At 41.6% G+C, this 141368-nt stretch overlaps 1 protein-coding gene and 2 long non-coding RNA genes across 7 annotated transcripts; 2 read left to right on the top strand and 1 right to left on the bottom strand.

The window, feature by feature from the left end:
* The first annotated feature begins 19895 nt into the window (after positions 1–19895).
* TSC22D1 (TSC22 domain family member 1) lies at positions 19896–113884 on the top strand. Of its 5 annotated transcripts, XM_082058930.1 has the most exons (4): positions 19896–20352; positions 20961–23827; positions 111195–111246; positions 112465–113884. In XM_082058930.1, exons 2-4 carry the CDS (start codon positions 20994–20996, stop codon positions 112720–112722), a joined length of 3144 nt encoding a protein of 1047 aa, XP_081915056.1. In that variant the 5' UTR covers positions 19896–20352; positions 20961–20993; the 3' UTR covers positions 112723–113884. The 5 variants fall into 5 exon arrangements, with proteins under 5 accessions (XP_081915056.1, XP_081915055.1, XP_081915057.1 ...); XM_082058929.1 differs by lacking the exon at positions 19896–20352 and having other exon boundaries at positions 20656–23827; XM_082058932.1 differs by lacking the exons at positions 19896–20352; positions 20961–23827 and adding an exon at positions 110441–110760.
* Positions 113885–114886: 1002 nt separating this feature from the next.
* Positions 114887–135720, bottom strand: LOC309439999. Its single transcript, XR_014184099.1, has 3 exons — positions 134283–135720; positions 121228–121332; positions 114887–118840 (listed from the first exon to the last, which is right to left on the bottom strand). It is a non-coding gene; the product is annotated as an uncharacterized lncRNA (long non-coding RNA).
* Positions 133046–136589, top strand: LOC309440001. The gene is made up of 3 exons (XR_014184100.1): positions 133046–133341; positions 134159–134362; positions 136429–136589. It is a non-coding gene; the product is annotated as an uncharacterized lncRNA (long non-coding RNA).
* The last annotated feature ends 4779 nt before the right edge of the window (positions 136590–141368 follow it).

The following is a 141368-nucleotide window of genomic DNA, read 5'->3' as shown; positions in this document are numbered from 1 at the left end:
GAATGAAAAATGGGTGGGTTTTGAACAATGAATACTACTATCTAAACCATTTTTCTTCTGGTATGTAAAATAAAAGCTATGCTCCAACTCATATTTTATGACACTAGATAGAAAAAGAGTAACTTACAACAGATACATTTTCATATTTATACTAATGTTATAGCCATGCTTGTTCAGTTATGTTTATTGAGTAGAGCATTTGAATGATAACTCCTCTATTATCTAATATATTTCGGTAATGATCACCCACTTATGAAGCACTTATTGCAGCCAACAGCATGAGATTTCTCCAATAAAGTGTTGTGACGAAGGCTAGCCAAGTACCAACCTAATTCAGCTAAGAGACATATGCAGTAAAAACTTTCTGCTGTGCCTGGAGAAGCATCAATAACAAGCTAATTTATCTAAGAGCTTAGGAGAGCAGAAAGACCCAGGCAGTGTCACAATGCTTGTCAGCAGCCTGAATCCTGCTGCTGGTGGGATGTCTGCTTGGAAATGCCCTGTCCATCCAGACTCATATGTTATAGCATTTCATTACGTTCACTGTAACTTAATACCTCCTACAGCGAGCAGGCTCCTAGCACATAAAAACATAACCACCTTGCCTGGACTCACTGCTATGATGAATTCTGAATAGCGTGCCACGGTATTTTACACTACAGGTTTTATGGCAGTTGGTTACAAATACTAGTATTATTAGAAAAATAAAATATGGCCAGCTTGTGTAAATCCTCTCAAAAGTCTATTTCAGCAGGTGACCTCTGGGAAGAGTGTTGAGACGCACGTGCTGCGCATTTTCCCTTGTAGCAGGCCAAGCAGGGAAGCTGCCAGTCAGGCTTTGCCCAATACATTTTAGAAGTTTGTTTCTCCCTCTGACCCCATCCCACCAGGCTTTTCTCATCGCTTGGGTTTAACTGGGTTTCCTGTTGACCTAGTTTGAACAACGCTGTACAGTGCTGACCTTCCTGTCCAGGAAGGAGTCTGATCTCAGAAGCCAGCACAGCTTGATCTGGGATTTGGGGTTGCTCATTGTCACTCTGCAATGCACCCATTTCCTGCTTATTGCCTTTCTCCTCTCTCATGCCCAGCAAGCCCTTACCTCCTCCTCATCAGCCCCAGGGGTCATGTCTGGGTGGAGAGGAGAAAGATGAAGTGAAATTGTGGTTCCTGCCATGGAAGCAGAAATGGGAGCTGCAGGAACAACTGCTGCTGCTGGAAGGGCCACCTTCATCCCGGCCAGGTTGACCTCTGCAACCTGGTAGCAGCTCTGTCAGTCCAGCACATGTGGTGAACCCACAACAGGCACTGTGCTACTTTCCTTTGAAGTGACAGATCAGGGGGAAGGGACCTCCAATCTCTCTTCAATCTTCAAGCCATCTTCAACCTGCAAATGCCTGTAAAATAGCCCAATGTTTCTTCTTGACATAAAGTTTCTTACTTGGATTGCAGTACAGGAATTGTAGGGACTCACAGTGCTCCCACAAGCTGCGGCAAGAAAAACCATCCCTCCCTCCTCCCTGCATGAACACCATCCTGAGCTGTTGGTGCCATCAGTGATCAGAGCAGTGTGTGAGCTAACGGACCAGCAGCAAGAGGTGCACCACCACCACCGCCTCAACAGAGAGATTTTTGGAGCAGGACAGCATTCAGCTCTCTCTCTATTCTCCAATTTTTTGTTTCAGGTAAGTCTTTGGGGTGGCAGGTATACAAGTGCTACTTTTAGGATGGTTCCTCCACGCTCTTTCCTATCTCTATTTTGTAACCACCATCATGCCTGCAGTTTTTAACTGCAAGCACCTCTCTCCCACCTGAAGAGCTGCCAGTACTAATTCCTGGTGTCTAACACAGTGGTGGCCATACAGGGAGACACTGGTGCCTGGAGAGCTGGAGCTGGAGGCCACAGACAAGGCTCTGCAATGGGTCCCATGATGCATGTGATACCAAGGATCTGTCTTCTCAGAAGTTTTCTTGGCTGTATTCCAATTCCTGGGTCAAGTTTTTGTTTCTCCATGGACAACCAGCAATCACTGCATGGAGTTATTATCTTGTATAATTCGTTTTTTTCCCCTCTCCTACAAAAAAAAAAAACAAAAAACAAAAAAAAACCACAAAACCCACATGACAAGAGAGTTGTTACATCGATAAGAAAAGCAATAAAAACAGTGACTTTATGGAGTCTCCTGCTCTGGGCTGTATGTTTTGTAAAGCACTTTTTCAGTCAGTGCCAGGCTGGGATTACTAAGTGTGATAACCAGATGCAGATAATCTGCATGTACAACAAGCTCAATAGCTGGACAGTGCAAATCACATTGATTTTTGTCATACTTAATGAAAGCTATTCTGACCTTAACTTTCCTTAACTTCCAAAGCAGTGTGTGATGTTTTAGCTTAATGTCTTCCTGGCCCCGTACTGCTCCTGTTCAAGGCAACAGGAATTTTATCACTGATTTCAAAGGGACCAAACTCGGACCAATGGTGCCAACAGCAACCGCACCACGAGTACCACGGTACATGTGATGGCACCAAATATTTGCCATGTGACGTCATGTGGCTTTGCACATTTCCTCAGGGTTGTCACAGCTAGTGTGGCAGTGAGTAGAAGCCCAGCTGGGCTCATTTTCAGGTGTCCATTTCCTCTAGATCGAAGCCAAAGTCCAGATCTGTTGGCAGTGACTCTGTAAAATGTCAGTAGAGCTTATGCTTCTGTGGCCAAAGGTAAATTGAGTCACTCTTTTTAATGAAATGTTCCTTAATTGCCTTTATTCCTACAAATAGCACAGTAAATAGAATATATGTTTCATAAAGAGATTATAGAAAAGGAGAGCTGCTAATATAATTATATAATCTGGCAAATGCTAAACCTGAAATTGCCTTTTGTTTGCTGTTTTACAGCACAGCTTTTCTTCACGCCCTCTACAGCTGACAGAATATTGTTTGTTTAAAAAAAAAAAAAAAAGTGACAGAAAATACCATGGGAAAAAATGTATTGTTAAATCTCAGCCAACCCGCGGGAAGGCTCAAGCTGGGACTGTCAACACATACAATCCAAATTCAATGTCTGCTCTTTGCAGGAAAAGAAGGCAGTGTGGAACTAAGCAGAAATTAATTAGAGGACTGAAAGGAAAGAACAGAGCAAATTTTATTTCTTTCTAATCCCAGCCCAAACCCAGTTGGCAAATACCTGTCTACTGTACAGGGATATAGTTTCACTTTGCAGTCCCTACCTAGGAAAGCTATAAACTAGCTTGTGGTGAGATCGTCATTTGTTTTGAAGTCACAAACAAAACTCCTACTGATTTCAGTGGAGCTAGGTTTTCACTTGATAAGCTTATCTTGTGCTATTTCAGCACTTCAAGAAACCAATATCAGTATTTTTTTCAAAATTATGCATTTCTTAGCCTGTATATTTCAAGTAACTCATCATAAACACCGTGAACATACGGTGTGATGATTTATATTTCTCAGAGCTGTGTGATATCATTTTACTGCTTGCCCCTCACCAGTTACACACAGGATAAACCAAACAAAAGATTTATCTGCACCTCTCCTGGTGTAAAGCAAGACCAGCTCTTAGATGGACCTTTCTGACAGGAGACGTGCCTTGGGATTGACAAACTGCTTGGGGCTTGAAGGCACCCAGACGTTCTGCCTGCAAATGCCTCTTTGTTTGGCTGGGTTCCAACAAAGGAAAAAAAAACGGTGCCACACCCCATCGGATTCACTCAAATCCATTTCGGACACTTTGGACACTCTCCAAAAGAAAGCAGCTGGTTTTGCTATTGCTAAGCAAAGGTTTGCAACTTTGATCATGAGCTGGAAACATTGCTATGGAAGCAAAGCATTAAAAAAAGAACACCCAGGAACTTAAGCCGTGTTTGATAGCTCCCTATGCCTGAGCAGTCACTTGAACTTTCTTTGAAACATGATGTCAAAACTGGTGAGCAGGTGATTTCTGAGGTGCTGTTCTGTTTGGCACCCAAATCTTCCCAGATTGCCATTGCACCCAACAGCATCAGGGGTTGTGCCAATGGACCCTAGAATGCACAGAATCCCTTCTTCTACTAAGCTACTAAGGAACCCTGCACTATTTTTGCAAGCCTTTAAGTAAGCTTTAAAATTCGTCTGGACGTGAGATGTACAGCCAGCACTAGGCTGACCTTCCTGCTCCAGAATGAGACTGCCCTTTCCATATGGCATGACTTGCACGGAGAACTTCTCACAGTGTCATAGCTACGTACACATTGCTTATCAGACAGAGAATTACATAGAGAGCGTTCTGACAGCCTATGGATTTGTGGGAGACCAGCACTGGCTTTCCATAGAGACATTACGATGTTATGGTAGGTGTGGGGCTTGGCGTGTCACCTCCCCACCTACCTTACGTCAGCATTATAAAGTCATCATCACATCGGCTGTTGTATTAGTAACAGCTTTACAATCACCCTCCACAGCTGCTGCAGCGCAAGTTTGCAAGCCGGTCAGCAGCAGGATTAGAAGAGCCTGGTTGCCCGTGGCTGTGTGGCTATGAAATTTGGGAGACCTGTGACTATAGGTTTTTATGCAATATCCTCAGCCGCTCTCTTACCTCTTCTCTCCATCATCTCTGTCTTATCAGGAGTGAAAATTGCACTGTAGCCTTTCTCCTCTACTTGTACTAAGTTTGTACTAACTAAAGGTGTTCGGGACCTCTATCTTTTTTTCAAATACGCTAAAAATCATGTATTGATCAGAAATATATATAACTGCTGGGGTTTGGAGAAAAAAATTGGGAAAATACGCGCTCACAGAAGTTTCAAATATTTTGGAAACTGGGTTAAAAAAGTAATACTTTGGATGTAGGGCTTTCACTTTCTACCATGCTGCTGAACAAAAGAAGTAAAATGGTCACAGCACTTTATTTATAGCTACAGTGCTAGGACGGTGCTGCTGGGCACCTCGCTGGCAGGGGCATTTCTCTGTAGAAAAAGTTTTTCCTCAGTAGGAAGCCGATCTTCATTGTTTCCCTACAATAATATTTCTAGCTACTGGGCACACTGGAAACAAGACACACAGGATTAAATGCTGTCTGGGGTATGTTGCCACCCAAATTTGGGTATAGTTATAGCCAACTTATTAACTCGCTGAAAGTATTCAAGTGCCTTTCTGAAAGACAAGGTTTTGCACAAGCCAGAAGGGAATACTGCTGGGATGTGATTTCTTTAGATCAGCCAAGGGTGAGACGCTGAGATGTCTGGTATTCCTGCAAAACTGAATATCCTGGGATTTGTTGCCCACACCCTTTGTTTCTGCCGTCTTTTTCTATGAACTTCTCAGGTGAGCAGGTAGAGCGGATAGTCTTCTGCCTTTGAACAAGCAGAATCCCTCTCACAGCACAGAATAGGGACTGGGTTATTTTAATGCTAAATATGCATTTTTTTTGTCCACTAGCAATTTAACAACTGACTGTGTACCTTTCTAACAAATCACTGACTTAAAGAATATAGAAAGAAATAACAAGAGAGCAGAGAGACTGCAAGTCCTGTAAGACTCTTGTGGAGATCTCTGCCAAAGTAGGTCAATGCTTTTGCACATCAGTTTTAGCAGAACTGCTAGAAGAATCCTGAGAGAGATAAAAATCTGAGATTGTTTTATTTGTTGCTGGCTTTGCAATTTGCTTGGACTTATTTAAAGAAGTGGTTAAAAATACACTGAAACAATAATTATGGTAGCTGAGACAATAGCAGTCATGTTGAGAAGAGAAGCAACATGTTCGTATCATTATGCAAAGCTTTAAATGATTCCTTCAGTAGGCTGCAAACATTTCTGATTTAATCCCAGACATTTCTCATACTCATTATAATTTTTAGCCTTAAGAATTAACAAATTATGGGAACTTTCAGAAGCTCACAGCAATATTCATCATCTTAGAAAAAATTACTTTAGCTGGGACTTCCTCAAACAGCAAGAGAACAAACAGAAAACTTCTGGGAAGTTTAGTGGAAGATGTGCCAACCCAAATCCTGTTCTGTATCTAGGAACCATAGCATTTTCTGCATCCTAAATATGCATGTGACTGGATATACAGGTTTTGATAAAATACTACTATACTACTAGCGTGCCATGCAAACTCTTTGGTGCCCTAATATCTTTCTCTCAAACAAGGTTTTCTACAAAGACTCCCAAATTTACTTCTCCACTCCGAGTCTCCTGCAGCTAAATTTAATTCCTGGTTTTTCAGCTTTGCTAAACAGCTACAGCTGATAGACAATTCTAATTTTTGAGCTGTGTTTTCAGCCAAAAAGCTGGATTTAGGGCTCTGGAATGTAAAAACTCAACCAGGGCTTTTGTATCACATGCGATTGCAAGCCTTTCCTATAAATAGTTGGGGCGGGTGAGCACCTGTGCTTTTTCCTCCCAGCATTTTGATGGATAGCTTTGTTGGCATCTCTGCAATAGACACTACGCTAAATTCAAAAAAGAGGCTGAGTCAGTCCTAAGTAATGGAAAGCATCCAAATTCTCCTTGGCTTTGATTCTAACAGAGAAAGACATCATTTTCTTGTCTCCTTCCAGATTAAACTCCATTCCATTTTCTGCTGCCCTCAGTGCACACTCCTGAAAATCCCACAGATGCATTAACACTCAGTCAATGAGATATTTCTAGCAGCTAGACTACTATAATGTTTAGGTTCTTCTGTAGTTGCAAGGCCTTGATTTTAGCCTGCCCTTACAATACATAAATTGTCTTGAATTTTGACAGCCCTGAACGATACCATCTCAACAGCCTTGTACCCTTCCTAGCTGCATCATCCTATCTTTGAGACTGCCACTTTGATCTTCTGTTTTTTCCCCAATAGAGAGAAAAAAATTATAATCACTATCCAAATAATAAAGAACCTGAATTTTCACCAAGCCTCACAGAAATTCGTGAAGAATCTTTTCCTTTTTAGCGCAGATTGTTTGGAAATTGCTTAGAACGTGGGTGAAAAACCAATGTTCACATGTTCTTTCTTTTGCTTGTGCAGGATAAATAAACCACCTCCAGTTGGTAGCACACCAAAAATTCCACATTCAGGCACTGGGGAAGTGGGATGAAGGGAAGCATAAGAAGCAGGTTCAGGCTGTGAACATAAACTACACCTACTGGAGAGACCAGATGTGAATTGGCTAACATTGTCAGCCTTTTAAACCCTCCTCTTGAAGATTTAATAATACAGAAAGTCCAAGTCTTGCTGCTTGCAACCTTTGGTTCAACTGCCCACAGACCCAGCAAGATTTGCCATCCAAGTTGACAGTGGATTCAATTTTCAGGGTTTTCTTTGCAGCTTCAAAGGGCAGGAGGGTGCATCAGGCTGGAAATGGACAGTAACAAGAGCAAAAGCTTCAGACTGTTTGAGTGCAGGCCATTCTGACATATTGTGATATCCTTGCCCTGACCTTGTACGAGCCTACCTTGCATATGTTAACACATGCATTAGCTCAGGACAAGCTCACCAACCAAGAATTTGCCCCATCACTCAAGTGGCTTCTGCTGTGTCAATCTTCAGATTACTTCACTGCTGAGAGTCCCCAGCCTGGTTTAATGGTAGGTCACGTACATCTGTCCACACCCACAGTCATAGATTGTTTGCTGTACAATGTAGTTAAATGTGTTCGAAAAGCATGTGTTAGTTCTCAGTGGCCTTTTTTCTGCTTAAAATTCAGATCAATTGAAGTAATTCAAGGGGCCTGAGCAAATGTAGAGCTCCAAAGGGCCAGGCTCCCTGAGAAATGACAGCTCACCTTACGTAAACCCCAACAAAAGAGCTGAGGTTGGTTACAGAGCATGCTCTGCCATGTTTGACCAGCTTGTGTTTGTCCACCACATTTCTAGCCTGATCTCCTTTGTGATTGCAGCCTTTATGCAAGCACACACGCAAGTACAAATGTGTGTGTACATTTGCATGTCTATGAATTCCCCTTCCCATCACCATCCATCACCTACTAATAACTGTGAAGCTCTCAGCCCCTTCAAGCCAAATCTGACAGCAGTGCAGAGATTTCTAACAGGCTTATTTCCTATGGGCTTGTATAAATAGGCAGTTAGTTAATGGATAAAAGCTCTATTAGTGTATCAGGAGTCCTGAAGAAAAGGTGTAAATCCTATTAGATATCCGAGACTATGTCCACACTCCTACATTAAATTTTCCAGGACCATTTTCTGCTATTAAGGGTGTCAGGCAGTGAACAGCCCATGCCATGTACTACTAAATGCTCTCGCACTCCAAAACAGTGGCCAAATGCAAACTACCTGCTGGAAATGGCCTTGGCCAAAGCTCTCTCCCAAACTGTGTTCAGGAGCCATTTGGGAGACTGCTAGAGAGCACAGGCCAGAATCCTGCCAAGCACCATTCGGACAATTGGATAGTATAGAGGATCAAACTGAACTGGCCAGAGATGTTCCCTGGGACTGTTTGATTTACTACAGGCACTGGCAGAGAAACTCCATAAGAAAAGGGTTAAGAGTGCCCGATCTATGAGAAAAGCCTGGATCAAGGTCAGTACCATATTAGACACGGGAGAATCCAAGTACGAAGTGCAAATCCCCAGGAAATAGGCCTCATTAAATCTGTTGCTGACAGAACAACTTGTTTAGCTGATGGCACCTTATTTAGAATTCACTCCCACCAGCAACCCATTTCAGATATGATATAGCAACTCTCAGCCCTGGATGCCAGATGCATGAGTTGATTTTTTTAGCAATCGTTTAGCTGTTCATATATTGTTCTTTAGTTATTTGTATTAGCTGCCACCGTGACTGGTGCTCCAGACACTGTAATTATGTGCACCTTTATTGCTTAACATGTGAATCAGATTATTTAACATATTTGCTCTTAGTGGTCATGACTGAGAATTCAGACCATGACCTCCAGAGCTAAAGCACAAAGACATTAAAATCTTAGAGTATGAAGTCTGTTAACCAGCAGCTGCAAAGTCTCATCTTCCTCAGCACAAAGAGAGATAGAGGACAAATATTGATACTGGATACTGGATATCTGGAGACCAGCCTCCTGCAAGAATAAACAGCTGAAAATTGTAGCAATGCTGAGAAGGAGATTAAGACTCTGGGGAGCTGGAAACTTAAATGCCCAGGAGGACTCTGAAAATTGCAAGCTATAGACTCCCTCTCTTGGCTACCCAAGAACGAAATCCAACATTCCTCATGCAATATTATTAACATCTCCTGTTTGTATTTCAGTGGCACCTAGTGACCCAAATCCAAGACTTAAGACACTCAGCTGAAAAACAAATACACGTGCACTGTGTAACACTGTGTTACACGCATATGCACTTTCCAAGATGAGAAAAACTCCTCTGAAGGAAACTTATTGCATGCTGCCTTCTTTGTCATAAAAAACCACTTATTCCACAAACAGCAGCAATAACGAAACTCAGTTGCCTACAGACGTTTGTCCCCCATACAGAGCAGGGCTCCTTCCTTCCCACTCCATTGATGCTTTTCCCCTCACCAGGAAATCCCCCATCTTCAAGCTCTTTGCCCCAGGGAGGGACATGTGGTGACCGCGGGCAGGACTGTGATGCTGTGGCCACTGCGACTCCGAACGGCCATGGGGATGCCTACTGTCCCAGGACAGTGGCGCGTTAGGACTTTGTCCTCTCCTGAGCTGTAGAAGCATGTGAACTTTAAGGCCAGGGTACCTTTGTGATCTCTGTCCCAGCCTGAAACCAACCAACAGGTTCAAAGTTATTAAAGAGAAGCTGACAGACAAGCAGACGGACAAGCCAGGCAGAACGGTTGTGTAAGCTTTGTTTCCTTAGGAAAGCAGACTAAAAAAAGAAACAAAATGCAGTATTCAGTCATCATTGTCTGCAAAAACACTGAAATCAGCTATTTAACACTTTGTAACGAGTGTAATGGCTCAGCAGAGTTATTTATTCTGCTTGAAAAACCTGTTTCTAGGCCTCAGAGGATTAGCCGAGAAGCAGCATAACCTCTCTGTGACCCTACCCGAGAAGAAGCTGGTCTAACTGGAAGTCTGAAAGCAGTATTTTGGAAGCGGTGGCAGGTACACATAGATGTGCTATAGCTGATCTAAGCTACGGGGAAGTTTTATAGAGAAAGAACATAATCTAAGCATCAGAAAGGAGAAAGAGTTAAAGAAAAGGAGACGTGAAAAGTTGGATAGAAGAGAAATGTAGAAAAAGAAAATGAATCAGTACAGCAAATAATTCATTTCAGTGTGCTGAGGAACATGGTATATAACTTAAATGACAGGTTAAAGGTATGTTAGGACAGTCGACAGAAGCTGAACAACAAAGAAATTTGCGGAATACAGATCTGGCCTTTTTAAACACTTTTAAAATCAACATGAAGCGTCACCAACTCCAAATGGAGCAGATGCCAGAGCAAAGAGGAGCAGGCAGCTTCTGCAAGATGAAGCCAAACCTGAGCCCACAAATCCATTTTCATATACCTACCAGTGCTTGGTTTGGGAGGTCATGTTAATGTGGACTGCAGCAAGCTGTCCAGTTTTGTGAGGATGAAGAAAGACAAGAAGGAGTTCTGGGCTGCCCAGGACAGGCCAAATGTGGCTCAGAGCACCCTCAGCTAATGCTATCTGACAGCAGGGAGATGCAGAAGCATCAGTTAGCAGACACTGAAAGAGCCATCAACCCTCATTTAAGAAAAAAAAAAATCTGTAAGTAATACAATATATATATTTTCTCATATAAACCCACATATATAAATATTTGCATGTATACGTATGTGCTTATATACATACATATATTTATCTATATAAAGAATGTGATTTTATTCCCCAGTATAATGTTGAGGAAGAAAATCACATTCTTTCCTGCACTGGATAATCACCCGTCACTTTAATCCTGGTATCAGGTAAGAGTCTTAAATTATAGATTATCGTCCTTTGCCAGATAAGAGTTTTGTGTATATTAATGGTAGGAATAATCTTACAGATTATATGAGCCCTCTCTTGATCAGCATGGGATCACTCTCTACAGGCACTTTTTTCTTTTTTTTTGTTATCCTAGCTAAATTGGTGTGTCCCTGCAGTTGATTTTCTACAACTTTCTCCTGGGCTGTATTTCAATGTTAGTGCCCAATGTATCTTCAAAAGTCTTAGTTCTGATGTTCAGTCTAAATATTCTTTTTCTTACACCATTGGCTCACATACCTTCCACCTTACTCTAGGTCCCTACTGAGAGACACACACTAGACCTCTAATTACCTGGGCCTCCCCTAGTAGTAAATTGGGGAGATAAGCAGCTCCAGAGGATGCAGAGGTTGTGGGTAAAGGTTCCTGTTCTCTACAAGAAATTTTACAGCAACACTTCCAATTGAGATACTCACTGAGGGTGAGCTGAATCTGGCTCTGAAACATCAGCCCCCTCCTTTAAATACTCAGAGATTATTATCTTGTGATTTAATGCCTCAGCCTGCAGGCACTTGCAAAACACACATTATGACTGAAACTCTAGCTTTTTCCAACATCACTTTTCTTGCATTTCTTTGCACTATTTCCAGTTCTCCAATATACATCTAGTAACACAGCATCCATAAATTATTACAATTCCTAGGGTATAGTAGCAGCAGCATTTTTACAAATGTCACAAAACATTAAAAATGTTACTTTGCATCCATTTTATATTCCAAATCACATTTGATTTTGTGTTTACTAAGTGTGTGAATCAAGCAAATGCACTTTTTCTGGAAATATTATTACGTCTGCATGTTCCGTTCCTGGACCCGTCTGGTTTCCACACCACCTCTCATCTTCACGTCTGAGAATTTAATTTGTATCCTATTAACTTCTTCCTCTATGCACAAAGTAAAGAAGCAGCATCTCCTGCAGCCCACACCAACAGGGAGTTGTTAGAAGTCCTCTCGCCACGGATTCCCCTCTGACCATCCTCACTGCTGTTGAGAAGACACCTGTCAATTTGGGAGCAAGTGCTCTGGATGTTTCTGAGCCAGATTTAGCAGGCATGTTGACTGTGATTTGTCTCTTGCTTCCTACAGATGGTTTAAAAGGGACAACCGAGTCACTGGAAGACACCGGGCAGGGGGTGTTTGCTGTGGGAAGCAATTCCCTCGCGTACAGCGCGGCTATATTTTGTCTCATGGGACAGACACACCGACATACTGACCCTTATTCAAGTATGATCAGCGTAGTCTGAGGGGGGTTTTGACACTATTTCTGGCTTTCCTCCTTTATTATCTAAGAATTCACTTGGCAGTGAGATATGGCAAGTAACCCTGATGGGTTTTAAATTCTCATTGGTGCTTCCATGCTGCACTACTAATAAAGGTGCTAAGACTGTACAGAAATAAAGCACTTTCTAATCAATAGAAACATGCTTTTTTCTTTGATGCCCTATTTAAAATAGGCAATTTTCTAGTCTCTTACTAACAACAGTTAAAATGCCTTAATGAGTGGTAAAACTGGAAATTAGGTGATGTGGCTTGATCCTAAAACAGTGAAATATTGCAGGGCTGGCTTTTAAGCTAAGACACAAAGCTCCTATCAGACAAAAAACTAGCATCTTTCAAAAAGTATTGGAGAATATCTGGTCTGGCAGCATATGGAGTAACTTCCTTCTTGATAAGGACTCAACATTTTTAACAACTAAAGGTCAACATAATCCTAAAGCTCCATAAGACCACACCTTGGCACATACCTCATCTTTTTGTCTTCTGAGCCTACAAATATTTACACATTTAATGCTAAGTTTTTAGGGCTTTAGTGACCAAAAGTTAATAGTCCAAGGGACTTTTCACATGACCGAAGTTAAGCCTCTGACTATGTGTTTGAACTGTCAGGACTTTGCACATCTTTTGTTCTACTGAAATCGATAAAAGCAATTTTTTTCTGGTGCTTGAGCTGGAAATCCTAAACCTGTTTCCCACTGAATTTTGTCACAAGGACATTTATTTTGACTTTTCAGGGCTTGTCAGTGTATGTGAGCAGAAGCAGAAGTGTCACATACAGTAATTTAAAATGCAGAGAGAATCAAAGAGAAGATGCCTGAATAATTATAAAGTAGAAAAACAAACCAAACACCTCAGAGAAGCAGAGGAATTAAATTTACTATTGCTGTGAATAAGTTTGTATGTCTTTTAGCAGAGAAATAATACAGTATAGGTGATTCTTATAATCTGAGTTATTGAAAAACATACCAGTTGACTACTCATAAAAATTGTGTTTACTTCTGCTGTGCTCATGACCAGTCTGTGCTTGCTTTCAGTAAAGCAGTTCAGTTACACTACGACTAACACATTTAAAAATCACCGTTTAAGTTTGCTCAAGTACCGTCCAATAGAAAATTCTGGATTTGTGAAGACAAATATTTGCTTCCACAGAGTGTGTTTTAGATGGGAAGAAATACTGTTGACATAGTTGAAAGGGAGATGAAAATTAGATACACAAGATTCAGAGAACTAAATGAGTTCAAGAAGGATTTCTCTGTACCATTCACAACTAGGATAGCCTATCTGCCTCCAGTTACTATGGGATGATATAATGACAAAAATTGTTTGGCAGTGCTAAATACTAACTAGCTACGTGTTTTGCTTTTCCAAAGCATTCTGCATCGAATAAGTCCGGTGCTTCAGGGGAAAAAAGATCAAAAAATCTCTTTATTCATTCCTATCCTGACATTTTAAAGATTTGTGCCTCATCACAACAGACCCATTCACCCCTGATCACTCAAAAAAATCAAACATAAATTGCAGAACTTCTGGACATCACAGAATTCCCAGTGTAGCCAGGGGACACAAAGTGTGTTCTTAAAAAAAGCATTTTCCTAAGTGCTTTCGTCTATCAGGGTTAAGATCAGTCAAAAGAAAACAATTCCACACAATCTTTGCGACTGAGAACTACGAATTAAGAGCTCACATTTCCAACGCTATTAAATAGTCCTGTGCAAATGTTTATGATTGATTCATAAAAATTAAAACTAAACTAAAAGACTGATTGACTTGCTACTTTGCTCAAAGATTTTCCAGACATAAAAAAAGGGAGAGTCTATTTAACAACTGGACCATTTTTCAATGATTTGGTCATCTATTTTATTTGATCTTCAGCTTAATTATATATACCATTTGGCTGACTAATCAAAGATCAAACAGTTAACAATCTAAGACCTGTACCCTACAAACACTTAATTAAATAAATGATCTCAGACTACAATGGAACTGCAGCCATTACCACTGTAGATTGAGGTATCTGAGAAATACTTTCCAGAACTTGGCACTTCTATGAGATGCAATTTCATCAGTTGACTACAGATGCAAGTGAAAATGGAAAAGTAAAGGAGAGCAAGATGGTAACAGTGATGAAAACATGGTGGTCCTTTGACTGGTGTAGGATTTCTGTTTAACCCCCACTCCTGCAATATAGTGCACACAGTGTATACACCTATAGGTTACACAGCTTGAAGCGATGATAAAGATTCCAGAAGTTTTTAATAAAAGCTGAATTTGAATGCAATTTCCATTAAAAAAAAAAAAAAAAAAAGACTACCTACTTGGCCATATTCTACAAGGGCAGGTATACTGAATATTTTAAAATGACTTTTCCAAATGATCTAGAAAGATACGATTTTGAGTATATTGGCACTGGAGTAGACCTGACTAGTCTAAAAGAAACTTCTTTTTTTAAAGATTGCTAAAATTGTCGATTTCTGCAAGCATTTATTTAACAAAAACTTGTGAGAAAACTTTCCACAAAGGTCAATGTTATTTCATAAGAATTAAAATAAGGACAGAAAAATGTCTCAGTAGGCGTTTTGGAATCAGTCAGTAAACCCAATCAACCAGCTAACCAGCCAACTAAAAACAAAACAATAAAGGAAGATCAAGACTTGACTTGAACTTTCTAAGAAAATGCAGAAGCAGAATTACAACTTTTTCAGAGCTGAAAGGTGAGAATTTTCTTATGAGTGTTTCTCTAAGAGGGAAGAAAAAAATTGCATACATCTTTGCAAATCAACTTGGAGACTACAGTCAGCAATATTAATGAACACAGAAAAGCCTTCTGTCTAAACTAACAATGGCAGCTTCATAGCATAAAAAAATATTTTCATTAAAGTTTTTAGAAAATTATTTATGAAGCAGTCACACAGGATTTAAAACACACATCAGACTGATTTGCCATGATTCTGACTGTCTTGAGTAAAAAACCCCATAGTATTCCTGTTTCTTTGCTTTATAATTACTCTGTACAAAGACATAAACTACTGCCTCTGCTAGGATGAACACATACAACTGTGTCAAAGAGCAAAGGAGCCAAAGAAAGCAAATATTAAAGTACTGCTTCTTCTGGTATCCTTGGAGAATCTGTGGTGGCAACAAAGCTTGTTGTTTCCTGTCTGAAGAAATATTACATATATGGGACACAGATCTCTAAATATTTACACTCTGAAGATCTTGTTCTCTTGCACTAGCCTGAAAGATAAGATTTTAAGGTTGAAATAAGAGATCTTCCAGACACTCACTCTCCCTACCTGGCAGCAAGGGCTGCTTTGAGCACATCTGTGCTTGCACATTCGGGCAGCACGTATGTAGGAGATGTAATCCAAGCAACCCTCCAGCAGTGCCCAGTTAAGGTAATGATGTGGTTGCAGGACTGTCTGTGTGCTGGTTTGACTGAAAATAAGTTAATTTTCTTCATGCAGTTAGAAACCTTTCTTTTTCATAGCTAGGACGGTAATTATTTGGACTTAGTTTGAGAATAAGAGATAACACCCCAGGACAGAGTCAATGATTTAATTGCTCTGGTCTGAGAGCCAAAGACGTTCTGAGCGCTCCGCCCACAGGTGCAAGGCATCGAGGAAGGGGGGCATGGATGGGATAGCGCTTGACTGACATCCAGACTGATCCATAAGAGTATTCCATCCTATTAGCATCATGCTTCATATTTAAGGAGAGCTGGGATCTTCTGGGGTCTCTCTCCTTGCTTCACCTTCTTTGCTCTTTTTATCAAAGCCAGGGGAGTTCTATTTGGAAGGCTTAGTCTGGCCTTTTGCCATTTTGCAGAGGCCTCTGGGCCTTTCTGCCTTTTTTCCTTTTTTCTCTCTTCTGGATCAGCTCTTCAGGACAAGGTGCTGCTTCCTGGGACTGGCTGCTCAGTGTGGATGGAGTTTGTGAGGAATTGCATTGAGTATCTTTTATTTTATACTCTATTTCTATTTTATATATATATATATATATACACATATATACATATATACATACATATATATTTACTGACAGTGTATTAGTATTTTGTTATTTTATTAAACTGTGTTTATCTAAGTCCAAGTTTCTCCCTTCCCTTTTGATTCTCTCCCCTATTTGGGGGAAGGGGAGGGGGTGAGCGAGTGGCTATCATGGTTGTATCGCTAGCTCGGGTTAAACCACGACAGTCTGCTGTGTAGTCATGAGCATTGTCCATGGTAAACTAGGTGCTGGATCCACCCAGTGATGACACAAGCAGCTCTGGTTCTAGATAGTCGGATTGATAGAGTTCATTAAAAAACAGCAGGTGGACTTGCTTGGAATAACTATTGGGTAATTTCACCTACAGTCCATACGTGGTCAATGGTGTTGTGGCTGAATTTTGAAATATTTGGTACTTTGTAAATGAGGTATATGATGAAATTTCTTTTTCCACTTTGAACAACTAAATGACACAATTCATAGCAATTAAATTACCAGTTTCAATGGTTTAATTTTAATTCCATGAACCTTGATGGATATGAGAATGAATTAAAATCTTTAATTTGAGAATCCTATTTTCATGCCTAGAGTGTCTTACAAAAAATGAAAGAGAAGTATAAGCATATACATAATGAAAAGGGTATGTGTAACATGACATTCATATTTACAGACAACATCGAAAATAATTTTAAATGTTCCTTCAGATGTGCTTTGTCTAGACTAGACTGCCATTTGGATTATTAACTAACCAGTGACCACATTATGCAGAGAAGTTATCGGTGTTATCTGAATTTCATTTTTTGTTCAGTTTCTCTTATATAAGAGGAGAATGATGTGGAATCAATTTAAAGAACTGTTTCACATGTCGTACTGAGAAGTTTATAGCCCCAAAGATAACTGACTTATTTCAAAATGAATGTAAGTTATTAAGTTAGTATGCGCAAAACCAAACATTTAACCAATTACAATACTGCTGGTTTATTTCTTCCTCAGGATTGTTAATGTCTATTAGGTCCACACAACTTCATAGCTCAATCTTTTTTGAGTTACTTTTGCACAGATTTTTAAAGGTTCAAAACATATTCATCTGTATTCATACTTTGTTCAAACATTCAAAAAAAATAATCTTTAAGCTGAGGCTAATCATAGAAGACTTAATTCCTCAAGGAAATCGTTCTGAGAAAGTTAAAAGCAGACAGAATAGGAATTTATAATGGAAGTTGGCCTGCAACCTTGGGATCTCATTTCAAAAATGTTTACACATGTGAGTATCTCATTAAAGACACATACAAGGCCTCAGCGTTGCATCAGGCATCAAAATGCAGACAGATCACAGGCACCTTTGTGATCCTTTCCTGCAATCCATGAGGGTCACACAGAGGTTCCTTCCTGTAGGGAGTTCATGTTCAGGTAGTATGGTCTTCAAGCTGTTCTACCTGGCTATCAGTTTAAAAAAATAACATTGTCTTGCTTTCAGAAAAAGCAGAATCTTATTTAATTACGTGTTGATCACTTTGTAGTGTTTGGCACTGTCTGTATACAGGTAGTGTCCAAGAGACACAGAAGGAGCAAGGGTTGCGAGTCTACCTATCAGGTACCCAGAGACCTGAGCTGAATGTCTGCATTCCAGACATAAAAGGAATTAAGCTGCAAAAGGCAGGATTTTCTCCACGCCAGCCCTGTCCCCACACTGAGTGAGAGCTAGATAAGCTAGGTTAACAGGGAGAGGCAAGATGGAAGGGTGAAATTCAGGAATGGGCAGCAAAATCTCCCATTGTGTGTATGACCATGAACCTTCACCCTTCTCACGAAACGGAGCTAGGAAAACAGCTTTTTTAGTACCTTGGTGATTAAACACCACACACTGAGTACGGGAGACTCAAATCTCCTCTGACTGGAGAAACTAACATTTACATCTCCCACAAGAACTCTCTAATGACTCAGCCATATGATATAATACCTCGGACTCTCACAACTTCTCCCTTTAAAGCTCTGCTGCTCTTCATGATGCACTTAAATATTCACTGCAGCAAAGCCCAAATCCTGTTTTCCCCCTCCTCACCCTGCTGACTATCCTAATGACTGGGTTTTGTAGGCAGGTTACAGAATTAGACTGAGCCAGTCAAGTCCTGTTAGTATTTTATTCTTCCATGCAAACCGGACTGATTTCAAAGCAGCGATCTCAGGCACCTCTACCAACTCACAGGTGTTTGGAGACAAGGACGTACTGCTGGGAGGTGGGAACGTGAGCGGCTCTCTGGGCACTGGTGCACACCCTGAAGAAACGGGGAGAGGGTACAAACCTGTCTCCCGCTCCGCAGGAAATGAGGACGCCCCAATTTAACGCACTCTGAGAGCACTCCTGGAGGGTCCTGCTAATAGAGCTGGAGTGAAGCCCATGGCGTGAATCCATCAGGCTTGTGTGGCCAAGAGATATGTGCTGGGTACTCACAGCTCTATGCATGCTAACAGCTGCAAGGATGCAAAAGAAAAACCCCTTGGTGGACACCATGTATTCAAGAAGAGACTGGACAACACCCTCAGACACATGGTGTGAACTCTGGGGTTGTCATATGCATGGACAGGAGTTGGACTTGATGATCCTTGTGGGTCCCTTCCAACTCAGGACATTGTACATGCATCGAGCCTCTTCAGACATCAGACTGTTGTTGCTCCACGATGAGAAGCTCAGTTTGGGACAGGGGAGAGGTAGAGTGTTGCTGCCACGGCAGACTCGTCAAGCTTTGCCACCTGACTATGAGGAGGGCCACGGGGGTCTTTCTTGCCCGGCAGGATGCCGGTGATTTCACCTCAATTCCATCTGTTAACTTAAAAATACCTTTGAACAGCATCATTTTTGGAGCAGCGCTTCAGCGCGGCGGCCGCTCCCCCGCGGCACTGGTGCCGCTCCCGCCCCGCCACAGCCCCGCGTCCCCGCCACCGCCTCAGTGCGCGCCCCAGCGCCGGGTTCGCCGCTCCCGCCCCGCCAGCGCCGCGGTGGCAGCGCCCGCAGCCTCCAGTCACCTCCCGGTGACACCGTCGTCCCGCCCCGGGGGCCTTCCCGCCTGGCTGAGCGGGGAGAGCGCCTGGAAGGGGGGGAGAAAGAGGGCGGCCATTTCGGGGCGTGAGGGGAGTCAAACGCGGCGACCCCTACCCGGGGCACTAAAGGGGAAGGCAGCCCCCGAGCGCGGCGCCTCCGCTTTCCCCCGTGTGTGGAGAGAAAGAACGGGCAGGAATATTCTGGAGGGAGGGAGGGGAGGAACGAGAAGGTGATGAATAACTTGAATAAATCTGCAGCGGAGCTGAGGGGATGGGGAGGGAGGCGGCGGCGGGTCATGTGAGGCACAGTCATGCTGCGGGCCCGGCGAAGAGGCAGAGAGGCGCACCTGGGGGCAGCAATGCGACCGGAGAGCAGGGAGCGAGCTGTTTGTCTGTCCGCCACGGCCACAGCCGGGCCCCCACCCGGCGCCCCCTCCCCAGCCAGGAGCGCCGCCACGCGGGGACACCCCCGCCCATCCCCCTCCCCAGGCTCGGCAGCGCTCGGCAATTTCCGCCGCTCGAGCCGAGTCTATTTCCGTCGGCCTCGGCCAGACGGGCTTTATGTCTGCCAGCGGGGCGCGCATGCGCCGCGGCCGCCATCTTACGTTGTCTCTCGCCTGCCCTCCCCTTTGGCGAGCTTTCCCCTCCCCCCTGCAGCTCGGCGCAGCGCCCTCCTCCAGCGCTCCGTGAGGAGACGGGGCCGGGAGGGGGAGAGACCCGCGGCGGCGGCGGGGAAGCCGGGAGAGACCCGGAGGGAAGAAAGGACGGGGCAGACGCGCAGGCGGGAGGAGGACTGATCTCAGGCGCGGTTCTGCGGAGGAAGAGCGGGAGCCGCCTGTTATAAAGGGGGAGGAGGCGGAGGGGGAAGGAAGAGCGTGCGGAGCGGAGCCTTCTCCAGAGACAGCCAGACACAGAGGGAGGAGAGAGAGAGGCTGCCTGGCTGGCTCCCCCTCTCTTCCTCCTTTCATGGACTCTCTCGTTGGGCTGCTGCTGCTTTTCTTTCCTCTTTATTCCGTCTGTTTAATACCCAAAATGATTCAGCTCCATGGCTGCCACTGACGGGGATGTCCCTGCCCGGCTCAGCCTGCCGCTGCCGCCCTGCTGTGCGCCAGTCCTGTACGTATCTGCGCTCTCCTCCTACTCCAGCGGTGATGGCGAGGGGCGCCGGCCGCCTCGCCGGGCTGCCCTGAGGGCCCGCCGGCTGCCCTCGCCCCGCCGAGGAGGCGGCGGCCGCCGTGGGGAGGGCGTTTCTGCCGGCGAGCCGCGGCGCCCGGCTCGGCCGCGGGGAGGACGGGGCTCGCCCCCCGGGGCCGGCCGGCTACCGCGGGGCATTTCCTCCGGGAGAGGCGCAGTCGGGGGGCGGCTGAGGAGGGGGGTGGAGGTGGAATGAAAAGGGTGGGGAGTGGGGGAAGAGGGAGAAAGAAAGTGAATGGCGGACGATTGGAAGTGTCACATTCAGAGGCGCTAATCTAGAGGCGGCGGAGGACCGGCCCTCGCCCCCTCCCTGTCTCGGAGGGGCGGAGGAGGAGGGGAGGGGCGGGGGGTGGTTAGCGGCGGTGTCGAGGCGGTTCAGCCCGTGCTCTGCGGGAGCCGGGGGGGTTGTGCGTGGTGTCTCTGCCCGCCGCGGGCGCTAAGCTAACTGTGTGTGTATGTGTGTGTGTGTCTCTGTCTTTCTCCATACCCGGGGAATGCACCCTTAAAATACACCCGATACAATGCACCAGCCTGACTCAGCCGCAGACATTAGTGCTAGGAAGATGGCGCACCCGGCAATGTTTCCTAGAAGGGGCAGCAGCAGTAGCAGCGGCAGCAGCTGCGTTACTGCTCCCACTGCACCAGGTACCGGCGTTGGGAGCGCTGCCCTCTCTGCTGAGGATTATCAGCCGCCTTTGCTGGTCCAGCCGCCGCCTCCGTCTCCTGCAGCATCTTCATCAGCGGGTCCACAGCCGACACCCCCTCCTCCACAAAGCCTGAACCTCCTCTCGCAGTCTCAGCTCCAGCCACAGCCTCTTGCACAGACTGGAGCTCAAATGAAAAAGAAAAGTGGCTTCCAAATTACCAGCGTGACCCCTGCTCAAATATCAGCCAGTATGAGCTCCAATAACAGCATAGCTGAGGATACGGAAAGCTACGATGACCTGGATGAGTCCCACACTGAAGACCTGTCATCTTCAGAAATCTTGGATGTTTCGTTATCCAGGGCTACTGACTTGGGAGAACCTGAGAGGAGCTCCTCTGAAGAGACTTTAAATAACTTCCAAGAGGCAGAGACTCCTGGGGCTGTTTCTCCAAACCAGCCTCATCTTCCTCAGCAGCATGTTCCTCTGCCTCATCACCCTCAGCAGAGTGTTGTGATCAATGGAAGTGTTCACCCTCATCATGTTCATCACCACCACCATCTTCACCACCACCATCATGGACACCATCATCCATCGCATCCTGGGGTGGGCAGTGCCCCGGTTTCTGGAGGACCACCGCCCAGTCCATCATTTAGAAAACTATCAACAACTGGAAGCTCTGACAATGTTATATCAACTGCACCAGTTTCTGCTGCATCATCCACTGGTTCCCCGGCATCTGTCGTGTCTAATATCCGCACTACAAGTACTCCTGGCAATTTAGGTGTAAGTCCTGCTACTGGAACTAGTACCTTAAATAATATGGGTGGTGGTAGTTCTAGCGTGGCAAGCAGCATGCTTGGTACTATAAATTTAAGCAACATCACGAGTACTGGTAATGTGAATGCTTTGTCTGGAACTAGCAGCAATGTTAATGTGAATATCTTGAGTGGTGTTGGCAATGGTACGAGTGCTTCCTCTGGTGTCATTAACAACGTTACTAATCCAACTGCAGGAATGGCAGCAGGATCAAGCCAGCAGCAGCCTGCATCTGGCACCTCAAGGTTTAGGGTTGTAAAATTAGATTCTAGTTCTGAACCTTTCAAAAAAGGTAGATGGACATGCACTGAATTCTATGATAAGGAAAACACTGTTGCGGTTTCAGAAGGAGTAGCAGTAAACAAAGCAGTAGAGACGATAAAACAAAACCCGCTTGAAGCGACTTCTGAAAGGGAGAGCACCAGTGGGAGTTCTGTTAGCAGCAATGTAAGCACACTGAGTCACTATACAGAAAGTGTGGGAAGCGGAGAAATGGGAGCACCTACTGTGGTACAGCAGCAAGCGTTTCAAGGTGTGGGTCCGCAGCAGATGGATTTTAGCAGTGCTGCTCCTCCGGCGATTCCAACATCTAGTATACCACAGAGTGTTTCTCAATCGCAGCTTGCACAAGTCCAGCTGCATTCTCAAGAACTAAACTATCCACAGCAGAAGCCAGGGGTCCAACCTCCTGCACAGGCCAGTCTAACCACTGTTACTGGGGTTCAGCCAACCCCAGTTAATATACTAGGTGTATCCCCATCTCTGGGCCACCAGCAACCTGCCATTCAAAGTATGGCTCAACAGCAGCTACCGTATTCTCAGCCGGCACAGCCCGTGCAGACTCTGCCAGTTGTGCAGCAGCAGCAGTTGCAGTATGGGCAGCAGCAACAACAACAGCAGCAGCAGACGGTTCCTATGCAGATGGCCGCAGGTCACGTTAAGCCGGTGAACCAAAACTCTGTTACGGGGGCTATGCCAGACTACATTCAACATCAGCAGATCCTTCAGACTCCAGCCCCTGCTATGCAGCCCAGTTCTACTGGAGTAGGAGCAGGGCAACCGGTTTCTGTTGCCCAGGCACAGAGCATGCAGCCTTCAGTACAAGCACATCCAGCTGCTGCCCCAGCCCAGCCTGTTGCACATGCCCCAGCGGCGATACCAGGCGTAGGTACCAGTGGTCAAGTGCTGAATGTTGGGCAGCAAGGAAGCGTAGCCGCTGTGGTGCAACCGCCGTCTGCTGCAAACCAAATTCCACCTCCAGTTATGCCGTCAACGGCTGCTCCTCCATCTTCACAAGTAGTGCAGCCTGTGCAGACAGGAATAATGCAGCAGGGATTACAGGCTGGTGCTTCAGGCCTTCCTCAGCAAATGGTCATTGCTCAGCAAAACACCTTGTTACCTGTACAGCCGCAGGCACAAGGAGTGGAATCTGTAGTCCAAGGGATGACAGGCCAGCAGCTGCCTGCGGTTAGCCCTATACCTTCTGCTAGTACTGTTCCTGCACCAAGTCAAGCTGGTTCAGCTGTGCCTCCTGGCATACCTTCTGCTTCTATAGGTTTGGGACAGCCCCAGAATATAGCGCAAGCTTCGGCCGTGCAAAATGGGAATTTGGCTCAAAGTGTTAGCCAGCCTTCCTTGATATCAACAAGTATAGGTATGCCGGTGGCACAGAGTGTGCCGCAGCAGATGCCACTCAGCTCTACCCAGTTCCCTGCACAATCTCTAGCTCCATCAATTGTAAGCCAAACTGAAGATGGCAGACGCCCTACAGAACCTTCCTTGGTGGGTTTACCTCAAGCTGCTAGCGGCGAGAGCGGTGTTGGAGCATCGGCCGTTTCAGATGGCGGTAGCAGCAACGTGCCATCCTCTGCTTCCCTCTTCCCGCTGAAGGTGCTGCCGTTGACAACGCCCCTCGTAGATGGTGAGGATGAGAGGTAAGGCTGCCTGCAACTTTATTAAAAGAAGAGATACACTGGTAGTTCGATTTGCACTAACTTGCAGGTCTTGTTAAAGCCATTCTGTGAAATGAAGTGGTGTGATGCTTTTGTTTAATTAGAAAAATTGTTTCTCAGGTCTCAGCATACGTAGGTATGATATTAAAATACTTGTTTTTCTGTTGAGGGGGTGGGTTGTATTGATTATGCTCTGAAACTACTGCGTGGGTAAATTGTGTTTAACTATCTGTGACAGTGTGTATATTCCCATTGTATAGAGGAAGACAAAAGAATACTGTGGAATGTGGGTATGCTAGTGGTGATTGTAGCTTAGATTATTATACTGAAATAATTAATATTTATTCTTAGGTAGATTTTATTTTCTTCACAAGTCTAGATTTCATCCTGCCTCGGCTTCACTTTTTCACGTACTGACTTTACTCAGGTTGAACCAGTTGTGAGTCTGTGGTGAATGCAGAAGCCTTCTCTTTGACAGCCAAGAGACGCTTTAGGCAAATGAGTATGGTGGGAAAAGGGAGGTTCAACAACACTGTTGTGGCTCGTTAAATTGAACTTGGGGCAATTTTGGTCTTGGTGGTTTTGCTTCAAAGCATTAATCCATTGTGCGAGCCGCTCAGGCCTGCGGAGGGTTGGTGAGCCTTTCAATCTGGGGCACCATTTCTGTGCCATCAGAATAAGAAACTGCTCAGGTTCTCCCGCCTTCACCTTTTCAAATAAATGACCACTAGCTGGTCTTAATGGTATGTGAATATTCTAATTTCTTTGACTATGTTCAAAGAAGTAGCGTCTATTGTGAAAGGCACTTGCATGTGCAGGTTGAAGCGATCTGAATGGCAGTTTTAAAAAGGGCAGTTCTTTGATATTAATTACACGTGGGAATTCCTTATTGCATTGAGGACCTCTTGTGATAGCATTTACAAATGGACAGGAAGACTGTGGTGGTTCTCCCAAACTTGTACAAGAAGAAACTACATTAATGGGGGAAGTAACTTTAAAGATAAATAGCCTGCCTTGAGAATGTGGGATAGCCCAGAAAAGAACCCTAGAAAAGAAAAACTGAGACTCAGGTGAGGAGGCAAAATAAAACCAAACATGAGGAAAATCTCATAGCAATGGGAGGTGAAGTACTTCTTAAATATCTTCCTGGTGCCATAACTTAAATCAAGAGTGGTATCAGTGGCCAAACTTTATTTAAAAAAAAAAAAAAAAAAAAAAAAGGGTTGCTGGGAGAGACTGGATTCTTTTCTTTATATTGAAAGTACTCTGTCAGCAGTCTCTGATTATGTTGATCATGAGGTGTTGACTGCCTTAGTGGCTTTCATCATGTCTTTCTAAGATGCCAGAGAGCTATAATGAGTAGCAGCTTGTCTTCCAGGAGTACTGGAAGACAAGTTCCAACACTGTTTCATTCTGATCATGTTTTCTAGTCAATAAGTACGTGAAGGTGGTGGAAGACAGAGTGAGGTGTTAAAGCCCACAGTGTCACCATTATGCTACTAGCAGTCAATTTTCTTGGAAACGTTTTTTGTTGTTGTTTTCTTTCTTTCTGTCTTTCGAAACCAGGACACTAACCCTTCTCTTAATAGGTCATGTTTGTGTTTGGTGTCTATATATATGTGCATGTATATATAAATTTTTTTAACCAACCAAAAAAACCCCCGAAGCTTTCAGGAGATGCTAGCTGCGTAAGAGAATCCTAAACTCATTGATACTCAGTGTTTTGGAAAATGAAATCTAGCATGTGACTGTACCCTGATTTTAAGAGCATATGTTAGCTGTTTGTCATGATTGGTAGTTTTTTCCAGAATGTTTAAATCCCTCAGGGTAACAATAGCCAGAAATACCTTCTTCCTCTGTTATTTGGCCAGCCAGAGATCATATCCTTTCTTCTCCCATGCGCGTTGCGTCTTTGTTCAATCTGTCATCTCCAGGTAGCCTATACTTTTGTTTAGCTGCAGTTGGAAAATCATTTAGATGGGTTACATAGAGCAGGATATGACTCTATTAAATGGAGACCAAAAATAATTGTGTTTTTTTTGCATGGCAGTAGTGTTTAGGTTACTCTTCTGTACAATTAGACAACTTACAGCTGAACTTGTCCCTATGTATATTCCTGAACATAAAAAATTTAGCAAGATTGCTTCTGTTTCTGCTTCCAGGGGATATCAGGGTAAAGTGTTATTTGTGTTGTCATCTTGACTCTGGAATTTCTTTTTGTCTGGAAGTTAGATCTCATCACTTACTAAAGGTAGTGCAAGATATGTTGTTACTTTGCTTGGCTCCTCACTTCTCTGGCCTTTGGATGTTTTTAACTATAGTTCTCTTGAGAGTTTTCTTGACTGTTACATTATTCCCTCTTTTACAGGAGGTAAAGGGTAGTGTATTGTAAAAGTACATAAACATTTAAGAAGTGAATATACTGTAAATACATATGTGTGTGTAAAAATCCCCATTTCTCTGTCTTACGTGTGCACACGTATCACTCATTTATTATTATTTATATCAATACATCCCAAGTGATTCTAACCCTGGCAAGGGAAAAGGCAGGAGAAAGTAAGTGATGACATAATTGGGCCAGTGAAGAAGCTGTAAAATTCCATTTAATGTGCCTTTGAAAAAACATCTGACCCATGTAATACCTTGTTTAGATTAACTCCTAGCTTTAGTTTAACCTAAATATAATTGTGTTTAAAGACACGCCAGTATCTTTAAGTCTTTAGCCCTGTTCAGTTTTTAGAATACCATTTTCAGCTCTTTCTATGCCTGTTGTCAGAGCATGGCCTTTTAAATGTAGACAATGTGGAGTTTATCTGCTTTGAAAACTGTAACCTTATTTCCCCAGTGTGTGTGTGTGGTTGTTTTTGTTGTTGTTGTGTTTGTGTGTGTGTTTGTATTTTTGTGGCATGTGTTTGTGTGGTGTTCTTTTTTTTTTTTTTTTTTTTAATCTTCACTATGACTTGAAATAAGAGATATTAAAAATGAACTGCTTGGCAGAGTGCTGTATGGAAAATCAATTTGCAAATTTTATTAAAGAGAGAATACAAATAATGCCATTATAGTTTCTGTACTAAAAAAAAAAAAAGGCCAACCTAGGTCCTCTGGCTACTCTCTCTTCAGCCTGTCGAGTATACCACAGATATTTTTATGTTGATCGCTTCATCTCTTCTAATATTTCAGTCCAGAAAAATGTATGCCATGATTTTTTAGATGCTAAGTGTCTTTTTTTTTTCCTTAGCTTGAATCATGGTATGGACTTGTTTTACTGCATATTTCTTCATAGTTTCTTGGATTTGTAGCAGTTACCTTGATTTATTCAGTTCAGTTATTAAATCCTGTCCATCTTAGACATGGTCTTTTGAGCTCAGTATTTCATCTCTAGAGCTGTAGAAGAGGATTTATTTTATTTTTATGCTTTTGAAACTTAAGTATGGAAAAATAGATACTTATTTTGCAATTAATGTTCTTGTGTATTTACACTCTGTTGCAAAATGAATTTTATATCTTTGTAGACAATGCTTTATTATGGTATATAGGCTTGCAATAAAGTTTTGTACAGACTTGTATAATTCTTAAATGACCTGTGAAGTGAAAACTTGGAAAAAAAAAATCAATGTATTTTACAGGTTTTATAAAGGCTTTTGTAAGTGAATTTAAAAATAACTTAATCTGAAACGTTGTTTACCATTACTCAAAAGGAGATTTTGTGAATGAAGGACAAGAGAACTAATAACTGTGTCCCTGTCCTTGACAGCATTTCCTGTCAAGTTGCTTTCATTCTTTAGTCTGCTGCGGGTTTTTTTTTTCACCTGTTTGTGTGTTTTATCCAGCGGTGAAACAAAAGAGGAAGGAGGAAAAGGTGATGATGAGCAGATAAAACTGACAGGTTTGAAGTATTCTTTGTTATCTGACAATCTCTCAATTTTTTTTTTTAAGATAAATTTTTATTAGAAGATCTCTTTACAGCTATACAGAGAAAAAGATGGAGGAAATGTTTATAGGATGGGTATTTTGGCTTGTTATTAATCTGCAGAGAGGTTGGGAGATTAAAGCTGAATGTGAGAATTGAAAGACTTGTGAGCAGCCTTTGAGAATCTCTAGTAGTAATAACTAGTACTAGCTTGTAAAGTGACAGTACAATCAGGAAATTGGATGAATTTTCATCACGTATGCGAGTATATTGTAGGAAGGCTTATCGAGTACAAATGAGATATTTACAGATGTAATGTAATACTTGTTAAAAATGTTAGTAAGCTGTAGTGAATGAACATACTGAAGTAGAACTGGAAGTTTAATTTCAACATTATTTTTTGCATACTTATATTTATTTTGTAAGCTGGTTTAGAGTTTTTTTTTATTTCTAAGTTTTGCTTATGTGTATTTGATGAAAAATGGAGAACATACTTCTAGAAGATACTTCACAACAAAGGATTTATGGTGACTTAGCATGGATTTATAGTGTTATTTTTCTTTTTTTTCTTAGTTGTACCCTAGGGGCAGTGTTGTTATTTTCCATTTTTCATATTTTCAACTTGCTTCAGAGTCTTGCCACCAATTTGAAAATTGCATAACTTGAATTCTAGGAGACTGTCTTTTAAAAAAATCTCCATATTTTCAAGTCGACTATTTATGGAACTTGAAAAAAATAGTTACCCTCAGTAATGGCAAGTTACGTGAGTAAAAAGAGAGCACTTTAGCAAAGAAATTGTGGCTGCTGTTGTGTTACGCTGACAAGTCCGGCTTCTCATTTCATCTGAAGAAATTAAATACCTACTGTTGGCAGAACTGACCTTATTAGCTCTCTGCTTTAAGTAGAGAACCATGAGGAATTTAGGTGCCTGGGGCTTGTATGTCTTCTGGCCAGCTCTAGGTGGCAATACCTGTTAAAATGGACCTTTTTCTAGTATCTTTAAAAGATGCATTTTCTGCATGCCATGGTTTTCTTTGAACTAAGGATTGCTACAGTGCTTGGTATTGCAGTTGTCTTTAAAGACAGGAAGAACCAGCAGATTTCAGGGGGTTGTAAAAGCAGTAATTTAGTACTTAAGATAAGGCAGATTGTTGGAGATACTGAGGAAATGTGCCTCTCCAACTAATAACGTGATTTCCAGAAAATGTTCCCTAGCGGTACAGTTTTGGCTGCTCTTTGGAAGTTGTCAGTGTATAAGCAGACTAAATCATCTGTGTATGTAAAAACAAACAAACAAAAGGTTTTAAAACATGTAATGTTGAAAAGAAGTCCTTGTGTCTGTCTCAAGATCTGCATTTTTAATGTTACAGGCTAGTCTGGAAATTAGAGTTATCCATCTGTCAGTCTCTATATTAGTAGTGAAGTGCTTCAGCCTTTGCAAGTTACTGTGAATAGATAATGCTGCAACAGCATAATGACAGTAACAGTGGTAAGTTAGCAAAGTCACAAGGACAGGAGGGGAAAATAATAAAAAACAAACAAACAATCCAAAACGTTAATATGTTATACCTTCCTTAAGTGTAAGTAAAAAGACATGCAGATAGGTAGCACATCTATGCTACAACCCCGCCCCCAATAATGCTGTGCAGTTCAGAGGGTAATAAAGTATTATAAATAAGTATTTTCAGAACTCTGTTACAGCTTAGGAGGTAGACCAAGTTGTAAACAGTAATATTGCTACAAACTGCACACACCTGAATATGAGTGTAATGGCAAGTGTATTCTTGGTATGACCTCTTTGGGAATAATTTGTGATCTGGGTTTGCAGTTGGTGTAGGTGAAATGTAAACAAGAATAGAAAAGAATAGCATGTCTTTGTTCTCATTGATTTAATGTGCTGGTTCTCTCTATTCTTGATTAATTTATGAGACTAAAATGTGCTGTGTGTGATACGTATTATACTTTAACAAATGACCGAAAACTTTTTTTGAAAGAGGGACCATACCTTTCATTTACTCCACTTAGGCCACCAAAGGCAATGTTATTAAGCAAAAACATGCTTTAACAGCATACTAAGCGGAGACTAAGGGCAGGATTATTCAGTATATTATTTCATGGTAATGATCACTGTAAATAAGGAACTAGTTTATTCTCAGTGTGATTGTACAAGAAACCATAGCCTAAAGCTATGATGGAAAGAGCACTTGAGTGACTGGAGATACCACTTTATTTATTTTAGCCTGTTCTAAAGCATTCACAGAGTTACGAATTGCATGATGGAAGTGCAGCATAATTATGGTATCAAACTGGAGCACCTGATCATCCTTCTGGCTTTAATGTCTTGCAACACTAACTCCTGGTCTATCTTTGGAATGTGCTAACAAATAGCAAAGATAGTCGGTTGTGGTGTGGAAACCCTTATCAGCTCATTTTCTGCGAGCCTTCAAACACCTATTACGTATTATCAGTGTCTGAAGTGGGATTTGGTTTGTGGTTGCAGTTACATGCAAAAGTCTTTGTCTTCCACTGAAGCTGGACAGTCTTTCCTGAGAGAGATTTAGAGGTTATGCATGTTTGGCAGGTAGGGATTGTAATGATCCCATACATGCAAATGCTAAAGAGTATCACTTGTGATAGTTTAGGTATTTTATCATTGTTGGTTACCTTATGGACTAAATTACTGTATGAGGACTTCAGACTTAGGTGCTGTGCAGGATGAAGAACAATACTCATCATAGTTCAAATACAATATTATGCTATAATAATTGAACTTGTTCAATTTTATGAAGTTTTTTATGCTTTCAAAGTAAAATCTTCAACACTTGGTAGAACAGGAAAATCACAATAAACTTTGTTCACCATTTTTCTTTGAGCAAGCAATTCATTTGTTATTACATTTCCTTGGAATTATTTTGGCATTATTTTTTGTACTTTAGAAATGACTCCTGTTTGTGTTTGTGTTTTTTTTTTTTTTTTTCCTACTCCACGGTTTTAACTTACACTTACAGGTCTTGATTTCATCCAAGTTGTTTTACTGCTGTTGATATTGAAACTTTTTTTATTGTTAGTAGTTTTCCAGATTTTCACTAGTCTTTTTATCATGATACTTAAAATGAAAGTGTACATTGAGCCTGAATATTACTACTGTAAGTTTAGAATAATGCTATGTGAATTATTAAAAAAAATATAAACTGGGCTATATAAACGTATGATTATGCCTCAGTCTAAGTGTTGTTCTGTATGTATATATGAAGTCAAGCTCTCACTACTGTCCTAAGAGTGAAAGATTCACACGTAGGTACGTCAGTATTTGGGCACTCAGACTGATGTGTGTTGCTGTGGGTTTTTTTTACGTTTTTTTTCTTTGCGTTTAAATGTTTACTGTACAGCTTTCATGAGGTGTGTAGTGCTTGTGAATCTTCATATATTGAGTACTTTTGACAATCAGGTTGTATATTGAAGTACTGTAGGCATTCAAGCTTGAAGTTCAGGTAGAAGTAAAGCAGTTTGAGGGATTTTTAACATTAAGGATGGAACACTTTTTTTTTAATCTGACTAGTCCTTGTAGGAGAACAAATGCAGGTACAACTGATGTTTGTTTTTCTCAAGGAAACTTTCAGAAAACTGTGCTTTGTATTTAATAAAACTTGAGGGGTACTGTGATCATCTGTTTATATACTTCTGAATAACCCATTCTTTTGAGTATAGGAGGAGTACAGCTTTATAAATTGCTAAAACAGGCACCAGAAGATCTTCCAGAAGTTCAGGCTTAACAGAAAGATGCAAGTGGGCCCCCAGTCTGTTTAAAAAAAAAAAAAAAAAAAAAAAGAAAAAAGTGTAGACAGTATTTCTAGTAAGGTATAGACTTGATAGCAACTGGAAGTTGGTTGTCATGTATTTTATAACCTGCTGCTCAAGTGTGCTGAACCACTTACCCAAGCAAATTGTTTGAGCTTGTGTGTGATTTAAGTACTTGTCCAACCTTCCATTTGTATTTTGTTGTCGTTGTTATTTTAAGTAGCATGGATATCCAGCAAGAACTTTTCAGGGCTCTGATTTCTTCATGTGTAATGAAGATACAAACTTCTCCAGCAGTTGCTTAAGCAACAGTATCAAAGTACTGTGCTAAGTTTTAGGGACAGTACTGAAAGCTGCTGAAAATGTGGATATGCATTCAAAAACAGGCTTAGTGGCTTCATGCATTTAATAATAGCTTTGTTTTTACTACTATGCTGCAGTGTAGTTCTTAAAGATGAGTTATGCAGATAAGGTGATTTCAGCATGCACTCGTGTTAGTCGGTGCTTATTTCTGTATTCTCAGCATTACAATGGGTTAATTCCTGTAAGATCAGAAGGTGCAAATCAAATATAAGTTGCATCATTTTTTGCAGATGTTGCTGATCATTTATTTGTACTCCTTTGTCTCATGAGTCAGTAACAGTCCTAGTGTTAATCTTCATTGCATACATATCTGGTCAGCAGTCCTTTTAATTGATCAAAGTGTTAAGTTTCTGAACTTAGTATCTGTTATATGTTGGTTGTGCTTAGTTTAGAAATGGTATTTGCCTTTAAATCATTGTAAACCAAAATATCTTGTAATGTTTTTCCAGTAAGTTTGAACTCCCTGTGCAATATAGAGGGCTGGGATGCCTGTCAAGATGAGAGAGAATTTAAATGCCTTTTAAGCTTTCTCTGACCTTCACTTTGCCCAATTCTGTCACAGTTGTGTATAAATGAAAGATATGATGTCTAGCAGTCATAACTTACGTATAAGAAACTGAAGAAATAAAATAATTAAAAATGTAACCACACTGCATTTGTGGTTTTAAGTGCTGTTATAGCTAGTAAGGAAGGTTGTGATTAAAAATAAACCCAGTAACTCATGTATGATGGCTTTGACTTCTGTTGTGACTGAAAGTTTGAAATATAACACTTCTTAAAGAAGAGCAAGAAAAAAATGTCGTAGGCAGAATCTGAATTGAGTGACTTGTTTGCCATGTATTGCCTCTGAGTTGGGATAAGTAAAAAAAATTGACTTCTCTAGATTTCTTGGAAGATTATTTTCAGTTTGGTAGTTTTACCAGATGTATGTATATGTGTCAAAGTATCATAATGTCTGTTTGTACTATGTGAAAAGATTCAGTGTTTCTCTGAGGAGATCTGTCTGTGGACTACGAACAGCAACTTAATTCTTACTTCCAGGTTGAGCCGGGCAGAAGTGGAATGCTTTTGTTTCCTCTAGGATTTTGCAAGGGTTCGCACAGCAATGCCTGCCCTATAGAAAGGCATGTAAGGGGAATCAGAACAACTCAGGATGCTTAATGATTGTCATGTGTGTGGAAACTTGTGCAAGGTATTAATTGTCACTGTCCTTTGATGTCACTTGCAGTACAGGATTCTCAAGCTCTGAGCGTCTCTGAAATCTGGCAGGGAAGGAATTTGAAATAATAATTAAATTCAGCATTATGGTTTGTTCATGTTATAGGCTGTTGAATGAAAATCTTGAGCTAGCCATAAGTTGAAATTTCTGCTAAACATTTTGATTAATTTTCTTGGAGATTATTTGGTCTAAAATTCTGAATGCCGCATATCTGTGTACATGTATATCCGAACATATAAAGTATTTTTTTAACCAACTGACCAACCTACTGGTGAGTGAAGGAACAATTACTGCTTTTATGGTTTAATTTCTTGCGTTCTTACAAAATAAGACCAAGTGAAAATAAAGTGAAAGGAACTATGAGTTAATTACTACATATTTTAAGTACTTGTTAAATAATTTACTGTAGCACTCGAATTCAAAGTATAAAGGTACCTCTTTATTCTATTGAATGAGGTTATTATGTTAAGAATGGATCAGCATATTGCACTGCCAAGTGTTTCTTTAGTAGGCCTAATATCCTAAATTGGGTGAAAAGGCAAGTTACTCATAAATGCTCAGGGAATGGTGCAGGATATGCATGTGCTTCCATTTTCTTTACTTTCTTTCCAAGTTTGTGAGACTCCTTCCAATTCTGTAATTGCTTGTGAAAGAGAGGAGTTGCTGAGCACGTATCTGATTGGAGAGAGACGAGGGAGGAAAGGAGGTGTGAAATGTTTTGATGATGATTTTGTTTTTTTTTCTTTCGTTTTTTGGTCGGGAAAATGATTTTAGTTTTTGAAATGGTATCAGGCATGTGTGTGTTAGATCCAAGTACACGCAGTTGTTGGGAATACAGCTTCTTATTAGTTATGGGATAGTAGCTAAAAGGCCTCATTGTGAGTTGGGGCTACACTTTGCTGGCTGTTTTATAACAAAGATCAGAAAAAATGGTACTAAAGGAGCCACTGTCTGATGTTCATGCGATTTCTGAATTGATTTTAAGATGGTGATGCTTTAAATCAGGCAAAGTCCTAAATGTTTTTAGTACTTTATGAAAAAACAGAACAGCGAAGCAGGATAGTAATCTGTATGTTCCTCTAGAGAATGTACCCTGTTAATAATGAGCACACCATCTCTGAAATAGTACTGCCCTGAAAATCCCTTGAGTCACCTTTTTGTTGTGAAAGTGTGGATTAGCATCTTCTATAAGGTTACACTGACTCTGCTTTTGGGATGTTTAGATTCTTGGTGCTGCTTGCTTATGCTGCAGCATAGTGAAGTAACTGAGCAACCTTTTTCTTTCATTGGACTTTTAACATGTAAATGGTAGATTATGATTTCCATGGAGATATTTTCAGCTTGTAGAGAGTACTGTGATTTCTGGAAGGAGAAAAATAAATATTAACATGTTACAGCAGAGAGTTGCTAGCAGTAGTTATTGTCACCTTTTGTATGTGCCTGACCATCAGAATCCAGTCTCTGGGCATCATTAATCACTGTATTTGCTGTCTAAATACTTAAAACATTTAGAATGTACTATTTTAGTGCCTGCAAAGCTATTGGATGAAAGTGTTTTCTTTGAAAGCGTGACAAGCAGTCCTCCAAAGAGTTCTGTAAAGGACATAAAAATTGTGTTAAGTGTGCCTGTCCTACAACATCTCAGAATTCAAATGCAGTGTTGTATTTAAAAAAAAAAATAAATGTCTAAAGATGACCTACAAGGCTTAGCAGGAATTCAAAATGGAATGACAAAGTAATATGTAAACCGAGAAACAAATCTCTAAAGCTGAATGGTAAACCTACATCAAACTTCTGATTGGGACAATGACTCATAAGGAACCTAAAGCTATGAGAACACTTTTTTTGTACTTTAAATTATAAATGAGAACTAGTGTAGAACAAGATCTGGACCTTATGTACCCTGGAATAGTCAGGGACCAAGAGGACACATGCAAAATTGTCTTGGGTAATGTTAAGAAAGGTTTCGTCTATGGAGTTCATTGCCATGTGATCCTGTGGATGCCTAAAAATTAGCAACACTTAAAAAAATACGTGTACATGTGTATGTATGTCTGTAGGAAACGATACAGCATTATAATAGTATATGGAATATTAAATGACTTCTGGCTTCAGCTTCTGGGACTACTTCTAGCCAATTTGGGGGAAGCAAGTACATTTTTGAGTTAGATCTGCTATACCTGTTACTTTCATTTTTTTTTGGTGACTTCTGGAGTATTTGGTGCTTGCAACTATTGAAGACAGGATACTGCTTCATACCTTCTTATTCCAAACTAGAACTAAACTAAAACATAAGTCTTTTTATTTAAACTTTATTGAAAATAATATTGAAGTATGAGGGTAGGAGAGGAAACTAATGAAGTCAAATGGAAAAACAGAGTTATGAAAGAAGGCCATGTTACATACCTTGACTGTTGCTTGTAGAAATGTGAATGATTGCAATTAGTACCATGGCTGCTAAAAACTAGCTGTGATGCAATGGTGTGTTATTGACTTCATGGAGCAGCAAAAGCTGAGGTTGTTGCACCTTTTAAGTAGGGAAAAGTGTAACAACTGCCATGCTCTTTCAAAGCATAGGTCAGAAATTAAGATGTCATGTAAGCAGAAGAAATATATTCACCATTTATTAACAAAAACACTTATTCACAATTGTTATTTTTCAGGAAGCTGTTCTCGTGGTTGAAAAATGTAATGGTCAGCACAGCAATGGCTTAAAATAGCATTTCGGATGCTATAGCACTGGCATTAGAGCCCCGTTGGCAAACATTCTGCAGGCCTGTAAAAGCGGAAAAATGCTGCAACTGTTAAACAAAACTTCAAAAGGCAGTTTCTAATGTTAAAGTTTTATAAGATTTTAAAATGATATGCCTATTTAACAAAATATTTGAGAACAAGTTTAAAATCCTGTAAAGACACACTAGATAGCAGCAATTCTTGTTGGCAACTCAAACTAATTAAATAGCTTATACTAAAGTTGTACAGTGCATTTTTTCAGATACTTGGTTGTACGTCAGGATACACTGTAGGCCTTTCTAGGCCAGTTCTTCTTTATAAACATATGAATATGTTTAGTGGTTGTGTGATGGAATTGAAGTGTGTTGTTTGTCCTTTTGCAGACTCTGTGGGTACCAGGAGGAGGGGTGGCTTTGAGCAGCCTCCTTCCCTGGTCCTCCCAGAGTCATTCTTGGTAGTGACACCCTGCCTCGGGGGAGGAGAGATGCCTTCTGGTGTGGTAACCCCTCTTAGAGCATATGCTGATAACGCCATTAGCTGCTGCTAATGAATAAATAGCCAAGTAGCAAGCATTTTAAAATTACTAGGTTCTCAGTGTTACTGCTGCCTGCAAAGGACTCTGAGTAAAAGATGTGAAGTGCTTCCTGTACTTACCCTTCCAATTCTGTCAGGTAAATGCTGTTACCAAAGTTCCCCTGAACTGTCTTCACAGTTTAAAACAAAACAAAACAAAAAAAGAACAGGACAGTATGTATGGTAGTTTTTTCAACAAGAGTACATTTTAAAGAACGTTACCAGACTCTGAGATCTGGCATAACTTTTTCATTCTCTCATCACAGTGCTGCTTTGTCAAATGCTTTAAGTAAGTAACATTGAGGAGGAATTTGACTTTATGCTACTAACAAATTTTGGAGCATGTTTTTCAGGACTTCTGGGTTTCTAGAGTTGCTGGCGTATCAGATGCTCTGCATGTCAGAGGTTACCAAGCCCTAAAGGAGACAAGTAATCTACTTAGGGTTTTTTCTGACTTTATTTAGAACTTCCAGTTTGTAACATTTTGGAAATAACTTTCTTTTAGTTGTGTTGTGTTTCTGTTTTAATTCATCCAGCAGCAGAATACTTACACAGAGCAGAATGTCTGTATCTTGTCCAGTCTGTGGAAATGAATGTTTTTCTTAGTGAGTTTGTGCTTGAACAAGATCTGGATGTAGTCCCTGAGAGAGTACCATTGTGGGAAGGATTTAAGTAAAAATCTGGATTAAGACAAGCCCCAGTTACTGTATGTAGCTGTTTCTTTCCTTATCATGTGGCTATTGGCTAAATATTGATATTGTATTTGATCTACAGCATCTTGTCCAGGAATCCTACTTCAGAAGCTGGAAGTGTCTGTAGGCTTTTTGGGAGTTGTGCATGGTGTTTGGAGGGGATGTTTGATTAGACTTTAAAGTGGCATGTAATGTGAATTATACACAAATAATGCAATTATGCTGCAAATTAGCAGTAAAATGAGGAGTAAATTTAGAAATGCAGGAAGCCTGTTGATCTTGTTTAAAGATAAAAAAATTTGGCAAAACTTAGCCTTTTTTTATTACCATAACATTTTCTACATATCGAATACAAACTATCCCAAATGTTCTCTGTTGGCTGCAACATCAGGTAGTATTGGAGGATATTGGCTTAAAATACAAAATTCAAAAAAGTAATATACAGGTCATTCCGTGGCCTATAACTAATGTATAAGACCAGTTAACAAATGTGATTTTGCACATTAGTTTAGTGTCTTGCCTTGAATTTCTATACTTAATTAATTTTTTTTTGTCTATAACCTGTTTTATGTAATAAGTTCATCTAGACTATCTTTTGCCTTAATGAAGCATGTTTAATATGAGATTAGAAAGTGCGGTGTGGCAGTAATTAAAATAGGATTAGCCAAGTGTTCTATTTACACTTCAGCTACTGCTCAGGAAATTTATTTATGTCTTCCTCATGCTGGATAGTCTTTGTTTGAAGTTTGCATCGTATTATTATCTAGGAGATATTGTGAAATGCTGTGTTTATGGGAATGCTAAATGTGATGAATTAATTGTTCAGTTTTGAATATCTTAAATTTCTTAGGAAATGGGTACCGAGTTGTTTGAAGTGGAATATAATATCCTTAAAGAAATATCAACCATAATTCTTATTATGTTAGTGCTTATCACCTATCATGTCTTGTTCACATCTGCTGGAAGAGGGACAAACATGAGCATCTTACATTCTTGGAAGATAAACTTTATGATAAAGATTGAGGAGGGGGATGTGACCATATGTAGAAACTTAGGTGTAGCTTTACACTGCCTGACGCCTCTAACATAACTTTGATATCTGTAAAGCATCCTAGGAGAAAAGGGTCTAAAGAAGTTGATGTATTTATTGATCTGTGTTTTTTTGGACTTCATCTGTGTAATGAAAAAACAATTTGTATGTTGCTGAGCAAGGCAAGACAGCAGCATCTTTGAAGACAGGAGTAGAAGCTTGAGTGCAGGGGAAAACTATGCTCATGAAGGTGGTTATGTAGCCAAAATACAAGACAAAGAAGGGGTGCTGATAATCAAGACCAAAAGGAATATGTTCTTACAAAAGAAATCTTCTGGTGAGGAGAGGCAGGTAGGAAGAGAAAACCAAGTCCATTTACTGTAAATACATCCTCTTCCTCCAGATACTACTCTGTAATAGTATGTGTTATTTTAAGCTGCCGTACTTTCTCAGTATATGTAGGTATATAGAATTGGGCTGGTGAGCTCCTTTATCAGAAGGGTTTTTCAGTGTCATTGACTAGAGGGTTTTTGCTGATCTTACAAGCATTGATCTTGTCTTTTTATCTTCCATATTTATGGTACTGTGGAAACATTTTTTTTAAGATGTACATGTAAGTGTTGTATGTGTATGTGCTGCTTCCCACATACAATTGGATAGGCCTGTGATGAACAGTTCAGTATAAGGGGCTACATTGTTCTGAACTAGCCATCTACTTCTGTAGGAAGTTTTTAAATCTAATCAATCTAATAACTTAGTGCCAGAAGTTTTAATAGGTGCCTTTTGCAAAAAATTCTATTATGCCATCAGTTACAATTTCAGCAGAAGTATTTGAAGTATACAGTACTGGCTAGTAGTCTGTAGGGATGGATGGAATGTTTTTTTCTGCTTGTTGAGGACATGAGGTAGGGTGCTCCCAATATTCTTTTTAATTACAACTAAGAAGTGTAAGTACTGACTCTGTTTTGCTTTTGAAAAGAATTGTCACTGCTGTTTGCATTTTGGAAGTGATCATGCTTTTTTGTAATTAGAGGTTTGAGACTAATTGGAGAAAATGATGAAACGGATTGATTTTTCTACTGTTGCTCAGTATTTAATACTTTAGTTTGGCTAATTGATGTGGCTTAAATATTTTTTTTAACTGTATACCAAAGTGGTACCCAAGTTCTTTTAAGTAAAAAAAAAATTAAAAATTAAGCAGAGTGGGGATGAAGACAAAGCTCAGAGGAAAAATAAGGAAGCCAGAACAGCTTAGTGCATAATTGGTACTTTGTAAATTGCTTTGAAATCAGTGACACCTGATGTCAGTGCCCTCAAAGTGCAAAGGGAATAGAAACACTTGCATGTTATGTAGATCTCTACTGAAAAACTTGTTACTATTGTTAGTATGTGACTCGTTTCAACATATAAACTGGTAAAATCCAGCAGCTTTAGGAGATATTAGATGGAAAAGAAGTAGATTTTCAGTGATTGTATTTAATAATAAATGTATTATTCACTGGAATGAGACCAAAATGCAAATATTTTTGCATTGTTTGAAATTCATATTGAAAATATGAACTGTTCTAAGGACTGCAGAACCTGATTCAGATACTTTTTTCTGTTCTGGTTTGGATGATCTGATTCCCCATGTTATTTAACCTGTTCAGTTGCCTCACAAAAGAACCTTACATCTCATTCCAGCATCAAAACAACCTGTTAAATTATTTTGTGTTAATAGTTTTTGTCCTTTAAATGTTAATATAATCAGTTCAAATAATTAGCTGTGTAATAGAAGGCTTACTTAATAATTAAAAAATCTCAACACCTGAGGTTTAATGTGTAGAATTTCCAGCTGGGAAGGGAGATGGACAAGTAAATCTCTTCCTTAACTTTTGAATTTACAGTTGATAATTCTTGGAATCCTGCATAGATCTAGGAAAAGGATTATTAAGATAGAAAACATTTATGATATGGTAGTTATTTCTGTGCTGTATCTAGGCAGGATTAATTTCAGAGCCTTTGACAAATGCTTATTATTTCTAGATATTTGGAACCCATTTTTCCCTGGAGGAAAAAGAGTGATGTAGCCAGGGAAGAATTTTCTGTTGGAATTTATTCATAGTGGTCTAAAAATTCATTGAGATTTTGTTCAACTGCATATGTATGTTTCTTCTTTTTGTCTGAATGGGTCAGTAAAGGGACATGAGCAGGAGGGCTGGGGAAATGTGAATTACTATGGTTTGACGCAGAGCTGATTATATTAGTTGTTTGAAACTCTCATCTATCTCTTGCACCAATGCATCCCAAAAGTAGGAATCTGGATATGTTCCCCTTGAGGATTTTGATTTTACACAATGTTGACTTTTGTTTGAGTAGTTTCTTAGATGTTTTATATCCTTAAGATTTTTAATAAGGTAGCTTTAGCTGAAAACATGCATGTACTTACAGGACTTTTTTATTGGAGCCAGTGAGATTATTTGCTAGTTGTGTTATGTACCTTCCACTGTACTTACAATATAGTGTTTTCTTTCATTCATTTGGCTATTAGTTTATAAAAACCAGAACAGATGTCATAGCTGTAAAAAAATCTCCAAATCTTTGATGTTTAAAACCTTACTTTGTAATACGTAACATAAAAATTAATATGAAATGCTCATGCTAATTTCAGTCTTTGACCCAGTTTAAATAAATCACTGTCTTTAAAGGGTCACAAGTGACTGTGTTTACTTGACAACTAGGGAGCAGCAATTTAGTCTCCTTAATTCTGCTAATGGATTTGAGTTAATATAACTCAACATTTTTTAAAAAGTCATGCTAATATTCATGCTTCAAGAGGCGTTAAATTATTTGCTTTCTTCATCTTTTGGTTTATTTAGTAGTCTTAGCATGTACTCTCTTCAAATGCAATGTGTCCCAAAACATCCGAATGAAAAATCCCTTGAAGTCAATAAAAAAAATAGTGTCCCTGAATATTACTTGCTACCTTTGCTCTTTTTGGAACTGTCTCTTTGAAGCTTCTGTTTCTGCTCACGCTTCCTCTTTTCATGTCTTTTGGTGTTTCCTGGGCTAAGTCATACAGATAGATAAAAGAAAATTCGCACATTTTCTGTAGCTGTCTCTTGGCTCTTCAGTTTCAAAACAAGAAGTTATAAATTCAAAAATACAGTTATTGCACAGACTTAGGACTGTATCAATTGGAGAAGAACGTTTTACTAAATGTTTTACTCTCTCAAAACTTGGACGTTAAGATGCAAGCTTTTTATGTGATGCTTTTGCTGTATATAGATTTTTAGTTACAAATCAATAATAGACTGTTCCTATCAGTGAAGGTATGGTGTATTGCCTGGAAGAGGTTCTCAACAAATAGAGAAGGACTTCTTCTAAATTGGGAAATATCAAATTGTGACACATGTGTAAACAAGTTGTTTTACCAGTTTGATAATGAGGTGTTAGAATATGTTAAATATAGTTACTTAATGGCCTTGTGGCACATTGTGCTTCACTGAATGCGTGATAGTTCCTGTGAAGAAAAAGCCTGCCTTTCCAAATATTAGTGTACAGGTATCTTAAATGCAGTTTCTGTTTCTCATGGTGAAGTACAAGTACCATTGCTACCCAGTTTTAAAAAAAATGGGCATGAAAAGGTGGTCTGTTAGGTGCTGCCCTTGCTTCTGAGTCCCAGAGGTTGGTACACTGGAACATCTCACAGCTTACTATTCCTTCTGTAGCTTTTTACTCCTTTCTGCTAGCTGGCCCTGCTTTGAGCAGCAGGGTTGGACTAGGTGAGCTCCTCAACTTGTTGGTCATCCTGTGAAAAACTCAATACACTCTATAAATTTTAAAATATTTATATAAAAAAAATCCAATTTAAGATACATTGCTTATGCAGCAAAGAAGCATGATTACTAGTCTCTCTCTCTCTTTTTTTTTTTTTTTTTTTTAAGAAGGGAACATAAAAATTAGGACCTATGAAGGTAAAACAGGAACGGAAGGCAGTTCTTCACTAGAACAGATAATCTTCTTCCTCCATCACTGAACTGAAACTGAAAATGTTAAGTATCTTAGGTTGATACTACAAGCTTAACTTGTATTAGTCCTCTTAAGCTTGCAATTATTTCTTGTTCTCTGGAACACCTTTAACTTATTCATGACACACCTGCATTTTATTTATTATCTCCCCCCCCCCCCCCCCCCCCCAAAAAAAAAACCAAACCATTTTTCAATAAACTAGATGTAGATACTGCTATAAATTCTGATGGCTGGCTTGTTTTAGCTTGCTTCCTTCCTGTGGTTCCGTACCTTGCTTTGGTTGCTCTGTATCTTTGCTTTTCTCCTCAACCTGTTAGTCACTAAAGAGAAGAGATCAGTGCCTGTCCCTCCTCCTCCCCTTGTGAGGAAGCTGTAGCTGCCATGAGGTCTCCCCTCAGTCTCCTCCAGGCTGAACAAACCAAGTGACTGTAGCCGCTCCTCATATGGCTTCCTCTGCAAACCCTTCACCAACTTTGTAGCCCTCTTCTGGACACCCTCCAGTAGCTTTATATCCTTTTTATCCTGTGGTGCCCAGAACTGCACACAGTGCTCCAGGTGAGGCTGCACCAGTGCAGAACAGAGCGGGACAATCATCTTGGGAGACCTCTAAAGAAAGAAATGCCTTGGTTTAGTTTTTGTGTTCTGAATTCCTTTTCACTAGTGCCTGTAGAGGAGAACAGAAACTTGAAGAACTATAAAGTTTGACAGGGAACCTGTTGACCTGCCATTTTCGGTTTGCCAACTCTTCCACTTTCCGTGGTGCGCTGTGTTACCATGTTGCTTTGGGCAGCAGCCTACAGGCTTCTGGGCAGTTGTCAACCTGTGCAAGCTCTGAAACTCCTTCCAGAGGAAGCAGCAGCTAAGTAGGTGTAGATTGTCACACAAGTGGAGAGGTGTATCCATTGGACTTGCTGTGTGCATCTTGGAAGTCTGAAGGGATCACCAGGCCTGACGTGGGGTACTACAGACTTGTTTCCAGCTATTCTAGTGTTGGAGAGTTTCTGTTCGTCACTTTCCTAATTTTGTGTCTTCTGAACTAGTGGGAAATGTGGCATAACTGCATAATGGAGTGAAAATAACATGCTCGGACTTTAGTTTTACTAGTAATTCAGAACTTGTTCGGGTTTTTTTGTGGTTTTACTTTGGCTGGTGAGTAGACCAGAATGGGTGTATAGGAGCCAAGAAAATGGAATACGCTTTTCAATTCTTCTTCAGATTTATTCAAACTATTTATTTTCCTGTTTTGTTGAATTTGTTAAATGGCTTTAGTAGATAACTCAAGGCAAAACAAAGGTGAAAGAATTGGCAACTGCATGTCCCTCTGCAAACACACTGTCTTGAGCTTGATGATTACCTTTTCATGAACTTCTGTGAAACTTTGAAAAAGCTAGGATGTTAAGTACTAAAAGAGACAGGAGAGAGCAGGTATTGGTAAATTTGTCTTCCCCTTGCCAAGTCCTGTATTTTGGGGTCTGATTATATCAGCATGACAACAGGAGTTTCACAAATGATGAACCTGGTTTCCCGTGATGAATTTTTAAGATATTTTAGTCTTATGGCTGTGAAATTGCCAGTATTTCAAATGTCATCCTGAATGATGAAAACAAAATCAAGTCTGAGGTTAGAGTCATGCATGAGAAACAAACTAGTGATTGTAGCCTCCTAATTGAGTTAAATTGCCCACCAAATCAGACTCTTTTTCTGAGATTGTAAACTGTCTGGAAACTGTAGGAAGATGCAGTTTTAGATACACACTGTAGGAACTGATGAAAGCTCAGCAAAACTGTGTGAAGAATTCTGTTGCATAACCTTTTATAAATGTTTCATAAATGTGGTTTTGCTTCAGTGGAAATATTTTTTTGAACTTTGGTTTCTGTTAGGTACATAAAAATACGGCAATATATAGTGAAGACCACTAGTTCCTCCCTGGTCCCAAAGGTTTGGGAAGAAACTTTTTTTTTCCAGTGTAGTTCTCTTGTTTGTACTTCTGACTCATCTGTTGCATTCCATTTTCTTGCAGCTTCATGTGCTAGTAAAATCTTTTTGGTTTTAGCTGATGTTTTATTTCATGCTGTCTCTTGGATGGTATTTATTCTAGCACAGACTAGTCTCACTTTGTATTTTTCTAAAACGCACTTGTATTGGTGGTCTTGAAGGAAGAAAGCTCCTGAAACTGGGCCAATGATCTTTCAAACTGGGCACTCAAAACTGTTTGCAGTTGGAGAAGACTTTCAAAACATTTGTCTGTGCTTTGGTTGGTTAAAGGGGAAGAGATTCCAAAAGTGTTGGGTACTTGGAAACTGGGAACTATATGTCTTTCTCCCCCAGTCCAGGCAATTAAAAGAACTGTGGGGAAGAACAATTGTATCTATTGCAAAATATTCTTGATGGAGCCTAATTTCTTTTAAATGTTTGGTTGCCAGCTTTGGGAAGTGCTAATGTGTGCATTGATCATCTTAAAAAAATGTACGCACAAATTTAAATTAAAAAATTACATTAAAAAATTTGGATTTTAAATTCAACAGATCAGGCTCTTTGAAATACAGCAGGAATAAGAACGTGTATCGGTTGTAAGTTTTGAAGACTGAAAATTTTCTTTCAGTCCCCGTACTTTGATTGTTTAAACCTTGATATGTTTTTTTTCAAAATTTCTATTGTAAATTTTTATGTTTTGTTTAGTGTTCACCTCTCCATTAGAAAAGCTTTTGTTTCAGGGTTTAGTACCTGTGGTGTCTTTTAACTTTTTTGCACAGTGATGCCAGATGTTTTGATGCTGTCCTTCATACAGCCTAAGCTAGTAAAATGGAAGTAATAACAAAAAATGTGTTGCCAACTCTGCATATTATTTAGAAGGATAAATTTAATATTAGCAGCTCTCTTGTCAAGCATAACAATCATTGCTTTTAACGAATGTATTTACTGGTAGACATCGTTGTGTGGTATTAGAATGACTCTTAACTATTTGGCAAATAGGGTGGTGTTGGACAAACTGCATTTGAACAGTGTTTAAAACAAAAACCATATAGTATTGCATCAGATTGTGAAAGAAAAGCTGAATTGTACTTAAAAATAGCATGGCTGATGCAATAGTCAGGTTAATGTTGAATCTTAAGTATTTTACCCATAACATTGGCTTCAGTCCTGGCAATGGCTTCATAAATGCAGAAAGTTATTGCGGCAAGAGTGTTCAGGTCGGTGGGGTTCACGCCAGTCAGCGGTTCTGCTACAGTGTGAGTGTAGGACATAGGAACCAACCTCAAAAGGTTTGACTTTAAAGTCCGTTTTTCCCGTGCCTATTTTGTTTATTATTTGAGAAATAAACAAAAGGTTCCATGAATGCTGAAGTTTAGCAAAGAAAAAAAAAAAACGGGGAAGAACTGTGTGTAGGGCTTATAAGAATTTCCATCAGTAGTCTCCTTGACTGTGGCACTGTAGGTATCCTTGTGCTGTTGCTGTGCTGCTCTTCCCTTTGCCCCAATAATTTACGTTCTTCTTGTGTCTCTTTCCTCTGCCCTCCCCACTGTAGTTCCCCTTTTGCTTTGTGTCTTCTGGCTTGCTGGCTGCCTAAAAAATACAGGCTGGGCTGCTGCTCACTCAGCTTGGGATGTGCTACCTGGAGAGCTGGTGGCCGTCCATCAGAACGGGTAATATCAGGGTGCCTCTTGCCATCCCTTGCGCTCATGGGGGCAAAAATACGGCTGTGCTCACCTACTCCATCGCTTTCATGACACTCCCCGGTTCTTTGAGGTGTCAAACTGGATTTAAATTGAGCAGTGGCTTCAAAAGTTGTTTAGTAGAAATACTTGGTTTGTCATGTATGTTGTGTTTATTTTTTTTAAGACTTAATCAAAATTGAAAGTTCTGTATGTAATGGGCTTTAATCATGTGTAGTCTTAAATGGTTTATGACTTCAAAACATTTAAGTGTAATAACTAGTAATTTGCAAGTTTATGGAGTTTTAAACTGCATGTAAACTAAAACAGTTTTAAATAGCTTTTAGCTATTTACTAAACAAAATGAGTAATTCTAATAAAACATAGAGACAAATTTATTGTTGCAGTTGCTGAGCTCTCTTTTCCTATAACTTGTATTTTTGTGCTTAATGTTAGCTGAAGTTTTGAAAAGGATTGTTAAGCTTGTGTGAATTTGGCTTCCTCATGGTAACTCTGGTTCCTCCCATTGAATTGTGTACTTTGACTAGGCCATGTGGAGATGGATTACTCCAGACTGATGTCATTGTCCATAGTGTCATGTTCTTAGCTCAGATTAACTTCGTTTACATTATATATTTATGCTTCCAAATGAACATGTAGTTTAAATTTGCCTTGTCATAGATGGAAAGCAGGGTAGTAAAATGATACTGACTTCTTTGATTGCTAGCTGCTGAATAGCCAGAATAGCTGCTCAGAATAACCATTTGCTCTGATTTAAGTGATAAAGAAGAGGGAAGGAATATATGTTGTGCTAATGCATGTTGGGGAATAGGTGGGGAAAGACGACATGAAGAAGTTATATGTAGTGAGAAGAGTGTTACGATTTACATTTTCTCTCTTTACTTTCCTTTTAAAATATTTGCACTTTCTTGATAATGTCTTTTACCATTGTTTATTAAATTGTAGTTAAAGAATCATCATATGTTTGCATAGTTTTTTTTAGTCTATACTCAGTATTATTTTTGCTACAGTTAATGAGCTCTAGATAATGTGGAGCTCAAATCTGGTGCAGTCCAGTTAATGATTCATTTCTTTAAAGACCAAGGTTATCATGGTGAAGTTATTGGCTCTTTGAAAATGGTCTGCCAGTGTGCACGCTGCTAACAGGTGTTCTATGTGATTCCACTGGAGCCGTGGAGTATGTCCTTCCCCATGCCTCCCCCTGTGCTCTCTGCCCCCACTCTGGAGATGGAAGCATCTTCCACATAGTTTTGTTGAATTCAGAATAAATGTTTCATTGCAAGTTTTTGTAATGAACTGCAGTTAAGGATGAAAACAAATTATGACTTGATTGTGGTAATGAGAGACTATCAGTATTGGAAGTGCCTGAGGATCGTAATGTAGGAATTAGAGTTTCTCCTCCAAAAAGGTGGTGGGATCAATAGCACAACTGAAGTGCATCTACACCAGTGCACGCAGCATGGGCAACAGATGGGAGGAGCTGGAAGCCCTTGTGCAGCAGGGAAATTATGATACACTTGCCATCACAGAAACATGGTGGGATGACTCATACAACTGGAGTGCTGCAATGGATGGCTGTGAACTCTTCAGAAGGGATAGGTGAAGAAGGGGGGGGAGGTAGGGTAGTTCTGGATGTTAGGTGGTATTTTGATTGTCTAGAGCTTAATGGTGGTGATGATAGGCTTGAGTGTTTATGGTTAATAATCAGGGGGAAGGCCAACAAAGCAGACATCATGGTGGGGTCTGTTACAGACTACCCAACTAGGATGAGGAGGCAGGTGAAATATTCTGTAAGCAGCTGGGAGAAGTCTCCTGATTGCTAGGCTTTGTTCTTGTGGGGGACTTCAACCTATCAGATGTGTGCAGAAAGTACAGCACAGCAGAGGGGAAACAGTCTGAGGCTCCTGGAGTGTATGGAAGACAAATTCCTGACACAGCTGGTCAGTGGGTCAACTAGGGAAGGCACCTCACTGGACCTGTTGTTTGTGAATGGAGAAGGACTTGTACATGATACGATAATCAAAGGCCACAGTGATAATGAAATGATAGTTTTTGATTCTCAGAAGAGGAAGAAGTGGGCTCAGCAGAACTGCTACCTTGGACTTCCAAAGAGCAGACTTAGAGTTGTTTAGGAGGCTGGTTGGCAGGGTCCCTCAGGAGGCAGCTCTGAAGGGCAAAGTTGTCCGGGAAGGCTGTACATTCTTCAGGAAGGAAATCCTAGAGGTGCAGGAGCAGGCTGTCCCTGTGTGCTGAGAGATGAGCCAATGAGGAAGACCACCGGCCTGGCTGGAAGTCAGGAATAAAAGGAGAGTTTATGACCTTTGGAAGAAGGGGCAGTCAACTCAGGAGAACAAAGATGCCGTGAAGTTGTGCAGGGAGAAAATCAGAAGAGCCAAAGCCCAACTAGAACTTAATCTGGCTACTGCTGTAAAATACAATGAAAATGTTTCTATAAATACATGAACAACAAAAGGAGGGCTAAGGAGAATCCCCATCCTTTATTGGGTGTGGGGAGAAACACAGAGACAAAGGATGAGGAAAAAGTTGAGGTACTTGATGCCTTTTTTTGCCTCAGGCCAAGAGCATCCTGGCTTGCACCAGAAATAGTGTGGCCAGCAGGAGTAGAGCAGTGATTGTTCCCCTGTACTGGGCACTGGCGAGGCCCCACCTTGAATCCTGTGTTCAGTTTTGGGCCCCTCACTACAATAAAGACGTTGAGGTGCTGGAGAGAGTGCAGAGAAGGGCAACGAAGCTGGTGAGGGGTCTGGAGCACAAGTCTGATGAGGAGCAGCTGAGGGGACTGGGGCTGTTTAGCCTGGAGAAAAGGAGGCTGAGGGGAGACCTGATCGCTGTCTACAACTGCCTGAAAGGAGGCTGTAGCATGGAGGGTGTCTGTCTCTTCTCTGAAAAGTGACAGGATGAGAGGAAATGGCTTCAAGTTGTGCCAGTGGAGGTTTAGATTGGAAATTAGGAAAAAATTCTTCACAGAAAGGATTGTCAGGCATTGGAACAGGCTGCCCAGGGAAGTGGTCAAGTCACCATCCCCAGAGGTGTTTAGAAGACATGTAGACATGTGCTTAGGGACACGATTTAGTGGTGGACTTGACAGTGCTAGATTAACAGTTAGGCTTGATCTTAAAAGGTCTTTACCAACCTAAATAATTCTATGACTTTGTTAGTGCTTTTGGTTTTTCTACTGCACCTCTTTTTTTAAGTCTATGTATTTTAAATGTACAAGAGAGAAAAATCTTAATTAAAGTATTGAGTCATAATATCAAGATACATTGCTGGAAAAGCAAGCTTTTTGATTAGCATAGGCTTAAATATGCCATATTTCTGAAATCTGCATTCAATTTGTGTAGAAACCTCTGCTATGTTTTAATGCTGTATGCAGTGTGCCATTTAGCCCTCACCCCAATATTCTATATGAAGTTGTGCTGTTGCCTATGCAAGTACCATTACAATGCATTTTAGTGGGTACTGGATATTAATCTTCTGTCATACAGACCACTTAAATATATATATTCGTGCTTTATTTTTTAAATTAGAATGAAAGAACTTGACTGGTAAATGGCAATTCCCTGATAATGTGAAAAAAAAAAATAACATTGAAAGATTGCTAGGACTAGGAAAAGCAGACTGTTACAGTAAGTCACATCTTGAAGTATGAAGCTGGAAGTTCTGTTAGGAGAATTTTTCTGTTGGACTGAAGTCTACAATAAAAATACTTAAGAAATACAAGAGTAGAAAATTACTTGTTCAGATGTAAAATTATTTACATGAATTAATATTCAATATAATACCTGTCCAGAAAAAAAAGAAGGAAAACCAGTTACACATATTAAGCTCTGGTCTAGTCTGCAAAATACTTATGGGGATTTGAGTTATTCAGATACCAAAGGATGAATTAAGAATAATTTAAAACTTGGGGAAACATCTATTTTGAACAGTAACTACACTTAAATACAGAGTCAATCTCAGCTGAATTCTGTATGATATAATGCTTAACTGGACAGCCTCCCGAGAGAAGGAGTTTTGAACACCTGCCAGCAAGGAAGGGCTTTTACTTTATTAGGCATCTGTGTTGCAGTTTTCTTTATGTTGGCTGTATCAGGCTTTGTCACATGCACTATGCTTTCCTTTTTGTATCTTTTAGTGAACTAGAAGATGGAGTTTGACTTAATTTTAAGAGAGTGTGAGATAGTTTTCTAATAAGAGCTCTTTTGTGTGTAGAATTAACGGCAGCATGGAACACTTGTGAGATTTTTACTTTTTTTTAGTAACTATGCAATTATTAAATAGAAAATTAAAATTGCATATAGTGTATGGCTAAAACCTCAGAACTTTAATGCAGATCTCTCGGTCTTGGTCCAAACTGATTGTAGAATCTTGCATTGGAAAGAAAATGTGGTGGAAGGAAAGGAGCCTTGCTGGTCTTTCATAGGACAGCTGATCTTAGGAACTTATAGGCAGAAGTGTTTTATTAAATATAATAACAGTTTTGGGGAAACTCTGTCCTTTACATTTTGGCACAGAAATTGGAGATCAGGCAACTAATTTCATGCTAAGAGTCATGTCAAGAGTATCTCTGGTGTCTGTTGTCAAACTTGCTTCAAAGTAAATGATGCGTATTGTATCTATCAATCACATGTGAAAGTGTTTAGTAGTGATTCAAAGAATGTTTTTATCAAGAGGCCTCATAGTGTCTTGTGTGTGTGCCTGAGTGTGTGAGAAGCTCTTTTTTTATCTGCCCTGGATTGTGTTTATTTTTGTCAATGAAGTCTTGACTCGAAGGAAGGCTGGTCCTATGAGATTCGGTATATGGTTAAACACTCTCCAACCCAGATCAGTCAGTGGGGTAAGTTTCTATTTTGGTATGGATGTTTGTCTCTCTTTTTTCCCCCTTCTGAGTAATCTTGTTAAAACAGTAAGCCTAGGTAAGAAATAGATCTTTGTGTTTTCATATGTATTTTTTTGTAATATATTACTTGATACTGTGTACTTTTTTTTGTTTCTTTCACACAACCTAAACCGAATGCTAATATTTCAACAGATACAGAATGACAATCAAACATTGCACACTGGTATGCCTGTGAAGAGGCACTGCCAAAGTTAATTGTCTAGTGCAAAAGCTGGGAGTTCTGGCTGATCCAAGCAGGTAGGTGTGAAGGCGCTTGCATGGAGAGAAGATACAGGGACAGATCAATACAGCTTTACTTAAGCAGAGCCAAATGCTGCATTTCAAATGGCCTTTACCTCAATGGATTTATGAACACTTTTAGTATAAAATTTGTGGTAATCTTATTCCAAGTTGTATTTCAGAGAATGACACTATTTTAATTTGGTACTAAAATACATATGAATTTGAGGCACTAGTCTGAAAAGGAAAGTTAAGTCAGGAAATCTTCAGAACACATTTACTTAGCTAATTAAAAGGCAGCTTGTTTTGTGTCATGGTAGCAGTACAAGATAGTCTAGAATGTGTATTTCATGTACTGTTTACACCTACTAGGTAAAAATAGTGTAATTCTAATCGAAAACGTAACTGACTGCACCAAAGACTTTTTAAGCTTGATTTTTGAATCTAAGAGTCAGACTCTACATTCAGAGGTATCATGGTGTGCTTGCACATTGTTTGCAAGTCATGACTCTAAATTGGCTTCTGTCTCCACTGTCACCAGCTTGTGTTAGACAAAAATAAGCTTTGGTTACGTCACATGCCTCTTAGTGCTGGAAAACTAACACAACTCACAATAGCATTTGACATCAGCTTGTGTCTTAGCAGTAACAGTTACTACAAAACTCGGTCCAGTTTTGGCTGTGGAGGTCTTACTGCTACTGAAAATGAGGAGAGGATCAAGCCTGTTGGTCAGATTGCATGCTGAATTCATAAGCTCTAGAGGCAGGAAGCTCTTTTAATGTAGGAGATGTAAAAATTAGTATTTGATATGGAAAGTGTAACATAAGTGCTCAATTCTGAAATGCATGTTTTGAGTACTTTCTAAAGGAGAACTTCTTAAAACTGGTGACTATAAAAAACAACTAATTTGTTTAGCTTTTATTTTCCAGTGTATCCATGTTGCCCTTTACTAACAGTAATCTATTCAATACTTATATTTGAGTAAATATTGCATTAAAAGGGCATTTTCGCTGCATTTGAGTTCTCCAGAGATCCCAGATGCCAGAGGAAAGTAATGAAGGAAATGATCAAAAAGGTCAAAACCTACAGAGAAAAGCCTTTAGTAGCTTCTCACCTGAAAAGTTCAGTTTGGACCTCAACCCATCACCCCCAAAAAACCCAGTATCACAGACATCCAGTCCAGTCTGGCTATTGAACAGTACTAGAATCACATCTCTTAACATTGCTTACATGTAGTATTTCAGCTTCCAGGTTCTGCAAGTAGACTGGCTGAAAGACCCTGACAAGAGAAGTGTAGGAATTGTGTGAAGATTAAGAAATCAGTAAGAAAAATGATGCTTTAAAAAAAAAAAAAAAATTATGTAAGAAATCTCTGTAAGCTAATTGCATGTAAATGGAATCAAGTTAAATCAAGCAAGCCATGTATTAAGAGCTAAAAAGTAAAGTACAAAGACATTGTTAATATTAAGAAACTATGGATTTTGTAATTTCTTCAAATATGTTCCAAAGTGTCCATGAATACTGTAACCTTTGTTGCTATAGGTAGCTTTCTTAAGGAGGAAAAAAGTGAACATGGCATCATATGATGTCTTAAAACCACTGATTATTTATTTACTTTTCTTTTTAATATCAGCTCATGTACTCTGCCCAGAAGAGCAGAATTTCCCTAAAGCTGAATGAAGGTCTGTCTTTATGACAGAAATCTATATTAGTGCCAGTAAAGTCTGTTAATCTGATTTAAAATGTGGTTTAGTTAGGCCAAAAAAAGGTTTACTCTCTACTGTGCTTGGCATACAGAGTTGACAAGAAACAAAAATCATGTTAATAAAGACATGTGAAAATGTTCTTGCAAAGTAAACCATTTTAAAAATGAAAAACTAATTATAACATTGTTTAACAAATACTAATTTCTTTAATTTTATAAAATTGGTGCATCTATTAATGGGGATTATTTTTACAATATAATATTTTCTGTAATCAACCAATCATCCAATTTTATATCCCTAGTGTTTTCCTGCTGTTATATATGCGCCAAGAAATACTGGCTGTGTTTCTCAAATGTGTGTTGCTGTGACGGCTAAATACAACTTTGGAATTCTCTGTCATGCTGAGTTCAGAAAAGCCATATTTTTTTACTACTCCTAAACTGGTGGTAGGAAGGGTCTTACAGGGATTGGTACCTATGCCTGTCTCAAGCAGGTATTGTCATACACCTTGTCTTGATAATCTAGAAAATGCTGTGGCCTTCTGTTTTTTAGTAGGCCTTTAAAGAAATTGAGCACAAAACGTTTCTGGAGAAGCCAAATGCTTTAAAACAAATTCTAAAATTCAGAAAGACAGGATTCCTACCATTCTATTTGTTTGCAAGTTTAGCTTTTAATGATGGGTTGCGTGTCACTTAATCTCTTAAAATCAACACTTTGATCAATTGTTTTGCTGCCTTTTCTCCATTTTAGGACTTGATAACAATATCTGATACAGTTGTTGTAATACTTTTGACTTCTTCCCTTCTCTCCTGTTGAGTCCCCTCCTCTTCTTCCCTGCCCTCCAAAAAAACAGAACAATCCAAACCCAAGAAGTTTTGGAAAACTAGTATTTTTTCATAGTGTCAGTAACTTGGAATTTAAACAATCAGCCTTACATCACTCCTGTTGATACTTTAATATGCATGTCATGTTGGTGCTAGTTTCCAGGAGAAACGTGCTTTACTAAAATTTGTAATATTTATTTTGAATAACAGTTCAACGGGATGCTGGTGCATAGATCCTGCAGCGGGTTTGCAGCCTGCACGTATTTGTGGAGGTATGACTAATGGTAGCAGGGTGACAACTATAATACTTAACCTAGAACAAGTTTCATTTTAGGAACTGCAGATACTCCATATGTCTAGTTGCACTTAAAAATAATTGCATGCTGCTTTAAAATTTCAGTTTGGTGGTTGAGAAATAGTTCATCTCACTTGAATCAGATGTGGCAGTTTGCGTTTTGTTGCTATGTTCTTTCACTTGGATCCTGCAGTTGTTGGAGCTGCAGTGTTGTAAATAAAAAATGTGTTGTTGCTTATACTCTATACCACTTAGCAAATACCTAGATTCAGTTTTTTGCTTATTTTGCAGATGGTATTCTATAGGATTTCATCACCTTTGTTCAAACTTTTTCTTTACTGGCTATTGAGCAGAACCACACTACAGAAGAAGGGGGATCGTTCTTCACTAGCTTCTGGATTAGTGAGTAGCAGTGAAACCTGCCATGTAGCAAGGGTGGAAGAAAGCACTAAAGTGAGTTTTTCTCTGAGTATCTATCAACAGTCAGGTCACTGGAAAGGCATTGCAGAGATTCCTTTCTTTGCCCAAAGAAGATGAGAACATTGATTATAGGATTCCTTACTGGCTTCTGTATGCTCACAAACAGAACTGCCAGTGCCTTTCCTGACTTCATCTATATCTGAAGATCATCAACATAAGTTGTTCTTGTGTCATCACGGCCATAACTTCTTCTTGCTCCAACTAGAAGGATCTCATCACAGCCTGCACTTGAGTTAAATCAGCGAACTCTACGGTACAGTGACTGAGAGAAAAGTTGTTGTATATTCAGCTCCTTAAACTGCCTTAACATCCCATCTCAGAACTGATCTATGTGAGGCAACAAAAAAACCTCTCTGAAAATTTCTAGAAGAGCGATTCATGTTCTTTTGGATGGTCTGTTCTAGATCTCTTTTCCAATCTTTTAAAACTTCGGAAGAGCAAAGGAGTATCTATTAGTATTTCTCAGAATGCCGAAAGGTGTAATTGTTTCAGCCTGAAACACGTATCTGTATATAGGAATCAATCAGGCTAGTATTTTTGATAGCTAGAACACAAAAATTACCCACCTTGTTTATTCTTTAGAGTTCACAACAAGTTTGTTCAAGGGAAGAAAGATGTATGATAGGATAAAAATGAGAAGTAAAGGGTTCTCCCTTTTTTTGGAAAGGGAGAGATACTGTGACCTTGATTGTAAGGAAAGGAATTTAAAAACAAGTTATTCCAAACAGCTTATTTCACATTGATCTTCCAGAAACTGTTTGGTTCAGCTGTTTCCCCGAGGAAAACACCAATGGACAAAGTCCTCATCCTTTTTTTTTTTTTTTTTTTCCCTTAAATTTTACATTGGATTTTTGTCTCTTCTACTGAACTGCTACACAAATAGTATAAGACTAAGTAATCTTCTGTTCTACAGCCCTGAAACTTCAGTCAGTGATTTCATACTGTGCAGTATTACTGAAGGTGATCTGGAGTCTTCTTTGCAGTGAACAGAATCTTTACCTGGTGAAAGGGGTTGTCTCAAAGGCCCCAGGCAGATTCCTGTTTGAAAGAAACCTGCAATAAGCTGGGTTGTGCTGTTTCATGTGGCTTGATTTGCTCTGATGCCTTCTATTGCTTTGAGCTGCAAAAGAGTGTTGCCTTCAGAAGTGTTAGTGGCATTTGTAGGCTGCACCGCGTCACCTGAAATTAAACCTATAATGCTGTATATGGCATTTAGTTATGGATTATAAGTAACAATATTAGCAACTTGAAAAGCTTCTGAGATGCAAGGTATTGCAAGTTATCTGTTTAGAAGGGAATCTTAAGAAGAAACGTGCTTTTAATTATACTGTCCTTTTATGGTAGTTTCTTAGCCAGGAAGCATAGAGCAGTAGCAATTTGCATTAAGTGTATTCTGTTTATTATATTTTCTCTTATTTTTATCTTATATCCTCTACTTTACTGGAAGAGGAAAGTATAAATGTCATCCTGGAGATATCTGTTGGCCAGGTACACTTATGGGTGTGTTGTTCAGCTATTCTTTCTAAACAGAAAGACCTTCTTTCACAAAAACGTGCACATGGGATGAAAAGGCTGAACCTGACTCTCTAGTCTTCGAAAGTTGGTCTGAAAATATCAAAAAGGCAATGTTTTGTCAAATTGAACACAACTTGGTCTCATGTTTGTTGAAAAGTCATGAAATTCCATTAAAAAGAATTAATCCTTTTTTTTTTTTCCTATGAAGTCTTGCTGTTTAGAGCATAACTTCTTACCTTAAATTGAGATACCATCACCATAATCTGTGTTCTCAGAAGAACCAAGAAGCAGAGTATCATTGTGCATGCCCAAGCAGTTTCTCTGGAAGGAACTTGTGTTTTGGTCTTAACTACTGTAGGATGTCAGGTTCTGTCCTTGACAGCCTTATCTGTCACCTTTTTAGGAAACAAAACAAACAGAAAAAAAAACCCACAAAACAAAAAAATGGAGTAAATTTTCCTGTCTGCTACTCTAATTGCAAAAATTAAAGATGCCTTTTAAAAAAATATTATTGCTGTGGTATTAAAGACAAAACCTAGCCCTTTTTTTTTTCCCCAGCTTTTCCTTGTATTTGGAGCACAGTGAAAGAGTTTGAGGAGGGGAAAGCTTAGAATTGAAGGATATGTGAGATACCTAACCATATAAGCTGTTTTATTTAGGTGTGTGCTCTGAAGGAAAGGATGAAGAAACACCAGCAAAATTGCCCCAGAATGAATTAAGTGAAATTGCATCAAACACAATGAGTAGCGTACCTTCTTGCTTAACTGTTGGATCATACTCTACCTGGTGTCTTGGGAGCAATGAAGAGCACTGCAGGTAAAATGATAGTGCCTCCTCATGTGAAGCACACAGCTCCATGGTTACCCTACATGCAAATACCAGACACTGTCGCTGTGGTGCAGAAGGTATTGCGATGGATAATAACCAGTGAACACATACGCAAGTGGCTTTGCATATAACTGTTTTAAGTCCGGACCTCTGGGTCTGTTTTGTTGCATGTTGGCTCCATGCTGCTGACAAGATTTCACAAGGGTGTATCAGCTTTCCGGACTTGCGAAGAAGAAAATTTCAGCTCTCTTATACATTATATATTTGTTGTTCAAGTAACAACAAAACTCCTAGGACATCTAGGTTTTCAGGGAAAAAAAAAATGAGCATTCTAGAAATCCAGAAACAAGATCCAGGAACTTTCATAGGTTCTTAGCCTCCATAGCAATCATAACATGCCTATGTTAAGTCAGAGGTTATTACAAGAGCGTTAAACTGCTGTCAGTGTTTGATTGGTCTGATTTTGCAAATAGAGTAGAAGACTTGAGATCGGAGTAAGTCCTTTGCAGAGGAATTGGGGTGGAGTTAGGAGGTCAGTGAGGGAAACATTCAGGTAAGTATGATCATTTCTTCTTAAAGAGATTATGGGGAGATGTTCACTGCATTGCAATAGATGCCATTTTTAATTCGCTTGAGAAAAAGCGAACAGAGGAGAGATGTGGAATTTTTTTCCAAGAAATGAGCACTTAAATGTGTTATTTCCCCCCCTCCACACACACACACATCTACTTGTAACAAACTGAGAGAACTTTCTGGACAAAACATCTTATGATTGATCTTGTCTATTGGTAGATGTCTTAAAAGTCTTGAAAGTTCACAGCTCAAAACTTTGGGGTTGTGTTTTTTGTTGGCATCAGAGCATGAAAAAACTGCATGTCTAGTACCCATCTCTTGTCATCCTCCCCTATTGCAGTGACTATGTGTATGTCTCTGTGTGGCAGGAAACAAGGGAATGCAGATCATTATTCAAGAAGTTACCAACTAGCACTTTTCCTTCCCCTCCAGTCTTTCTGCCTCCCTATCCTGGACGTACGGAGTCCCTGCCTCAGCCTACGGCTTCATTCTTTTTCCAGCTGCCCACAAAAGTAAAGAACCAGTGTGAGAGTTTGAAGAAAGAATCCGCTCAGAGGACTGAGTCTCAAGCAAAAGCTCCAGGTTGCAGACTCAGAAAGAAACTTCCTTTGGGGAAGGATCTGCTTCCAGGATTTGCGCGTCTCTTTTTCCTTGGGCAAGCAGGGTTGCAGGTAGGTAGGGCCCCTTTGAACTACCATCCGCTCAGATGTGAAGGATGGACTTTATGCTGTTTCTCTGTGCCTTTTTTTGTTGATATTATCTTCCAGTTCTCTAGACTGAGAGAAGGGAAGAGTGTGAGCAGTTTAAAGAAAAAACGTGGGGGAGAGAGAGAGGAGAAAAAAAAAATATCGTGGGCACTTGGAAATAATGTTTTTATGCTTCTGTGTAAGTTTCCTGTCCATGGGTCATATTCACGCTTCAATTCTTTGAAGCACTAATGACATTCATTGTTTGACCCTTTTCTAGACAGGAAACTAAGCCAAGAGCAGAAACGGGTGGCTGGGGCCAAGGTAAGGCCAGCGATTGTATATGGCCCGTAGCCACACAGTTGCCATCTCCTCCCTGTCTCTTTACACCAGTGCTAGGTGTGAATGTGCAATAAGATAGAAGCTGCCAAATGGGTCTGAAATACGGCTTGACTCCTAGCACTGAAAAAATTCCCCAGTTCTAAACGTGTAAATATGTTCTTCCTTCAGAGGGACCTGTGGCTGCTGGGTTTGTTAAGTCATGTTTCTTTGCCCATGTGAAGGAAATAGACTGGGATGCCCTGGTTAAGGGGATGTGTTACCAGCCCACAAGATCAGCAATCCCTCAGGCTCAGAGAATGGGAATCAGTAGAATCAGCTCAGGTAAATTCTGCCTTCCTTGCTTCACGCTGTGCAGAGCAACAGCCTCTTCCTTGCAAACATCGGTAGCCCACAGTCAGGCCTTTCTTTCTCCAGCTATGTCATTGCTGACACAGGAAGTTTATTCTAAATTTCCTTTTGATTTTTAGCAAAAGGAATCACTTGAAAACTGGCAATGAAATTCTAAGGAGATTTTACCAGTTCCTCTTTTGTGCTGAGTTGAAGTCATTTGGAACTATGTTACATGCATTATTACTTTGGTGCATCTTGTTGACTCTTCTCTCCCTCTTCATTCCCTCCCAAATTGCTTCAGGACACCTTCTAACCTTTATACTGCATCACAAGCCTTCAACAGAAGATCTTGAGAGCCATTTATGTTGCTGGAAGATGACTGGGTTTGGATCTTGGCCTTCCTCTTAAGCAGGATCTCCTGACAAAAATGGGATTGGGAAAGAAACGACTCCTCTTTCCATCACACAAAGCCACCCTAGAAATGGAGGCCTAGGCAGAAAATTACTTCTAATGCATAATTCTTTAGGAAGTTTGGCCTCTCGTGGTCTTTTTGTTACAATGTCATAAAGATGTCTTTTTATAAAACCTAAACCTGGCATCTTCCTATCTGAAGATCAATAAATCCAAGTTTAAGAGTTTACAGGTCTAATAATGTGATTAGATCTTGCTGTCCCCTTCATAGGAGATGCCATGTGAATCTGTGAAACAGGGTTCTGTGGTTCAGACTGTTATATTTGTAAAGCCTTTTCTGCTTACAGTCCAGTTAAATTATTAGAAATAATATTAATAAACTTCTTGTGAAAATGGTATTAGGCTTCTACCTCTCCAAGTTTGCGTAAAAGCAAATTTCATCCAAAAATGTCACAATGGCAGTATGGGAAGTACTGCATTTTTTGAGGTTTCCTATGGTTTTGTGTTGAGAAAAGGTATATTGGAAATGTTGAGAGCTATGGAAGTGGAAAACCTTAGGTTTTTCTTTGAGTGAGAAGTTATTTGTTAGAAAGCAGAAAGCTTTAATTGTTTTCCCCTGAGGGATCCTATAGTCAAACGTAATTAAATGTCTTGCGAGATCTCAAATAAAAACCTTGTGTTTGGCAGTAGTGAGCAACACACGCGCATGCCCTTGTGCTTTCGTTCTTTTTGCTATAGGAGATTAGTTTGGAAGAACAGGACTTAGTTTTAATGTTCAGATTAGGGCAGGGGAAAGCTTTGTTATGAAGCTGTGTGAGAGAAGGGATGGCAGGAGGGTGAACTGGACCCTCTGGCAGTAGGTAAAGAGCACTTTTATTTTCCTGTTTTCTGCTTCTGGCAGTTGGAGTAAACTAGTCAGATGCTTGTGCTTGAATCCAATTAATCAGTTACCATGAAACTTTTTTTTAAACAAATGCCTGGATCTTTCATTAAATTAACCAGTGCATTTAAATCATTGAACAGTCTTAATGTAGCCCTGAGGCTACTGCTTCATGGCAGTTGCAACTTATTATGCCGGAATGCATTGCAGTCTTGGTACATTCTAAAAACAATTACTGAGATGGTGCTATTTAAGTGTACTTACATAGTGAGCCATTTTCACTGGACTTCCTGAAATTTGGGTCTGTTGAATGGCTTTCTAATATACTTCTTTTGCTGTGAATATCAGACTTATTTGTCTTGCTGCTTCTGTGGTTATTGAGTAAAATGCTAAATTTATAAACTGGTATTTTTAGAAAACTTGATAGTCAGATGTATGTGTTGAACTATGCAACCACAGTAACCTTGTGAACTTTGAAGTTTAAAGAGAAATCAGTTTAATGTATCAAATTCAAGACTTATTTTTAATATGTGGAAATATGTATGTGATGACCATAAGATTGCGTGGTTGTTGTAGGTACAAACCTTGTGTGCTGAACAGGAGTAATCTAGAAGTTATAAGCTGAAGACATGCAAGTCTCAGAAATAAATACTAACATCTGTGCCAGCAGTACTTTTAGCTGAAAACACTGATTTTTCTAACTTCTGGTCCATTTAAGGTTTTATATGTTTTGTGCCTTACTTAATAGGTATACTTGCCACAGTTTTTGGTTGTTTTGTTCTGTAGTATAAGGTAAATTTAAGGCCATCACATACTTACGAGCACTAAGTACTTACAGTAAAATAACACAGGCACTGAGAACTGTTTCTAATGTTATTGTCTCAGTTGCTAAAATGACTTTATTCTCTCTCTCCTTAGTCACAATTAGAAGGAAAAAAACAAACAACAAACCACAGACCAAAAAAAAAAAGCAAACAAAACACCAACCACACAAAAAAACCTGTTGCTTTTCTGTAGTCAGTATTTTGATACTTACTGTCTATCAGCATTGTGTTAGCATATTACTATCATGCTCTGAGTTTTGCAGCTGGAATCCTGGGTTCTTGATACATCTTTAGAGTAATAACTCGTGCCTTTGTGTTATTAAATAATAAAGATGTCTAAAACCATTTTCTTGTTTATATTGTACTTAACATAATTGTATGAGTATCAAGTGACTCTCTTCTGACTGACTCCAGAATACCAGAGAACATGGAAAAACGCTGTACAATTTTACGGGTTTTTAATCCCCAGTGCTAACAGAATTTTACAAGATAGACTTACAAGATAGATAGTGTTCCTATTTTCCCTCTTTCTATTCCTTTTAATATTCCTTGATAATTTGAGCCACCTCTCTCACTTTACGTAACCCTTTACATCTTCTTGACCAGATGCCAGCTCCTCCTAATTGTCTCATAGCCAGGCAGTAAAATCCTGGCTGTTGACAGCTCCTTTTATCCTGTGTGAGAAGAGCTATCTTGTTTAACCTGAAAGATTTGCTTGCTTCTTTCCACCTTCTATCCTCTGTGGCTTATGTTGCAACTCTTTCTGTTACAGGGTGCTTTGAGAGTGAGGAAGCCTTCTCTAAAAATCAGGAAATTTGGGGGAAAATTTTGCTGTTTCAACCAGCGCTAAATGTTTCTTTTATGTGAGATGCCTTGTCAGTTCAGAGTAGTTTAAGGAAGGGTTATGTATCAAAAATGTGTTCCTTTTACAAATCAGCAGATGTTGTCAATTTTATAAACAACACGATGAGAATAAGGAGCATAGGTTCTGGGGTGTGTATATTCCCTTGCTTGCAGTGAGGGAGGTGGGTAGCAAAACACCAGCAGTTTACAGTGAACTTCTGAAAGCCAGCCTGGTTCCTTCAGCAGTGGTGTGCTGTAAGCTGCATTTCATTGCTCCAGTACTGTTTTGTAGGGTGTTGGGTTTAGAGCAGGTAGCAGGGACAAAAATCCTTTTTCAGGTTTTTAATATTGAGGAAAGTAGATTGATACCTTGGCTTGCCAGATCTCTGTTATTGATCCCTGAAAGAATGAATTTGATTTATAGGTGAGTTTAGAAAAGTGCTTTTAATTGAAAACCAGAAAAAGGCTTTCTGAAAGCAATGGTAACAAATGGTTGAACCCTTCCAGTTTTGTTTCTTGCATGGACTTTGTGAAGACTTGGCGGCTGCACAGCTCCTAGCGAGGTCCATAAGTTGGTATCGGCAACATGAGGTGAGTTGGTGGGTTGTTCAGGACTTGTTGGGTTTTGCTACATAAGAAGGTAGATTTTGTAAATGGCATGGATGGCTTTATGAATGAACTATTTTAAAAATGGTTTTGAAGTCCATATTAAGTTCATGTTTCTTTTACTGGTGATGGTGACACTTCTCTGATCACTTGCCTTTTTTTTTCCAAAACGTAACTTGAGTGGGGCGAAATAATTTTATTTATCCTGATGGACAGTTGTAAGAGGTTGCACAAACAGAGAGGAATATGGCTTGGGGTGGTTTTCTTCTTAGTAACTACTTCAACAATTTCAAACTTACCAGTATCTGATTCCCTCTTGCCAAATTCAGATTATGCTATAATGTGTAATTCTGAAGTAAATAGCATTTGAACAAATAATGAAACTTTTATATTTATATATATGATGTGATCATAATTGACTTTTGATGGTTGAAATGTGATTTAGGTAGCTGTCTCCAAATTTACCTTTGTGCTGACTTGACCTGAGGTTTATCCATTGGACGGAATTATCTCAGAGCCCACGTTAAAGTTGCAGTAACATTTATGCAGAAAGATTGCCAACAAATGTATACTGCTCTTCAGGGTAGGCACTCTTCAGAAATTAATACTGCCTTCAGTAATCTTTAGAATAATTGGCATGGTATATAGGGAAGTTAACTCTCCCAGGCAGCATGAGCTTGCAAACCTTTTGCTTCTTGTTGGTAGAAAACCTTTGTTAAAAACATGAGGTAAAATACACTGTTCTGTACTCTGTGTGGGGCTGCAGGAAGAATGGAAAGACTATTTGGACATGTCATTTTGCAGAAATTGCTGACAAATAATAGATTCTTACATGTGTTTCCAAAACTTTGTTCCCTATGGATTTAGACATAAAATCAGGAGATCTCAGCTCCTTAAGGTAGAAGTTTAGTTGTGTTCTCATTTGTTACGTCATCCTGCAGTTGTATATCTTGGCATTTACCAGTGAGGGAGGGTGTTACGGAAGGCTAGGAAATGCTGGTTTATGTGCAATATAAGTGAAGTATAATGTGAATATGAAACATGAATTTCTCAGAAACTGTGGAAATTACCTTGAACAGGCATAAGCCGTGACTTGGGAAAGCATCCTTATCTATTCAAGTGTTTGAGGAGAATTTTTACACACCTGCCGCTGGCATGTCTTTAGAACTTTCAGAGTAGTAAAATTTGAAATACTTTAAAAAATGTTTTCCTGATCTCTGGTCATACTTTGCATTAGATGAGGAAGCATGAAAAATTAATTTGCAGAGTATTTTGAGTACATATGTCAATGATGGAGAGATGAAGTCAGACTGAAGCATGTAAGAGAATGTGAAGAGCAGATAACTTGAGCACAGTGGCTGTGCACTGGGGTGTTCTGGGTGACTTCAGGACTACAGAGAAGTTAAGGCTGAGTCAGATACTGGAACAGTGCAGGAATTGGATTAATGGAATAACAAGCACCCAGATAATGTAGAAACTCCCTGGACCTGACAGAAAATCACCTGCAGCAGCCAAGCTTTTCCCTTCCCCATAAACAATTGCACTAGTAAAATCTGAACTCCTATAGATTTGTAGCTTGTATAGTTAAGTTCTCTGGTGTCTAATGAAGTATAAGCACCTATTCAAAACTTCAGTATGCCTTGGGCACTCGTTATGTTTATCACCTAATGGTGTCTAAACCAGCTGAGTTAATGCTGCAGCTTTTTTTAAGGGGGAAGTTAGGGACAAGTTAGAAGGGCTCCTGGACTTGACTGTTTATGTAACTTTTTAAGAGCTCGTGTATCTTTGGAAGCTGTAACCCTCTGTTAGATCTGGTCGAAATTAGGAATAGGTTAAAAAAATTGATAGGGATGTGAGAATAGGGGCATTCACAGAAAGAACTTACATTGGTTCCTTTCCTAATAAATTAAGAGTAGTTGTAAAAATGAGAATGTGCTATAACAAACTTTTTAGCTTTTCATGTGTTAATCTCTTTTCAGTTTTACCTCTATAGTATCCTAGAATGCAACTAATATTTTTTTTTTTTTGCTTAATTGATCTCTGAATTTTTTTAAACAATATTTACAAAGCACCTGATGAAATTATTTTGGGTATCTTAGGGAACAATAATGCTTTCTTCTATTACGTATTATGCTGAGGAGTGTTCCAGGAAGTGATTTCTGTATTGACATTTTTGTTCCCTTTATATTTGGACAGATGATATATTTTAAGTATCTGTTCCTTTGTATTAATGCTAAATTTATTGATTTTTTTTTTTAAACTGTTCTTCCCTATACTTGCATCTGCTTTGCAGACTTTTCGTGTCTCTCTCTGTTGAAAGAGTACACTACTCAGGTCTCTCTAATACTTCCTTTTTAACTGCCTCAGAACTGTTTGTTTTAATAAAGCAGTTCTGCAAATGAGAAAGATGAACAGTAGTACTATGTTCAAAGAATAAATGTTTAAGAAAAATCAAGGAAACTTTTGTCCCCTTATCAGTCCTCACATTGTTCTTCAAAAACTCATATTACTTGGAAGACTCAAGTATATCTCCACAACTACCAGTCAAACCAGTGCTTCCAGTGTGGTGGTACTTCAGCTGCAGGGCATTTTGCTTGTCTCTCCAGGTAGTCTTAACATCCGAATTCCTGCTTGTAGCTGAATTTAAGTTAGTGTTTCAGATTAATTTTCTCTCTCCTACAAAGAGATTTAAAAATTTTGATCTTAATGGCAATATAATAGTGATACAAAGGGTTATGCAGCTTGCCTGTTCCTTAAAACTTTGCAAGCTAAACATTTTTTTCTGAGGGCTTTAATGCCATATATGAATGGATGAGAGAAATTGAGGATCTTCACTTGCCTTTAGGCTTAAGCAGTGAATGGTTTATATTGCCACATTTTGTCACCCTGAACTACCATCTGTTTTGTGTCCCTTTTGGAACACTGACTGTTTCAAAATGTGGTTTGCTCTGTGATTCAGTGTACTTTATAAAGAAACTCTCTTTTCTGCCTTTACATAAATACTGAAGTATATGCAAGATGTTACGACTGGACGAGCTGTTTGTATTAACTGCTTTGCACAGAGCACAGGATTATAGATTGGAAATACTTGAGAACTGCATTGTGTAATGCCTTGGTTCAGTGAATAGTCTCACCAGTTTGATTGGCATCTGATATTCAGTTATTCTTAGGACTCTCTTTTTTTGTTGTTGTTTAACATTTTTTATGTGGACTGCACTGGAGTAAATCACAGTGACTGGCATTCTGCAAGGCGGGTGTTCTTGTTGCCTGAAGGAGGTTTTTTTTTGCTCTAGCTAAAAGCAAGTACAATAAAACTGCCACAGTCCCATATTTCTTTCCCTCTTCTTTGCTCCCGTGTTTCCTCTTTAATTTCTGGCACAATGAAGAGATTTTATTTACTTAGCAAGCTCCCCCCATCCATTGGAGAATCCTTGCAGGTTAGATAAACCTGGAAAATAAATTGCTTTCAGTATCTCCCATAAAATCATTGAGGAAATAGACTAATATGGATACTTAAAAAAAAAAAAAAAAAAAAAGGCAGCCTTGGCCCATATCAAAATACAAGAATTTAGCTTTTTAACTTAGAATTGGAACAACTGTAATGTTCTATGAATGCTGTGTCCACCTCACTTCTCAAATCTAAGCTTCAGTTTAGTCTGTATAAAATAATTCAGGATGTTATTTGTTCCCGTTTTCTCTAGATGCCAGGAAGGGACTTTTTTATTAAATGAGACCCATGGATAGTATTTCAGTACAAATATTAATTCATTTGGTTTATAGGGCAGGGGTTTTATCTACACCCCTAAATGAATTGCATTTCCTCATTTGCACCCAAAGTTGAAAATTATTCCCCCAAAATTCTGACTGAAGTGTAGGTTGTCGTATAAGGATTTTGTGAAAACAAAAATCCTACTAAGGTTGAGTTTTTAGACCTGTAGTATAAAGTACAATACATGATACAATGTTCTTTTTACGTGACACAAAAATAACTATCTTCTGTGTGGGTTTATTTTTTCCTTCACAGTTTGAGTCCTTTTTTTTTTTTTTTTTTGTAAGGAATAATTCATACTTGTGAGTGGTGTGAGACTTTACTAGTGAAGACCATCTACTTTTAATAAGCCCTCTGCCCTTGTTGCCTGGCGTCTGCCTTATTTAGCACACTGACCTTATTTTTTGACTGGGTTTGTAGTAGTGTCCTCTTCCTATAAAGGCTGTAGAAATACTTCTTTTTTTTTTTTCAGTTAAACATTTAAAAGTTTTTTCTCTGCTGAGCTGTTAGTGTCAGCCTCAGCTGTTTGTAATAATCTTTTGCTAAATTGAAGCATTCTTGCAGGTAAGGGAGCTAAATATATATTTGTAGTGCTTTATATAAAATTTTATGCTCTTGTATATAGAAGAAATCAATATCTTTCCAACCCACGAGTATTATCTCTGTGGGGGTGTGCATATAAATATATATATATATATACATATATATATATATACACAAATATGTATATATCAGGTTACAAAGGGATTTGTAGTTGAATAACACTATAATGTGCATTTTATTTTTTTACACTGAAGAGGTTTTGTAGATGGTACTGTGTATTGTGTGACACTTAAGGGTCAAAGCAAAGTGGTAAATGAAATTCTGATGTCTTGAACTTACTTAAAGAGCTGCTTCATAGCACTAGATGCTGATACTGACCCTTAAAATGAAAGTTAAAACCAAAACAAGCTCAAACTAGAGCAACTAATGTGATTGCCTGCAGAAAGCAGGCTGAGATAACAAATTCTGCAAGGATTCCAAGGGAAGCTGTTCCTCTGTTTATGAGGAAGTTGGGTTAAGGTTGCAGATGTCTCAGTGAGGATGTTCTGTGGGGATAGTGTTTTCAACAGCTTCAAAACCATTACTTTGTATTTTCTGAAGTGCTCGGTAAGCTAAAAGCATGAATTTTAATCAGCTTCGAACTCCTGCAGCCTGTAGCTGTGTGTTGGAGTATGTCCTATATCTGTATAAACAGATCTAGACATACGTCTGTTTCTGTAGAGAGATATTCTGCACCACCGCATTATATATAATATCACTTTTGTGAACAGCTTTGAGGACTCACAGCTTGGATTTCTTCCTTTTGAATTTAAAGCCCGTCCAACCCAGTACCTAATAACTAAACAGGTAAGGGCTTTAAATAGCTTTTCCCCAGATTTTCAGAACAGTATTATTATATTGCATCTGTCTGGTTCTTGATGATTCTGCACTGATGTGTAACTGAAGGGTTTTGTCCCTGCCAGGAGCAGTGGTTGGTCACTGCAGCAGAGATGCCCCTCTGGCCCTGGATAGGGCTGTAGGAAGCTTTTTTCTTTGCCATCTGTTACTCTTACGTGTTGCTTTTTTGACTTGACCTGAATGCCCTTACCCTGTAAGGGTGGTGAGGTTTAAATGCTGAGCACAGACCGATTAACAAGGCATTATGTCAGTTAATTCTTTCATTTTTAGATAAAGTATTGACATGGTTTTTGGTGGGCGCTGATTTGCATTTTAAGTAAAAGGGACAGCAGTATGGATTTTTAAACTGTTTGTGGTGTTTAGTGGTTTTAATTCTTTGGTCTTAAATTGTAAAGTTTAAAGAAATAAGTTGCTTAATTTGTTCATGGTAGCTATTGTAGTGATAAAGAATAGATACGTTACTAACTTGTTTAAAAGATGAAGGCTGCAAATGAATATGAAGAGTGTGCAAGTCTGGTTCAGAACCAGTATTTGTGTGGTTTTTAGAAGGGATTTTCTTGTTACAAAACAACATTAGATTTACTTATCAAGAGGTGGCTTTGCCACTCTGATGGTTTAGTACCTGAGTGAGAGCCAGCTCACTTGGAATAAAATGAGCTAGGGCTTGAGGGAAGTGGAATGATGTCCTATAGAAATGGTCATGAAATAACATGACCTGCAGCTTATTTTTTCAGGACTTCTTAAACCTCAGATATGGTGGACTTGAGTATTTCTCAGTCACAACCACAGCAATGTGTAAAAACAAGACCAGAGGTCCCAACTGAAGGAGCGGGGGGAAATACTGAAATCCTTTAGCTTTAGAAGTGGATTGGAATGCTGAAGTGGGTTTCCTATTTCTGTCTTGTATTTACACGTGTCAGCTCAAGATTCTGTTTTGAGGAGGTGCTTTTGAGTCCTGAGGCCATCTATAAAAAGATTTTTCATGAAAATATCTTCCATTCATCTAAGAACTTAAAAGAATTCATTGATAGCACTTTAATTTCCCATTTGTGGAGAGTGTATAAGAACTCAGTATGGCAGTTACAGGGTACCTGTGTCTGTTGTGCAGCCTCCCTGGGAGGTGGCTAATGAATTTTTTCGTAGAGATGTCATGGTCCTTATGGATAGACAGGTACTGTCTAACATTGTTACCAGCTCCTGGTATCTCTTAGGAGTTTTTGTCTCAATTTCTGCTCTGTAAGTTGATGTGCCCTTGCAGGGCATGTCAGTATTTCTGGCATACACAGTCACCTGTTGTGTCTGTTTTGCAAGTTCTGGGCAACCTTCTGACTCTAGACACGTACTTATTGAACATCAGTGTTGCTTGGTAGGGTGACGGTGTGTAGGGCAGCGCTTCTTTCCCAAGTGCTGTGTTAAGCAGCCCTGCTAGTGCTGTTGCTATGTTAGAACAGACCCTTCTAACTGGAGATCTGGGGGCTCTCCTCTGTTCCTGGGGCATATTAACAGCTGTTCGGTTATACTAAACTTAGTTATGTCAGCATGTCGGAATAGGTGATGTGGTTTGAGATGTGTATAGGGCGAAACCAGACTGGCTTGCAGGAGAGGCTGTTCCTGGGAACTCCTAATGATTGTGTACGACTTGGTACAGTAAACACAAGTGCTCCAGGTTTATCTTGGCATCCTCTCCAGCTGTGTATCTTTTGCGTGGAAAGGCCATTATTCATGTTCCTGGAGGCCAGAATAAGATAGAGAAGTTTATTGCTTGCAGATGGTGCTTTACATGCAGAAATACGTGCTTTCTGCTTGTACAGATATAAGACTTGGCATCTTACACAGCTTTTTAATTTTGTTAACACAAATTTGAGGCTGGAGTTTTGGTTTTTTAACCAGTCTTTTTTCTAGAGCTTATTTTAATGTTATGTAGACCAAGTAAAAGTTGTTCTTAGCAGACTAGTTGTTACAATAAAGGAACCACCATTTACTGAAGTAATTTTCTGAAGTCTTGCTGACTGCATTTTAAAATAGGACTGAAAGTGTAAGTGAGAGTAGGAAATGGTCTTTGCTGAGCCGTAAAGACTTTGTTTTCCTTCCATTATACATATACTTTGAACTAAGTACTGCACTGGTGTTTTTACATGGAAGGAGAATCTGCACAAAGAATAGTTAAAATAATGTTGATAAGTGTAAGAGATACTTAGTGATGTTAACGTGGTTGTTTCCTCTGTAACCTGAGTGGTGAAACTGTAACAGTTTCACTAAGGATTTTTAAGTTTGTATTTCTCTTATCAACAACATTGAAACTGATGAAATTCTTGTAAGTCTTTCTGTAGTATTTCCTTCTGATAAATTTTAGGCCATGTGTAACTGTTAGGTATGTCTAAAGATACCTTATTGAAAGGCCTTTTTATTTTTTTCTGTGCCTTCGTGTTGTTATCACTGTGGTGTTCTAGTATAATCAGATATGCCAGGATTTAGTGTTAAATTTGGTCCAAATTTATTCCATTACCAATTTTGGTAATGGAATTGAACCAGTATAAATTTGACACAATTGCATTCTAATACTGAAATTATCAGTATATATCAGTATGTGACTAGTTCTCCAATGACACTGATGGGGTGTGATTTGTTTCCCTTCTCTTTTGTTCTTATAGTTATATTGAAAAATAATGTGGTTTTATGGTATTATTAGAAATGTGTGACTGTTGACCTGAGTAAGCATATATAATGGGTTTGAAAGGATCTGTTTGTCTTGTACAACTTCCTCCTGTAGTCCCTGACTGTCCCTGGAAAAGTTCAGAGATGCAGTCTTCATAATACCTTACATTTTTAACATGAAGACGAGTTGATGTGTAACTCACAGAGGCTTCAGTCCTCTCTGATGCCAGGTACTGTTATTGTATAAATATTGTTTATTGTTTCATAAAACTATGTAACCTGAGGGAGCTATTGTTTAAGTTCTTCCACTGAGAACAGATTTTTACTAATGCAGCTCATGTTAAGCAGACATTGTAAGGCTGGAGAGGTGGGGAGTTGTCCTTTCCTCCTCAGCCTCACTGTGTCTCGTTCTAGTTCTTGCTGTTAGCTCTATGTTTTAAAATTTCAAGAGTGCTGCCTTGCAAGGTGTTTTTTGGTTGTGTGGTTTTTGTTTTGTTGTTTTTTTCTTTTCTTTCTTATTTTTTTTTTTTTTTTTAGTTTTATTTAGAGAGTAGCAATATTATTCTGTCTTGGCTACCCACTTCCACTTTGTGGGTACGACATCCTTCTTGCCACTTCTTCTTCCCTCTACCCCAGCTGTTGTAATGTTGACTTTACGAGCAAACTGAAGCTTCCTCTCTCATGTTCAATACAGAAAAGGTACTCTCTGTCTGAGAAACTTCACAAGCAATTCTAAGAGGTCAGTGTTTCTGCAAAAGCACCTTAAATCTATTGTATGTCCTCTTGTGCGTGATTCCTTGCACTTGTGTTCCTGTTGAGCTATAGGCTGCCAACAGCAATGTCACAGCTTCCCTGATAATAGTACAGGTGAGAAATCAATAATGGTGAGGGGAAAGATCAAACAAAAAAATTAAGGCAATTTATGTTGGGAATGTCTGGTATAACCTAAACATATGGTTGTGTGGGTGGCCATAGACTTTGTGAAGCTCCATGCTTAGAAAACCTACCTAACTAATATTTGGGTTAATCTCTAGCTAGTAGAACATTCAATTCCAGACATCTGGTAATCAGAATTTTTGTAGTCTTACCCATCACTCCAAATTAATATCATTTATCTGTCTATTTTAAACGCATCTCTTGTGAAGTAGTGCTAAAATTACCCACTGTTTTGACCTGACAGTTACAGGAATATGTAGCTCCTCCTGTTGCTGCTCAGCTGGTACATGGCTGCTTACGCTGCTCAACAGAGATGGTGCTTCTGCATGGAAAAATGGGGCATTTAAAATGTTACACTGACTCTTAACTCTATGTTTGACCTTCCCATAGCTGTGATCAACAGGGTTTCAGCTCATCATTGCAGTGATGAGGGCATGACTTGTTTTTTAGGCAAGATGTTCAGAGCTGTTCACTGAAATTCAGCTGTTAAAGTGCTGCTGCCTATATAAAACCTGCAAGAACCTGGTTTGCACCCCCCCTTAGTGGGGTCGCCAAGCCATGTGCTGTCACTACTCGGCTTGTCTGGCCAAGCTCGTCGCTCTTTTGGAATGCGAATTGTTGTATGATTTCTTGCACAAGGGAATACACCACTTAACTTCAGTGGAACTCGTGGAGGAGGCGTTAAAGTCAGTAATAGTAGCTGTTTTGCCAGATTGTTAAATTACATCATTGGGATCAAATAATTTGGAAATGCTGAGGTTTAAATTTAAATTAAAAAAAGCCTCTGCTTTTCAGAGAAAATGGAAATGAAGGATCTGAAAGAGCTATCACACCGTGTATTGGTAGAGAAGGACAGAATTAGGGTTACTGGCAAAGGTAATCTGTGGGAGGCAATGGAAGAGAGCAGCTTTTCAGTCGCAACACAAGAAACACAGCACTGGTTCCTCTTTGACTCTTCCTCTTCCATTTTCTGACGAATTCTTCTGTGTGTGAACATGTTTGCATCTTTGCAGCTCCTGTAGCAGCTAGTACAGAGAGCTGAGTTCCCTCAACTTCTAGGCATAAAAAGGTACTTGGCAAATTCTAGATAATGTCTTTATTTTTGCTTCCTCTACCTTGCAGAGCTGCTGTGTAATTAAAACTTCAGCTTTCCTGGCATCTCCTGTACAACTACACCTCCTATACTTTTTCATCTCTTCATAGTTCCAGTCTTTTAAATGCTAGTGGAGAATGAGTTTTTTGTCATCCAGTGATTCAGATATTTTATCGACAGTTTAAAAAAAATCTGTTTAGTGTTAGTTAGGTGTGTAAATCTTTGAATTGTGAACTAAAAGAGTTCAAAATCATTCATTTGCTGATAGTGCTATGCAAATACTGTATGGTAGATTGTCCAGTTGCTTAGCAATAACATTAACTGTCATGAGTGTTTATAAAGCAAATATAATACGGTATGGTCAACAGGGTATGTGGTGCTTTTTGTATTGCTTAAGTGTCCTGATAACTGTTGGAAAATGTGTATTAGGATTACACATGAGCAAGCACCTGACACTTCAGCGTAACAACTCGAGTAAGTAAATCTGATAAATGATGTGCTTGGGTTTTGTAACTTAAAACCCCACAACTTGAAACAAGTGGTGAACATGATGATTTTCCAAACATGTTAGCTTTGAACTTTGAAATGTTATTTTTGTGGCTTTGATAAATACTCTTAGAATGGCCTTGGATGTTCAGCCTGGGAATACTAAGAGTGATAATTATGTGATGAAAAGGCACAGCGAAGCCCTGAGGTGCAGTGGGGAAGCCCTGATAAACTCAGAGGAAGGAGCTCCCAAACCTGGCTCTGCCAGGGCTGTCACTGGAGATCATCAGCCCTGGGGACCTGGGTGACAGACACTTGATGAGTAAAGGGTCTCTGTGGGGTCAGCCTGCAGAGCGGGAATGGGAGAGAGGGTCACTGCAGGGCTTGTGGGATGCAGGGAAGAACATTTTGGGAGTCTACACAACTCAGCATGGGGATGCTTAGGGGAGGGACAAGGGTCAGGGAAAGAACAACCATGGGGAAAAAACAGGGGCAAAGGGATAAAGTGGGCCGGTTGTGTGTAAACAGTATGTTTGGCCATGCCCTTGTCCTCATCAGAATAGTCTGGCATGTCTCCTTATCCAAGAGTTAGGAGCAATTTAATGAGGGGTCACCTTCTGTGTGTGCCTGTGGGGGTCTCGGTGCAAGCAGCTGGAGTCAGAGCATGGGTGACAGGGGCCTGAGGGAGAGTGTGTGTATCCGTGTGTGATCCCTGGGGACTGAAGTAGGACTAGCCAGGAGCAGGAGGAGAAACTTGGGAGTGGATGTGAAGTCTGGGCAAAACGTGTGCATCCTCGTGAGGCAGCTGGAGGAGCTGGCTACTGCAGGAACTGGGGCTGCAGCGCAGCTGCTGGGGAGACTGGGGTCTGTGGCCAGCTCTGCATAGGTGTGCTGTGCATGTGTTTTTGGATGGGTGCCTGTGGGGAACGTGTGCTCAGCCTGGCTTTTGGGCTGGACCCTGGGGCTGCATCAGCTCGGGCTGCTGCATTCAGCAGCTGCTAATGAAGGGATGTGGGTCTGAAAAAATATGCTGAAGCTCTTCAAAAAGTCTTTCCTTGTTAAAGCTCAAACTGAACAACTGAGATAATTTACTCCAGGAGACACTGACTCTGGTTTTCAAATGTATTGTGCTGATGAAAAGCATAAGAAACTTAGTGAAGTGGAATCATGGAGAATTATTCTAATGTAAAAATTTACAGATGCTGTGGCTTACAGAAAGTCAGAAGTCTGAGAGTACATAATTCATAACTAACTTTGAATATATATCATTTGGAAGATAACACTTGGTTTAAAATACAACTTTAAGTGTGCTTACTGTGTTTGACAGTACTGCTTCCCTGCTAGACCTCTGCTAAGAATATTTTCAGACTGCTGAGATCTTTTTGGTAGCGTATTTTCATTTGTTTTTAGACTACTTGGGAAAAATTCAGGGTCCTAAATCTGACCTTGAAGCCTTCTCCCTGGTGTGTGTCCCTTAAAGAAAAATCCAGACGAGCAGCATGTAATTAAGTGACTCCAGTTCCTGAAATAGTCCTCTATTCTGGTTCCGTGGAGGTTGCAAATCATATTAAACCTGTAATAAGTTTCTCTGTAATGACATAAACTTAATCTGAACAAAAGCTGTCATTTCTAAAACCTTCTAGATACTTAAACTGTTCTTCAGTGATATTATAAACTTATGTAAGTTGTCAGCTTTTAAAAAGATATTTTGCTTTGGTGACTTCTTTCAGCCACCTATTTGGCTGGAGGAAATTGCCACCGGACAAAAACCAGGAAAGTGTAAAGCTACATGAAGTGAGCATGTGAATAGATGTTTGATGCTGTTGTGCTCTGTGGAACCTCAGACACTTGGCTGCAAGGCTGTTTCAATATGTCACAGGCACGGTGTAAATAGGTTGCTATTGTGTTCAGCCATATTCTTGTGCCCAGTACAGATACACTTGTCATTTTTTTTTTTTTTGGTGTAGTTTTAAAATATGGTCAGACCTCTGAAGAAGCTCTCATTAGACACATCATCATTCTAAAGTCTCATCTATTTTAGAGCAACTGATGTAGGGGAAAAATGAAGAATGGTTTGCTTCATGTGTACGTACTGCTAAAAAATCTGAATGGCTTGTGCTATTTGAGGAATGGTATGCAGCTAGTAGCTGAAGACTGATGTAATGCACTAGAAAAGAGAGTTAAAGGTCTCTGATATCTTAATGTGCAGTGTGGAATAAATAAGTAAATGTGATATATAAAAGCTGAGCAGGTTACTGAATCTGGAAAGAATTGATTTCAGTTAAAATCTATGGAGTGCAATGGTTCTGTCCTGAAGATGGAAGGAAGGGTCCTCTGCTGAATTTAAGATAAAAATTTAGATTGAGATTTTGAAACTAGAAGAAAAGTGCCTCATCTTTAAAAAAAGAGAAAAACAGATATTAATTTCAGCAGAGGAGTCTTTTGGAAAGAATGTGTTATGCAAACCAAGTTTCCAAGGAGTCTGTAGACAAAACAGACTTTAGGACTTGATAGGCAAAATGATTTGTGTTCTAGTGCAATTATTGGGGTGTGTATGTATTATCAATAAACTAGCGTCAAGGGCTATATGACTCTTTGAAAAAAATTTTTGTGAGTGTTTAGAAAGATTGACAGTCAGGTTTGTGTGACACCATTGTATTGGAAGCAAGATTTTGTAGTTCAGGTGATCTGTGAAGTTTTTTAATGTGGGTCAGATCTTTGAGACCTGTGGGAAGGTCTCAATTCTGAACAATAATGAACTAATAAAATAATTCTGGTACCTGATTTTGGTTTTTGTTTGCTGAGGAATTTAGTGGGCACATGTCCTTTCAGTCTTTCTACATTTTTCTGCTATGGATACGTGGCGTTTTTTGGTTTCCCATTGTTTCCAGGCTTGCTTAGCAGGTGACTTGCTGAGATGACTCCTGCTCATCATCCGCAATTGAAAGCTGTGGCTCCATTAGGGGATTAAATCTTTGATTCAGAAGTCATTAGCTTCATCCTCTTTGGCCACTAAGTACAGGTATAAGTGTTTTCCATTTTATATTCTGTTACCTTCTACAAGATACAACTTGACTTTTAGAGCATGTTAGTATTTAATCGTAATAAAAAAAGGGTGGGTCCCTTACCTGAATACTTAGATAAGGACTTTTTTTGTCTATGTAGTGTCTGCTTACTGATTACTCACTTTCAAATGCAAAACATCAGAGTATGGGAACAATTGTTTGCAATGATTCTGGATTCCGTTTCATGATAATATTTTTCCTTTTACTTGTTAACATACTTGCATGCCTATTCCTGCCTTCACCGATCTTATAAAAGCTATCAGTTCTTCCCTATTCTTGCTTGCCAAGAAGTCTTAAGCTAAATTAGTTGATGAAAATGTCTCTGTTCTGCTGGTGCTGAGTCAGAAGTGTTTATTTAAAGATGATGAATTTAGTAATCATCAAACCATGTTTAAATCATCAGGAATGCTAATTATAGATAAGCTAACCTATATCTCTGAAACACTTAATGACTTGAAGCCCAAATCCTTCTTTCTTGAGTTAATAAATGCGTTGGTTTCAGTTGGAAATGGGTGACACTATAATTCACAAATGACAAGAGTAATAATGATCTAGATGAAAACATGAAACTTTTATCCCATGATGTGGAGGGAGAGGAACTTAATGAGATTCTCACTGTTTTCTATGCTCTTTAGGGTAAAAAAGGAATAAGAATCTTTGAGATTCTTTGTGGTGTATATATAATTTTGACCATTTTGTGTTGGTGGCTTCCTGTGTTTTGGTATATGTTGAATATTTATAGCTCTGCTGTTGGGACTCTAACTCTTTTTCTTAATTCTTATGTTTTCTATGGGCTTCTTTGTTAGCTGATATTTGAGGATCATACTGTTGATTATGGCTTGTGGGTTTGAGAGCAGATCTGAGGAAGAAAACAATTTTTCTGTTTAGCTTAACAATTTATTCAACATTTTATTTCCAGTAAGTATTTATGGTGGTAATATCCCTCACTAGCTGGAGTAACTTTGCATTGAAAGTTACTCTGAGATGCAGCTATTTTAGAGAAGAATGAAAAGTCATCTTTTGTGTTCAGACAGGGAGACAGTTATTGAGGTGAAGTTTGAGTCTAAATGGTGATAGTTTACTTTTTGTCCATTACATGTGATGAAGAAATATCCAGATTGTTGTGTCTGCTCTTTGTTAATCTGGAAGTTCCGTTTTCTTAATGATTGTGAAATGTAATGGCCTTGCATGCTGATGTGAAGCAGTGCTATTTTACTGAAAATAGAACCTTCTTGTATTCTCAGAGACCAAAATGCAGTTCTTTCTGGTTTTGTTTTTAAAATGAATGGAAACCTGGGTACTTCCTAGTAAGAATCTGTGGGAAAAAAAAAGAAGACCATGAAAGAATTTTAATGTCTGACTAATTTAGGTGAAGAATCTGTCCTGATCTGCTTTCAGAACTGATCACCAATCCTAGGGAAAAGTCCTGTTTAATTATGAGTTGAAAAATTATTCAGTGCAGCTTTCTCATGTGGAAGCATTTGAACTTAATGGACCCTTACTTGTTATGCTAACAGGTGATAAATAAAATTAATGCAGAGCAGGCAGGTACGATTACTCTTATTTAAGTCACTGTTAGTGTGTCTGTATTCAGGGTATTTATGAATGTCCTTACATAAAATTTAAAAAGAAATAATGAGTCTGATGGGCTCTACTGGTGCAAACGAGGCTTTAAGTATACTTTTAAGGGGAATGCAAAATTTAAAAAATACATGTTTCACTGTAGGCTAAATGGATGTGGTTTATAGGTTGAGAGGAATTATTCTTTTGCTACCATGATTAAGTTATTTTCCCAATAACTGTGGCTTCTGGAGAAACGGCATAGATAACGTGAAATCAAATAATGCTAAATTTGCCAAGTTGGTATTTCCTACAAATACTATGGGAAATGCTGTGCTGTTGATGAAGATAGATGCAGTATGCCACTCTTGCTGATGAAATGCACTTAGTGGCCACTGATGTTGCTGGACCTCTACTTTCCCTGCTAACCTACCCCTCCAAGTTTAGTTTCAGTGTGGATGGATATAAAGGTAAGACTGTCTTAAGGTGTTTTTAAGCTTCTGAAAGCTTTGGGAAAGAAATTGTTGTGAATGGCGACTCCCCTGAAAAGAATGGGTTTGTCAGAGATTTTATTTAAATCCTCCTCAAGATTCAAGGATCAAATATACGCACATTTTCTGATACCAAGTGTGAGCCTTTTCTTTTAATGTTAGGGGAAAAAAAAAGATTCTTATTTTGTTTTTTATCTTGATGATGGGAAAAACCCAACTCCCAGCACCTATTATCTAATCCTCTTCAGTGAATTCCTGTTGTGTCAAATTCCCCATGGAGATTTTTTTTTTTTCAGTGACCTGAATCTCTCAAAAACTTTGTGACAGCAGAGGATTGTCACCTCATTAAACTTTTGTGTGGCTTTGGAGCCGGGACAGTCAGTGTTTGAGAACAAATGAGTCTGAGCATCAGAAGAATGTTTTGTGCCTGTGTAGAGTCCTAGTTCATAACTGCCAAGTTTAGGCCACTGCTTATCTTTGGGCTATTCTTAACCTCGGCAAACATGTATTGCAAACATTTCTAACGTGTCTCTAACCGTGCTGTTAAAGCTCAGTCTAGAGTACAACTTCTAGCATGAAAAAAAAACCCCACGAAAATTCTGTCATAACTTTGACCATCTATCTATTGAAATGGTAGAAACCTCAGTCTTTAACTCATAGAAGCTATAGAAAGTCATTCAGTTAAGCATGTGATTACTGTCAGCAGTCAGTGCAGGCGAGTGCGCTTGGGATTCAAAAAGCAACTGGCTCTTTATAGACTTCAAAAATACTTAAAATTGTAGTTGTGTGACACAGACATTTTGAAAATAATGTTAAATGCGATGATTTAAGGTTAAGATATGTCTCCAGTTCATTTATACAGTTTTAATACTTAGTGTATTCTGCTTTCTTCTGTGGTGTTGTGGTTCGTTTTTTGTTTTTTGTTTTTTTTTTCCTCTGAACTATAGACATCAGCAACATTTGTTTCTGTTCTCCTCTTTTGCTTTATTTTGCTTTCAAGTTCTGGAATTGACTGTAGAGAACAGTACTCACCGAGTTATTTATCAAATATGTATCTTTGCACTTTAACAAACTGTTAATGGTAGTTTAATTTGGGCAGCATTCATCTAAACATTTGGACTGAAACAGTGGTTCAGAGTGATACATTATGAAGGAAATAGTCCTGAGGTTCATGGGTGTTTGACTTTGTGGAAGTGGTCATTTGAGTGTTACAGAACAGCACCAAAGTGTATAAAACTCATGCAGATTCATAGGCAGGTTTTTAACAAAGTTAAGACTGAAGTATTCTAATATTTGCCGCCTTGTTAATATTACCTACAGCTGCCTGATAAACAGACTTGGCATTTTTAAAATGGATTCTACTTTTTCTTAAGTGTGCAGTCTTCAGAGCATCAGCGTTTTGGACCAGTCTTCTGGGGTTTTTCGACATGGTCTTTAGACAGGATCTCTCTTGCCTGTTTGCATATAGATGTCTTTCAGTACTGTCTGCACCCCAGATGATGACGTTATATCTAATTACAACGTAATTGTTTGTGACCATTGTTTTTAAATACATAATTGGATCTTAGCATGACCTGGTAGTACAGTTACACTGTCTTGACTTCTTGAGGTTTCTGGATGGTTCAGAGCTAGAACCTGGTCATAATTGCATTTGCAAGGAAAGCAAGCAGGGTTTCATCTGGAATAGTACTGTAAAACCAGTTGCCTTCTGTCTGACTGATGTATTTGTTTTGGAACAACCTGTTGGAGAGCAGTGTAGGGGAGAGGGACCTGGGGGTCCATGGATGACCATGAGCCAGCACTGTGCCCTTGTGGCCAGGAAGGCCAATGGCATCCTGGGGTGTATTAGAAGGGGGGTGGTTAGTAGGTGGAGAGGGGTTCTCCTTCCCCTCTACTCTGCCCTGGTGAGACTGCACCTGGAATATTGTGTCCAGTTCTGGGCCCCTCAGTTCCAGAAGGACAGGGAACTGCTGGAGAGAGTCCAGCGCAGGGCAACAAAGATGATTAAGGGAGTGGAGCATCTCCCTTATGAGGAGAGGCTGAGGGAGCTGGGGCTCTTTAGCTTGGAGGAGACTGAGGGGTGATCTCATTAATGTTCATAAATACGTAAAGGGTGAGTGTCACAAGACTCTTCTCAGTGACAACCAATGATAGGACAATGGGCAATGGGTATAAACTGGAACACAGGAGGTTCCACTTAAATATCAGAAGAAACTTCTTCTCAGTGAGGGTGCCAGAGCACTGGAACAGGCTGCCCAGGGGGATTGTGGAGTCTCCTTCTCTGGAGACATTCAAAACCCGCCTGGACACCTTCCTGTGTAACCTCATCTGGGTGTTCCTGCTTCAGCAGGGGGATTGGACTGGGTGATCTTTCGAGGTCCCTTCCAATCCCTGACATTCTGTGATTCTGTTACTTTTCACTTTGGTATCTTTCCCCCCCTTCCCCCCCAACCCTGCCCCACTTCCAATTGAATTTGGGCACCTCTGAAAATGTTTCATGTACTGTGTTTCTTGCTCTCTTCAGCTGCTGCCTTATTTACCCATGCCAGGGAAGTCTGAAGGAATGTGACTTTCCTCCTTAGAAACATCCAGAAGGGAGAAGAGTTATTTATACTTTTTATTTTTCAGACTAGTGTGATCTCTTAACTTAAACTGTTGCAAGTATACGTGTATGACATACTAAATGCTACTGCTGTTGAAGAGCTGAGGTTCTGGTTTGGCCTCCAACCAGGAGTGCTGAAGCCAAATAGCTGAAGTAATTTTAAAAATATAGCTTAATATAAGGTATCTTCTGAGGAGTTGCATGCTGTAGTTTTGTAACTCTACTTCTGATGAGCCATACAGTTTTTCTCGGTTCTCGTATCCTAGAGCTGTCTTATTTTGGGAACTGATTGCTAGTTCTTTTGATGCCCTGTTCTATTCCTTTCTGCTGTTTCACAAAATAATTTGCGCTGTTTGTGATTCCCCACCCTCAACTAAAACATGTGCTCTTTGTGAAAAGCAAGGTGCATATGAAGTCTGCACCATTTTTGTTTACTGCTTTTCAGCATTCTTCAGGCTTAGTCTTTCAGGTGCTACCTTCCAACTTGTGGTGGACTGTCAGGCTCACAGTGCTCATGGACTTTGAGCTCTGTCTGCTCTTGTTCAGTCGCTTCAGAAAGCAACATGGTCTTAATTTGGAAGCTAGCCCTCGTTTGAGCAGGAGGTTGATCTAGATGAAAGCTGAAGAACCTTTGCAATCTGACTTTTTTCTGTTGTTCTGTGGTAGGTAGCACCTGTATTATACATCACTACGTGGTTTTGAAGGCTTCCATTTTAGCTACTTTTCTTCATTGCTCTTTTCTTTTTATTGTACCTGCTGTGTCATTACTTGTTCCCATATCTTGAAGGTATGGACTTCAGGTAGAACCTATAGCAAAAGACATTTGGTCAATTAGGAATACTTGCCCTTGAGAATTCTTGTCCCTGTGTATTCCGGTCAAGGTCCATTTTCAGAGAGTTTTCTTGTTATTTCATGCAAAGTAGACAGTAGAAAGAACTTGTCTACTTAAGAGAGTAACCAGGAAAACTAAGGCAGTTCACTGAAATAATTGAATAAAACATTGCTTTCATAATCAGAAGTATAAATACGGTTTTGATCAGATAATTCATGGAGTCTACGTGCAGTACTGAAACTACAGTAGTAGACAAAACTCCAGCTTGGCACAGTAACAAAAGATTCAGACTCTTGTCAAATCCTGTTACGACAGTTGATTCATTACTAAATTTGGAAGGGTAGACTGCATAAAATTCCTGTTTTTGTTTGAGTTCACAGTATTTTCTGTAAAATACAGTGTTCCAGTGCATGCGTAGGTAAGTCAGCAAGGGCGAAGGTGAGGTGGATGAGTGCAAAAAAGTCAAGGCTTAATTTTTTTTGTGTATATGTGCGATTGCATCTGCCATGTCTTCAGTCACTTGGTTTTTTTTGAATTGGATTTCTGAGCCTATGAATCTTCAGAGGAATTGAGCTGGAGTGATTGAGTTTGAGGTGATCCCAGATCTTTTTTGATGATGTTGTCTTGTCTTAGGAGCTTTCATACTGCTGGGCTAAGTGAACTAACGATAGTTTCCATTAATGCTTGACCTGGCAAAATGTGTATGTTCTGTCTGTTCAGGCCAACTTCACTAACAAAACAGTGCTGACATCACCTTTATACTAGTGATGCTTTTGGCAGTTGAGGAACAAGTCTTTGCCATGTTGGCTGGTGCTCTGTTAAAACAAACAAACAGGAAAAAAAAAAAAGGGGGGGAGAAGAAAAATAAAAAGACAAAAACAATACCCTCAAGTGTTTGGTTGTTCATGAAGAGGAAAAACACTGAATTACATATTCATCAGCACAGAGAAAATGGTTGCACAGTGGACCACTCTCTTTTTTTAAGCTTTTCATTTTTCCTAATGAAATATTTTGAAAAGAAGTCTCATTTTTAGAAATACGTTCTAGCAGTATAAAGTCTTGGAAATTAAGACTGCCTAAAATCTGTGTTCTGACGTGCCAACCTCACTTGTGTGCCTATGTGCACACATATGCATTTGTGTGTACTTTCTTAAGCCAAGTTCAGCAAGGACTTGTTTGTTTTGTTTTTTCTTGTAGTATCCCTGGAAATAGGGCAGGATTTGAGTGCACAGTATCTTGTTGCTTTATTATTTGCGCAAAGGTAACTGCTAAAAAACAAAGTCGGATTAGGTTGGGGGGCAGAGTGCAATGACCCTTTGGCATCTTCAGCTAAAACAACTTTTTTCTTTTTTTCCTGTCATATGCTGCATGGCTGGCACAATGAATAAGGGTCATTTCTCAATAAAGGTGCAATGCCATGGACATGTGTTTGTTGTGGGTAAGCAGGTGACCTCTTAGTAATGGAAAGTAGCAAATTTAGGGGAGTTTTCAGAAAGACACTGGAGGGACTCTGGTGATCCAATTCATATAAGAATTACTTTAATCTGAGATGTGACATTGGCTTTACAGTTGGGAAGGGAGAAGGATTTTTAAATATATTGTCACTTCAGTGTTTTGAAGGAAAAAAATAATAGATGTCCTATTATTTATGTGAAATACCTTGTTTTCCTTTCTCATCAAGTGTGGATGTTCTGATGTGGCATCAGTAACTTGCTGCCCTTGCCAGTGGCTTTGTCGCTGATTGGAGGACTGTCGGAAGGAAGGGTGTTGTTATAGCTTGAGTTGGTGAGTGTGGTGTACTGCAGCCTATCTGCTGCAGTTTTAGAGGTGAACTCTCCCAAGAAAAACATGGTGTGTTCTGAGTCTGGTTCAGATCACTGTCTGTTTCTGGACCCATTCACAAGCAGGCTTCAGCAATCAAAGCTGTGCTGGCTTCCTGTACTTGGAGCCCAGGGGAGATTTATCTGGGCTTCTTCTGCCTGCACAAAGCCTTAAATATTTACTCGGAGAGAAAATCAGCACAGGTTGGCCCTGAGCTCTCTTTAGACCTGAAAGTTTAGGGAGTGACTCTGGGTGGCCTGGGAAAGGGGCTGGCTGTTGGGGCTGGTACTGTGTCCTGGAGGCACCCCCTTTCTTAGGGCAGTCCGTGAGAGGAGATGCTCAGGGCAAAGATTTACCATCTCGGATTTTCTCTAGGGCTCTGTCTCTGCAAGCTTCCCTTTGACATGTTATCTGTAGTAGGGGAGAGTATAAAAACAGGTAGGAAATGCATGGTACAGGCCTGGGGGATGCACAGCAGTTGGGGACAGATGTGGCCAGCAGGTCCCAGTTTCGCATCCCGGGGTTGTGCTCCACCATCATCCAAGAACCTGCTTTTTTTCTGTAAGTTGAGTTTTGTCTGCAGCACCTCTGAGTGCTGTCACTGCGCTTGGATACTGTTATATGCTGTTATAATGTTATATTTCTGTGATAGTATAAATCCTGCCTAAGAGGGTCTTATGCATCACTGTCCTGACACAGCTCCCAAACAGCAATCCAGTTTGTCTAAGTAAGAGCTGGAGTTAGGTTGTGGTTGGACTCGATGATTCTGATGGTCTGTTCCAGCTGAAATGATTTTATGATTCTATGCCCGGCCTCTGTGCAAAAAGGAAATACTTCTGTCCCCTTTTAGCTGTTATCTGTGTAAATGCAGGCAAAATCGGCCCGTTGTGTCTTCTTTTTTTAGACTGTTATCAGGAAGATACAAGTTTTCAGGAGAAACAGAGGAGAGCTTGAACCACTGGCAGCATCTCATTTTTAGGGAGTTATCTCATGATTTTTATTTTTTTGTTGTTGTTGTTGTTGTTGTTGTTGTTTTTTTATGGCAAGCTTTCGGTGTCTGAGAGCAGTTCCGAGCCCGGAGGTCCGCTCCGGGGGACTCTCCGGAGCGGGGCGGGCCGTGGGGGCCCCGGGGCGGCGGCGGGAGGAGCGGCTTGCGGGGCGCTCCGCGGCGGCCGCGACCACAGCGCTCCCTGGCGGCCGCGGCGGCGCCCCGGGCGGGCTCCACCGGCAGATCCGTGCCTGCGGGAGGGTTATATCCCCCCCCAGATCCGTAGCAGTGGGGTGTGGGGTGAGCACCCCCGCAGGGTACGGGGGTGAGGAGGCGCGGGTGGCGATGCCCTCCCGCTGCGGAGGGCCCGGGCGGCGGCGCGGAGCGCAGTGTCCCTCTGGCGGCGGCCACCAGGTGGCGGCGTTGAGTCGCTGCTGGCTCCTCCGCCCTTCAGGAGGCTGGGATGCTGAAATACACGGGTTTGGCCGCCTTTGAATTTTGTCGAATGAACGTGAACAGGGTAGGTAACCGTGTTTAAACGGAAGCGGTGCTCCTGTGGAAGTGTCATCCTCGGGAATCGTCAGAAACTGTCTGTAACTTCAAGTTTTTCTCAGCAGAAGCTTGATCTCGGGTGTGCAGCTGCACTGAATGCAGTATCGGAGGAACGACTTCACAAAGGGGAAGAAGGTCAAGTCCTTGCTTGCTTGAAAAAAGGTGATGGAGTTCAGTGTTGACTCTGCAGGGTGAAGGAAATGGGCAGAAAATAAGAAATTTGCACAATTTGGGGGGGTCTTCATTTTCCTACAAGTTATTAACGTCCTGAACTATTGATTTGGATTTTACTCTTAAGCAGCTTGTATCACTAGAAGCAGGATTCACTCTGAGCATCATCTGATAGCCAGTAAAAACCAGAACAGCTTTAGTAAAAAGTAACTGGTGTCTACATGTGCTGGTAATTGGAAACACAGCTGTATCTGCATCTGACCAAACTAGCAGCAGTGGGAGTTAGTTGGTTGAGGGAAGGACCAGTGATGCTCTGCTGTGATCTACAGGGATGCAGACTCTGCTGGCATATGGCATTTGTGAAATGGTACTCAGTAAGTCAGGCAGAGCTTTCCACTGACCTTATAGTTGGGCTTCTGGGCGTGGGTTGATGGAAGTAGCTAATAGCATTACGGTTGCTTTTTTTGACACCACATCTGGCTATTTTGCATTTACGTATGACGGTGATTGTTTCACCTTTTTATAGAGTGATTCTGCAGAGTCCTGATTTGGGGCTGCATATGTAGCTTTCATTTATATTCAGCTTTTAACTTAAAATATGTTTAGCGCTATACTTCTGGGGTTGTTAGTGGCTTGTCTGACCTCTGCAAGCCAGCTGTATCAGGCTGGGGGGTGGCTGCCTCTCCAAGCCCACAGACCCCCTTCAAAGGAAGGAAAGGCAGAAAAAGCTTCAAAACTGCCAGGGCTAGGTTATGTATTGCATTGGAACAGAGTTCACTCACGTACGGTGCTCCCAAGGCATCCTTAATTATTATTGTGGTTGAACGACTCCCAAATTGTATGGAGAAAAATAGTGAGTGGCCTGTACCTGTACTTGCACTTTTTATCTTTCTTTTTCAAGTTCCTGGTTGTAAACAGAGAGGCTTTTCTGCCTTAGTGTGACTGTAAAAGTTAATTCCATACATAAGGAGCCCTCCAGGGGCAGCTTGGTGTGGATAATGTTGAGCCTTCCTGCAGTGACACTTGGGACTTTCTCGTTACACAAGCATTGGGCACTTCCGATTCCTATTTTTGTGTAGACTGTGCTGGATGGGAAGTTTAAAAATACGCGTGACCTCTTTGGTTTTCCTCAAACATTATGTACATGGTCAAAGGATAAGTGTTTCTTTTAAAAAAAACCACAAACAAATCTTCATCGCTATTTTAGGTGCTGATTTCCAGTGCTGATATCAGTGGCAGTTTTAACTTGATATAAAATTAAATTGCTTCAGAAGTAAAGAATAAGAACCTGAAAAAATTGGGTTTGTGCCTTTAGAGGAGCGTTTGTAGCAAAAATGGATAATTTGTCTTTCATGCGTGTTGTATGGAGATGTGAGTGTTTTATAGGCAGCTGAGCTATTATTTAGTAGGGGCCTTAAAGAAGAAAAAACCAGCCATCAAAATGGTGAGTGAAGGGAGGTCTCAAGTCAGCATGAGTAACCATTTGCTTTAAAAACAAAGATGTGCTATGTGGACTACCTTTTAATTCTAGTAAAAACTTTCTTTTATGCATGAACAGCAGTTTGAAAATGGCAAGAAAATAATGGAAGTAAATAATAAAACAGAATTAAGACAATGTTGCAGTTTTTTTGTTCAGTTGCAGAGCAAAAGGTAGCCAAGGTCCAGGTTTTTAAACAACATAATCCAGTTATTCTTCTTGCAAGCAATGGTTATTGCTAGGTTTTCAGCACTTTTTTTGAGGTGTTGAACTAAATGTAAAAATATCTGAACATATGGTGGTTTTAGGGTTAGTCTATGCAGTTTAGGATGATATATAGTGATGGGTTTTTTTCGTTCTTTTAAAAATCATTATTTTGCTGTTGTCTTTGGCTTTGTTAAGGGTGGCAGACTGATCTTCTTTTGTGCTGTGGATCTCAGCTTTCCTTACAGTGTGGTGTGATAGAATAAACAGGGATTTTTTTTTTTTTTTTACATTTTCTACAGAGACAGCTGTAGCTCAGTTGAGTTACACATGCTTGATATCCATTGCCTGTCTCTATCCATCCTTTTACACTTCCCTCATGCTTCGAACTTGATTGCAAGTGTCTCTTCTGCTGGGGAGAGGACACTGAAAAGGTTTACAATGTGCCAGTCAAACTAAACCAAAGAGAAAAATACCAGAAAGGGCAGAGAAAATAATATGGGGAGGTAGGAAAGAAGTGGTGGATGGACTCAGAAGCAGGAGAAGCACAGGAGCTGCTATTAAGTTCCTTCACAGTGAGGATCTCAGCTTGAGTAACCTTGTGAAGCCAGAGAGTGCTGTTAGGTGCTGTGCCAATGGCTTTTAGCTACCAGAGTTCTCATAGTCCATTGGATTGATATTTTGTGTGTGTGTGGTTTCTTTTTTTTTTTTTTTTTTATGAGCTTCCCTTTAGAGTTTGGCTTATGCTGGAAAGAACTGCTTTAAAAGAGGGGAGGATATTTATCACGGTTAACCGTAGTGTAGGAGATTAAATGTGTAGAGCTGCTTCTGTGATCAGTGGAGAGGAAGGCAGGGACAGTGGGCTCTGGGCTGAGTTTTACCCTCTAGACATCTAACCGTGCCTATGCCGAAGTAAACTTTGGGAAACACCCCTTGATAAGCAATATGTGAATTATGTTTGGTAAGATTGCAAGCAGACTGTTTTGTTTTTAACCATGTGCTTATCTTGAAGGGTTCCTTTGAATGGACCAGACAGCGTCACGAGTGACAAATCCATGACATAACCATATTTTTTGAATAAAATAATCAGATAATGTTCTATCTGTGTCAATATCTCTTTGTTCCTAGGCACAGATGATTCAGTCACTTCTCAAGTAACCTTGAAGTAGCAGCCTTACTGTTAATTGTACTTGGTTTGTATCTCTTAATATGATATCTTAGGCTATAATTTAGGTGTTTTTTTTTCTCCTGTCTTTTCTGCCTGCCTACTTATCTCCTTTGGAATGTGATTCTTCAACTGTTCTGATAAACTTTTGACACAGGCAAATATCAGTCTGTTTATATCTGTATTTACTGAGCAAGCCCTCTGCTTGGCAGTGTGCAATGGATCTTTAGCTGGGCATGCTATATGGAGCTGTAGACAGGAGAGGGAAATCCTACTGCCGTGGTGGGTATCATTAGAAAGATGATTAGCCAGGAAAATGGCCCGAGTAGTTTCTTCCTTATCTACTTTTCTTATTCCTTCCTCCTCTTTAAAAATGACAACAAAAAAAACCACCTAGATAGATGATAATAATAATAACAACATAAAATCATGTTTGCTTTTTGGTGGTAGCAGTTCCTGTCTGGTGCTTCCTGGAAGACCTTATGCTGATAGTGGAGCTGGTATGTGTATAAGGAAGGGGAAAGCAGCCTAGAATGAAAAACATTTATATATTCTCACACCTTCCTCTCTGCCAGTCACTCATTTCTGCCATCTCTTTTGTATTCTTCACATGGTGTAGCAGGTAATAATTTTTGGTATTCCGACAGATCCAGCGCAAAGGAGAGGGCAAGAACGTGTGGGCAGGATGAAGTAGGAGAACCTTTATGGCAGTTAGTTGGAGCCCATTGTGAAATGCTATAATAGTGGAATACATGTAATGGAGTGAGAGGAAAATAAGGTTATTTAACTTATCTTGTTAGCTGCATTCATGCCTTTTATTAAAACATGAAAAGTTCAGCCGTTTTTAATGGAAAGCTTGTTGCCATGAATGCCTGAGCAGATTGCTTACATCTTTGGGCTTAAATCAGTATGTATGTGCCAATAGGGATCACCACAGATGTTTAATGGGATATGGAGCTGTTCACTTGAAGAAGAAAGTGGTAAACTTTGATTTGTGTGGGTTTTTTTTTTTTTTTTTTCCAGACAAGTTGGAAACAAGAACTTTGAGTTCTTATAACTTGATAGATTGATATTCAGAAACCAGAATTACAGAGACTTTTTTGAATGCATTTCAAGAGCATCATCCTTACTGCTTCTGGTGCATTTTTCAGTGAACAATAGGAAGTGTTACCCATTATTAACTACAGCTGAGATGCAGACAGGTCAATAAACTAGCTTTGTGTCCATCTGTCCTCCCCAGTTGAACACCCGCTCACTTTCTTCCTTCCCGTGATCTGCGCAGCAGTAACAATAGCTCTGCATTGTTTGGCGCTTGCACAGAGCGCCACTTTCTTAAAAAATCCTCATGCTTGCAGTGACTGAATCAGTTATGATTGTGGAAAGACTGGTGTAGGCTGGCTTTTTGCTTTTTGTTGCTGCGCTGTTTGGTGCAGCTCTGCCTCATCTGGGTGTTCCTGCTCCGGCAGGGGGATTGGACTAGGTGATCTTTTGAGGTCCCTTCCAATCCCTAATGTTCTGTGATTTTGTGTTTTGAAAAGGCACCGGCCGTAGTGGTTAAACCAAGGGCTGCTGGTGCTATACCAAACCGTGGGGCTCCTGGCAGGAGAATGTGTGTGGTGGAGAAGCTGTTGTGCACTGACAGAGTCATCATAGGCTGGATGTTTTTGCTCACTTGCTCGGAGAAGAGCGATTGAGAGTCTGAAATTTCTGATTTTATATTTTTTTTTAAATTTATTTTCCTCTTTTTCTTTTCTTTTTATTTTTCTCCCCTCTTCCAAAAACTGTCATGATAAGACAATGATGTCATGGCGTTGGGTAATGAATCAAAGTGCTGGTGTGCCAGGAGAAATTGAAGGGCTTTGGCAGCTGCTCACTGTAGATTTACTTTCTTAATCCTTTTTTTTTTTCCTATATTTCAATTTTCCAGAAAAATCTGGCATTTCCAGAAATTCTCTTTCTGTTGTTCAGATGCTGTATTAAATGTACCAAAAAAATAACATCTGCTCTTACCTTTCTTTTGGGTATTTTTAGCCTGTAATTCCTTTATCCTCTTCATTCCCTCATGCAGTTCGTGACCCTTCTCTCTTTAATGCCTCGCTCCCCTTGATGTTTTCTCTGACTGCTTTTTCTCCCTGTTCCTTCCCTGCTTTCACTTGCCTTTTTCTATTATTTTCTTCTTGTCGTCATATCTTTCTTAGTTCACTGATGTTATTTTAGTTTCCAAATTTGTAGTTAGGTGGCTTTTCTGTGGTTCTGTTAAATTAATATTTAATTTCATGATAAATACATTTTTCAGTCTCATTAATAATGGCATATATAAAAATAATCTCTTGCTCTGTGAGATGCAGTAATACTCTTCCCAACCTCTATTTTGGTCTCCCAAATAACCCGCATCACTTTTACTTAGCTGATTAGAGCAATTAATTTCAATAAAATGACAGATAATTACTGGTTGTGGAACTGAAGTCCCAATTTCTGGTTTAAAAGAGGGGCATTTTAGCACATCTGTGTTGTCACACATTCTGTGCTCCCTACTGATAAGGGAAGAAATGAAAAAATAGTCAGGTCTCTGAAGAAAATGCTTTGTCAGAGGCACTTAATTTCAGAATTACTTGCTGTTGTTATGTAGCCAGATAAGAAAATTAAAGGTTGTGACTTCCAGTCTTTTCTGAAATAAACATTGCCAAACACATTCAATTTAGAATATTGGAACAGATAAAGGGTAAGAGCTGTTTAAGAGTTAATTGTTCACAGTAAAAATAATCAAGTATAGGATTTGTACTGTCTTCTAATGCTTGCTGAAGGAACTAACCCTTCATGTTTGTGGTCTTGGTGACACTTGAACTGATGTGGCTTAAGCATTCGCGGTGGGCCACTGATGGGATTCACTGCAGAAAAAAAACCCTTATAATGTCTGTGGCTTAAAATGGCAAGGCATTCAGTTTGCTACCTGCAGTGTTATTTTTGTTGCTGCTGTTTTCCTGTCAAACCTCTTTAAGTACTTGTGTATGTTCACAGATATCAGCTTATTTGAGAAGGTTTCACAGAAAAGAAAGATGAAGGATCATGGTTGGACGCGGTGATCTTAAGGGTCTCTTCCAACCAAAATGATTCTATGAAGGTTATTTGTATGAGGACAGATGATGCACAGAATACTTGACAGACCCTGGAGTTTCAGTTTCAGCAGCAAGTGACACCCTTTGTCCTTCTGCATAGGGCAGCACCTGTGTTGTGCTGCTCCTGAGAGGTCCTGCTGCAGCATCTCCCCTCCTGGTGGCCCAGGGGCCTGGTGGAGTAGCCTTCCTATTGGTAGCAGTGGGCTCCTGGAGGGCTTTATTCTGGTCTAAACATCAAAGAATCATGCTTTTAGCTAAATTTCACCTTGCAGAGTGTCTGGCTTAAATGAAGGAGTGAATCAGGGTGGCGAAGCGTTGCTTCCTCCCTGGGAAATTGTTGGCCACGGCAGAGAAATGCGGTCTCTCTGGGGTCCACAGGTTCCTCTAGAGCATCAAAAGTCACATTACAGCTACTGTGCTCACGATGCCGAAAGTGGTTGGTTGCTTCTGTATGAATTTGTGCTTGTGTAATGTCTCAGAGGTGATGCTGCGTTGTTCTACTGCTTGCCTCCTTTTTGAAACAGGTTGACTTGTTAAAAATAAGATGCTAGCCTCACAAGGCCCAAAGCTTTTTGGGCCCAAACTGCGACTTGAGTGCAGGCTGTTCTCTGGATTCTGAAAAAAGGAAAAATTTGGGGAAAGAGTTGTAGAGCTAAAAACTCTTCCTGTGTGATAATGATTAGAACTAGATTGTCATAATTTAACTTACTCCTTTGATATGGATGTCACCAAATGCCCAAGGAATGTCGGCTGTAATTTAGTGCTGTAAAGTTCCTGTATTACTGAGGACTTTCTGGTATCCAGGAACAGCTGGAAGTGGTTGCTGTTAGCCCACATCCACTGGTGTGTCTCAGTCTGGAGGTTTGGGCAAGACGTGGATTTGGTTTGTAGTTGTCCTGTGAAGATTTTCTTGATAGGAAGGCTTCAGAGTCCTGCTTTGTGCTGCATCTGTCTGTTGAAGTTAATTTACTCCTAACTGTGAGGCTCCATTTCATAGATTGTGTGACGAGCAACTTCATAGTTCTCTAAAGTTTTCTCTTGTATGCATAGGTTAAAAAAAAACAACACAACCAAAAGCATGTGCATGTGTGCTGAGGGTTCCTTCCTCTCCAGTCTAGCTGAGTGTCCATAAATCCTTCATTATTAATTTTGTATTCAGCTGATGCAATGTGAAAAATAAATTGACAATGCCTTGCAGCAAAAAATGCTGAGCTGCTGTTATTGTGCTGTGTCAGTCCATGTTAATCAGGCTTCTTGTTAATCGGAGATTCTGCTGTTTTGGATTTCACAGGTGCTGGAGCAGAGGAGCACTCCCTTTAGGCTGGGATAACATAGCATAGTCAGGGTAGAGGTGCCTCACCTATAGAAGTAGAGAGACTGGGCTTGTCTCTTGTAGGCTTCATCTGATTTTACTGATCTCCACAATAGAAAAAGCAGTAACCAGTAAATATTCTTATGGGAATACCAAGTACCAATGCTCATAATTCCTTCTTTCCCCCAGGGTATTTTACTCATTTTTTTAATCACGTTTCTTTGTCCCAATAATAACATAGTTCTACAGCTTTAATACACTTTGAGGACATCTATTCTTCAATAGAATTAAATCCTAGAACTTCAGTGACTTCTAGTTAGTGGAATGTAAAGCACTTGCTTGTGGTTTGCTGTGGTTCTTAGAGAAGACTGACTCCCTGTAGCTGCTCCTTCATGCTTGTAGTGGCTTCCAGGTGTTCCTAACATGTATTTTTAAATCAAGTCTGCTCTAGAGATTCAAATTCATATCTCCCTAACAGGCAGGGTGGTTGAAGCTTCATATTGGGTAGTTTGAAAACTGTCTTTTCCCTTGGTAGTTAACTCAAGAGTTCACCAAGCGGAGTTTTACAGAGTCTCAGAACTATGTCATGTGAATAATTTCTTGAAAAGAAAAGAACTGGACTAGTTCTTGGAAGAAAAGTCTCTTGAGTTATTAACCTTATTATAACCTATTAAGTTATTCCTTCTTGTGCAGGAACTGCTCAAGCTGCTGGTTGCTGACAGATAGGAGGATACAGTAGGAAAGTTGTATTTATCTGCCTGCTTTTTTGGCTTCTGTCCCAGCCTCTGCCTCTGGCTGTGACTATATGTGGCTCCTGAGCTAGGTGGGTGTTTCAGGTCCAGAAAGATCTTTCTGGTAGGTGTTTCTTGATCTTTCACGCATTGAGGATTTTCTTGTTGGCAGTATATGTAGTGGTACTAAGATAAAAACAAAAATTAAGTGGAAAACAGCAGGCTAATTCTGTGCAATTGTCATGCTCATCTTTGTGCAACTCAAAGCCTTACTTTTTGTATCGCTTGGTGATGACTATGAAGGCTGTATAATATTCCTTAGATATTCAGTTAGTATGTTAATACCTAAAGAGACTTCTTTTTTGAGTTGCTTAACGATGGACTGAAAAAAAGCGCTCTCTCTAACTGCACTTCAGTACATCTTTTCAAAATACAAGGATAGCAAAGGTACAGCAGTGATTTCTGCCGCTAGCATTTGGGAATGAGATAATTCTCAACTTGGCATTCACGCATCTGTCTTTCCACTTCAGTGCTTTGGTTTCCATTGTGGTGCGGATGTCTTTGTACAGCGTTTATGTGATTTTTACTTTTTCTTATTGTCAGTTTTATTTCCTTTGATAATCAAGCATGTATTGATTGCTTCACTGATTAATTTTAATGAATATTTTCTGAAGTCAGATTTGGTTTTTGAGTGCTGCTGTCACTGACTAGCAGCCTTGCAAGACTCTTTGTGCCAAAGTACTCCATAAAGATTGGTGGGAGGATGGGGGGAACAAAGCATTAAAAAAACAAACAAGCAACAAACCAACCAAACAAACCTCCCCTAAATAAACAAAAAAACCCCACAGACAACAAAGCCCAACAATTGATTATGCAAGTGGTATCTGGGGCATCTCCTGCAACAATAAGCCCTGCAACTTCATATAAATGTTTCTTTGTTCATTTCGAATCCCCAAAGTAGTAGTCTTGGAGGCTGTGCTGTAATCACAAAAGAAACACTGGAAATCCCGGTTACTTTTGGCTTATGTCACTCTTGGATCACTATTTTAGAAGTTTTTTAACCCTTAAGCATCTTAAAGATTGCAAATTTGTTACTTTAAAGCTTCCAGAAGAGCTTCGATTTTTGGTGTATTTTCTGCTTTGTCAAGCACTTGTATGCAAATCAGAATTTTAAATTTATTCTTAGTTTGTTGCATCACATCAAAGTTGACATTTTTACTGTCGGGCTTTTCATGTCTGTAGTCTGAAGGTTGGCTTGTGTTTTATTTTCTGCTTTTTCCAATGGTAATTCCAATGGTAAGGTGGATTATTCAGGCTGTCTCTGAAGTCCTTTATAGTAGGCAGAAAATGAACCTGCGAAGTGTTTTTACCCAGTGAAGGTCTGGCAGCTGACTCAGTGATGTGTGACGTGCTGGGGAACTCGTGCTCGAGTGCTGCGCTGCATTCAGACTGACACAAACAGTGAATTCTCTTGGCCGAATGCCAGATTCTTTCACTTACCGTGTTAAATCTAAAACTTGGGCTGATGGATTTTGTTTCAAAACAAAACCGTCACGGAGTACAGCAAGTTAAGTACCTTGAAATGTGCTCCCTCCTCCCCTTTGGGCATAAGAGCGATGGGTGGGGGGGGGGTAGAACCTAGGTATCCTGATGCTGTCATGCATGAAATCCTGTTGTTTTTTTGTTTCACTGAATGCTAAAACTTACCCGTATCTGACATCCTAATGTACCCACAGTGATAACTCATCTGTGTGCAATCTGTCACTTTATATAACAGGCAGAATGGTTCAGGACAAAGGAAGGAAAGCATAGCTTGGTGCTGAATTCTTGAATGTGACAGGAGAAGAAAGATGATCCTTGTACTTCAGGCATTTTTTGGTTGCAGCTAGAGGCTGTTTTTCAAAGCAGTAAAAATGTTCCATTGCTTAGTTAATTCAGTTGACTTAAAATTTCTTTGTGGTTTCTATTACCTGTAAGCTGTTGACCTGCACATAACTAAGCAATACTTTTAATTACTTTAAGTCACTGTAGCTGGAATTGTCGAATTTATGGGAATACTTAAAAGCAAAATCACATAGCTGCTGCACATACCCGCTTCTGAAGCAGTTATGTTTTAATACTTAATTTGATTTCAATCTGGTAACTGACAAAGCAAATCCTTTGCTGTTTTTCATGAAGGCAATAAATGGAACAAATAAGACTCCTGTGGGGCACAAAACTCCCAGATAAAAAGGTGATGAGTTGGAATTAGGTGCTTTTAGATCAGTGGTATAGAAACCATTTTACTTGGCATAACTGGAGAACTAGCATCAAATGAAGCCTGTGAGTGTTACCTTACTGCAAAGTCATCACTAAAATTGGGGCTGAAGCACGAGGAAAGGTGATAAGTGTTCCCAGAGACGGAGCTCCTTATGGCTTCTCTCTGTGGGCCCAGCAGCGTACTTGCTTCTCTGTAGAATGAAGCACCTGAATATATTCAGTAGTCCTGCATTATACATGCATATATATTTATATTTGCTTTTCATTTTCCAACTGAATCCGACATGACTTCTTTTAATAAGCAAAATGCAAGGATTTTGGTCTAGGTTGATGAGGATGCTGGGAAGATAATTTTACAGTATCTTTTACAGCATACGTTGATAGAACAGTTATTTATCTTTCATAAATTATATTTGGTGCTAGATTTGTGTCTCTTAAAAAATTGATTCCCCCCCCAACTTGTAATCTAACATTTAATGATCCTTCTGGCTACAAAGGAAACCCAAATTTGAGTCAGAGCAGCATTAGAACATTGGATGCGCGTGACTTAGTGGACCTTTTTTTAAACTGTCTTGGCACAGCCCATAGTGTGATGGAGCTCCTGTTCAGAGAACATCTTGGAATAGGAAAGGAGATAGCAAAGACTGTCCGTGGGAAAGGTTATCATCGCTGCTTTCATCCCTTTCCTACCCCAGCATATTTTGATGTATGTCTATTGTTTTAGGCATCCTGGAAAACACCTGTGACCAGTGTGTGCACTGTATGCACAACAGTTATGGAGAAGGTTGTCCTTCTATCTGATGTCGACCATGCAGCTTTGCAGAGGGGAAAACAGGTGACAGAGATGGCAAGAAGAGTGTTACAGAGAGTTAGGAGACAAGCAGCTTAAATCAGCTCTGTTGGTGCAGTTCTGTGGGATACAGAGACAGCAGAGCCTGACTGCCACTGGTCAGTCACGGTCAGCCATGTAGTTTATAGCACAGCCAAGGGAGGTTGTAGGATACGTGGTATGTAAGATAACCTAACTAGTGGGATTCACGAGGGATTATTATTGTACTAAGTCTCTGATTATGAAAGGATATGTAAGGATGCCACTAAAATTAGAATTTCTGTTGTGATTCAGCTTTCTGGAATTGGTTTTGAGCATTTCTCTGTCAGCTTGATGCTTTGGCTCTTTAAAAGAAGCAAGACTCCGTACTATAATTAAAATTTCATCTTGAATGCCGAAGTTATTTAATAATACTGGATCAGACTTTCTCTTTAATAGTTGCTGATTGCTGTAATTGGTTCCTTTGTTCCTAGCTGACTGTTCCTTGAAAGCCTGGTGAAAATCTACTTCCTTCCACAAATCATTCCCCACCTTTTTTCTTCTAAATATGCAGTTGTACCATGTTGGTTTTCACTTGAAGCTTTCAAGAGTAACTCTGCTTTCAGAACAAGTGTCCCTGTCATAGGACCATTACACCTGTCTGATGCTTCTCCAAGAACCAAGATCCTGGAGTACAAATGTTCCACCATCTGAGTGGTCCCACCTCCATGGCTTTTTGATGGGACTGAGAGAAGAACGTTCAAATTAGTTGTGGCTGTTAACCATTTCCATGCTGGAATGGACTTGATGTAATGAGAGAAACGTTGATTGTAGAATGTAACTTGCCTGCTTCGCTTTCCCTGGCGTGCTTTAAAAGGAACATGATGCTCTGTCCTTACCAGCCAGGCCTACCACTCTCTGGGAAGACCCTTAAGAAATATTTTGCGCTGTTTCACAGTTAGTAGCTCTGATGCCCAATTTAAATGATCTGAATTCTCTTGGCTCTAGGATCAGGGAACTAATCCCACTGCACCTTTCCCTGCACCACCCCAAAAAGAAATGTTATTGCATTATTCCTTTTTGTTTTCTCAATTTCTACCTTGTAACCAAAATGCTCCCTTTGTGTGATGGTAGACTTGTTGGTTCTAATAAGTAGGACAGGTTTGCTCCTCCCTCCTCCAAGCCAGGCTTTTCTTTTTATCATGTAGTACCTGCTCTCATGCCATCGGTCACCTCTTCAGTGCCTTGGCAAGGTACAACAGAAACACAGCTAAATAGTAGATGGCCATGCTCTGAGTCAACTTATTTCTTCCCCATATAGTCTTACAAGGCAAATCTAGTTGAGGAGACACATCTGACATCGCTTTAGCAGGCAGTGGTAGGCCCAAGCATCATTTGCTAGGTTTGATTTCTGGTTGGCTCTGCATTTTTGTGTTTTTGGTCTGATGGAAAAGTGTAATATCAATGCCCATGTTATCTTGTGTGATGGGGGTTCCTGCACAGATGCTGCAAGTAGCCAGCTTGTGTGTAGGCAACGAAGGTGAAGCTTGTTGACTTCTCTTCTATGTACCGTGGGCAATCAACTCTTGTTCACACTGAAAATGTTCAAACCAGGATAGAAGAAGGAACATGTTTACATTGAAGCAATGTTGGATAATAGTATCCATGCAAGTAAGATTCTAGTTACATAGTGTAGATGTACCACAATGCACCAAAAATTCCTTACAGTGATCTGTGTTCCTGTGGGGAAGTATATGCAATATCTGATTGAATTTTGAGTTGATGCATGATGAGTTTTTATTGTTATCTGGTCTGCAGAGGGCCCTGACCAGCTGCACGTCTGTAACTCTTGTCACCAATTCTTGTTATAATATCAATCAGGGATAGGATTTGCCTGTGTAAAATACTTTTTAGCAAACCAGGTTCTGTGGGTTCTGTGTCGAATTACAGTTGCCATTAAGCACTAGAACTTTGAGGCTCAGCTGCCTTTCTCTGAGCAGAATTAGCTACCTGGAGCGATTAACATGTGCTTTACAGAAGGCAGGAGCAAGCTGAATCAGCTTGAGTGTTGGCGAATTTGGCGCTGCTGAAAGAAGATGCATTTGTTTGAGATTCGAAAACCTAATCGCGAAGATGTTAATCTCTCTTGATGCTTTATGTAACAGGGCACCATGTGACCTCAGGATCTGTAGCGTCGTCACTGTTCGCCCTTCTTGTTTTTGTTGATCATGACCAACCACTGTTAAACTCCGCAAACTTTGAATAGAAGCGAGTGGATAATCTTTAACGGGCGAGGCTTTGTGATTCTTGAAAGTGCTGCGGAGTTCAGGACCAGTGGTTAATAGTGGAATGCTAATGCTAATCTTGCGGCTGCCCAGGACGGAGAGGTATTTCTCCCGACCTTCCGTCTGGGGGAAACCGATCGGCAGGTCCTAAATAGATACATCAATGAAAGTGACACTTGTCCAGATGCACGGCTCTGACCAAATAACCATGAAAGTGTTATTCTTGGAACTGGAACAGCATCTAAAGAGGTATTTATAAAGTTTTAAATTTTTAGATGCTTGATTTGCTTGTATTCCTCCTTTTAAAAAAAAAAAAAAATCTTAAACTATTTTGTTTGAGCAAGTACTTAAGTGCTTCTCCTAAATTAAGGTGCTTGGCACTTGTTAAAACTATTTCAAACTGTTTCAAGCTAAGAGTATCATACTGGTTGAGAGTACTACTGTGTTGTGCAGGGTGGTTTGCTTATTCACTGAAAATCTACATGTCTTGAAAAACCTTTACTGCAATACTTAAAATATTCCATTTTATAACATGTTTAGCAGTACAGGTACTTTTCTTTCCTCCTTTCATAAAAAAGCCCCACATTGTTCCAGTTACTTCAAATCTTAAGTGTTGTAATGCTGAACTAAAAATGATACTTTTAACAGTATTTGAAACTTATTATCAAAACAAGTTTGTATTCATTTGTATATTTTTTATACATAATATATACTGTCTTCTATCTTGTCACATGTTTAAAGAAATATTTAGTTAATTAGCCTTGTTAAATGTTTGGAGAGGCATTGAAATATAGGCTAGTCTTCTGCAAGTTACGTTTATTAACCACCTTTTCCATATAAACAGTGAAATATGAAAATGCATTGTTCTGATTGAGTTCCTTTCTAGTGTTGAAAAGAAATGTGAAGTAACTGGGTGAGTAGGAAGAGTTATTTTACTGAGTTAAAAATACATGACAGTGGGGGGAAAAAATGCCCTGACTCTTCATGTTTTAGAGTTGTTGTTCTGTGTTCAGAAGGCAAATACCTTTCTGTGGGAGGGAGCACAGAATGTGTTCTTCATAACTTCTGATCTCTGAACTGGTGCTTTTGTTATGCCACACCCTTAAAATCCAAAAGCCTTGCTCTTATTATATAAATTTTGACAAATACCAATTAATACATTTCACTTTATATTCTTGTCATGCTATATTTGTAGTATTGGCCATGGTGAATAGGTGTCTCTTTAAAGAATGTAAATTTATACATTGGAAAGCTTTTAAAAAAAAAAAAAAAACCTCAATTTTTATTTCTTCAGCAATCGGCAGTTTCTGAAAACATGCTTGAACTTTCAAATTAATGTTAAAAAATATACTGAATTAATTCATCTGAACGCCTAAGGGAACCAATGTAATGGAAATCTTCTATAATAGCTCTTGAAATATAATGACAATGGGTATGCTATGCTTGAGCAGTGTGTGTTCAACAATGACCTGTGTCATTGTGTAACACTGAACAAGAAAGGTAATATTGAGAAAATTGTTTCCTACCACAAACCAATCTACTCTACAAAATGTATGATGAAAGAAGTGTGATGCAGCCGACATCTGATTTTTCTTTAACCTTTCTGCATTATTAAGAGGTTTTGCTTCAACTGATTTTTGCTGATATGCATAGCAGCATGATGTAGCACCTCTAGTCATAAACCAAAATCTGCATCTGTTAATACTGTACAGAAAAATTGGATATTTTCTGCTGTATTTGTACTAAATGAGGTGCTTCCTGTTTACTTCTTGTTTGCTTTTGTTTCCTCTAGTTTCTCTTGCAGAGATGCTTGTTTTGCTCTAGTTGTTTTTCTGTGAATTAAGGTTGGCTGATTCTCATGTCACCAAACATTTCAAACCAAGGAGAAGCTTTCAGCTCTCTTGCAGCTGCTCTTGGCTAATGTTGCACATAGTTATATTTTCTTTCCAGAATTGACCCTACCGAATGCGTGGAGTAAATCCAAAGAAACATCTGATTTTTCTCTGGGTTAGACATAGGGTCTCTTTTTGAGGGAGAGTACAGTTGTGTGTGACTTTCTGGAGGAAAGAGGAGCAATTTCCAGGTCAAGCATCTTGTTTAAAACTTTGAGGGTAGTGACACAGTTGGTGGATCTTTCCCACTTGCAGTCCTTTGTCAAGGGCAGGTTACAGCAGACTGAGAAGGGCTTTTACTCCTAATTACATTCAATACTTCATGCTTTCTCAAGTTTGGCTGTCAGAGTGAAGTCCAAGATCTAGAGTTCAGGCACTGAAGCTTGATGAAGGTGCTTTGGAAGGGACATCCCTAAAGTCTTTGTGCTACTGGAGAGCTGTCTGGGCTCCAAGCAGCTGGAAAGGGTGATTACATGGGTGTGCAGCAGCTCCTGCTTCTCTTGGAGTGCAGACCACTGGTTGGTGGCCATGTCCACCTGAGATCCGTTGTATATCAGCACATCTCCATTTTCATACTGAACAGTGTTGTAGCATCCTCCATATTTCTTTTTGAAACTTGGTTGGAAACACCGAAGATGTGAGCCTGGGGAAAAACAAATCAGGGGATGCTTCAGCCTCTTGAGTATGGTGTCAGCTGGAAGAAGGGAGTGCTGGGTGTACCTGCTTGCTCTCGGGATGGCTGAAATGGGCTGTAGTTGGTTAAAATACAGGAATGATACTGAAGGCAGGGACAAAACCTTCAGTCTTGCACTGTTATATTTAGGTCACCTCTATCAGAATTCCAGTAACTTCAGATTGTTTAAAGCATACCTTAGTGAAAAGCATTTAGTTTCTATCTGATGGTATCAAGGGATAGAAAACCCACTGTAGTTATAAGCTAGTCCTTCTTATAGTTTTTAAAAGTCAGACTTTAATTCATCATGAGATAATTATTAGATGGACACTAATATGAAAAATTGAACCAAAAATCTAACAGCTCCTGAAACCTGGTATTTTTTCTGTTTAAAGATATTTTTTCACTCAAGTTAAATTGCATCTCGGTCCTTCCAGGATCCTTTCAAGAACCTTGACATCTTTCAGTTTATCAGTATAAGTAAATAACCCCCAGCCCCAGTCTTTGAATCCATTTGATTGGTCTTTTGGATGCATTTCAGTTTATCAACAGCTTGTTTTAAAATGCTGAGCTCTTCAGAAATGGGGCTGAAAAACAGGTTTGGGCAAACTAATTCAAGGCAGGAGCCTATCTCAGTTGCGCCAGTGCTACCCTGTGACTCAAACATTCACTTGCAAATATTTTGTTTATAGCTGTCCTGATTGCTTGTACTCTGCTGATTGATGTTACCTACCTGCAATTAGCAGTAGCTGGAAAGAGTCAGAGAGGAATTCCCCCAGTCAGTACCTTGTGTGGGAGCTGGTGATGCCTCCCTGGATGGGAGGCCGCCTGGGGTGGTTTTTGTTAGAGGTGACCTGTCCTCTGTGCTTGGTGGGACACTGCAGCACTGGGGGCTTTAAATCCTCTGTCTCAACAAGGTTGTTTTTTTAATTTTCTCCTTCCTAGAACTTGACAGCAGTGTGGCCACTCACTGTGTCGGTGCTGTAGAAAAATGGGCATCTGGGCTAACACCCCGCGTGAGAATGAGGAAACGCACCTGGGAGCTGTTTTGGACTCCCATGCGTTACTAAGTGGGTTACTCATCTCAGACTTCTTATACTGGAATTGGTTGGGTTTTGTTTTTGTAGGGGTTTTGTTTTGTTTTGAGGTTGTTTTTTTTAAGCCGCAAAGGTTCAAGGTGTCATCTTAATGACAGTGGTTTCTGGAGGATGAGGTAATTGTTTTCGAGAAGTACCAGGTGCCTGACACAGTATATACATGAGCTCAGACCTTGTTTTTGGACTCTTGTAACGGCTAATGAAACATATTTTAGGTGGATATCCACCAGCAAACAGGCATCAGCAGTATGAGGGAATAGTCTGGGCTGCTTCATAAACAGGATGCCACTCATAAATTTAGCCAGCTCTGCATAAAGACAATTACTTGGTTATTGAATAGGTATGAAATAATACGCTGGAATCTTCCCTTCACAAGTTGTGTTTTAAAAGATTATAAGTGTATCTTCTGCTGTTTGCAAAATGCCTGGCTCAAGGGGTGACTTAAATGTCCGTGGTGGCCACCACAGACCTGACAGTCTTGAGGTACTTGCTGTTCGCAAGCTAGAAGATGCAGTCCTGTGGGAAATGAGGGATTTCTACTGCCTGGGGTTCCTTTAGAGGGAGCAGTAGGGTACTGAGGAGGGCTGAAATCTCACTTTTGAAGGAGAACCAGGATTTTAGGATGTACAGGCCTTCTGGAGGTGACGTGGACCCATGCCAGCCATTTGTACTCTCTGGCCTAGAAGGTGCTCTGGTGACATGTTTAAAGTATGCTGAGCCAGCATATCTGTTCTGACTGTTCTCTTTGGTTTGCAGTGTGGCAGAGTTACAGGAATTAAGTGTTGTGCCAAAGTGGGTAATGTATCTCTAAAGCCATAAGGCATAGTCAGGTCAGGTTTAAATATCTATTTATCTCTCTTTAGGTAATTTTTAAGTACACCTCATTTCATAGTCTTATATACTTTCCCAGGTATCTTGCATTCTGTTTCAAAATGGTATTGCTTTACAATTTCTTCCTTCAGCAAGGAGAGAGTAAATGTTTTTTACGTAGATATACTCTGTTGGGATTTCTGCGATTGTGAGTCAGCAGGTTTTGTGTCTCTTAAATCACTAAAGCTATGCTTAGATTAAGAAACCTGGGAATATTTTCTCACTCCAGGGTCTAGCTGTACCTGGTACTCAATGCCGTAGCAAGTTGAAGCACAGGCATACATCAGGTTCCTTTCAGGTCCTTGTTTCCACAGCAAGAGTTTTGGGGGAAAAGGGAGCACAGGCTGGGTAGGAAATCGTCCAGCAAATACCTGGTTTGGTGGTTGATAAAGGGGAGATGGACTTTGGGATACACCACACTGTGCAATCACCTCCTCTGGTGAATCAGGTCACATTCTTATGTGTTTCTGGAAATTCCCCACACGCTTCCTGAATGGGTAGAGGTACATGGGGGTTGATTTCTTCAAATGAAAGTTTCCATTCAGGTATAAAAATACCTTTAAATACATTAGAGTGAATTCCGCCTGTTAAAGAGCACTTCTGCTTGGATGGAACAGCAAGCCTTGAATTTTATCTAGATTTTTTAGGAAGTCACCAAAAGGTGGTAGACTGTGGGTTGAGGCAGAACTGAAGTAGAGTGTTTTGACCACTCAGAAATTAGGAAATATGGTATCACAAATTTGTGTAATGCACATGCATTAGAGCCAGATGAGTTAATCTGAAGATCATTTACCTACTTGTTCATTGGTGTTGCTAAAATGTTTGAAGCCATTTGTCAGTGATTGCAAAGAGAATTAAATTGAAGGAGTGCAAATGGACGCTTGGATGGAGGTCTGTTGTCTTGCGGGTTTTGCCAAAGAAGAAAAGTAGCATTGAAACTTCACTTCATTGTCTTTATTCTACCACACATATAAGTGAGCTGCAGACTTATTTAACAGAATGGCCTTAAAAATGTTTCTGCACAACAGGGTGGTAACGAGTGATGTGCCGCCTCAAAAGCCAAGTAGTGAAAGACCTTCCTTCTTGTTCATGGCAGATTGGGTTCCACCTCCTTGCTGCTCCATTCCTGCACTGTGGTCTTGTGTTTTATGTACTTTCCTCCTTTGATCATCACTGACTGTTTTTAATAATTTCTGTAGAAGCTAGAGTAGGGAACTTTATTCCCATCTTCCTGAAGACCATGGAACAATGCTGGTTAAGGATTTCTTCCTAGCAACTTTGAGTTGACTTCTAGTAGGATATACTTCTGTGGGAAGTACAGGCTTAATTTCCAGTGTTGAATTGAAATGTGACCATCAAAGGGAAAATGATAATCAGTGTATGCCATCTGTTATGCCATATAAATAATTTCTTAATAAGTGTGACTAAATTACTAGCTGATCCAAGATTTCCAATATAGTTTCAAGGGGAACAATTAGTAAAAGGAGACAAGGTGGGAAAAGAGGAAGGAAGGGATTAATGGGCATAGGCTTTACAGGGGGCTGGGGACAGGGGAAATGAACAGAGTTGAAATTCTCCGTTCCTCTCCTTCCACAATTAGTACCGGTCATTAAAACTGTATTCCCATTTTGTGTGACTTCATGTGACTTTCCTACAGCCTTGAGGAAACAGATGATATTGGGAGTTTAAAAAGAACAATAAAAGATTACCCTTCTCAGTTACAGGTTAAGTGGGCTAGTTTTTAATTTGATTACTAAATCCCACTATGTGCTATCAAGATAAGGTGGGGTGGGCGAGTGTCAACCACTGTCTGTCCTTGGGCTGTTGGCCCCCTGCATCAGAGATGCTGTTCAGTGTAGAGAACTTCAGCTTTCCAAATGTGTGTCATGTCACTGCACCAAACCACTTCCTATACTCGCTATGTTTCTTTTGTTATGTTAGGTGTAACTTGAAATGCTCCAGTGACTCTCTTGTCTCTCCTTTTCATTTAATTTTGGAGTAGGTGGTTGAAAAATCTGATGTTTACAGTTAGAACAAGTGGAATTAAATGCTCGTGTAAGTGGGCTTTACTCTGAGGTGTTCTTAGCTTTGAAAAAGGCACTGCCTATGAAAGCTACTTGTAAGACCAGGAAAATGAATGCTCTTTTTATGAGTTAAATGTAAAATCATTTAAACCCAATTTCATTTTGCAGAAAGGAAAAATGAATTTCAGCTTCATGCTTCGGGTAGTAACACTTAAAAATTGTAACATCACTTTCGTACATATGCTGTTTTATGGCACTAAATGTTTTTTCTCCCCTTCCATCCTGGGGACAGTGACAGCATGCTGAGTGAAGTCATTTACCACTTTCTGGAGGAAATAAAATCAATTTCTGGCTCAGATGTCTCACTGAAAACTTTCAGGATGCCAACACGGTTGGTTGATCTTTTCCCACTTGCAGTCCATGATCAAAGGTGGCTCATGGGATACTGGGGAGGGCTTCACTTTTAATGGAGTTACATATTTTACACTTACTCATTTGAAGCTTGGATATGAAATTAGGGAAGCCTGTGTTTCCCAAACTATATGTTACTGCAAATATGTAACCCTTTAAATTTGAGTGGTGTTGCATCTGGATGCAATTTCAGGTTTTGAGGTAGGGTAGGCCTCATTTGACTCTATGAGGAGACTTTGAATCTCACTGAATGTGCCCAGAACAGGGCCCTTCATCCCAGTCTGGTTGCTACATGGTCATCTACGGATGGTCTCAGGGAAGGGGATGCCACATGCACCTCTCCAAGCATCAGAATTGCTTTAAGATGGCTTGTATCTGCTTTCAGAGTTCTCTCTGCCTAGTGAAGAGTGGATTATCTCTGTATCTGACTATATCCAAGTGCTTGACACAGACCTTATGATTTATTTTGCCCACATTAAAATTGGTAGGATCATTATAATTCTCATTAAAAACAACTGGGATTGACTTAGCAATTAGTTGCCTGTAAAAGAGAAAAAGGATATTCTCAGAGGAGACAGTGAGAACTGCTCCTTGTTTGTCTTTTGATCTTACATGGTTATCTTCTTGCTTTTAAATGCAGCTTTCTGTCTCCTCTGCAGAGTGCACAGCATGATACTTCTGTGTATGCATTGTCATTAGAGATACTGTCAGGTTATTTCCAGAACCCCAGCGGGCTGTATGTATTCTTTCCACTGAATATTTATTTAGTTATGCTTGCACATCTGGCCGAAAAAAAAAATAAATACAAATATAGTACTTTATTTCACTAGCATCTTGCTTAGCTTTCATTTTTATCTGTTTTTCATGGAACTGAAAACCACTTCCTAGCAAAACAAATTATAGATGCAAATAACTTTTCTCTGGGGGAGGATAAATACACATTTAGGAAAACTGACAGAGTAATATCTGGTAGCAAGAGGTTCCTGAGTTTGGTGATAGTTCATAAATTGAAATATGCAGAATTGAAACTAGAAATAAAGTACATTTTAGCCTTTAGAGCTGAGCAGTACATTCTTAAAGGCTTATGTTCTTTAAACCAGAATACTAAATACAAGTTTGGGGCTGGAAAAGGAAGTTGGCTGAGACTGTGATCTTTATTTGGACTATCTGAATGTGATCTTTTTTCTTTTTTCCCTAGTATGTTAAAAAAAATAATTATGACTGTGGGAAAAGAAAATCATTGAGTAGTACAAGATAGGCTTATCTTGTACCTTTGCCGAGATGAAGAGGAAAAAAAAAAACCAACCAAAATCTCATGGCCTATTGAAATAAATAGTCTTCCAGTCCTTGACGTCAACTGCAGCCAGAGTCCTCTTTAGGTTGGTTGTTGGCTTGGAGTAATTCTGCATAAGTTTGATACTGGGAGGTTGCTGTCAATACACAAATAGTTTTGAATTTATGAATTTTAAGGCAGAATAGTGCTTTGCCATTTATTGATCATTTTTAGGTGCCAAGTGAAATGTAAATTCAGATGTCATGTAGAATCTCATTACTGTAGTCTTTTATGGAGTAATTAACAGCTTTTTTTATGTTGTTGTTAACCTCTTCTGTACTTTGTAGTTGAAGCCACAGGATCTGAGCCTGTCTATAGTGTAAAGCAAGAGTGTGCTGTAACAAATTGTTGTTTTCTAGTTTCTGGTGTGGTCTCATTGCAACATAGTCAAAAGACAAGATTTATTTTAAATTCAGGAGATGCTTGTAGGGCTTTTTAATGTTGGCATCTAAAGGGAGCAAGTTACTTGAAAGATACATTTTTAACACGCACACAGAAATATGCCAAACCAGACTTGCATAGAGGCAAAGTGAATCTGTGCCACAGCTTCCCTCATTATGTGCTGAAGATGAAAAGCACTTTTTTTTCAAGTGCTTAGCATGATTAAATTGAGACAAGAGGGAATTATTTAGTGGGAGAAACATGGTGTTTAAGAAGTGAAACACTACAAAAGGTGAAACGTGCTAAAATGTCTCTGACTACTGTATATGTTTCAACTTCAGCAGTTAATTTATTTAAGGATCAAAGATGCTGGTGAACTACTTGGCTAGCGCTATTGTATTCTGCTCTGCTCGGTTCTCAGTAACTCTGTCAAGTCTTTTTCTATTGCTTTATGCAGTTTGTGAACACCTGGGGTGCTCCATGGATGTGCAGGTTTCCAAAGCGTGTCACCCTCCGTGTAAGGAGACTCCCAACAAATGTCCCCCCCCATGGCCCATCCAGGGCTAACAGGGGCATGAATTGGTCCAGCACAGTGCAAGCCCAGAAATAGGGAATTCTGCAGCCTTTTCTCACCTCTGCTCCCAGAAATGCAAAATTGGAAGCTTTTGCAAGAGTCGGATATCGTGTAGTGTCTGTTAATGAGGTGTTAAAAGCGATGGTTAGAAGGTTTTGAGTGACAGGGTACTCTTCTTGACTCCCTTCTAGGGAGGTTGTAAGGGAGGGTGAATCAAAACTGCATAATGGGGGGGAAGTAGGTGTTGAATGTCGTGGTAGAAGAGGCAGGAGGGGAGACTAAGCAATGAGCAAGCAAGGGGAAATGGAGTTTGGAGGATTATTTTCCTTAGATGCTTTTATTTCATAAATTAGACTTTATTTAGATTTTATTTTAAATTGTATTGTTTTATTTTTGCATAAATGAAGTTTTAGTTAATTTTTTAAAAGCAACAGCGAAGCCCCAACCTTTAAATACGGAGTTGAGTGTCTGTCCCTGCCAGGCAGATGAGAGTGTGAGGTGAATGTCAGAGGTTAGTGATGCTCCCTCAGTGCTCCGTTTTGGGGATGAAAGTGATACATGTCATGTTTTTTCATTTCCTAGATGATCTGAGAGCTCAAAGCTTTCTCAGCCATCAAGAGACACTTATGGTTTGCTTTTTTTTATAGGGCGGGCAAAGCACAACATGCATATTAATGTGTAGTCCTACTTATGCAGCTGGCAGCTTTCTGTTGAATCACAACTCATCTCGTAGGCATCTAAAAATAAATGAAGGAATTTGCTAAAAGCCCACTGAAGCTAATGGAAGATGGTTAATGACTTTACTGGGAATTGGATTTAGGAGCATATCTGTATCTCTTCATGAAGATGTATTAATATAGACTAAAGAGGGGGAAGTTATTTATTGCTAATTTAGTCTGAGAATCATATCATTTTTCTGTCATAAGTGGATTAATGGCATTTAATAATTGACGATCCTTATGCCAGCACTAACAATCATCCTGGAGAACATCCATGAGTTTTATTTTTTTAATGTATAAATGAAAAGACATGCAAATGTTTGTTGTCTATCCTGCAAGAGCAAAGCAAGTGTTTCAAGGGTATGTCTGTTCAGGCATGTGTGTTTGTGATCTTGAGTTATTTTGTAAGGATCTAATTAACAGAGATAGGACTTCTCACTTTTTATACCTAACCTGATGTTTTCTGATTAAGAGCTTCAGGGTACTGAGGTTGCCCCTGAGCTTCGTTTTTGTAAACTCTGGTGTCCCAAGTAACTGCCATGGTGAGGAGTAATTTGAGACATTACTGATTTCCAAGCCCAAACCATTCATAAAACATTAATTTAGATCAACTCTAGGACAGGAGCTGATACAGATTCCAGTACAGATGATGTGCTTTTGGAGCTGTTTATTAAATTGCTCACTTGATCACTGAATATGATGAGTACCATCGTGTGCAGTCAACTAACCTCTGCAAAGAAAGTGGTTAGTTGAAGGGTACACACAATATAATGGTTACTGATGTTTGTACATCAGGACGTGGGAAGCTGGAGCCTGATGCATATGTTTGAATGTGTTGCTTCTAATTTACTTGCTGTTACATTTGCAAGTCAATACAGGCAAGGAGTTTTTTTTTTTAAAAAAAGCTTCCTTTAATTTTCAGCCTGTTAGGCAATATTCTGTGCAATTTCCCCAGGTACCCAGAGGGCAAGGTGAGCTGTGCCCTTGTGGGATGTGCATCGTATGTGGTACCCGGAAAGCGGCTACGAGGACCTGTTATTCTTAAATGTGACCTCTCTCGTGAATAGGATTAGTTTGTACTACTCTGCTGGCATTATTGAATGAAAGAATAGTAGACTAGGACAACATAAATAAACTAAGAAGGATGATGCAGATACGCAAACGCTAAATTTAGCTTTAAGATGATTATTCTGTGCCTCCTGGCTTTCCTGCTTCGCTGGGAGCAACACCTGTGACATATATGTGACTTATAGTTCTTGGAGAAGTGTGCCGTAGAGAATTGAAGAGGGTTTTGGGTTTATTTTTGTGCCCTTAAGTCATGTAATGCCTGGTGAAAGTGCTGGTCTAGAAAATAGTGTTTTTAGAGGTTGGTTATTTCTTGTGGCAGTATTTTGTGGTGGTATAATTTGGCCCTGGGTCTCCTGAAGCGTTAATGGTAGAGAGGATCATTTGGACTGGCTGTGACTGCAGTGGTTGTGTTCCATGGCACACAAGAGGAGCATAAAACATTTGCTGAGAAATACACCACAGTTAGGTGGGAGAAGGATTTTGCTTAAATTATTAATGCATGTGCTGCAACTTTTAAGACTGTAAGTGATGTATGGTACAGTACAATCTAAAAATGAGGGAATAGGCATTTCCCCTGTTACTGTAAAAGAACATCAGCTGGCTTGTTAGAAATCTGCAGGTTTGTGCTGTGTGTGGTTTTTGTGGATGATTTCATGGGTGAATATTTTTTTTTTTTTATGAATGGCTTTATAGGCCAGTAAGACCTGTATATAAGGGATAAACAGGGATCGTGGGAGTGTGAAGCAGTTTGCTCTGCTGTGGGCATCAGTGTGTGCATGTGTATCCTGCGTTTACCGCCTTTCACAGACGAAGCGGGTACGGGTTTTATTCTCCGAGACCAAAACTTGCCGCGCCGGGGGCAGCGCGCCCGTCTCGGTCCGGGCCGAGGCGGTGGTCCCGGGCGGGTGTCTCTCTCCCGGCGCGGGGGGCGGGCAGCCGTGGGAGCCGGGGCTGGTCGTTACTGGGCGGCGCTGCCGGCTGCCGAGAGGTGGCGGTGTCGGCGCGGCCACGGGCGGCCCCTCGGCGGCGCGGCCGCGCTCCCGCCGGCGGCGGCTGGCAGCCCGCCGGGCCGCGCTGGGCTTCCCCGCCGCTCCACGGCTCCTGCTATATTATTAGTGTGTATATATATATATATATATATACTTATATATATATATATATATTGTTTTTTAATTCCCTCTCCGTTCTTGCAGGTGAGCATCGGTACGGTGAGCCGCGCTCCGGCACTGTGCGTGTCAGGGTTTCGCGGGTATGGGGGGGCAGAGTGAGCCCTCCCACGCGTGCGGGGCCGTCCCGCGTGGGCGCTGCGGGGCGGGCAGGGCTCTGCCGGTCCGGGGGGGGGCGCTGCGCGGGGTGGGGGAGCGCTCCTAATGAGATGCGATGGGGGCGGGGCCCGAGTGCGGCGTAGCCAATGGGCGGTGGCGCCGCCGCATAAATTATGGGGGGTGGCGGGATGTCCAGGTTTTGTGCGGCGCGGCGGAGCGCTGACCTCGGAGCTGGCCGAGCGCAGCCCCGCGCCCCGCAGGGTCCCGCCGCACGGCCCCGCCGCCGCCCGGCGGAGCTGCCCCGCCGCCCGGAGCTCCCGCACACGTCCGGAGAGAGGGAGACCTGATTTCTCCGGGGAGCGTTTCTGGCCGCGATTGCATGAATGCCCAATGTTGTAGACCAGTGGCAATGGATCTAGGAGTTTATCAACTAAGACACTTCTCGATTTCTTTTTTATCGTCCTTGCTGGGCACCGATAACTCGTCCCTGAGGCTCGACAGTAGGTAAATAAGTGTTGTGTCCGAGGGGCCGTGCCGGCGCGGCGGTAGCGGGGCAGGTGAACGCCGGGCTGGCTCCTTTGTCCGGGGAAGCCGCAGCGGCGGCACCGGGCGCCCGCCTCGCCTCCCGGGGGGCGATGCCGTCCCCGGCGCGGAGCGCTTCTGCCGCAGCCTGCAATTAAGCTCCATCTTCGTGGTCTGCTGGGAGGGCGGGGGGGGAAATGTCGGGATATCTGATCCGGCTGCGGGCGGGGGTTCGGGGCGGCTTCACAGGTTGCTTTGCTGCATTGGAGCATCCCGGTGAGGCGGCGGCAGCGGCAGGGCAGCGTGAGGATGACTTTCTCAGCCAACTAGCTACCAATGCCCGCGTCTCTTGGCTTTTAAATAATTCAGCCGCTGCTAATGTATGTTTTTTTTTTCTCTCTCTTTCTTTCTCGCAGCTCCTCTGGTGCAAGCGTGGTAGCTATCGACAACAAAATCGAGCAAGCGATGGTACGTACCGATTGGGGCATAAAACCTTGTTGATGTTTGAAGCAGTAAACAATATCGGGATGCGGCGGGCGATGGTTAACCCGTGCGCGAACGCGTTTTTCTAGCGGGGCCGGGGAGGGAGGGGGAAGCACGGCTTTGGTTTGGGTTTGTTTTGTTTTTTGTTAGTTGTCGTTTTATTGATCAAAGGCTTGCAGAGGGGAGGAATGCGCTCGTTTCTCTATCGATGCCGGGCAGGGAATGACGGCATTGCTTTCGGCTCCTGCCTCTCCAAACGATTGATCTCGGCTCCATGCAGCGGGGGAGGGGCGCTGCTGGGGCAGAAAGCATTTGTTTGTGAGGTTTTACCCCTGCAAGAGGGAGGTATTTTGGAGTACTTTTATTTTTTTTAACTCCTCCAAGCGCATCCCACTCCGGGACACCCCTGCCAAACGGGTGCATCGCCCGCGGGCTGCAGCCACAAGCGTCCTCTGCCTCTGTGCCTTTCTCCCGGGCGTCTCGGTGCGCGGGAACGGCAGCAGCCCCTCGGGGGCCGCCGGGCCGGCCCCCGCCCTGCCCCCGGCGCGGTGCCGCCGCGCTGCGCCTGGGGCCCGGCCGCCCTTTGTTACTGGAGCGGTGCCTGGAGCCGCTCTCACGGGAGGCTCTGCCGACTGTTGCTAGGCAAACTGCGAGCCTTTAACTCCCGGCTATAAATAACTCGGTCGCTCATTGGCCGGGCCGCGCTCTGACGTCAGCCGCGGCCGCGCAGGGCCGGCGGGAGGGAGGGAAATGCGGCAACCTGCGCTGAGAACTGGCTGCAGCCGGTGCGCGGGGGGCGGGGCCTGCCTCCGGGGGCGGGGCTTAGCGCGGGGGGCGGGGTCTGCTGCGCGCCCCGGGGCCGCACGTGTGCGACACCCACACCCCCCACCCCAATTCACGGTGCCATCCCCGTGCGACACCCACACCCCCTCAATTCCCGGTGCCGTCCCCGGCTGGGGCGACCGGGCTCTGTCAGCTGCTGGCCGCTGCGAGGGAGCGCTTTGCCCTGCCCCAGTCCCTCTGCTGAAGGGCTGCTGGCCGCGGGTCTGGCCCAGGGGGCTTGTGGCCCTCCTTGGGATGCTTCTCTGTGCCAAGCAGGGCTGGGTTTGCACCAGCTCGCTGCATCCCCAGCTGAGCAGGGTGGGAGCCCCTGACTGGCATGGGGCTGCTTTCCTAATGCGTATGCTCTCCTCTGCTTTTCAGGATCTGGTGAAGAGTCACTTGATGTATGCGGTAAGGGAGGAGGTGGAGGTCCTCAAAGAGCAAATCAAAGAGCTGATAGAGAAGAACTCCCAGCTGGAACAAGAAAACACTCTGCTAAAAACACTTGCCAGCCCGGAACAGCTCGCCCAGTTCCAAGCACAGCTGCAGACTGGTTCCCCGCCTTCCTCTTCCCAGTCACAAGGGACAACGCAGCAGCCTGCTCAGCCGGCATCACAGGGGTCAGGGCCTTCAGCGTAGCTCAAGATGTCATTGCCGTCGTGATCGCTGGCCTCTGGACTGCCCAGAGCAAGAAGGACTAGCGGGAATCCGCCGCAGCCACCCTTCATCCATTTCAATGCACATTGTAACCCAGACTAAGGACTCCACGCCCTGCACTCATCAGGAGGGGCTTCTCCCCCCCGTGAATTACGCACTCATCTGTCTCTCTCTTTCCTCCCTTTCCCCCTTTGGCTTGAAGGAGTCTTTGTTCTTAGGTTGATTGAGTAAAATAAACTTCTTCCAGAGAATTAGCACAAGTTCACTGGGGACTTGAGCAGCTTCTGCAAATGGCTGAGAAACGAAGCTGCATGCCTGAATTTTTCTGGTTTGTTTTTTAAATCTTCCACTCATCCAGTGATAAAACTGATACAAGTGCTTTTCAAGCTTGGAAATATGAAGAAATAGACTGGAGTAAAAAGCGATGGCTCAATCCCCCGTAGTGCACTGGGGTTCCAAAGTGAGGACTGGTGCATAGGATCTAAGGAACAGGGAGAAAGGTAAATTCAGTGTTTAACACTTAATTGTCACCTGAAACCTTAAGTGCAAATATTTGCACCGTTTTCTGAAGCAGTGGACAGGTGCATAAAGCTGTATTATATATAGAAAGCAGGTAGGTGACGTACAGTTGGGTCATAGGATAATTACAATGAAGGTTATTTGCCTACTGTATATTTGTGTATTTAGTGTAATTACTTTGTAAAATAGAAAACTGTAACTATTTAGGTTGTACAGATTGAAGTTTAGTTGTTTCATTGGCTGATCTGAAGAAGTTTGGAAAGTTGTTTTTTTTTTATGCTACATAAATAAGAATGCACCTACGCAACTGTTCAGAATTTGGCAGATTTATGCTGTTTGTGTAACTTCTGAAGTTCCCTGGCTGCTGATTATCTTGAAGTAAATCTTTGTTCATTGTAGTTTGGTTCCAGACAGGAAAAACCACTCCAAAAATTATCAAACTCTGCTAGCAAAGAATTTAAAAAAGAAAAAAAAAATCAATTTCCCAGTATGGATTTTTTGCATATGATCTGTATAGTAGTATGCATATGTTTTTGTGCATGTTCTCTAAACAGTTGTAACACGTCAATGTATTTAACTGTTGCACTTGTCAACTTTCAATAAAGCATACAATGTTGATAAATCACTGTTTGTATATTGTACTAATGTTAACTGCAGTCACTTCCAACATGTTGCAATGCAGTTTTACATGAGCAGGGAGGTCAGGAAGTGTAGGTCTGGGTGCAAGATCCTCTTTGTTGGCTTCAGAGCTCTAGTTTCAGCCAAAAAATGCAGCTCCTGCTTTCCACTGTTTCTTAAAAATGCAGCAAGTGTGAAGTCAAATTAAGGGGGAATTGGGGGCCTGACTAAGAGCAAAGCTCCTTGTTTTGGTCCAGTCTTGTGAAGTCAGGACTGTTGTGTGGTTCTATACATTGAGTAGGAGATAAGCAGGAGCCCATGCTGGCAGCAGCTCTGACACGCTTAATTTGGGGTGACAAAGGCAGGGAGCGTTACTGCTGCCCCAGCAGGTCAGCTGTGGCATTGCCTTCTCCCGAAAAATGCCAGTTATGAGACCAGGCTGAAATCTCCATGTCCAAAAGTTTATTGCTTTCACCTCTATAGCTCTTACCTTGATTAGTTCTTCTTATTTCTTTTTTTTTTTTTTTTTTTTTTTTTTTTGTGAGTTGAAATTGTGTAAACTTGTGTTATTTCTGCCTTGTGAAAGTGTTGAGGAGAATTCCCAGTCCCGTGCAAAGATAGAGCTGTTTCCCTTCAGTTTGGAAAAATAATTTTATCCTTTTTAGTCGTGATAATTAAAATATAACCAAATCTAAACCTATGAACTTCCAGATGAAAGACTATAGATAGCGTGTGATAGTCTGTAGCTGGGGGAGTGAAGGAATTTGCAGGTTTATGGTGGATACTCTTTACTGGTGTTAAAGATGTAAATCTTGGACATTTAGAGTATTCACAATTAACGGGACAAAATGGTCAAGTCCTTTTGAGGAGTAGTAAGACTGTGAAAGTGGCATCCTAAAATTTGAATATAAGGAATTAATCTCACTTAAAAAAAACTTTGTAATTAACATTTTACGTGGCCTTATGTGGCTGCTTACTTCATATAGTGAAAATCAGGAGATACCTTGTGGAACTTCATGTCATTCAGAATAGTCAGGTGCAGCAGAGGAGACAAGAAGGCTGAGAGTTCAAAGGCAGGACAGTCACCTTTGTGTGTGATTTGCAGCTAAATTCTTGCTTTTGGGGACTCGTCATGCAGCAGTTCAGACACTACTTGTCTGTATCACAACGCAAAGGCTGTGTTACCTTCGTTGGGATTAGTGTATCCAAGCGTGTGCGTGAGTGTGTCTCTGTGGGAGTGTGAACTTTTAATTCGTGGTTTGTGTTCTTGAGATTTCAGTACGTAATTTAAGAGTCCTCTTAATGAGGAAACGCCAGCGAGAAATGCGAGATGTTTTTCTTTTGATGGATTAAGCTAAAATTAGAAATTGATGATAGCCTTTGTGGCAGAACAGCACTTGAATTATCTGGATCTGACAAAAGGAATGCTAATTTTGGTGCTGGTTAAATGGCTTAATTGTCTCCAGTTGCTTTTATATTCTGAATGTCTCTTTAGCACTTCCAGTCTGTAACACTGAGTATATAAAAAAAGTCAACACACAGATCTGCTTTTTCACCTGCTTCACTGACCAAAATTTGCAAAGAATTATTTTTTGTTTAAAAAAGAAATAGACGTCTGGGATTACTTCTTTTACTTTGTTTAAAGAACAGCCTGAATATATTCTAAATGCAAGGGTTTGTGGTTTTTTTAACTGTTCTTTAATACAGTATGTGGATGTCTGAAGGTTTTCAGTTAGGTAATACATTAATAATTTTAGTACACGATGCTTTAATGTTGGCAAATCTGATCATTTAGTCTTGGATACCAAATACTTTTAAAACCACGGAGCCAGTTTGTGGAGCTGTTTATGAATTGTTAGTCAGAGCAACGTTTTGTTGCTGAGGTTATTTTAGCAATAGCTCTGTCAAAACTGAAGCCTCCATGAAACAGATTCAAATTGACTAAAATTGCACTTGAGACCCAAACAAAGAGTAGGCATTTCAGTCGGGTTGTGTTGTAATACTTCTGGAATGAATTGTTTTTATTATTGCTTTTGTTCTAGAACAAATGATTTTTCAGAGCACTTTAAATCAAACATTGTCAATAGTCAAGAATCTTTTTTCCACCAGAATTTTTCTTTGTACAAACTCTGAAATGCTCAGGTTTTCATCCACAGTGAGAATCAAATTAAATGTAATCTGTCTTTTATGTGTCAGGCTTTTGTTCTTTGTGTACCTCTAGTTCAGTAACTCTTCAGGCTATATTCAAGCTGTTTGGCATTTAACTTTTTGTTGACATTTAGCTGCACACTTGCTTTATTTTTAACAGCGATATAGTACACTGATCTAAGCAGATTATCACTGAAAACAAGTTGCGATTTTTTTCCTCTCCTGACTTTTTGTTTTAAACCAATAATTTTTGGCAATTCTATGGCAAGTCCAGATTCTGAGGGGCTCTGTAAATACTTGGGGAAGAGAAATATGCTTCAGTAATGTGCCTGAAGACTGTCTGGAGAGCACCCAGACAAAACCTCCCAGCAGCAGTGGGGTAAATGCAGTGCCCCAGAGATGCCTCTCCCTAATTCTTAGGGAATAAATCAGTGCCTGGGAGGCAGCTTCCCCCCTTTCGACTGGAGAAAGAACCCAGCGAGGCTATTTGGGAATTACCACCCTTGATTTCTGTAGCTAACAATGAATGTATTAACCTCAATACAAAGAATTTTAATTATTATTTATTCCTCGTAGGGCAAAATAGCAGTACTCAGCTTGCTGACTGAAGGCATACTCGTTCAGCTTAATATATGCTGTTCGCAAAACCTCTTGTTAAGCATCTTGAGTACTTTCGCAACAGTTCACATCTTACAGACGTTGCATTATTTCTTGCTTTTCTCCTCTCGCTTTGGGGTTATGCATTTTAACTTTATCGAGAGTTTTCTGCTGTGGCGAACCTGAAACAAGCTATAAATCCAAGGCTTCACCTAAGCTGGAAATTAGCCCAATTCCATCCATTGCTGGTCAGTGTAACTTAGATGGACAAAACGTAATGCAGGATGGCTGCTGGAGGGATCTCCTGGGAAGTCTGGAGGCAGCTCAGGCACTTGAAATGCTCGTTTGAGGATAGTCTGAAAAACACCTGCCACTGGCCCGGTCCTTTTCCTGCCATGAGAAACAAACCCTTCCGACCGCATTGACTACGTGCTGAGCCAGGCCAACAAATGGTGCGTTTGAACGTCCCATGGCAAGGAGTTTCCAGCAGACGCTGGCAACTGCCCTCCTGAATCAGGGTCCGATTTCCAACAGGAGCAAAGCCAAGCTCAGCAATGAAGTTAAAAGCCAAACCATGAATAAACCGACTTCCTTACATTGTAAATACATCGGAAAAGGGCAGCAGTTCAAAAGGGAAAAGGAACGAAACTGCGATGGCTTTTCCTTGAAACTAAGTCCCAGGCCATGGTGGTTCACTGAGGTGCCCCCAGGAGAGTTGTACTGGGCCAAGAAGAGACAAGGGGGTTTGGGTAGGACATGGCCAAGAGTCCCCCGAAATGTAGCACAACAGGAATCTGGGTACATCGTAATGGCCAGCTGAGGAAAGGGAAAACAGTTCTCAAAAGGCTTGATCCTGAGCTAAGCCAGGTTCTTAGGTCATCTTGAAGCTTAACTTTGATTCTTCAGCTGTGTTGGGTGGGGTGGTTTTTCAGTGATGCGCATGTGGTAATACATGTTGGATGCGATTCAAGTCATGAGAAAGTGGCTACGGGGGGGCGGGAGGGAAAGAAAAGGTCATAACACTCTAGTTTACAGTCTCCTAGTTTGGGTGGACTGAGGGCTCTGTTAGAAGTTTTCCCTCTAAAAGCTCTAAAGGCTCTGTAAGATGGTGAGAGGTGGAGATCTGGCAACTGCAAGCTCAAGGCAAATCCACCTGAATCTTGGAAGGAACAAAAGGGCAGCAAATACAATTTGTTAGTCTTTAAAACATGAAGTCAAGAAGAACAAACATCTATTGCTTTCAGAAATGAAAGCAGATCTGTTGTTCGTCAGGGAGTATGGGAAGTGGGGGAGACTTATTTGTGCATTATTTAAATTACTGTCAGCTGCTTTCCAGTCCAATGTACAGTCAGGATCTCTAGGAGTTGGAGTTGGAAGCTGGGTTATCTGTGCTGAGCTCTCAGATCTCCCCCAAAAATCTTGTTTAAAGTATCTGCCTGTGTTATGTTTCTGGTGGAGGCTGCAGTAAATGGTTATTCTTCCTGCCATTAGTTTTATTACTGAGAACCAGCCTGTTCTGCCTATCCGCTGCTGCTTTAATCAAAGCTTTGCTCCCAGATAGCCATCAGAAAAGACATCTGCAATTCAATTAGATATGTGCTTAAACTCACGATCTCTGCAAAACCGGCCGCTGCCAGAACACAGTGCCCTCCGCACCACGGGCTCGCCAGGGCTGCAGGGCTCCGCTCCAACGCTGCTGCCTCCTGCCACCAGCTTGTCCTCCTTCCTGTCACCAGCTCTGCTTACGAGTGCTTGAAATGAGGATTCCTTCCTCATAGGAGGCTGGTAGGAGTCTATTTCTTTTTCCTTGTGAAGCAGGAGAGAAGCTGGAAACTTGACACGACTCAGGAACCACGAGATCTGCTTTATGATGTATCACGAGTGGTTGCTATAGAGTAGCGTCTTTTTGCTTTGGGAGGTAGGATGAAGAAGCTCCAAAGGTGCTCCAGGGATAAATTATTGCACCTTTTGCATGGGCATGAAAGCATGATAAATTGATGCAAATGTTCACACCAGAAGTAGTCTTGGCTTATTTATTTTCACAGACTCTGCAGTCTCCAGTGCTGTAAGTGCATATCCCCTAGTGCCGGCCGCTCCAGGGCCACCATTCTTGCTTGCAGTGACCCTATGGGGTGATCAAGGTGCAACCCAAACGCCTGGGCAGACCAGAACACTGAGCCTCTGTGAGGAACTGCTCTTCGGAAATATTTCCTTGGTCCTACAGGTAAAGGTGAGCTCTGAGTGAATGTCAGGCAGGTCCCTGACATGTGCCACAACCTTGTTTAAAATGATCCAGAAGGATGTTACAAAGTGCTTTACCGGTCTTGCTTAAAGCATTTCTAAGAACTGAACATAAAGGCTCGCAAAATCACAAGTGAAAGCAGTTCAGAAGGGAGGTTTGTGTGGGCTTCCTTCTCAAAAAGATGCAGTTGACAAAAACCCCAAACCCAAAGAGAAGCGAAGGTGAATGTGGGGAGTGGATGTGGGCTGCAGCTCACTGCAAACTTTCATGCCACCAGTTGACAGAGAAGCGGGTTTGATGCTTACCTGGGATGCGGGAAAAGCTAATGGGGGTCATGGCAATGCAGCTGAGTACAGCCCCGAGGAGTCCGGGTGCTCTACCTGCCTGAACCCTCTGAGTGCAGGACTTAGCAAAGCCTTGGTAAGTGCCTGCAGCCATGGACTTTATCTGTCATTCATGAGGGATCCACCCTAATGGTGATAATGAAAGTGCTTCAGCTCTGTCAGGAGGAGGTGAGAAGAGGACAGAATTGTAAATACTCACAGGCAGTGCAGGAAAAAGTCCCCTAGCCCTTCTCCTCATCTCCATCAGCTTTATCTTTAAATCCAGTGAGCAATGGTGGTGGATCAAGTTCAGTCGTGCTCTCAAAGAACAGCAGCTGCCCTTTTAATGGGTTTGTGTAGAGGATCTGGACTAGGACAGTCTTTTTGCTCAGAAGGCAATTACTTCTATTTACCCTTCTAAGTGTCATAAATGTAATTGGGCTTTCTAAGGAATGGCAATAGCTGTATCACCAGGGCATGTGGAGAAAACTGAAGCAGCTCCAGCCAGTGATAGGACACAAATAAGTCAGGGCTGCAGGTGCTCAGCTGGATCTGGGATAGAGGAAGATGATGGGAGAGGCTGTATTCTGATGTGACCTGTTGGATGCCAGTACCTGTGTTGGAGGTGTTGAAGCCGGGTGGTGATTTTACTCCAGCCCTGGGCTGCTTTGGTGACCTTGGTAGCCAGCAATGTCTGGGAGTAGGTACCAGGACCAAGCTGCTGTGATAACCCACATGCAGAGCAGGGAAAAATTGAAAGGGCTTGAGGAGCCTTTTTTTCTTCCTCTCTCACAATATTGGTTTTCTTAGAATCCTAGAGTCATTTTGGTTGGAAGAGACCGTCAAGATCTTCAAGTCCAACCATTAACTGAACTCTGGCGCTAAACCATGTCCCTAAGCACCATATCTACCCATCTTCTAAACACCTCCAGGGATGGCGACTCCACCGCTTCCCTGGGCAGCCTGTTCTAATGCCTGACACCACTTTTCTGTGAAGAAATTATTCCTAATATCAAACCTTAACCTCTCCTGGCATTTCCTCTTTTCCTTTTTTTCCCCATTTCCTCTTGTCCTATTACTTACTACTTGGGAGAGGAGACCAACACCCTCCACTCTACAACCTCCTTTCAGGTAGTTGTAGACAGCGATCAGGTCTCCCCTCAGCCTCCCTTTCTCCAGGCTGAACAGCCCCAGTTCCCTCAGCTGTTCCTCATCAGACTTGTGCTCCAGGCCCCTCACCAGCTTCATTGCCCTTCTCTGAACTCTCTCCAGCACCTCAATGTCTTTCTTGTAGCGACTGACACACCAGAAGGCTGTGCTGCCATCCAACGAGACCTGGACAGGTTGGAGAGTTGGGCAGGAAAAAATTTAATGAAATATAACAAGGGCAAGTATAGAGTCTTGCATCTGGGCAGGAACAACCCCAGGTTCCTGTATAAGTTGTGGAATGACTTATTAGAGAGCAGTGTAGGGGAGAGGGACCTGGGGGTCCTGGTGGACAGCAGGATGACCATGAGCCAGCACTGTGCCGTTGTGGCCAGGAAGGCCAATGGCATCCTGGGGTGTATTAGAAGGGGGGTGGTTAGTAGGTCCAGAGAGGTTCTCCTTCCCCTCTACTCTGCCCTGGTGAGACCACACCTGGAATATTGTGTCCAGTTCTGGGCCCCTCAGTTCCAGAAGGACAGGGAACTGCTGGAGAGAGTCCAGCGCAGGGCAACGAAGATGATTAAGGGAGTGGAGCATCTCCCTTATGAGGAAAGGCTGAGGGAGCTGGGTCTCTTTAGCCTGGAGAAGAGGAAACTGAGGGGAGACCTCATTAATATTTATAAATATGTAAAGAGTGAGTGTAATGAGGATGGAGCCAGGCTCTTCTCGGTGACAACCCATTATAAGGCAAGGGGAAATGGGTTCAAACTGAAACACAGGAGGTTCCATTTAAATTTGAGAAGAAACTCCTTCTCCGTGAGGGTGCCAGAGCACTGGAACAGGCTGCCCAGGGGGGTTGTGGAGTCTCCTACTCTGCAGACATTCAAAACCCACCTGGACGCCCTCCTGTGTAATCTCATCTGGGTGTTCCTGCTCCGGCAGGGGGGTTGGACTGGATGATCTTTCGAGGTCCCTTCCAATCCCTGACATTCTGTGATTCTGTAATGGAAATATATATTCTTAATATACTTTCAATAAATGAAGTGAAATCTCAGGGGAAGGGAAGCCTAGCATGGGCCCCTATCTGTTTCAAAGGGTGGACAGCAGAGGAGGTTTGGGGGATATTCTACTGGAGCATCCTCAACACCTGCAGTGCTTAAACCCACTCCTGGGCCCTCTGGGTTTTGGCAAAGCAAAGGTACACGCCCAGACCCCCTGGGCCATCCATCCTGAGCTTGTTGATTTAGGAGGTGGAGGGTCCATAAGACCAAGCAATATTGGATGGGGGCTTTCAGCTGGCCATTGCCCACACATCCTTCCCTCAAGGAGCTGTGGTCCCATCAAGAGGGTTAATTCCCCCAGCAAGTGCTGAGGCACATAGGACAAGGAGAGGGCTGCACCTCTGCACTGCGTACCCTGGGGGAAAACACTCTGGTTTTCTAAGGCGCTCTTATTTCATCTCAGCGTGGCTGCTCACAGTCAGCCCGGAGGTAAAATCAACCCGCAGCACAACTTTGTTTACATTTCACCATGCTGCTTCAGTGGCAAATGCCCCTTTCCTTAAAAAAAAAGTTTCCTTTTGGGGTAATGAAAATACAGGTATCAGTTATTAGTAATTTAGAGAGGAAAAATCTCTCATATCTACAGTCTGTTGTTTACAGGAGGTTAGATCCTTTGCCTTTTCTCAAGTTAGATTTAAGGTGGGCATTTGGATTAATCAAGAAGATTGAACAATGCAAAAAACCCCAAACAAACAGACAAAACCCAAACAACACCACTACCACCAAAACACAACCCAAACCTGTATAAACAAAAACCACCCTGCAGAAAGTAAGGGCAATTCTGCACATGGTGATTTTTGGTGGCTTTGGTCGTGAAAGTCTTACCCCAGGGTGGAGAAGGAGTCCTTTCAGCACAGCCTGGGAGTTCCAGCTCCTGCCCCACCAAGTGTGTGCTGTGGCACCCCCAGCATGGGTGGAGAACACACCCCTAGTGAAGTGCCTGGCATAAAAATACTGCGCCCCAATGCTGGGACACTGCCTGCCGTCTTGTCCCTGGGAAGCCATTGCCAAAGTACTACTCCCTAAAAAATATGGATATGTTCTTAAAGGTGGGACTTTCTGTTAGACATCCCCCTTTGCTGGGGTCATGCGACGTCCTGGTGTGAGAATGGTTGTGTTCAGCAGTGTCTGTTCCTGCTGTTCTATGTGGTGCCAGTGCTGTGACACTGATGTTTTGCTGCTTACAGTGATGCTTTCTGCTCAGTATAAACAGGGCAATTCGGAGCATTACCCATCCGTAACAGCCCTACCTGGGCTATCTGTGAGGACTGACCCAGCCCAGCACCTGATGGCCACGGCCAGCAGCAGACACATGAGGGAAGGAGTAGAGCCATTCTTGTCCCTGAGCATCTTCTCAACTTCCAGCAGCCAACAACTGAGGGAATTCCCAAACTGAAGGCTGCAGCTGGACATCCACGTTTTATGGTTGCCTTTGGATGTGTCCTCCAGGTGTGTGTTTAAATTCATTTCCATCCTTTTGCTCACTCTGCAAGAACAGCTCTTCCCCAGTTGTCCCCATCCAGTCTGGCTCTCCAGTGCTCGTGCTTGCCCCCCAGCATGGCAGCATGTCTGGAGCCCAGCAGTGGCCCCAAGCCATGCTGTTAGCCCAAGGCCATCACTTCAGGCTTTCCGCTCTGGACGTGTTGCCTGGCACTCACTGTCATGAGCTCCTTTGCAAGTCCTCACCCTTGAGGTTTCAGGTAGGCTCACACATGGTGTCCTCTGCAGCCCTTCTCACCTTCATCTCTGCCTCCCCGCTTGGGCACTTAAAAGAATTCATTCTCCACTTTCGGGAAAGGAGAGGACTTTGAGTGTTGGCATCCCTTATTAGCATTGATTTTATTTGCTCTCATGGGTGAATCATTAGACAAAACATAATTAAATGGCTTCCTTTCATTCCCATGCAAACTTTCACTTTCCCTTTCTCTGAGGAAGACGTTGTCCTGGCAGGGCTGAGGCAAACGCAGCTAAGGGAAGGTTTAAATGAAAGGGGTTCCACACTTTTGAGATGTTGCATATGAAAACTCACAGATATTATTATTTTTTCTTTTTTTAATAATGGAAAAGAAAAGCAACCTTCACTTTTGGTCTGAATTTTCACAAAATTCCATTTCTAGCTATACTTAACTCCAAAGTTTGTCAATGAGGCTACTTAGCAACATCAGTACAGACATTATATATATATATACATATATCTCAGCTATGATCTATATTAGAAGTACACCCAGGATACACCTTCGGTATTGCTAATTTCTGATGACCTTATCGTAATGCCAGATAGATTTGATGTTCCCATTAAAGTCTGAGCTCCTGAATGAATCAGCTTCTACCTCCCAGTTTCTGAGAAAAAGAGCTGAAAATATGAATATGATACATCAAGCCAGAAATCAGAAAATAAATAAGAGAAAAAAATCCAACATTATTTCTTAAGATTAAATTACATATTTGGGGCTGACTTTGGGAGTTTTTGATGCTTCCACATCTCTGAAATTGTGTTGGTGCGAAGTTGTTGTGCCTTGTTTGTGTGCTTTGATAGTAGAACAAGCTGCCTTTGGTGATATGGTGCCCTGATCCTGCAATAAATTAATTAAGGGTTTGGGGATCACAGGATCAGTCTTCCCAGGTCACAAAGTGGGGCCAAAGTATTTTCTTGGTGTGTGATAGTTTTGAGATATTTAAATGTATGTTGGATCCTTATTTTTAAATACCTTTATTGATTTCTCTATCAAAGAGCATTTTTCTTCCTGCAGTATTTTGTCTGGTGACTCATACTATATGCAAATAATCAAGCTGAAATACTGGTTGCTTTTGGAGAGGGAATAAATGATGGCATTGTTCTGGATCATCAGAAGCAATTCAGTCTGTTCCTTAAGGCAGGAATAAGGTTGCAACCTTTTTTTTTTTTTAACGAAGATGGAAAAGGCAAAGGGCTGCTGGCTTTCAACTGAGCAAACAGGTGAAGAGAAGCAGCATCCGAATTGAGGTTGCACAATCCTGCAATCTCTCAAAATCAATGTCATCCATTTATTCGCCCCAAAAGACTCTCTGGAGTGCTTTTACTGAATCATCTACAACCTGGGCACTGTGCAGCACCAACTGCTCCGTAGTAGGGAGCTTCCTCGGAGAAAGGGCTGTCACAGACACATGGTGTGAACTGTGGGGTTGTCCTGTGCAGGGACAGGAGCTGGACTCGATGATCCTCGTGGGTCCCTTCCAACTCAGGACATTCTATGGTTCTAGCTGGTGCCCAGGCAAGCAGAGCTGGTGGCACCGCACAGCCCCCTGTGTTTTCTCACAGTGGCCCCCACAGCGAGGGCAGGTTTGGGGAACCAGAACCCTCTGACAACTAATTTTCTAGAGCTCAGAGTGCATTTTGCAACACAAGGTCAAGAGAAAGCACTGACTTTTTTTGTTCTCCAGAAACTCTTTCGCTAAATCAACCAGACTGAAAAACAGCAAGGGTCATTTCCAGCAAAAATAACCAGCCATGGTAATGATCCCATCTCCAATCCCCTTATGTACTGCTGTCTGTGCAGAACTGCACCAGGAGCATAGTGAAGGAGAAGAGAGATGTTTTTCTAAAGAAGTGGAAGTTTGACCTTTTTCTTGCCCAGCCCCCACACAACAGTATCTGTCTCTCCTGAGCCCGTTAGGAGATTTACTTTATCATCTTGCCTGTCCTAAAATGTGTGGACAGGGAGGTTTCCAAGGGGGCAATTCTCTTGACAGCTGTTTTCTACTGTCAGCCAAACAATTAAGCAAAACACCACAGCCCTATAATTACATGTAAGGCTTTTCTCGCGTACCACATAAGTCTGGCAGCTGCTAACAAAGGTCTGGGTGCGTGCGGGACTGCTTCATCTGGAGATGGCTGTGTAGGCAGCCCATTTCATGATCCATGCAAACAGAGAGACAGAACATACCGTACATTGCCGCTGCAGCAGATGTGTCCTGACAGAGGCTTCTCTGGAGCAGGTAAATACGAGGGGTTTTCTGCACTGTTTACTTAATGGGGGCAAGGTGCTTCGAAGTGGGGAGCATAATAATAGATCAGTCCTTCTGGAGATGTGTTTGGTGCTGGGAGAGGCGTGGATATCTTATGAAAACCTGTTGAAGGAACAGATGGGGCAAATGACACATTTGGGACCTGGGCTGTTAGTGTATAGGGCACCTCAGCACGGTATCCTGGTGGTCTTCAGATTCTCCCTGCTGTTGAAGGGTGTGCTATTCACTATGCTGCACTTCTCCAAGGGTCTCTGCTGTGGCCCTATGAACTCTGTTTATCCTGGCGTGCATTGCCCCTACCCCCTTTGTTAGCCCAAATCAAAGTGCTTCTTCACTGAGATGAACGAGCACAGCTGATGGAGCCTCCTGCAGCAGGACAGGCTCATGGTGCCTTGTGGTGTTCATCTGTTCCTTGGCACCATGTGGTCCTCATGCTGGGCCAGAGGGGAGATTTTTGTAGACTGTCCTGACTTGTTGGCCAACAACTGTTGTATTTAGGGCACAACTCCAAAATATTTTCTTGTGGGAAGAGATGGGCTCTTTGGGAGTTGTGGTTGTTGCTTCCCATTGGTTTCCCTCTCTTGGTGAGGAGGGAAGCCCTTGGGCATGCTGGGCCATGCGGTCAGCTGGGTTGTCCACAACGTGGGGTGTGGAGGAAGGGCACAAACTAATTGCAGACCCTGCGGGGTACTAAATTGTGGCAGGTGGTAGAAAAGGCTTTGATTTTTGCCTGGAGAAGGCAGGAAAGGGGAAGAGGTGCTAACAGTAATAATAAGAAATAAACAACCTGTGGAGAGAAGGTCCTCTTCTCATAGAGGAGAAAATACCCAATTCTCAGCTTTGCATGATAAACTGACTTTGCCTTGCGCTCACACACCCTGAATGACATATTTCAGGAAGAAAAGCATGAAAGCTGTGAATTTTGGGGGAGCCCTAGGGAACAAAACACCTGACTTGTATTCCTGTCAGTTGGTTTGCAATGGCCAGCTCTCCCCTCTAGCCTCGCAGGCTCTGGTTTTCTGACCTTTTCTCTCAATAATGATGTATTGCACATTAAAATACTTACCACTGGGTTGAAACGACAAACTTACACAGTCCTGCGGCTTTTGTTTCTAAACAGCCTGCGTTTAAATGGGGAGAAGAAGAGCTAAGGCTCAGTCGTTTATTGAGCAGCCTTTGCTCCGCCGATGCTGGAAAGTCATTCTCAAGGCAGTGACACCCGCCGACCTGAAGCACCAGGGGAGGAGAGCAGACCTCAGTGTGAAGTGGCCCATGCTCAGTGTGTGTTTGTACTGACACAAAACCCCGGTGAGCGGTGGCCTGGGCTGCGCTTGGACATGCTCCGTGTGTTGATGCTGCATCAGCATGTGGCTCTGTTGCTACAAACAGCCCCCCTGTGCCAAAATGCCCGCAGATCAGCGCTGCCTGGGGTCTCCTCCTGACCTTGGATGGTGTGATGCAAGACCTTCAACCCCAGACAGGTTCAAACACATGTTATGAAATGAAGTTATGCAGGAAGCCAAGGACTTTGTCTGGGAAGGGTTGAGTGCTGTTCCTCCAGCGGCACATCCTGGGTGTGGGAGATGTTGATCTGCACCACCACCGACCCAGCAAATGTCACTGATGCAGTGGGTGAGGGTGCCAAACCAGGTTCAGGCAAAACTGAGACTTCTTGTCTCTGGAGCCAGGTTTCATCCCTCATGATTGTAGGGATGTCACAACATGGATGTAGAATGACTAAACCTTTAGGGGACCTGGGGAGGTCATCTGATCGAACTCCCTACTCAAAGCAGGGCTAATTTTGATGTTAGAGCAGGTCACTCAGGGCCATGTCCAGGTGAACTTTGGAAACCTCCAAGGATGAAGATCCCACAGCCCCTCTGGGCAACCTCTTCCAGTTTGTTTGTTTGGGGTTTTTGTTTGTTCGTCATTGTTGTTGTTTTGGGGTTTTTTTTGTTTGTTTTTCCCCCTAATACCAAATCAGAGTTTTCTCTAATGCAACTTTTGTCTGGTTTCTACAACAGAATCATCCTTGATTCCTTTATGATCTTTGCAGAGAACCAAATTTCAGGTCTCTGAAGTTTTTCACCTCTTTTAGGGAGACATAAATTTCGAGTTTCAAATGAGTGCCCGTATTTCCCAGCTGGTGAGACAGGCTCCCCTTGTGCATGCTGCTGCCCTTCCGCTACCACTCATTCTGGGCCGCAGGTGCCTTCTCCATCTTTCATGCCCTTTGGAGACAACTAATCCTTCCTTGGCTGTGAATGTCCACCTAGCAATCTAAAATGGCATTTCTTGACAAAGCCAGAGCAGATCCACTTTTAGGGGTAGGAAGAGGAGCTAGTTGCCTTCACCTGCTTCACCTGCATCTCCCATGTTTGGGGACTACAGGTCATGTAGTCATGCCCAGCTTCTCTTCAGTGCCCTGGCACTTGTTGTAGATGACTACGAAAGAGCCCTTCTGCTCTTCAATATGCAAATCAAGACAGAAAAGACAATGTGCATTCCCCCCCCGCAACCCCAGCATGTAGCTTCAATATTTGCATTATTAGAAAGCTGGGGGCTCTCCGTGGAGGCATCCTGCGTCCCGGCATAAAAGGCAAATGTGTACAGGGAGTGGGGGGGAGCGGCGTGTTTGTGAAACATGGATGTAATAATCCTTGAGCAATTAATTTATTTAGGAATGACAAAAAAAGCCAGCAGGTGATTCTTTTGTTCTCTGACAGTGACAATATTTTTTTTGTATATAAAAAAGGCTTTCAAGAAAAGCTTTTCAAGTCGACGCCATCAGAATTTTTTCAACAGAGCATTTTGACAGAAGATACCAATTTGCTGAAATGAAAAATATTGAAAAAAAAATGCTACAAAAAGGTCACAGTTTTGTAGAGAAAAAATATAAAAGGAATGCTTTCAATTCATAAATTTTTCATTAAAAAATTTTGCAATTTCACACTGATATTTTGAATGTTATATGTTATGTAGGGTGTTTTTTTTAACATTGTGGCTGACATGTCGTGAAATCATCACGGTGCATAATAACATCTTATCATCTCTAGCGCAGAGTGTTGCCTGTTTGTTGTAGTGAAACAGTTTGGCACTTGATCAAAGTGTCTCCTGCCTGTCTTGAAAAAAAAAATAATGTCAAACTTCCATTACAACACAGACAGGAGACACTTTGATCTAGAAAAGAAAATATGTTAGTGTTTACTAAGTGGCAGATGGTTTTAATAGTTCTAAAATGAAACAGAATAAAAAAAATAGGAAGATATTCTTATATAATATGCGACACTAATGAAATGCCATGAAATGATACAAGAAGAAAGTAACATAGAGAAAAAGTGAAGTGAAAGCAGGGAAGAACATTTATAGAGGGTGACTGTTTTTTTGGTGGAGGTCTGTCATTTGCCATTCACTTTTGACCAGGCTGGCTTTGCTGGGTGCTGAGCCTCCCCCCCGCACCAGCGCTGGGATGGGGCACGGAGCAGGGCTGGGGGCCGGGAACATCTGTCTTGTTTAAAAGGATGAGGTTGACCAGTCCAGCAAGGATGACTCTCACCTTGTTGCTTTTGGCTTGTTTAACGTCAAAGAAAAAATTCCAGATGAGCAAGAGCATATTTTTGGTGAATACATTTCTTAAACAAAAATGAAACCTAAAAGAGCTGCCTGGTCTGGTGTTTATGAGCAGAAACTTGAGTTGGTTGGACTAGATGACCTTTGAAGGTCCCTTCCAACCCAAACTATTCTATGATTCTACAGTTAACTGTGGTACCTGGGGTTCTGAACGAGAGTGCTGAGTGACAAGTCTGACTCAAACCATCAGGCATCTGCTATTTGGGAAGTGGGCACCAACATCACACCATTGTGCGTAAGCATTTGTTTGCAATAATAATAATAATACTTTTAAAAGTTCCAGCATCAAACAGACTCTTATGATAGTATACACACAGCATAAGGCATCCAGAAACAAACACACATGCAGTCTTCACACAAATACACCCCAGCAAGTGTGGAGGGAAATCATCAGACCAGCTCACCAATATGGCAAAAATGAACAGAAAAGCAAAAATATTCTTTTCTGTTCCAGCTCCTTGCCATTAGGTAGGTTGGTAAAATCCCAGTGAGGGTTCCCACTCCCCTTTCTCTGCTAACTCATCCTGCTGTATTTTAACTCTTAACTAATAATGTACAGCCGTCACCACTGACACAGCAACAGCTGAGATGTTGGGTACATGTGTCCTGCAAATGCTGGATGTGCACGGGCAGCTGCCAGTTGCACGGCTGGCTGGTGGTGCAGCATCATACTGGTGTCCCAGTATGGGCTCCCAGCTGCATAGGCATCTGCCAAATGGAAGAGCTGACTGCTGGCCTTCCTGGATCAGGCGTGAGGCACGAGACAGCCAGAAACCTGTTTGCCTTTATGCCATCAAAACTGGGGGTGTCCAAGCCCAAGGCACAGCTGCTCTACCAGGAGAGGCAGCTGCGACACGAGGTGGCTGTGCTCCCCAAAATATTCCTAAGGACCTAATCCTGCAATCTTCTTGCCTGCCGAGGTGCTGGACTTCTATCCACCTTACCTGTCTGCAGGATGGAGCTGGCACAGCTCGCAGTGTGCCCTGAAAACTCATCACCATGGCATTCCTTATATGTGGCTTTGTTGGGTGCTGCCTGTAATATTGGATATTAGGAAAATTTTCCTCACAGAAAGGGTTGCCAGGCACTGGAACAGGCTGCCCAGGGAAGCGGTGGAGTCACCATCCATGGAGGTGTTTAAAAGACACATAGATGAGGTTCTTAGGGACAGGGTTTAGTGACAGTGTTAGGTTAATGGCTGGACTTGGTGATCTTGAGGGTCTCTTCTAGGCAAAATGATTCTATGATTAGGAAAAAGGCAAAGAGAAAATGTAGGGGGACAGCACAATGTTGAAAGGGAACGATGTTTAGTGGGCCATCAGGCTGGTTTCTTCACCAGTGTGCTGTCACTCAGATCAGGTGCTGGTAACCTCATGCCAAATCCTAAAAACACGAGGAGGGCTGGGGAGGAGGCAGACCCCATGTCCCAGAGGCTCTGACACAGGGATCACAACCACTTTTACCTGGAAAAGCCCGTGGGAAGGTGAGGAACCACATGGATACCGGGGGCACATCACCCCGATGCTCTTCTTTCGCACGTCTGCATCTATGGGGTGAAGCAGCCAATGCCCCCACCACCTTCAGGAGCTTAATGGGGTAATTTGGGAATGGTGGAAGCCCTCCTGCTGAAAAGGCAGCAGCTTTCCATTGTGTTCTTCATAACACATGTCCACGTACTTGCAGAAAGCAAGAAAGTGGTGCAGAAAGCAAGAAAGCGGTGCACAAAGGGTTACTGCAGGAGGAAGCACCAGGGAAGGACAGATTTCAAGCCCCATGTCAGCCAAAACCCTGAAACTGTAGGAAGCCGTGCTGAAAAGAAGGAAAAAAGAAAAAAAAGAAAAAAAAAAGAAAAAAAAAAAAAAAAAAGGAGATTTGAATAGATGCAAGCTTGGTGAGGGGGATGAAGAAAGAGAAAAACACCGCAGGCATGAAACCCTTCCAGCTGCTTTCCACAGACCCAGCACAGCAAATTCGTTACAGGAAATAAAGCATAGAAAGGGCGTGAGATGGGCCAAGGTGGGGGGGCACATGGAGGGATGCTTTCAGCTTCCAGCGAGGCTGGAGGGCTGAGCTCACCTCCGCACATGGGCCTGTGGCCAGTGCCGAATTTTGGGCACTCTCAGAATCTGGGGGATGTGGATGGGGTTGGATGGGAGAAATGTCCCATGAGCACCAGCACAAGCAATTGCAGCACCTCTGGCATCCGACCTGCTAAGGGTGAAGTGGGGAGAAGCTGCGAGAAGAGCAGGTATTGGCTGCTTGGTCTGTCCTCTGTGGTACCCAAATGCGCTGCAGTCTCTGCAAGCATTTGGGAGAAGGATGCTCTCAACACATGTTTTGGAACATGCTGCAAGACCTGTCAGTCCTTTGTGCAACACACAAATTAGCAAAAAAGAAACAAAAAAAAAAAGGAGGAAGAGAAGTCACTGAGCTCCTCAACCATCTCCGGTTCATGGAAATGTGCATCAGTTTCCCACTGCTGTGCAGGCAGGTGAGGTCACCTTCAGTAGCGGTGACCTTGCACATCCACAGGATGCTTTTCACTCCCGGGAACTTTGCAAACCTTAGTTTAGCCCTGAGTAGCATATACAGGTTTTGATCGTAGATATTTAGCAATGAGCTAGAACTGAGCATGTCGCCCCACTTCCCCACTAGCCAGCAGAGAGGAAGAGGGGGAGACACCTCCCTCCACACCTGAATTATGTTACCTCTGGATGGGACACGTTGCCCTCATGCTGACCTGCAGCAGTGCCTGGGCTGGTGCTCAGGCAGGGATGCTGCCTGGTGGGATGCCCTAAAGGAGGGACATCTCTGGTCCACTCACACCATCACCACGAGGTGCCATTTACTGTCTCATCCCCTCTGCAGCTCTGGCCACCAGCCTCAGCCGAGCAGCACCTGTACCAGGTGCTGGTGGCTTCTACTGGTTGTAGAAGCAAATTAATGAAGAAGGAGGGGAAGAAAGACATTGCATCCTCGTGTCCAAGAGATATAAGTCTTTGCTCTGTATAGGAGATGAAGTAGCTAATAAGAAGATGCCCTTTCTGATATGACATGCTGTGCTGGGAGTTCCATTTGTGAAGGTCACCAGTCATACATGGTGGGAAGGCAACATAATCATATTCTTCAATCACTTCCCCAAGGTGGGACCCTGGAGCTGTGAACCCAAACCCCTGCCAAGCCCCTGGGGGTGGGACAGGGAGCAGTTACCAGCAAGGCAAAGATTAGGGTCAATGTCACACCATTGCAGAGAAGAACTGTGGGAAGTGAAATGGTGGCTGATCCCATATGAAAGAGGGTTTATGTGTAAAACCTGTGAGGCTAAAGCTATAGAGGCCAACCTGAGGTGTGGTTTGCATTTTTGACCTTTGGTGTTTAGGAGAGGTTTACAAAAACTAGCTCAAATACATAGAAGGTTCAGACCTGTGCATGTAAATTCTGAGGTCACTAAGGGCCCTCCCTGGAAAGAAATGAGCAGGGGGTGGATGGGGACAGTTCCAGTGACAGGTACCAACAGAAACAAAGGCTGTTGCTTCACTCTTGCAGGTGGCAGACAAGAAGCAATGGCCTGAAGATTGAAGGAGGAGCAGGATTCAGGTTAGACTTTGAGATAAGGGCTGAGTGGTGGGGAGAAGTCACCCACCGAGGTGAAGCCATCCAGACTCGCACGGAGCTTGACAAATGATTCGGAAATGGCTTCTGCCAGCAGGAAGCGTTTGTCTAAACACAGCCCCCCTGGCTGTCTTATTCAAGAACAAAGTCAGATTTTCTGGGAGCCAGCACTAAACCCAGGTCATTATCAGCACAGTGTTTCCAAGATGGGTCTCCAGATAATGAAACTAATTCTGTTTCTCAGGCGAAATTTCCATGTAATTCGCTGGCAGCTGAGCGCAAATAATGAACACCGCTTGGGGTTCAACAGTACAAATGTTTTTGCTCAGAAATCAATCCGTCGATCAAGGCGTTCATTTACTGCTAGAAAAATTGTGTCGTCTCCTGAATCCAGCCGTGTGCTTTAGAAAATGAAGCTACCTAATCTGCTGTGCACTGTTGACTTGCTTTTGGTCACAACTCGCTTCAGCTTCCGCGCTCGCTGCTGCCTCCTCCTCCTCTCCATCCTCCTCTCAGTGCTTCAGGTGCTCTGGGGCAGATTTTGTGTCATTTGTTGCTACTGGGCCGGTTTGATGTGCCGAACATGCAGGGAGTACGCACTGGAGGCAGCATTTGTGCTGTCTGCCCAAGGATGCCTGAAACTGCTGGGTACCTTGTCACAGCAAGGAATAACTCTCTGTAGATAATGATAACATAACAGGTATGTTTAAGACGCTGTGTTTTGTTTTTGTTGTTGTTTGTTTGGTTGGTTTGGTTTTTGTGTTTTGTTTTGGGGGGGTTGTTTGTTTGTTTTTTTAACCTTTTCCTTCTTAGTTAAAGGTCACAGAGTCAAAAAGCCACAGAAGCCCAAGTATGGCTGTTGTTAAAGAACAGGACTAAGTACCAAATGCAGCTTGGCCAGACTTTGTTGAACCCATGCAATTCTGGGATGCTGCAAGGAGATAGATAGCCTTACAAAATTATTTGTACCAACATGCTTGTCCTTGTATAAAAACGTCATGTTGGGATGTATCCCTCATGACCACTGGAGCATGTGAAAAGCAATGCTTTCAAAATGCACTTTAAGGCTTGTGAAAGCTTGAGCAGGTTTGAAGGGCCGTCAGGTACCAAGAGAGCGTGGTGCAACACAGAGATCTGACCCTCACAGCCCTCTCAGGAGCCCCATCCCTTCCTAGGAAGGTGTCCCATTTCATCCCTGTTAGAAGTCTCTAATAAGCTTGTAACCTAAAATTGAACCACAAGAGCAGATTTTTGTCATCTGGGCTCACTAAAGCTTTTTCAGATGGCAGCAGTGCCAGTCACTGCACTCTCACACCACATGCCAACCTGCAGCCTGTGAGAAGACCCCAAGCAGCATCTCCACACTGCCCAGTTACCCACCTGCTGAGCAAAACTCCCGCCGGCTTTCACGTCCAGACACATTTGTCAGCAAAACTTAGCAGCAGTTAAACAATGAACGCTGAAATTTTGGGGAGGAAAGGTGACCAAATGAACCTTTTTTTTTTTGCATTTTCCAGAGCTTTTTCTTAAGCCACAAAGACAGCTTTCAGTGGGAACAATGCCAGGCTGGGGACTGCTTTGTACCTTCCAGCTCAGCCCACTGCCTCCCCTCCCTCCCACCCTTCAGAAGCATGTTCATACCTGGTCCATGGACAACAAAACCAAAGAGAGACAGCAGCTGGGTCCTACAGAAGACTTCTCCTGTGGCCATGAGAATTTGGGTGGGGACAGAGGGAGAAAGAAGATTTCGGTTGCTAGCGCTTTGCTCTTTTGCCCTACTAGCTCATGTGAAAATAGTCGCAGAAAGACAAGATAAGGAACTCTGTGGTTTCAGCTTCTAACCTCAAACAGTAAACGCTCCTCAAAAACAGTTTACAATGTGGTCATGTTGCTTCGAAGAAAGGACAAGGAGCCCAACTGAAAAAAAACACAATATAGTAATTGGAAAATAGCATTTAGTCACAGAGGAGCTGTAAATAAAATAGAGGATGCTCCAGGATCTGACAGCTCTAACAGCCCAATAGCATTTCTCTCCCAGGAGGTTTCTTCTTCTTTTTCTTTTGTTGAGATGCCTCGGTCACTATTGATACAGACACATCCTCCCAACAACCAGCTAAATTATGTCCCCTTCCTCAAACCCCATTAAAATAGATGCTTTTCAGCATGTGCCAGGAATATCCTTATGTGAAAAGTGCTAAGATGTTGCAACTTCTATTCAGTTTATTTCAAGTCAGTACAATGACACAGCGTGAGGCAGGGCTCTGGAGCTGGGGAAGAAAACAGAAAGGAGAAGTTCATTAATTTATAGTAATTTTGGACTGCTGAGTTTCATTTTCATGCATGCTGCTAGCGTGGTACTCACAGAACACGTTGAAGATTAGAAAAAAAAAGAAAAAAAGAAGAATTAAATACTGATATAATAACTACGGCACTTAACAAATTCACAGAAAAAACCCCACAAAAAAATAATAAAAAAAAACCACCAGCATCAAAAACCAAAACCCAACAAAACCAGATGTTCTCTAAATGCAAAATGCAGCTGTTGCCAGGACTGAAATAACAGCTGACATCTACTGATAATTACTCATTAAACTTGTTCAATGGGTAGAGTTTAGCCGCAGCGACGTACAGACTTGTGTAACGGGCTTGATTCCTTCCCCCTGGCTCTGAAGAGTAACTGAATTTCTACTTTGGCTTTCCCTTTTTTTTTTTTTTTTTGTTTTAAAAAAAAATCCCTTCCCATTTTTAGTTTTGGTGCCATTAGTGTCTTCCAACAGCCCTCCCCTCCTCTCCCCCTGCTCTGGGTACGCACCTCGTGAAGATGAGTCCTGGGGCAGGTCCCTGTTGGCACAGGGCGGGCTTTGGGCAGACCCTCCAGCTGTGCCCGACCCCTGAGACAATGGGTGAGCAGAGAAGGAGGTTCAGAGTGATCAGCTTGAGGGGTCTCATCCACACTGGTCTCCCCCACATGGGCGATGCACCCATATGTTACTGAGTGTGACAATCAAACTTCGAACACAATTTTGGATCAAAAAGTGCAAAATCCTGCTAACTGGCACAATGCAACTCAGCAGGAGCATCGCCTTGACCCAAGGGGTGAGACCTGGAGCTGAGTGAGACCATGGGCAGAGGAAGCGCTGGAGCAGTAACCGAAAATCTCAGGCTGTTCGTGCCATCAGCAGGAACTCCTGATGTTAGTCAGGGGCACTCCAAGTGCAAATGCTGCTTCGCACATCAACAAGTGGTGGTAGCGAAAGAAAAAAGCAGATTGACTCAGTTTAAAGTAAACATGAAAAAAAATCCAACCAAACCCTTGAATCTTGTTATCAGAAAGGCACTGGGCTGTAGAAACACAGCGTTTTAAATTAGCTTGTAATAGTTTACTTTGAGTTGAGGGTTTTTGGAAGGAAAGTAAATCTACTGTTTTTCCCTAAGGACTGGAACACATCAAGGACTACATCCACGCTTTGCTTTCCACTATCTCCTTTTGTTGGTGGATTTAGATGAGGCAAGAACTGTAAATGAGTTTTAAATTAAGGCAGGCTAGGCTTAAATTAAAATCCCTCTTTCATAAGTCAGCTTTTGGCTATTTTCAGCTTCAGCAGCCCAAACGCTGGAGAGGGGTGTTGGTGGATGGGTGGACCCGCTGTTGGTGGAGCCCAGGCAGAGCTGCCACAGCCACAAAGGGGAGATTTTGGCACCCTTTGGCCACAAAGCCACCCCTCCCCTGAGCCATCTGTATGCAGAGATGTACATGCACACTCACATACGTATTTATTTTTCACAGGGTGGGGTCTCACACTTCCTCTACTGGTTTCACTGGGGAAGATGCACTCTTTGCAATGAACTGGCATGTTTTTTTTTCCTCCGTTTTGAAGAGGATGCCAAGGAAGAAGGAACCTTGCCTGCCCCAGGAGCAGGGGGAGCATACCTGAGGTGTCCCCTCAAGAGCCCTGTCACCCCCTGTGCCACCCCAGTACTGCCTCACCAGGGCTGGGCCGCCTTTCCTCTCCGGTGGGAGGGGGTTTCATTGTGCTTTTCACTTGCCATCCACATCCACTGTTTGGCCATCATTACTTTCTCATTTCATAGATATATGAATTAATTGTAAGCATATTTACACATATAATTTTACGCATATATTTGTTGTATATGTTTTATTGTGTATAATTCTTTTACACATACATTTTGTCAGGGGGAGGGTATGCAGCGGGGGCTGCTGATGCCCGCTCTTCTGGTCCCCCATGCATGTGCAGCCCCCCAAGTCCCCTTTCCCACCACAGGCTATGGCACTGGGACACACGTAGGGCTTTGCGGGAGGTGGGCACGCCTGCCAGGGGAAGCCCTGTGTTTCTTCCTTAGCCCCATAGTCTGCCCTGACTGTGTGACCCCCCCATGCATCCTACCACCTGTATCACATCATGCGCTGCCATACCTGCCCCTGCAATGCTCCCACGTGCCCCTCACGTTGCCCACATGTTCCTTCATTCTCCCACTTCTCAGTGCACCCCTGCGTGTATCCTGCTGTCCTCCCATGGCTGTCCAGCTGTGCTTTTCCACATGTCCAGCCGTGCTCCCATGTGTCCCACCACAACCTCATGAGTGTCCCCCTTCACAAGCATACCCAGTGTGCTCCATCCACGCTGTCTCCACATGTCCCTCTGCACCTTCATGAGTGTCCCTGTGTGCCATGCATGTGCCTCACACACTCCACATGTCCCACCAAAACCTCTGAATGTCCCCAGTGGTCCCAAATGCATGTCCTACCACACCTCTACATCTGTTCCCCACATCTTCTCTGTGTATCCCACACGGAGCCTCCCTGCTGTCCCATCTCTTGCTGTCCCTGGGTCCGTGGAGGCTGCTGACACCTTGATACAATGTGCTGCCAAACCCTTAGGTGGCAATTTGTGAATTTGGGATAAATGGCTCTCATGACAGCAAGGATGCTGTCTGAGTTGAAAGCAAAGACCTTTTCCTCTTGTGATGCATGCTATCATCCTCTGATGAGCACTGCTTATTTCAAGCCCTTTGAATATAGGGTTTCCCTTGGGGGAGAAATCTGGGACTCGAAACGTGAGTGTTTTGGTGTAATTTGCCCACTTGTGATGGACCAACTGGTTCTTGAAATGAGAGTGCAGGCAGCTCTCCAGTTTCTTCAGTCTGGGGCTGTCTCAGCTTTCACGATATAGCACGTCCCCAAGAATTATTTCAAGCTGTAGTGTGGAAAATACATGGTAAACTGTCCAGCTGCTTGCAGTAGCCCTGCAACAAGACTGATATCATAGAAGTGTGACCACAGGTGGCAAAAGAGAGAGCGTGCTCTTTGGTGTAGCTGCATGGCCATAACCAGACTAGATTGTTACTAACAACCAGAAAGCAATAAACCTATTGCTACTTGCTTTTTAAGCCAACTTTCAGCTGACAAACAAGCAAACAATGTGACGGAGCTTCCCAAGGTTGGTATTCTGCTGTTTGCCTTGGGTGTTGACATTTCAAACCCCATCGTTAAGTTCTGGGAAGAACTTCAGTCATTGATGGGGACTGTGCTATCCTTGCAGAAAGGCGTAGGGGCCTAATTTTCATATTTTCTCATTTTACTGGGCATGGAGAAGGGAAGGTTATGTCTGTGACACTGCGTGGTACAGAGACCTCCCATCCGGGATATGTACCGAGGTGACACTGTGGCTGACAGAGCAGGCTTGGCCACCTGGGTTAGGCGGGTTTCACATCCATCCCAGTGTCCTCCTCCAGCTGCGGCCAAATATTTTGGAAGGAGGGAGAAGAGGGTTTGTGAATCTTCCTCTTCCAACATCTGGGATCTCTGTGCCTTTCCTGCAGGTTCCTAGTGCTTGATTTGCTCTTTTGACCACTGCTGGGTGTTGAGCTTGTGTTTTGGTGGACACTAAACACAGGACCGAGCTCTTGACTGACAGTGCCCACATGAATCTAGGACTCTCTTTTCTCACTCCAAATACTTAATTTTGCAGTTATCTGTGTTGAATTTCTGCCCTTTGACCACTTACACCATCTGCAGTTCCCACAGCATGTCCTTGTCCTCAGATAACTTCTTATCATCGGCAAACTGTCTCACCTCAGTCCTCACCCCTTTTCCAGGCCATTTATGAAGACGCTGAGCAGCTGAGGTCGCTGCACAGACCCCATGGAAGGTCACTGCTATCATGCCGCCGTTGTGAGAACTGGCTGTCTGCTCCTGACCTCCGTTTCCTGTTTTTCAGCCCGTTATCTACAGATAGCAGGACCCACTTCTTACGCCCGAATGGCTGCATTTCCTGAGGAGTTTTCTCTGCAGGCGTCGGTTCGTCCTGAGCAGCTCCTTGGGCTAATGGAGCTGTTGTGCCTGCAGATAAGGGCATGCTGGTCCCCGGTCACCTTGGAGCAGCTGTACACGTGCCTGCAGGTCCAGAGCCGCTCCACCAGCTTTGAACACCTCACTCAGGTGTCTTTGGCAGAAGCACGTATGCTTTGGATCCCCTCTGTGGTCAAGAGGAGAGAGGGGCAACTGTAGACCCTCCAAGCGCCCATCATCCAGGGCAGGTGCCCATCATCTAGGGGTCCTGCAGCCACCGAGGTGCTGACATGGGGCTGAACAGCAAATGTCCCCGCTCAGCAGAAGTCTATAAGTACGTGTGGTGTATTTGGTGTGTGCACACATGCCACTGGGACCAGTACAGTTTCTGAACAAAAACAGGTGATTTTGCAGCTAGGATGGGGCCCGTAGCACATGCTTTTAGCACTACTGTTTTTCTCATGTGGTGTTGAGTCAAGTCCAAGACCTTTACTGACTCTGCTCTTACTGTGATTGATTCCTCCTGGTTGCCGTTAAATACTCACAGCATATAACCAGCAACCATGTTGAGTTGCCCCTCACCAGCAACACCTGAGACATCTGTACATCATCTATAAGAGCATCCTGGTAGCCCACACTGGACGGGCATGACTTGTTTCTCTTCACTCAGCTCTGGATAACAAAAATAACAGGAAATGGCCGCAATTCTCTTATTGTTTTATTGAATGATAATTTTCTTCTCTCTCTCCGCCCCACTGAGGGACTTTTTGGCAGTTTGCAAACATCCCCCTGTTCACATTCACTGAGTGTTACTGCAGGCATTTCTTTCATGTGACAGCTTGAAAAAGGGATGTGAAAGCTTTCCTTCTTGTCTTCCTGGCCTTTCCCTCCATCATCTGACCCTCATGAATGCTCTCCAGCAAACAGTTTGCCTTTCTTGCATGGTAAGATCTGGAAATAATTGCCTGCCACAGCACTTATTTCCATCAGTGAATAAGCTTGTGTAATCATGCTGTGGTCTTTGCTCCACAGTTCATTTTCTTAACTCAGAAATGTACTTTTTTTTTTTTTTCCCCACCATTGCATACATTCTGTTTATCCCCATGATTCACTGTTGCCAATAAAGTAGGAAAATAAGGGATAATCACCACTTAAATACTTTCAAACCAGTGCCATGTGTGGGGGAAAGAAATCCCAAACCAAAGAAAAAGTCCTAGCATCCTCGAAAGAATGTGCATCGAATATGTCCTAGCCTTTCCTGATGGATCATATGTAAAATCATGGTCCTGACGATCTGAAAAGCCACCTCGTGATTCCTCGAATTCTCCGACCACAGATGAAAGGTTGGCTCAGATCAGCAGCTCAGTTGTTATGGTTCTCACTGATCATTTGTTTGTGTTTGCTATAGCAAGCTCTGGGAGCAGCAAATGTCATAATCTTGTGTTATTGTATAGCTCCGAGGAGATTACTGATAAATAACAATAATATACACACGCGCATAATGAACAGAGGCAGCAGCCAAACAGAAAAATAATTGCTGTCTTGGTGGAGCTTATTAACTTAAATTAAGCAGAAACAGTTTTTGGGGGTGGATTCCACCCTTTTAATTTCCTGAAAAAAAACAAAGCCAATGTACATCTTTCAAAATACGTGCCCTGGGAAATGTACTGCATGGAGCTGTGCATATGTGTGTGCCTTTTTTGTTTTTGATTGTGTGTCATATTCACCCTGGGACCAGCCACAGAGAATTACACTGGCCCTGTTTGATCCGGACACCAGCATGATCCAACACCCATCAGAGAATGTGTTTCCTCACCAAGCATCGCTCCTGTGCAGTCAGCTCCATGAAGTGACCCAAACCCAGCTGATCTGAATGTCCTCCCTAAATAAGAATGAAATTTCAGCGTCTCAGGATGGGTCCAGAGTCCCAGCATACACCATGGAGAGGTTGTTCCTACCTCCCCCCAAAGCCACGGGGGTCTCTGCTCTGGGGCCCCTGGTGCAGCTGACCCACCATCACATATCCAAACAGAGCTACTCCAGGTTGTGCTAAAAACAAAGGAGCTCGACAATACAACTGACTGCCCAAACCATTTCTCTAGCTCCAGCGCTGCCCGAAAGCCAACCTGCAATGGCTACTTGGTTGCTGCTACCTGGTCTTTCTGTAAAGGAAATTATTCCAACAAGAAAAATCTGGGCAAGCTTTGGCCAGATTCAACTATACCTGCGAGCTGCCTTTTGCCATTTCACTTAGGCAAAGAAACAGGAAACCCAGATTAAGTAGCTACGTGTTTAGCAGACTGAGCTCTGTTTTACAGCTTAGGAGTTATCTAAAGGATAGCAAATCTACCCTGAAAAAATACATGCTTTAGAGATAAAGGTGAAATCTTGGTTATACTGAAATTTGTGAGACTTTT

Source organism: Streptopelia decaocto (assembly GCF_964273445.1).
Source record: "Streptopelia decaocto genome assembly, chromosome: 1".
NCBI classification, from domain to species: domain Eukaryota; kingdom Metazoa; phylum Chordata; class Aves; order Columbiformes; family Columbidae; genus Streptopelia; species Streptopelia decaocto.
The sequence above is the reverse complement of the archived record's forward strand: the minus strand, read 5'-3'. Positions and strand labels throughout refer to the sequence as shown.

Bases quoted from the DNA above. Each gene is read 5' to 3' on its own strand.
- TSC22D1 (XM_082058929.1), top strand. From the start codon at position 20,952: ATGCACCAGCCTGACTCAGCCGCAGACATTAGTGCTAGGAAGATGGCG. The intron at 23,828-111,194 runs GTAAGGCTGCCT...TCTTTCTCGCAG, and splicing joins GTAGATGGTGAGGATGAGAG to CTCCTCTGGTGCAAGCGTGG. The intron at 111,247-112,464 runs GTACGTACCGAT...TCTGCTTTTCAG, and splicing joins ACAAAATCGAGCAAGCGATG to GATCTGGTGAAGAGTCACTT.